Genomic DNA, 144179 nt, shown 5'->3' on the forward strand with positions numbered 1-144179 from the left:
TGGGCATTTGCGTGTACTTAAAACACATCTTAGAGATATCGGAAATCCTTTTTCTGTTTCGAAAATATCTTCATAGTAATTTGTCACTGAACAGGAGGTGCCGGATTGATCAAAATTGTGGAACCTCATTTTCCCAACAAAAGGATTGTTTCTCTCAACCTCTTGTAATCCAAGTTAGTAATAATAATAATTATCCATATCTTGCACTAATTTATATGAAAATACACTTCCACGAGCAGATTAAGTTTGGTAGGCATAATTTGTTAGCACCTCTTTGCAGGCATTCCTGCTCGTGCACAATACATTTCAAAACACAATTTACTTGTAATTAATACTTTGTGCAACTTTTAACTGTGCTAATTAGTTTCTCCAAGTTTCTAACTTAGTCCCACAATCATTTCCAGTTTTGTAAACACTTCCTAATACTTCTATAAAATTCGTGAAAATTCATGAAACATTCGGAACTGTTACCTAGGATTTCATGCGATTTAAAAATAGCAATTTCATCTTCTACAGACCATAAATAATAACCACTCATTTTGAATGTTATGCATCCCATAAGCCATGCCAAAATCGTAATTATACGGAAGTCAAGCCCCAACAGTATGCAGTTTGGTTTTGTACGAACGTGCTTGCAGGCAGACGGATGAGAAGCAGCAGCACAAACTTTAAGTGAAAAAAAAATGTGCATAGGTTATCGATGGCTGTAATAGGACAAAAGTAAATAGTGAAAACATTTCTGAAAAGAAATGAAAACTCTTGATAGGCTACTTAAGGTTGCTAAATCATACAAACGCATGCATCGAAAATGTTCACAGTACACACACCACTTATCATAGCAGCCTATATTTTTGCCAGTTGTGTACAATCGTTGTGATGATGTTTTTATTATTGTTATTTATCCATTCGCCTTCTCAATTGCCAGCGATGTGGTTAGCACATCGTGCTATGATGCTAGGGATCCCGGGTTCGAATCCTGACCTGGGCATGGCTGTTTCTGAGTGTCCATCCATCAATTTCATCATATCATCCCTCATTCCCATCTTCGCAAATTAGCGAAAAGTGAAGCAAAATAAAGCAAATCAAATCAAATCAACCTAACCGTCTCAATTGTTAAAATGGGCTTCAATGAAGTCCCATGAGAGCTATTTTTCTTCTTTGTGCAGTGCTCAAGATTTGTGTGAAATATAGTTTTATATAAATTTATTAAGCATTTACTTAATTTATAAATAAAATTCACAGCACAATAATTATGCATTTATTATGAAATAATTTTTATAATGATCATGCATTAGTACAAATTGTTGAAACATATGTCATTTAAAAATTAGATGTGGATAAAAATTGTACTTTACAGCAGGTTTTATTTACACATTGTATACTTAGGACATAGTGTAGATAGAGCACGTTGTATACTTAGGGCATAGTGTAGATAGAGCACATATTATCTGCTAGAACAAAACAGTACACTGTACTGACACAAACACATGTAAACATTTAGAGTTTGTTGTGACGATTATGTGTTCATTACCATGTGCAAACTATATATATATTTTTTTATTTTTCTCAGGTTCCAAGTTCATTCTGGCTTCCCTGGGATCCAGACTCAGGAGCATTAATGCAAGGCACGGTATGGGATTTGTGCTTGGGAAGTGTATTGTACATGAACTTCTCAGTTCAAATCCTGTATTAGCCAGCATAAAACATCTTTCGATGCATATAAAATATTAGGGATATCACTATTATAAACAAGAAGCACTATATTTCCTCTATTGGCAACCCCTCAGCACATTCATGTTTAATTATGTAACACTACTTATCTTTTAACGGTTAAAAAATTGTGGTAGCAATTATTGTAAAACAACATAACTAACTAACTAACTAACTCTCTAGCCTTCTTAAACCCGAAGGTTCATGGCTGCAGCAACACAGGCCTTCCATGTTTCCCTATTTTGAGCAAGTTCTATATACTCTTTTCCATATTGTAAAACAACATAACTTTCAAAATATTTAATAAATGAGAGGAAATATTTTCCTGTAGTTTACGGTTATTTCAAGCATAAGAAAACAGTTTTTCTTTGTGACGTTTCAGGAGAACACACGCTCCTTTCATCAGACATTTATTTTCGTTTTGACTAAAGATACAGTTATAACAATGGTTAGTAATTTTTTAAACGATGAGAGGAAATTGCATTAGAACATGATTTTTTTTAAATTAATTTGGTGCACCAAAGCATTCTAGTGTAAATAGGTAAAGAGGTTAGTGTAACAGTTCGTTATATCGGAGACACATTAAAATTGGATATTTTGTGTTTCGTACTTACCAATTGTGTATTGTGAAACATAGTTCAAGGTGCCATTATGCTTTTTATACAAAAACAAACACAATTTTTCATATAGAGAGTAGTTTTTATTATTCCTTTTTTCGCTTCCGTAACACACAATATGGTGGGCAGAGGTTGACTACTGTTGTAGGTATGCAGTGTTTCCAACCTTCTTTACCAAAAAATACCTACTATCGTGTTCGTCACGTGTGCAAATTGTACATTATGCATGGGTAGCTGACGGATAGCCCCACAAACCATTTCTGATAAGGTTAGGTTAGGCAAGCATAGTTAAAAAAAGGGGGTTGGAAACTGACAGGGGGTTACATCATCAAACGTATGTAGCATCCAGTTCACGTAGCGAAAGCAATGGCACTTGTGCGTCGCTGAGATGTTTCTCTTGAAAAATACATGATTTCCCGATCAAATAGATTCCAGGATGAAAGAAAATACCTCGATGAACGTTGTAAGTAGTTTCTTCTGTAAAAATGAAGAAATGTGTCTCCGATATAACGAACTGTTATCGAGGTTAGCAAGGTTTGCTATGATGCCAGGAGTTAAGGGTTCAAATCCTTCCCAGGACATGGATGTTATTGTGAGTGTCCTTTCGTCAATTTAAACATGTCATTCCTCATCCCCATCTTCATGATTAGCCAAAAGTAGCAGAAGATCAATGCAATAAATAAATCAATAAATAGGTTAAAAAAATATGTGAACAGAGCATTTTTATTTGAAATCTATAATCCCATATGGTTGGTTCTTTCATTATTGTGTGATTTTAGGTATGACTTGAGATGACCGGACCCCTATCCGATTTTCTTCATATTTGACATACTCACTAATTGAGGCCTCCTAAACACGAATCTGAAGTTAAAATTTGTCGGTCACGTCTAGAAATTGCGAACCATTGGCACGTGATTAGGTTAGTTTCGGTTAGGTTAGGCAAACATAGTTAAAATTTGGTGTCGTGGTAGTATCAGGATCTAGAAATTGGAAATAATTGCGAACCATTGGCGCATAGTTAGGTTAGGCAAACATAGTTAAAATTTGGTGTCGTGGTAGTATCAGGAATATACATATTTGTTTGTGAAACAAAAAAAATTCTCACAGTTTCCATTCCGAAAACTAACGCTTTATTTTCGCTTATTTTGCAATTTCTAGACGTTTCCGACAAATTTTAACTTCGGATTCATGATTAGGAGGCCTCAATTAGTGAGTATGCCAAATGTGAAGAAAATCGGAGAGGGGTCCGGTCATCTCAAGTCGTTCTGTGATTTCTAATCCAAATTGTTACAAATGTCAACATTTCTTTTTTGTTATCAACAGGAATGCAAGGTATATTCTGGAGTGTATCAAATTGTGATGTGTGTAACTTTTAAGAATTTCTTGACATTCTCATTGAATGAAATTTCTGTAAATTTGAGGTGTAAGCAAATATGATGTGAGTGGTTGTCTTATACATAGATATTACATACATAGATATTACATGAGCAGCTAACAGCAGCTTGGTGTTACATGCTAAAAACACCAAACCTACTAGCATATGCATCTGATAGCAAAAACAAACATCTGAAAAGGTTAGGCTGGTTAAGTTTGATTTATTTCTGATCTCAGATGCAGGTGTGAGTAGGTTAGGTATGTCACGGTTTGGTGCTTTTACCATACTCCAAGTTGCTGTCACTAGCTGCTTATAGATAATGCAAATGTATGTTGTTGTTTTTTGGCCAGGTGGTGGCAGTACTAGTCCATCTTCTTGGCAACAAACAATGAATGACTGTCTGCTGAGAATTCCATACAGTATAACATGGGACATGAAAATCGTCCTTAAAGAAAAAAGAAGTAACATGTAGGCCTATCTTTTATGTTTCCGTAGTATGTGCATTCAGTCAGAAATCAAATTCATATGTACAAATGTAGCATGTAACATGACAATATTTTATTCATCAATTAAAAGTTTGGCCAAGTTCAAGGCATGAACAATTTTTGAGCACAAAAACATTCAAAAGTTTGTTCTAATAATTACTGACATTTGTAATCCGTGAACCTTGAACTTAATTTTCGCTAGTGATTCCAATTGTTCAGATTCTACTTTACAAGGTTCGATACTCAGTGGAGGTACATAGTGGCCCGATTAGCTGGGAATTTCTATTTACAACTGTTATCAATTGTACTCTACTGTTTTCTTAGAAATCTACTGAAACTGAATGGTTTTCTACCAAACACCTACAGTAGATCTAATGTACAGCAAAGAGAAAAAATAATAGGCAAATAGTTCATATCTTTTCATTTTTTTCATTCCACATCATATGTTGCTTTAAAGAATGGAATTCTGTTGAAGTGAAGCACATATTGTCCTCCACTTTTTTACATTTTCATTTAAATTTCACATTGTGTAGAACAGAAAAACTGTTATGGACAACTCTCCTACCATTTCTTTAACATATTGGCTGTAAATATAAATTATCATTCCTCATGATAAACGATTTGTTTTCATATCTGCTTGAAAATCTACACACAGTAGATGTTTCAACAAAACACCTGTTGATGTACTGAAAACAGTACAGAAGAGACATTAAATGTGTAAATCATTTATTTAGTATTATTTTTAATGTGTATGTAATGTGCTTAGCATAAGATGATGGCTGCTCAGCAGGGCTATTTGTGCATAAAGTTGAGTAAAGAGAAACAGTTTGTACGAAACTGGCAACGTTAATCTTAATGGGTTTGAACAGGTTAAGAAAACGTAGACGTTCCTGCTACGAATAATGGCAAACATGAAAAATCAGCTGCCCGATCCTGTGGCCGGGTGGTTAGCACATCGTGCTGCGACGCCAAGGGTCCCGGGTTCGAATCCCGGTCGGGCTTGGTTGTTTGTGAATGTCCATTCATCTATTTCATCACTCATCCCATCTTCGCAAATTAGCCAAGAGGCACAAAACGCGAAGTAAAATAAACTGGTACTACTTTACTATACCGGAGACACCTATCAATGTTTTATTTCGCAATTTTTTACATTGCTAACGTACTATTCTGCATTGCGGAACATTTCTTTAGGTGAAATAATGAATTTCTAACGAAAATAATGTCTATTTCTTACAATAACGGGTCCTTACTGTTGTTCCTTATTTCCCACAAACTTTCACTGGCAGCCCCAAAAATTCACGATAGCCTCACGAAGCATCACGGGGACGAGGTATGCCTACTAGGTTAGGTTAGGTTCCATTAGCACTCCTTTCGTTCAATTTAGCATATACGGAAAATACGAGAGCGTATTGTGCTCTCGTGCAGAAAGCAAATGGCGGCAGCAGCAATAGCGCGTCGGAAATAGATTTTCGTAGAAAACCACACGGTTTCGCATTAAAATGGATCAAAACTACATTCCCGAACATCAACAACGCTACAGAAAATGATTTGCGTAAGTACTTTCTCCTGTAAATTTGAAGAAATCCGTCTCCGGTATAGTAAGGTGTTACCAATAAACTCAATCAATCAATCATGAAAAATCAGCTGTCTTTACATTTTGCATGATTCAATTGCAACACAAGAAAAATAGTATTCCTTAGTTCTGCCGCATATGTTTCAACAGTGACATACAGTAGAAGGTAAGGTAAAACATAGCATCTGTTATTAAATTTCGTGTATTTACACACACTTGCTTTAATTCAACGAGTATTTTCACTTTATACAAATTACTTTGCGGTTACGCATACATTACGATTACTTCGCAGTTTTAACAAACTAAACTAGTTTTCTGTGCATTCTGCGTAAACAAACAACTCTCGGAATCTCGAAGTACGACATGCATCGATAATGTCAAGGAAATAGCACAACAATCGATTAAAATATCGATTATTTCCATAGATATTGCTTAGTTTCGCCAAGTTCACCACTTTCCTTGTAGCCGTGCGCTGTAGACAATTAAAGATGTAGTCGATTCTTAGTAGACGGTTTCGTGAATCGCACTTTACTACATCTTTTACTACTAAAAACTACTACTTCGTTGTAGACTCGATTTTGTAGTCATTTTCGTGAATCGCCCTGCTGAAGGAAGTGAAATGTTAACGTGTCGGGACATGAGCCATGCATGAACTCAGCAACTTTGGCTAGAAATCGCAAAAATAGGTGGTTGGAGCCAATAAAATAACGAGAAGGACGACGCATAACCTGCTGTGTTTTACTAAGTTGTCCTTTACCGTAGAGCATATAGAAAAGGAAACATGTTAACGATAGAAAATTATATTGTATGGAGAGGAGACTTGATATAATTGTTTAGTTAGGCCAATATAAAATAACTTAGAATAAAAAAGGTACAAAACATAACGAAAATGTGCTGTTGTCGTTTGCTTTATGGTAGGGGACTAACAATATAATCACTGCTTTTCGAGTTTTCTATATTCGTTCTCCAGTGCAAGTCCAAAAAGTGTGAAAACTTTTTGTGTAAGACGTTTTACAAATAACTTTACTTTACATTCTGTTCTGAGAATTGTAGTGCGTTGCTTATTTGATGGCAATCAAATCTACTGCCATAATGTGCTATGGTAAAAAGGCGGCCCAAGTTCCGGTTGTTTAATTCCAAAATAATCATGGTACATGTGTATTTTTGGTAACAATTAGATATAGCAGAAACACATTTCTTGAAATTTACAGGAGAAAAGACGAGAAAGTACTTACGGAATTTAGTTCCTGTGGACTTTCTGAAGCTGGGAAAAGTGTTTTTTCGAATCGTGCAACTTATTTGGCCTGTAAGTAAGGTATTTTTCGACATTCATGTATCTCCGTTGCACGATAGCTCGTGCCACCATTACCGTCGACTACGTGAATCAAATGTTCCGTGCGTTCGCCCCTGTCAGTGCAGCAACCACGCGGTAGTTCTACAAGGTAACGTGTGAGCGGTTTTTTTTTTCAATTTATTTTTCGGTTAGGCAAACAGAAAAATAAATGGTAAAAATCTGATATTCCCCGGACACCTATAACTTCTTCGTTTTGTCAATTTTTGACATTTGTACTTACCTATCCGCTTCGCGAAACATTCTTTGGTACTTGTTTACTATCCTTCGGACACATTTATTTATTTTTACAGAAGAAACTACTTACCGTAATAAGTTCCTGTAGCATTGTCGAACATCGGGAAGGTGTTTTGTGTGATGTGGGAATGTTTCATAGCTGAAATTCATGTTGTTTGTTAAAAATTAATTCTCTGACGGAGAATAGCTAGCTCCACGAACCATTGGCACGTGGATAGGTTAGTTCTGTTAGGTTAGGAAACATAGTTAAAATTTGGTGTCGTGTTAGTATCAGGATCTAGAAATTGGAAATAATTGCGAACCATTGGCACGTGGTTAGGTTAGTTCTGTTAGGTTAGGAAACATAGTTAAAATTTGGTGTCTGTGTTAGTATCAGGATCTAGAAATTGGAAATAATTGCGAACCATTGGCGCTAGCCCCACGAACCGTTGGCACGTGGTTAGGTTAGTTCGTCTCAGGCAAGCGAAAAGGCCTATCAGAAAGACGTACTGGTAATGGGAAAAATTGCAATTAATTTCATCAAAACAACGTTGACACACCTTCAGGAATGTTCCGCGAAGCAGATACGTAAGTACGAATGTCAAAAATTGACGAAACGAAAAAATTAGAGGTGTCCGAAGGATAGTTAATTTTTACCGAAACTACTTACGGAAATGAGTTTCTCCAAGCTTTACAATGTTCGTGGAGGTATTTTCTTTCATCGTGGAATCTGACCGGCAAATCATATATTTTTCAAGAGAAATATCCCACAGACGCACAATTGCCCTAACCCACTGTCAGTGTTTCAAACTCCTTTTTTTTTTACTATGCTTGCCTAACCCAACCAAACCTAACCTAACCTTATGGAATTGGTTCGTGGGGCTATCCTTCAGCTACCGTGCATAATGGTTCGTGGAGCTATCCGTGAATGGTTCGTGGGGCTATATGTGAATGGTTCGTGGTGCTATCTGTGAATGGTTCGTGGGGCTATCCGTCAATGGTTCATGGGGCTATATGTCAGCTACCTGTGCATAATGTATAATTTCCACCAGTGACTAACACGATAGTAGGTATTTTTCGGTGAAGAAGGTTGGGAGCGAATTGACAATATAGAGAAAGTCTCCAATTTTGTTAATTTTCGGTATACTAACTAATTTTGGCCTCCTAATCACGGATCTGTTGTAAAAAACCGGGGGTCATGTCTGGAAATTTGAAAAAAAGCCGATTGAATTTTTTTTATAGGTGTATATGCGTAGGTTTACAAATGAAATGTTATAACTATGCTTACCTAACCTAACCTTCCGTGAATGGTTTGTGGGCTAATGATCATTTTCAATAAGGAATTCCTAGTTTTGTAGCACGTAACCGACGAACAATGTTTCATCACTATGGAACACGCCATTTTTCCTGAAATCAGCAGTGGAGTATATGTGTAGTTTTACGAACGAAATATTATAACTATACTTGGCTAACCTAACTAAACGTAACCTAACCTAACCTAACCTTACCTGAAATGGTTATCCATGAATGATTTGTGGACCAATGATCACTTTCAGTAAGCAATTCCTAGTTTTGTAGCACGTAGCCGACGAACAATATTTCCTCACTAAGGAAGATGCCATTTTTCCTGAAATCAATGATGAAGCACTGTTGCCAAACTTACCTGTAATTGAAGCCCGCTTTCCTCTCCTGCCTAACCTCAATCACTTTCCACGAACAATGCTCTGAACAGTGTGGCAACGCTATAGTGCAACGAATTTTGTTCTTGCATGAAAGATGGTTTCTGTGTTTCTTTATGGAGAATTATCGCAGTAAATAACAACGTTATTTTAGACAACTTCTACACATAAATGTACAATTTTAACACGCGACCCCCAAATCGTAACTCCAGATACGTCACCAGGAGTGCATAAGAAGTGAGTATAAGAAGTAGGAAGTGAATTACAGACTTTCTCTATATTGTCAATTCTTACCGAAGGTTGAAACCTTGAACTATGTTCCGCAATACACAATTGGTAAGTAAGAAACACAAAATATCCGATTTAAATGTGTCTCCGATATAACAAACTGTTACCTTTTTTTTTTTAATGAAGATTATATGCTGCTAATTGTGAATAATAAAATTTTGGAGCGCAGAAGCAAGTATTTACGACTGTACAGCCATTCGAAGTTGCGAGGTCGTTGTTGTGTTCAAATTTCCCACTGAATATTAAAAAACGTAAGTTTCGTAGCCGTAGATGTAAAAAAAATACCTTCCGTGCTATTTAGAAACACCCTTTGTTACAAGAAACTTATTTATTTAACAAAAAATATTTGAAATGTTTGCGAAATCGAGGGTGTAAGATTTTGGCACAGAGCCAAAGTGCCTCCTAGGGTACTTTAATTTTAGCTGTCAAAGGGGTGGTGGTGGTGCTGCTATTACCGTTAACTTTAAAGTAATGCCAATTTATTCTAAGTTTTCCAGCTGCATCACTCGTCTCAATAATCCACCGATGGTCTATGAAATCGAAAATAAAGTGACACGTTCTTTTAGTCAAAAGTACGAGATTATTTAATTAAATCACAATAAAAATGGTCACATGAAGACTCGTAGCATTCACGTGATGCCTCTCAGGGTGTTGGGTAATATCTCTCTTCGTTAGTTGTTCAAACCAAATCAAAATCAAGTTTTCACTAAGAAAGAAAAGTATATTTTACTTTTTAGCATATTACAATTCAGCTTGATCGCTCTTTAAAACTCAAGTCTTCTTCTTCTTCTTCTTCTTCATGCCCCTCACCGCTTGAATGGTAGCAGTCTTGGGCAACGGTCTGAGAACATTGAGGGCTATAATTTCGCGCACTAATAGAAACAGCACATTATTGGTTTACACTTCACTTCACTGTCACTATAATACAGTAATGATGAGGGAGGGAATCAAAAGCGAAAGTCGCACTGTCTGGCAAATCCATAGAGAATCCACATTATAGAGGGGGAAGGAGATGAAAGTAGAGTGGGCAAGGAGAAGGGGAAAGCAACCTTTTGTCGAAGGAGTCTGTGGAGGAGTGCCTGTCGTTGTGTGTTCCATAGCGGGCATTGGAAAAATAAACTCAAGTCAAGACAAAAAACACAGTCGTAATTCCCATGGCAACAGCTCATACAAGATATGTACATAAAGGTCAGTCACTATCCTGACAATATCAGTAATAGGTTTAAATATAAAATACCTTAAGAATTACAAAATGAATAACAGAGATTAAGATAATAACAATAAACATTTGTACATCAAGAAAGATAATTATAAACAATAAATATTTGTACAAGAGGAAAGGATGTGTCAAAAGGATTCTTGGATAACAATATTATGTCGTCTCCACGGTGCTATAAAAAGTAGCTGGGAAGGTAAGAGGGGACGGGGTGATGCAACTAATATAACAATATATATATATATCACGTCACGTGCAAAATGTATGCACGTGGCAAAGGTTTGTCTATGTCAGTCGGAGCCAGTGATGGCATCATAGTGGGGCATGGGGGCAGGTGCCCCCATTCACAGCCAAACGAGTGCACGGAAGAACCAGATCTAGCCCAAAAGAGCTAAGTTGGCAACACTGACTTGGTGGAAACTGTTCCCCATGCCTTTAAAGAAATAAACACAGTCTCGACCTAAAACTTATTTTTCAACCATCTGATAAACCTTAAACATGCAGTGTTGGCTCCAAAATTTATTTCCTACAAGCGTATATTTATTTTCTGTTCATTTATAATTATTCCATCTGTATTAAAGTCATATTTTTTATAAAGCTAGGTCTAACTTATGAAAAAGTTGTAGCCTATATTCTCAAGAATCTGCCATGAAGAAATAATTTAATTTTAAAATAGAATTTACTTTGGAATGGTAATAGGGTTGTATATATAAGTAACTTAGCAGTTTTGCATGTATAAATACCGTGCGTTCATTTCGATCTGCAGCCGAGAGATCGGGAGAAGCGTGGCGGGCGGCGCTCACGGAGATGCCGACATTTGCGGCCTTTAATGCCCGCTTATTTTTATGGACTAATGCAGACATTTATATAAATATTGCAAAACGAGCACTAACCTGTGTTATAACACGCAAAAGTTCTTCTGTAATTCATCACACAAATAAATACGCTTTAGAAACGATGTTAAGAGCCACAGATAATAAAACATTTTAATCATAGTTTTGACCAGTGACGTCCTGCTTAAGTTTATATCCTTGAAAAAGTTTTGTATCGATGGGGATCGTTTGGAGGTTTCGAATGTGCAACACTGTATCAAGATTACGCTGCAGACGAAACCGTCAAAAGTCAATGGTTTTCGTGAGCTTCCTTGCAATCCGAAATCTCCGAGCTCGAGTTTTTGATCCTTCACGACTAGATTAAGACAGAGCTGTGAATATAGTGGCGAGCAGATGTATACCAAGAGCGTGTTAATTTCGTACTGTGCGCAAGAGTGTTATTCTTGGTTACTTGTCGTTACTTGTGTTATTGCAGTGTGTGTATGTGTTGTGTCAGTGAGACGATTGGAATGCCAGCTCAAGTTTCACTTTAGAACAAAGAATTTTTATGTATGACACTTACGTGAAAACAGACTCGTGTCGGGAAGTGTGTAGGCAATTTGTACATAAATTCCTAAGCGTTTCACCTCCACATAGAGATACGGTTAGACATCTTGTCCTTAAATTACGATAAACTGGATCGTTAAATTTTAAAACACCTAAGCAAAAACGAGTGATTCTAACCGAAGCAAAACTCGATGAAATTGGTGCAGCGTTAGAACGTTCTCCAAACAAACCTCTACGCCGTGTTTCACAGGAGATGGGCGTGTCAAAATAATCAGCACATACAGCCACTAAGGTACAAAAATTAAAACCGTACTCTTATAACAAAGGTTAGTGCTCGTTTTGCAATATTTATATAAATGTCTGCATATGTCTATAAAAATAAGCGGGCATTAAAGGCCGCAAATGTCGGCATCTCCGTCAGCGCCGCCCGCCACGCTTCTCCCGATCTCTCGGCCGAAGATCGAAATGAACGCACGGTATCATATACATAAAACTTTTGTTTAAATTTCTCTTCTTTTAAAAGGAATATGATCCATCTATAATGAAGATAATTGTGAATGAGTAGAGCCTAGTGCATGACATGCAGATAAAGAGGGTGATATGTGCCATTTCAGGTGGTGTAGATAGTGCTGTAACTGCACTTCTACTTAAGAGCAGAGGTATGTATCATGTTAACCCTTTATAAAACCTAACCTTGATTCATCATGATCTAAGTCATAACGTACCAATATGATATCACTTTGCCGTTTCATGGACATATGTTTGATGTCCTGTACTTTCTGTGTGATTGTTAAAAGCAAAGCATGCCATTCATCAGTACAATGAAAATAATGAGTCAGAGCCCAACAAGGGCTGACACTCAAATACAAACACAACCTGCCAAGATATTGACATAACTTGAAAGCATGTTGACCAGCTTGCTTCATTGTTGAAGGTCATCACAATGGGCATAGAGTAGTGAACAGGTTTTCTGATTTATTTTTTCCCAAGAAAGATTTTTTCCATTCCACTTCCACTTTGTGATGTAAGTACAGTATGCGCCAAAATATACAGTACTGAAATGAAAAGATGAACAAAAGTATAAGACATGTTACAATATAGTGACTGGTCTATATGCAACCCAAATAACAATCGTGCCTTTTGGGTTGCATAACTGTCAGGAAATCTAAGGTTAGGTTAGGTTAGGGCATGTGGAGTGGACGATTGTCATTTGGGTTGCATATAGACCAGTCACCTTTTTCAAACTGTCCACCTTCACGACCGCTTCCGTATGAGTGGAAATAATGCTCAACTATGAATACTTTTTCCTCCGTCGAGAGACCCATTTCCAACAACAACTGCACAACACAACTTCCTTTGCACTACTGTGAACACGTGCAGCTGGAGCTATGCCCCGTCGACAAACGCAACCACGTGTTCGAGATGCGTGAGTTTCAGTACTGTATATTTTGGTGCATACCGTAGTTTAGGTAGGACAAGTTTGATACTCTCATGCCCGTTTGCACCTACATTGAACTAACTCAAGAGTAAAAAGATCCGTGGGTCAGGCTAATCCCCGAGTTACGATCATCTTCTGTTGCACCAACATCAAAGGTGCCATGAACATATCGAGTCACGACACTCTGGATTAACCCTAGGAGTGTATCCAGCCTCAAAGCAAGTAGCTAAATGTCATACAGATGGAAGTCCGTGATTGATTACCTCTTTCGAGAAGGCGTGGTTAGCATGGGTTCTACACGTGGTGTGGTATGAAACAAGGAAAGGAAGTAATTGTACATTGGTATCCTAAACAGTGACAAGCAATGGACAGGAGAAAATTTCAAGCACGGAATAAAGGAAAAAACATATTATTGTAAGTAGTGTTACAGTTATATTTGTAGTTGATTTCGATATATATATACACATGTATCTCCACATAGCATTCACGATCATTTCATAGCTAATGTTTACATCGTTCCGTGTTTCTGGGTGTATGTTTACATTTGTATTGCACTTTCAATTTTACAAACTCTGTACTGCAGAATGTGCACAGTAAACATCTGCCAGAGTATATACAAGGTGTGACAATAAAGTTCGGTGAATGATCCTGAATATCGAAAGTAGACGAATTCTTAATGAAACCTACCTTACTGTCCTTTGAAGTAGTCCCCTCCCATGGCTATGCACCGTTGAGAACGGCTGTACATGTCCTGGAAACTTTTAGAAAAATCTCCTTTAGGGTATGGTGTTCAAGACCCTCGTCACGTTCCGTTGGATGTCCGGAATATCCTCAAATCTCTGACCTTTCAAAGCGATTTTGAGGCGTGGGAAGAGAAAGAAATCTGGTAGATTCAGATCCAAATTTCTTGCAATGCATTGCTACAGAGGATGAGAGCTGGTGTTTGAGGTACGACCCTGAAACGAAACGCCAAAGCATGGAATGGCGTTCTCCTGCATCACCCCGTTGGAAGAAGGTCAAGGCGTAAAAATCACGCATCAAGACGATGCTTATCATTTTCTTTGACAGTGATGGCATAATCCACAAGGAATTCCTGCCGGAGGGAACACACTGAACTTTCTTGTCACACCTTGTATTTAATAACATACTATATATTTATAATTTTATGTCGTTGAGTCCATTACTTCCCATTTTATATTTATTTAGTTTTGAAAATCTGGAGTGGTACATTACTGGTTGTGGATGGCAGTCATTACTCTGCTGCATGTGGGTTAACTCCTCTTTTACTCGCCGTTCTCAAAGGATTATGTTCATCCTCCTCTTACTCTCATCTTACCCGGCGTTTCTGTTGGTGCAACAGATAATCAGCTAATTTGTGGGTTAACTCTGAATTTACTCTTACTTGCGAGTAAATCGATGTTTGTTGCAAATGGGCATCAGCATCCCATATTATTTGTGTCAAATGTTCTAGTGTAAAAATAGTGCTACATGTATCTTTATTTCATGTCATTGCTACAGGATATGAGGTCCAAGGTGTTTTTATGAAAAACTGGGACGTTAAAGATGAAGTAGGAACGTGTATCTTGGAGCAGGATGCAGAAGATGCCGAGTGGACCTGCAAGAAACTCGGGATAAGTTTCAAGACCGTGAGCTTTGTCAAGGAGTACTGGATAAATGTTTTCAGGTACTAGAATAATAACCTGGTCCCAGGGATGTCGGGATTTATTTTGAGGTGGGGAGCAAGTTTTCAAATCAACTAGCAGTTTTTACAATTACTTCCCCCTATACATGAGGGAAAGTAAAAAAAATCCACATTCTTGTTTCTGTAATTTATTAAAACAAAGTCAGGGGTAGAACAATTGCATTATTATTGTACATAGTGTCCTTGCTTTTCGATGCACTTCATCCAGCAGTCCACAAAGCTTGCTTATTTCATCAGAGAAGAAGGTTTTCATCTGGTCGCGCAGCCATTTATGCAACACTACTTCTTGGCACCCAATTCGCACAGTCTTTATGGAAGTAAAGCTTGTTGTGGATGATTTCGCATGTAGAAGCATGACTAATTTGCAGAGAACATGCCACCTCATCGATGGTCACCAGTAATTTCGTCAGAATCATATCTTGAGCTTGTTGAATCTTCTTGTCATGGTGGAGGTTGATGGGTGTCCTGCTTCTGCTATGTCCTCCATGCTTGTACGGCCATTTTTAAACCTCTTGGTCCACTCATACACTTTTCTACGTGGTAGAGCACTGTCCCCGTATTGTAGTGAAAGCTTGCGATGAATTTCAGCCCCTGTTCTTCCTTGGTGCACTCTGCCAGTCGAGTAACCATGTTTACTCTGTAACAAAAGAAAGAAAAAAGGAGCATTTAAGATCAAATCTCGGCCACTTAACCACAAGAGTACCACCTTTTATTACCTGAGCTTTCAAGGCAGTGTAGATAATTTTTTACTTCCCCTCGTACATTAATGATTGCATACACATTAGTAGGGCATGGCATTTGATGAGTTTCTTCTGAAAAAGCTGAAATATTACAGAAATAAATAAAAGGTGGTATTGGTTACATAAAGGCAATTTGTTTGGGCATTTATTTTCCCCATTTTTCATCAGTTTTGAAGGATAGACCATTCTTTGATAATATTTATATAATTTTGAACATTTAATTAGTTTTCTGAATAAGGTTATTTTAATGGATATACAGTCACCACACGACTGTGTTTCATAAACTCAAGATGAGTTTGAATTGCCACGGGTGACATGAAACTCAAAAGTGATGTCAAGTTTACTACAACATTACAGCGTAACGCTGGTCACGCTGACAGGAGAACCACAATGACAAATTTGTTGAGATTAGACTCTGCCTAGAAACTACGTTTAAACATTAACAATAAAATTATACACAACCTGCTGCAAATAAATTAATATTCATTCCAATTACGATCCTGTCACAGAAGAGATTTACCCCTTTCTTTTGGTTCACCCTGTACAAGAGATTGGACCACTAGTAAACCTCTAGTTATTCTAATCTACAATTGAGATCATCATAAACTCTCCCACAGGATGTTAATCTGTCTTTCTCTCAGCGAACCACCCAGGACCCACACTCCCATCCATCATGCATGTAATCAGAACTAGTTAGTATACTTGAATCCTTGAATGTTGAACAATTATACCTGAGAATGTTTGCAGACTGGTGGGTTTAAGAAATAGAAAATCCTAACCCAAGTGGACACAACCCTATCCCTATACTGTATTTGTGTTCATATGCTTATTATAAATAATTACTAGGGCTTGGAAGTTGAGGAGAAATCATTTTTTTCCGTAGTGTCCGAAGACGAGGCCCAACATAATATATGTTCATTTTGGGTCATTGTAGGTCAGAAAAAAGTGCATTTTATTTGTCCTTTTTTTGCCTTTTTCGGCATTTTTTTGGCTTATTGGTCTTTTTTTATCATTTTTTAAGGTCTTAACGGCTTTTTTTTTGCAACTTCACCTTCTTGCGACTAGTTTTTACTGCCCATTCTCAATTCGAATCATCAGTTCATCGCCTCTTAAACATCCTTTCTATCCCTGAAACGAGAGAAAAACATTTTTGTACGACTAAAGCAGGTACGATACAATGTTCTTTAACCGTAACTTGTCTGGAAGGTCACGCTGTAAGTGGCAACTTTCTCTTATTTTGAAGCTTTCAGCACAGTGTATACGACCAGACGCCTGCAAAGATCTCAAGTCAGATAAGGAGGTGCCGTGCAGAGGGAGGGGATGGGGAGGTTAAAACTGAATTAATTTGGATCACATTTATACGTCCTTTATTCCATTTTTAGGTCTTTTTTGTTGGCAATTTATAGGTCTTCAACTTCCAAGCCCTAATAATTACACTCAGAGCGACCCATGCGAGGAGAAACTCTCCCCCCTCCCCTCTGAAAGAGAATACTGTCATTAGCACATCTATGACTAACTTTCATGCACTGAGGAACCTTATGTGGTTTAATGGTAATACTACAAAGTAAGTTAATGTGTATTTTATTTACTGAGCGACAAACAAAAATTAGATCCAGCTATTCAGGCACACAACTTACACCCGATGCTCATTGAAAAGGCAGCATGCCATTTATTTCGGCTAACATTTTGTATCTGTTTGTTCAAAACAAAACAGTAACAGTGCTGTTAATCAAGAAACCCAGTTACATGAGCTATCATGTGATGGCCTCTTTACAATATACTCGACGATATGCTTCTTTACATACTTGAAGCTTTTATTCTTGAAATACCAAATTTGGGCAGATTTCACATTATTCCAGTTTTAATAACATTATCGTTATTTGAAAATTTTGATATTTAAAATAAGATCTTAGCCACAGAAATATCAGGCATTCATTCTCTTAGTAGGCATTACACAATTACATACATTACATAATATTGTCCATGTTCATATACTATGAGCTTTACAAAATGTCTATGAGAAACATTGAATACACAACATATGAAAATAAAGATTATTTACATTGATTGGTCTGTATACCAAAGTTTCTGACTAGTCACTCAAGCTTTTCAAGATGGCTACCCAACGTTCTTTATTCCTGCCCAAATCTTACGATACGACGCATCCACGAATTATGGCCATAATTAGACGCACACGAATGCTAGCATGTACTATGATGCAGGGAGGTTCAGCCGTGTAACAGATTCTCCTGCCATCATCGGATGTCACTTAGATAAAGGAAGGTTTTGTACTTCCGACCTTTCAGGCTACCACAATCCTAAGTTCACATTAGCAGAACAAAATCCAAATATCTGTCCTCACATTACATTGCACATCCAAATTCGTAGCATGACATAATCCACTATCCTTTGTGTTTCATTGGCACTATTCGGATCCCATGGCAATCCTTGGGATGTATGGATATTCACCGATATCTTCGGCTTGTAAAAACTTATACGTCCTTCATTTCTTCTTCATCCCTGACGATAGTTTCAATGAATCGCTCCTTGATCCTGTTCCTGTAAAACGATTCCGTTCTTCGGATCGGCAATTTTCGGTTCATTATTCTGTGCACAGTCGCACCCCAATATCAGTTAAGTTCGTATTCAAGCATAAGTTATGTTATTTGAACAACATTATAGCTTACATGATTGCAACATTCACAATTAGAACAAAATGAAATAACAAATATGCTATTTAGATTCCCCAAGTGAGTCAAGGACACCTTCTTAATATAAACAGCTCTCTTGACCAGCGCTATCAGCTGTACTGTACACTGCTGCCACCAGGTGTGTAATCTCTGAACTCGCTAGCCCACTATGACAACCAACGAATGCAAGTTGGCCGTAATGTAACATTACCACCGGCGAGCATAAATTAGTGAGTTGAACAAAATAATACACTCATGAAAGACTGTTTTGACATGAATTGTCGTACAGTGTATATTATGCGTGTAATGTTTTATCTCATGGAGTTGCTTGTGTATACAATTACATGTGTTTTTTCTTGTATGTATGCATTCCTTGCATTGTAGAACTATTTTCCTGTAGTTTACGGTTATGAAAAACTTGCTTGTAATAACCGTAAACTACAGGAAAATAATTACATGTGGATTATAGTGACAGAAAATGTATTTGTTTGTTTTTAAAATTCATTCAATTTTTTTTACATGAACCAGTTTTTGTGTAGTTCTGTTACACAAAATTTGAATGGTAATTAAAATTTGTCTTGTAAATAACCATGTATAATCTTTTCTTCTTCCAGTGACCTAATACATGATTATGAAAATGGTTACACTCCAAATCCTGATGTCTTGTGCAATAAAAATATAAAGTTCAACGTTTTCCTGAAGTACGCTCTGGAGAAGTTGGATGGAAATGCTCTGGCAACAGGTCACTATGCAAGGAGCTCATTTGGGGAATACCTGGAGAATTACGATCTTGCAGCCGGTGAGGTTTATTACAGTAATATTCTCGTTGATTTATTTGGTTTATTTTACTTTGCTTTTCTGACACTTTTGGCTAATCGCAAAGATGAGGAGGAGTGATGAGATGAAACTGATGAAGGGACACTCACAAAGAACACCTGTGCGCAGGCAGGGATTCGAACCTGGGATCCTTGGCAGTGTAGCATTCCACCTCATCTGTAAAAGTAACACGATCGGTTGTGCTGTATCTTTGAGATACTAGTACAGTTTCACTGATATATTCATACCTACTTTTTAATTTTCACTTTGTTTTATTTTAGTCCTGATTCTTAAATATCATAAACCACTACATATGATATTCATTGTTATCTTACAAACATTTATTTATATGTGTCAGTCTGCTGATCACTGTTCTCGTCACAATATTCCAGTTCAGTCTTTGAATTACTTTCTCTTTGCTCTACATTGTCACAATCCCTGACAGATCCTTCATCGCTGATATCATCATCTTTGCTGCATTCACCATCACTGCTGCAGAGCATGGAACAAATGACTTCAGCATCTTTTCCGGATCCAAAACGGTCCATTTTGCAAGCAGACTGTGCTAACAGTAACCCGAATGAAATTAGTCACCTGTATCTCACAGATACAAACAGCCTACTAAGTCCAGACACTAAGGGCACCAGGTGAAGACTGTTGTCATCTGTATTCAGACAAACAGAGGTGAAGCTACTGACAAAGGTAGAACCGCATGCCTAATCACTTCCGAGAAAATTAAACTATTTTATCCACTTGTTTACATATTTTTGGTAAATTTAACCCCAGATCAACTTGATGTAGACAATTATGACACAAACACCCAGCAGCAAGTTTAAATTAAAGTTTTGAAAGTTATGTGGTCCAAAGGTGCCTCATGCATTTATGTGAATGAGTTTACAAATTTCCTTCACCTCTCCTCATGTTGCATAACATAGGCTAATGGCCTCATGTTTCCACTGTGCAGAGTTAAGTAAGTATGCAAAATTGTTAGCTTTACAATTAATGTGCATTCATGAATGTCACTAGAAATATTTATAGGGGCAGTCAGGCCATTCATAAAACAAACCTTAATGATAAAAATAATAATAATTATTATTATTTTCATGGCTGTGATCGTTATGATGCAATAATAACTATTATACACTGGTATAAATAAATCTAATGATTTATTATTACTGTTATTATTATTGCATTTACTTGATCCTCAAGTACATATATATCTATATATTTCTGTATAATATATAAGACATCCAGAACAACTGTTTTTCATTATTTTTGTACATTTCGTACAGTTATTGCATAGTTATTATTTTAGTCATATTTAGGTTATGTTGTGGAACCATTTATTCTTTGAAGTAATGGTAGAATATGAAAACATAACCTAGTTCCTGTATTATACACTAAATTCTTTCAATCTAAGGCAGTTTTAACTTAGGTTATTCTATTTGAATAGTTACTAACTGAACTTTATTTCGATTATCATCAGTAAAGATAACAAGTTTTCCAGTTCTTTTGTAACTTGAAATGAACCAAGCAAACTTCCAGAAAGGGGGGGGGGTCAATCCACCAGTTTGACTCCCCCCATGCCCTTGTGTGCGTACAAAGCAGAAGACTTTTACCTTTCATGTATGTTTTTGTATATATATATATATATTTTTAATTTTATGAAATGTTGCCTCTTGTTTTTCCAGGTGCACATCTTTTCACGGCAAAGGATGAAGTTAAGGACCAAACATTCTTTCTAAGCCAAATTCCCCAGGAGTCATTACAGAGAGTAATATTTCCTCTGGGGAACATGGTGAAAGGTATGGTGAAGAAGATTGCCCTTGAAGCAGGACTGTCACGGATCGTGAAGAAGAAAGAAAGCATGGGCATCTGCTTCATAGGTTCAAGGAAGTTTCAAAAGTTTATTGATGAGGTAAATTGTGTTCATTTAAGTTTCTTCTTTTTCTTAAAACTTTGCATTTTGTTGTGTTATTTAAATGTTAGGTTTTTTTGTGCGAGGGTTATCCAGAAAGCAAGTTCCAATGAGTTATTATTATTATTCAAGTGTCTTTGTTGGTGGGAATTGCTAAGGGTATCAATACTGGGATCGGTATCGTTTTAAACTAATATCGGCTTAGCCATAATTATAAGCAGGGATCGAAAAATTCAGGTCGCCATGGCAACTACAATTTTCAGCCTGGCGACTGATCTTTTGCTGTAATATGTACAAAATTTTGAAGATTCTTTATTCTTTTTTTGCATTTCTGTCACCTAACCCTTGTCATGGAGTATGGCCAATATTTAAGCACATGTTGCATGCGTCTGTTGACAAAATTTCGACCTGCTACTGTTGCCATATGTCCCAAAAATGGCACTTTTTCACCCAACCCATAAAATCGCCAGTCAAAAATCCATCAAATGCTGCACATGATCAATATTGGGGGCAACTGACAGATTGACATGGTATCAGACATCTAATTATGACCCTTTGATAATTTCTTACATATTTTTCTCACTCAAAAATACATTTCTGCCTTCCGCCAGTTATTAATTAATCTAATTTTCTGTGTGGCGTAAACTGATGATTTTTTAGCATTGAAAAATATCTCCATGGATGAGGCTTTATAATGCAGAAAACCCAGTGTAAATATCTCTTACGGTTTTCAAGATATACATTTTCAAAGTATGGGTTGCGTGACTTTTGAAACACCATAGTACGCACAATTGCTAGTAGGTGGTTTCCCGATATTGAGAGCTGAAGATTTTTCGAGCCCTGATTATAAGCATATTTTCAGAAATTTTACTAGAACTTTTCAAATTTTATTGTGTCGTACAATTTTTAAAATGACAATGTGTAAAATTAAGTAGAGGGAACTTTAGACTTTGTTTTGTTGGTAGAGTTTTCTGAAAAACTATGGGAAAACTGAACTGAACTTGGCTGGGCTTACCCTGTTTCAAATTAAGACAGTGTGTTGTATGTTTATCTATCATTTTTTATTTACTTATTTTCATAGTATATTGATGCCAAACCTGGTAAATTCATTGACATAGAGACTGGACTGCCTGTTGGGAAGCATAGTGGAATTCACCATTGGACCTTGGGACAAAGATGTAACATTGGTGGATATAAGTTACCATACTTTGTGGTCCGGAAGGATACAAGAACACAGGATATAATTGTGGTAATTAATTTTACTGTATGCACTGTTATTTCCTTTAATCCTGTATTGCTGGACATCTTAATTTTTAAATATGTTTTTACTGCTGAAGGTAAATAAATTATGTTTGTGTGACTTTTGAACAAGTGTCAGGATCTTCTAAAACATGTACATAATCTTCGATTGTTCGTTTTAATTTTGTCAAACAAACTAGCATGCACGTTTGGTGAAAGTGTTTTGAGTTTCAGTTCTTTGTTACAGATCTTAAACAATAATATCATGGGCTTGATATAAAATAATAATAATTATAATACTGCTGTAATTGTGATTTGATGTGATTTTTGTCATTTGGCATCGCTTTTCTGTCGATAATGTACAAATCAATCAATTATTATTTTAAACGAAAATGTTGTCAAATTTTAATTATAGATCCCAAATATCATCAGGCAATTCAAAATAATCATAATTTTTTACGAAGATTCTTGATTTCTTCTGTAGGATTAAAGTTCAAATGTGGCGGCTTATCGCACTTCTGAAAATGAGAAATTCAAGTGAGTCTATATTGACATTCTCATTACTTAATTTCTTCCATTGTTCTGCAGTGAACGAAGCCTCCCACATGTTTAAATCTATGTCTCCCATTACTGTTTTTAAAACCTTTTCTTATTTTAATCATATGCTTGTAACAATCGTAAACTACAAGAAAAGTTATTTTGCAGTATGGAAATTCATAACATTAATTTAAAGCAACACCCATGAACACAATCAGTTCAATAATAACGAATTCAATTCAAGCCTTAATCTTCAGTTATCAATGAGTTCATCGAAATCTGTAAATTCCCTACTTCATAAGGAACTGTTGTGGTCGAGGCAGTAGGGCATGAAGCTACTTTATGGGAGGCCCAAGTTTGATACCTGGGGTAAGTGTTGGGAACATTTCAGACCATGTCCATAATTAAAAAAAAAACAAGAAATAAAATAAAAGCTCTGGGGTTTACCCACCCTCTAATGAAATGAGTATCTGGAGGACAAAGGCAGCCATAGTGTGACGTTGATCACATCTCCTTCACAATGGTCGAGATCGTGAATGTATTTTAGTCTCAACTCTTCCCGAGGGAACAGCATCCGCTATAGGACAAGATGACACTGGATCGTCGCATCCCGTAGCTCTACTAACCGCGTATCCTCTGGGAGAGTAGAGACCGTACCGGTATAAGGCAAACAGTAAATTACAATGACCGATACTCTCTCCCCACATTAGGTTTATTGATGTGACTGGAGGTAAGGATTGTAAACGGAAAGCCCACACACTCACTCACCTTGCCTAATCCAGCGAAGCTTCCTTGAACACAGCGTATCCCAAGATCACCAGCCCAATAGCTTAGGCATAAACTTCGATGACAAAAGAAAACACCACGTAATTGCTCCTATGCTTATATAGCAGGTAGGTGCATGACCTCCCTGTCGCGCTGGACGTTCGACGTCGAGCTTACGTAGACATTAGGCAAGGTTCGTACGTTGCTTGCACCCTATGGAGTCCCTAACTCAATCCTTGATGGAGTGGTGGTAATGTCACCTTGTAGTCAAGGGGTCCTGGGTTTGATACCCAGTGGTGGCACATAGTGGTTTGGATCCCACTTTAAACTGTAGGTCCAGTCTGTATTAGCGTATCTGTGCATAAAGTGGAGCTTTGTTTTGCCAGTAGTAACAGCAAAATTTGTATCTCTTTCAGGCACCAGGTACTAATCATCCAGCTCTTTTTAGCCAACTTGTTATCACGTCAGAGCCCCACTGGATTCATTCTTGCCCTCAGCGTCTACAAAATGGCAGCATCTTCAAGTGTGACTTCCGTTTCCAGCACACCAAACCCGTGACCAGATGCCTTGCAACTTTTTCATCGCCCTCGAATAACAGTTTAATTGTGAGACTTTTGGAACCACTTAGGGCTATCACACCTGGTCAGGTAAGAGATTCTGTTATCACTAGGTATGTTTTTTTTTTGTTTAATCTTTCACTCCTTAACATCAAAGTTTTCTAGGGCTGGGGGAAGTCCTGCCATTGGGAAGTAAAAATAAACTGATCTCACCTTTACACGTCATAAATGACCTTCCAGCAAATGTTGAAACCGCCTAAGTTACTCTTTTTGCCGATGATACTACGGCTTTAGTAGATTCTGTTAACGATGTATCCAGTTAATTCAAAAAACTGGAAAAGCTCTTACTGAACTACAAAACTGGTAAAAGGTAAAGTGCTCCCCTGTGCATAGCACCACGCCATGAAGGTGTATAGGGGTGTGGGGGTAACACCCCACACTTTCTTGATCCGGTCGTGAGTGGGGGTGATGTGATCAGCATCACGCCCCTGTCTGCCTTTACCCCCCCAGGGTTTCCCCCAGGTACCCATGTTATTCAACGCTGGGTAGGCGGCGGGGCCGCTTCCATCGTTAGAAAAGTTCCCGGATTTGAACCGGCCGGAAATCGAACCTGGGACCTTGAGCATGGTAGTCAGACACGTTACCAACTGAGCCACCGCGGCCACATTTTTTTTACCTTTACCAAGTGTCTAAACTGGAAAGTTCACATAGATCATTTATGCGAGAGGCTAAACACCATATGTTACCAATTAAGAACTTTAAAAGATGGTTTCAATACAGTGTGTATGCTAAATATCTATTTCTCAAACTTCGAAAGTATTTTGAGGTATGGTATCCAATTTTGGGGGAACTCTGCTCAATCGCAGAGGATTTTTAAAATTCAAAAAGAGCATTGCGTATTTTGGCAAATGCCCACAAAACTGATACATGTAAACCTCTTTTTTAAAAAAGAGAATTCAGCAGCACCTATCAAATGCAAAAACTGCCCAACCCACCACTGGACTTGCCAAGCATATCAAATTCCACAACCGTAAAATTGAGAAAGTACATGTTAATACAAAGCACACACTCTCATACACACAAAAATCAAAGAAACACGTGCCATCATGCACTACAACCATGAACTGAACATAGATACTGGTCAGGCACACCACACCTGGCTTCCGTTACTGCAGCAATTAACACCGGTAAACAGCAGACGACATATACGCAGAGATACAAGTGACAGCGGTGATTTAGGAAAAAACAACCAAAATGCGCCAAGCAACAACACAAGAAATTCCAACGAGGATGGTGGCAGTGTTTACCGAAATTAATAGAAAATCATGTAAAACAGCTTCGCGGAAAACGTGAGTACCTTAATTATCTATTACTGTGTCTCTCATTCCCATAGTATGAATGAAGTTATAAGTTAATTAAATGTTGTTATTTGGTTAACGTTTTGTCTAATTGAAGATTATTACAATTATGTTATCTTCATAGCAAACTTTGGCTTGTTTTCTATGATAAAATGAAATGATTCTTAAATATGACTTCAACTCTAACATTTGTTGGCTCTGGACAATTCAATATTGCTCTCATATTCTTGATTAAAGGTTGAAAACCATTACTAGATATCCTGTACCCTAAATAGTCTACCTCTTTTTTGAAGAACTGACATTTATCGAGATTAACTTTTATATTGTCAAAAGGTCAACCTATCTATAACTAGTTTTGTGCTATTGAAACATTCCTCTTCTCCACAGCCTGTTATACAGAGGCTGTTCAGCATATATGTGACCAAATGCGATTCCTTCTCCCTGCACTCAGAATTAACTTACCCAACGAAACTTCGCAGAATGGCCATGCAAGAGAATCCACCGACCCAAAGACAAATGGCGAATCATCTAACTATGTCTTTGGAAACTGTTAACCACACCTTGCAGCTGCATACTGGTGGTGGCTTGTGTGCACGGCCGTTTTCTCGTCCCCTTTGTTGGAGAACCGAACGCTGGGGCCATGCAATACTTATACTTGCCGATCACATTCTTGAATAAAGTCAAACGAACGTCATAATCCTTGCTTTTACACTACTTCCTGATCATTGACACACTGAACTTTGCATCATAAAGGGCTACAACATAACCTTCCCAAAAGCAACTCAGTTTTGGCAGCATTTTCGGCCAAGCAAGAAAACGCAAACACTTGGAAAGTTATACAACGTACTCCTCCCAAAAGTGGGTCAGTTTGGGCAGGATTTTCGGCCCAGTGAGAAAACACAACCACTCTTTTACAGCTCACACACTACACTTACAAACATGCTCGACCAAGGTTGGGCGAGTCCATTCTGAGCACAAGGGGAAGGAATCGCATTTGGTTACGCTGAACAACATCTGTAATCAAATCATCTAGGTAACACTTTGCAAATGTATAATCTAACAGTACTTGATCCATTGTTCTTTGAAAAATCTGTGCACTGCAACTGAAACCCATTGGTAACGTGTTATAAGTAAACAATCCCCATTTAGTATTGAGAACCAATAACGTTTTAGCACTCTCGTCGAGTAATAGTTGAAGATATGCTTTAGTCAGGTCTAACACTACATACGTGTCTGCATTCGCTAGAGAATTAAGTAAATCATCCAGTCGTGGCAAAGGATAAGTTACTTTTTCTACCACTTTATTGACAGTTACCTTGAAATGAGAACACAACCATAGATAACCATTATTTTTCTATACTACCACTAAAGATGTACCCCGATCAGAATACTGAATAGGTGACAAAACTCCCAATTGAACTAAATTATCCAATTCAGCCTTTACTTTTCGTAGTAAACCGTATGGAACCTCGTATGCTTTTTTGAATATTGGAACTGCTTCCTCCTTGATTGGTATTGTAGCTTTAAATTGCCTCACAAATATTACCAGAAAAAACTTCTTTGAACTTATTTATTAAGTACAGTATTCAACTTTCTGATTATTAAAAGTTAGTTGCTTAGATACTGTTAGCAAACAATTGTCCCTATAAATCCTTAACTGGAACCAAGATTTCCAATCTGGCCATAATTCATCCAACAAGGTCCTTCCCAAAATAGGTGGTTTTAATTTATTTCGGGAAATGTACAAGGGCATTTTCTAATTGCACATCCAGCATAACTTTCCCTACTGTTGGTAATGGTCTTCCATCTGCATTCCTTAAAGTGAGTACACTCTTTATAACTGAAATGTTCCTAAAGTTCATTGTATGGAATTCCTCGTCCAAAACAGATACAGCTGCTCCAGTATCTACTTCGAATTGGATCTCTTTTTTCGTTGCACATCAATCTAACCAAACAATTATCAGCTTCCCTTTTAGAGCTATTCACTTCAAGCTCCGATTTATATACAAATAATTGATTTTTATGTACATTATTCTCATGCAAAGGATCACTTGAACTATTATTAAGCTTCACAATATCTAACCTACTTTTCTTATTAACGTACTCTGATTGATCAGCTTCCACATTTACAACGTTTAATAATAAACTTTTCATAGATGTATCAACATCTGATTTAACCCTAGTGGCAGATTCATTTCTAATAACGTTGCTATTTTTATTCTTAAAGCACTGCTGAAAATGACCTTTTAATCCACATTTAAAACAATGTACATTCCAAGCTGGACATTTGTATTTATCATGAACGTTATTACACCTTGTACATTAAAAGCCACTTTCTTACTTTGCTGACTAACTAATTTCTATCTTTATGTACATGATGCACACTACTAAATACCATCTTATCTTTTTGATAGAACAACCTCACATCTTGCTTTACCATTTCCATGGTTGATGATAAGGATACTGCCTTCACAAAATCAAGCTCTGGTTCAGCTAATAATTTCCTTCTTGTTACTTCACTACGTATGCCATAAACTAATTGGTCTCTCATCATTTCATTAAGAAACGCACCAAATGAACCATTAGCTGCTTGATGCTTCAAACTTATTACAATTTCAGATAACGTTTGCCCTTCCTCTTGTCTCAACAAATGAAACTTATACCTTTCAGCTATGACATTTCTATTAAGCCTGAAATGAGTTAGCAACAAAGTACACAATTGTGTGGCACTTTTGCTGGTGCAACTAAATTGCTTAGTATATCGTACACTCTTCCACCAGCTACGGAAAATAATGCTCAAACTCTTTTATCTGCTGCAATATTATTTGCCAAACAGAATTGGTCAAACCTTTCAATGTATGTTTGAATATTGCCACGTTCCATATCGAACTGTTCAAAAAACTGTACATGATTACTAACCTCCATTATTCATAGCTTCTTATTCTTAATAAGATTGTAATCTTCTTATACATATTATTCTTGTTACCTCCTTTCCATTTTTATCCTCGTCGCCAATTGTAATAATCTTCAATTAGGCAAAACGTTAACCAAATAACAACATTTATTTAACTTATAACTTCATGTTATAAAAACTACATGAAAGACATTCAACAAAGACAAAACACAATCTATCTCCAACTAGCCCTGTTCGCAGTATATCTTCTCAAATCCTTTATCTTTTTCTCAACATTTATCACTGGTCATCCAGATTTTCTGTTTCGGCAATCTCCCGTGTCAGAATACAACCACGTTTAATTTGCAATTAAATGAAAATATCGCCACCATGATACTGACTCCCAATGTGGAAATTTTGGCCTGAAGTTTCTGGTCTGTAATTGGATATCTGTGGCTTAATTGAATGGATTCACGCATGTGCAGATCGTTTTGTCACAAGCTGCTCCTTGCGATACCAAATTCCCCAAACATTCACAACTGTCACAACATGACCCGAGACGACTTAAGTCAAATGTTTCATCCGGTGTGCAGCCACTAATAAGAGCCCCATGGAGTAACTAGTACTCACTTTATCCACGAAACTGTTTTTCTCTTCTTTGTTCTATTAATTTCAGTGGCCACTGCCACAATCCAACGAGGAAATTAATAGAACAAAGAAGAAAAACAGTTTTGCGGTTAAAGTGAGTACTAGTTTCTCCATATTTATATAATACTGCGTCTCTTTTCCCAATTATGAAGAGCCCCATGTTAAACTTTCCCCGAGTCAGTTTGCAACACAAATGAATCATCGTGTCTGATCCGGTGTGCGACTGCCTTAACCTAATGGTTAGTGCGATTGCCATTGCAAGTGGCCAGAAAAGAGGGGTAAAGTTTATTGTATACATGGTAGGAAACCTGATGGTAAGGCACCTGCAGGAAGGCCAAGAGAAATGGGAATACTCAAAATTGATGGATAGTGATAATTGGAAGGCTTATGTTATGCCACCTCAGCAATAAAATTGCAAATTTGGTTTGGGTTTATTTTACGTTGCTTTTCTGTCACTCACAAAGATGAGGATGAGTGATGATATGGGACACTCACAAAGAACACCATATATCCAGGTTGGTATTTGAACCCAGGACCTTTGGCATTATAGTGTGCCGTACTAACCACTCCACCATCAAGGTCGGCTGCAGATTCGGGAATGTAAGAATTTTACAAGTTGTATTCATGAAGTAAGTTTCTGTAGGCTGTTAAGAAATAAGGACACCCATATTTGTCACAATTTTTTGTGCTCATAATTTTTAGACCATCATCTACTCAATATAGGTCACCATTGTAGACCTTCATCTGCAAAAATGTTTAAGGATGTCCTAGATATAATCTAATGCTGAGCCAATATCATGTTGAACTGATTCCAATACCAGTGCTATTGTTCTTACTAGTTCCTACCCATACTTAGAGTGATATTTGAAAATTGTAATGATTGAATGGACTTCTGAGTATTTATAAATTTTAATACACAAGGTTTCCTTTGGAATTACATTGTAGCAATTTATCAGAGTGTCCTGTACCGTGGCTGTGCGATCTAAGCTGCAAGCTTTTGCCTCTAGGTATGGAACTCATGCAAGTTTAATCTCCTTGGGGAAGCGTAACAACTTTTCTCATGAGATTTTGGCCTCTGTATGAGACCCACAATCGGAAATTTGGGAGCAATGAATGAATGAGTAGTGTAACCCAGTCAAAAACACTTACAGCAACGACTGGAGGTTCGTTGTGCTGACCACACGTCGCCCCAAAACTGGTTAAATGATCTCCCACCTCTTGTGGGAGTGAGGCCGGCAGTTGGTAGATAGGCACTGACCCTCACAGGCTGTTACACCACAGGTTATTATCATTAATCTATTGTAGTTATGCTTTAAAATATTCATAACTCCACAGGAGATGATCATTTACTCACAAACTTAATTTCTCCTTGCAACGCTGAAGAATTTCCAGGAAATATGGACTCTGCAAAAGTGTCACACAACATTCCAACTGACTTTGTATTGGCTGCTACTGGTAGTTTGGTATGGATATCGGCTCAACCATAATATCAGTTACTTGTTTCTTTGTTCTTCAGTTATTTGTCTGCAGATCACTGAGGTTATCTATTTGGTGGTGGTGTGTGTGTTTCCTCCGAGAACCACAACCAAGTATGAAAGCAGGTCTGTGATCCAGTTTTTGGAACACTGGGAATATGTGATGAAGCAAAATTCAACATGAAACTTAATGGCATAGTTAGGAGACGCATCTGCCTGCATCGATAAACTGCTAAATGAATTGCAGAAATGGCTCTGGGCACAGGTGGCGTATTTCTACAGTGAGTCTCCGACGAGTGCCATAGCAATGATGGTGATCATATCGAGAAGTTATTCTCACGCTAATACATATGTGACCAATAAATTATCCTACAGGAACTTACTTTCTGAATACCCTTCGTAGTTAATTTTTCCTAACAGTATCAGTGCATGTGTGAACTTGACACTTCTTACCCTGAGCATTTCTCTTTCAGTATGCTGTGTTTTACGAGAATGAAGAATGCCTGGGCAGTGCACGAATAATTAACCAAGGTCCTTCATTATATTCTCTTGGTAGTAGCAACCCGTGGATAGTTGAAGAAAATTTATGACATATGTATAGAGTAGGTCTGTACCGATATGAATGTCAATTCTAGGACTGAACCGATACCGATGCTGATGTATCACAAAGTAATGGTTCGATTTTTTTTACTGATGCCACCCAATATGTTTCTGGCATTTTGAATGTTCCAGGGGCCTGCAAGAATGCTGCATGACACTTCCGCAGAGTCTTATTATCCTGGAGTTATGAAACATTTGAAGCTTTCAATAATTTTGTACCAATATTGTGTAAAAAATCTGTATTTTGTGATTAAATAAGAGGTAATCGTATATTCTGATGTATATTTTGCATATTTTAAAGCAAGACTCTGGTAAATTGATGCTTGTAATTGGAGTAGAATACTAATATTAATCAATATTTTGAAAAACTGTTAATGGTTACAATTTTCAAGCATTGGTTTCGTTATCACACAGATTGATTGATTTTACTCTGCTTTTTGTGCCACTTTTGACTAATTTGCGAAGATGGGGATGAGTGATGATGTGATGAAACTGATCAATTGACACTCGCAAACATCCATGCCCAGGCTGTGATATGAACCTGTGAATCGGTAAGTACAGTAGAATGTCGTTTATCTGCATTAATTGGGACCGAAGGTAATGCGGATAATGATTTTTGCGGATAATCAAACATGTGGTTATTTAACAAAGAAAAGCACATACAGTACAGGTTCATTTTATACATACAGTATGTGCCTAAATTGCAGTACTGTACCTGTACTGTGTTATTTATGCAGAAAAATAATCAGAAATTTTTCTTTGGAACAGATTCCGTTTACCTTTATCACCACTTGCAGAGGCCATGGCTAGTACAAAACAACACAAGTCCTCAGTTCTTCACACACATAGAAGCACTCTTATAAAACAGTACTGTACTGTACTGCTAGTTTCTGATAACAATGCTAACTAACTAACTCTCTAGCCTTCTTAAACCCGAAGGTTCATGGCTGCAGCAACACAGGCCTTCCATCTTTCCCTTGAGCAAGATCTATATACTCTTTTCCATCCCTACCGCTTTCCTTTAGGTCCATCTCAACGTTGTCCCTCCATCTTCGTCTTGGCCTTCCTACAGGTCTCTTACCATCAGGTTTCCCAACAAGAATCCTGTAAACTCCTCTTTCCTCTCCCATTCGTGCCACATGGCCTGCCCACCTAAGTCTTCTTGATTTAATCATTCTAATAATATCTGGACATGAATACAAATTATGTAGTTCTAAATTATGTAACCTTCTCCACTCACCTGTCTCCTCATCCCTTTTAGGTCCAAATATTTTCCTAAGGATCTTATTTTCAAATACAGTAGAGCGTCGATTATCCGAACGTCGGTCAACTGAACGACCGCTTAACCGAACTGTGTACTCGCTCACTTTCAGATATCTGTAATGAAAAAAGTACGTGACTTAGCTGCTCGTAAGCGTGTAGGCTTGCTTAGACAGACCAAAATAAAGGATTTTTTTTAAACGTTAATTTTGTGTACTGTGTGTATTGTTCATGCAAAATGCGTATGTAATATGTACATATTTTTGTTTAATAAACTGTACCACATACTATATATTCCTACTAAAGTTGCCTTTGTACGTTACTTTGTAATACATACTTAAAGAGATGCCTGTTTTTATGAATAAATTTACTGTACAGTACTTCTTTTTGGCAAATAAACATGTACAGTTCGATTATCCGAACAAACCAGTTTTCTGAACACCCATGTCCCCCAATTACTTCGGATAATCGACGCTCTACTGTACTCACAATTTGTGTTCCTCTTTCAATGTAAGGGACCAAGTTTCACATCCATATAATACTAGAGGCAAAATTACTGTTTTGTATGTTTTAACTTTTAGTTTCTTAGATATTAAACGAGAAGACAAAAGTTTATGAAGAGAGAAGTAACATGCATTTCCTGAATTAAGCCTACTTTTTATTTCCTCTTTAATATAATTTTCATTTGTTAATATTACTCCTAAGTATTTGAATTTGGAAACTCTTTCAAACGAGTTGTTATCAATAATTAGATTTTGATTATTACCTAACACTTGGTTTTGGCCTGTAAGCATATATTTAGTTTTCTCTTTGTTAACTTCCAAACCTATCTCTTTAGCAGTTTTGAAAAATATTTTAGCATTATTCTTAATTGTATTCACATCATCCCCCAGTAAGTCTACATCATCTGCATATGCTAACAACTGAGTCACACCATTTAATTTTAGCCCTTCGTTAGTTTCTTTTACCTTCCTAACAGCATATTCTAAGGCAAAATTAAAGAGCAATGGAGATAATGCATCTCCTTGTTTTAACCCATCATGAATTGTAAATTTGTCAGACATATTAATACCCACACGAATTTTACTTTCTGTTTCACTGGTGCATATTTTGATCATACTAACAAGCTTTTTAGGTATTCCAAACTCAACTAATATATTATATAATTTATCTCTTTTGACCGAATCATATGCTTTTTTGAAATCAATGAATAGCTGATGGACATTTTGATTATATTCCCACTTTTTTTCAAGTGTCTGTCTGATGTGACAAATTTGATCTGTAGTTGATCTGTTACGTTTAAATCCACATTGATAATCACCTATAATTTCATTAGAATATGGTGTTAGTCTTGTTAAAAGAATGTTGGACAATATTTTGTATGTTGTTGAGAGTAGAGAAATTCCATGGTAATTATTGCAGTTCATTTTATCACCTTTTTTAAACACAGGAACAATTATGGATTCTTTCCAATGTTGAGGGATTTCTTCTTTATTCCATATTAAACAATATGGATAACAATGCTAGGTTGACAAATTCAAAGTTACTTGGCAGATGTTCCCACCCCTTCAGCTTAATTGTTTTTACTCAACTTTCCTTCTGCAGGGTTGTCGGTCCATGTAAAAAAAAACTAAAACACATCTAGATCCAGTGTACAATTGAAGAAATTGCTTAAATTGTGTCAAAACTGAATCTTGCTTTTTTGAGTATGCGGATAACTGACGTGTGGATAAACGACGTTCTACTGTATATCAGCATTGGTAAGGGATCAGTTCAGCTCGAGTCAATACCCTTACTAATGTCAACATTTATGCTTGAAAAATTGTAACAATTAAAAGTCGTTCAAAATATTAATAAGTAAGTACATATTTCACTGTCCCACACTGGGGACATGCAGTCTAGCATGTCAGCCTTTCGGCTTGGACTACAGGACATGTGTTGGTTCGAGTCTTCTGGGAGGAAGTGCAACAACTTTTCTCCTGAGATTTCGGCCAGTGTATGGGATCAGTCTCCCCTCACCAGTGTGAGGATACTGGAGAGATACGAAGGAGTAGCATAACCTGGTCATGAAAAACCAGGGGCGTGCCGTGATCTTTCGTGATAGGCAAGCGATGGGTTAATTTTTTGTTTCGGGGGCATACATACCGTAAAATCAAATCTTCGCTGCACGGTTTATAAAAAAGAAAAACAGCCTTTCGATATAAACTTGGAAATTTCAACCATGAAGAAAATAATGATTTACTTGATATTTGAGAGCAACTGTAAATTAAATTACGTTCTTTTTTAACCTTGAAAATAATAAACATCCTTTTAGCATAAAGTTTTGATCTTAAATAAACTGACGGGTTTCGGTTTCTCACTTGGCTAGAATTATGAATCATGGCTTGTCTTCAGTTGGATGCAAGCGTAGATGTGATTCTGGGAACGTTCATGTCTTTGCACTGCATTATAAAAATTGCTCAAGTCACTGTAGCTTGTATAGTTCCATGTTCCTAAATTTGTATTGAACAAAACACATGGCCAACAAAATAATTTATTAAGATCATTGCTGCCACATAACCACATAATATTGTTGTACTGAGATGTTTTAAACTGCCTAATGAAAACTTTCCCATCTTTCTTAGTTGGTTTGGTTATGCACAGTTCAGGACATGATCCCTCATGATTCACAATCACAAGCTCCAACTTTACACCATATGTTCTCGAACTGAATGGTTTTGAAAGAAGGTCCCTAATCAAGGCCTTACCTGCAGCACAGCAAATCGATGGCTCTTCTGGTATGTCAACCATGGTGGAAAAGTTTCAATGTAGAATCATACTTTTACACCAGGTACAAAAACACGACACAAGAAACAGAAAGAAAACAGCACAATATCACAGTAAGAAACAACGCACATCCCCAGCACCCACGCTTCTAAATTCACCTTCCTTTTCACCCTACCTGCAGTGTTACATACCCTCCATATTTCCGAGTAACTGACCACATGACGAATATGTTCAAGTACCGGCTGTGATTTCATTTCTTATAAATAGCATACGGCTGGGTGATCACTGGCTAACTTCATAATGTAATTTGTTGATTACTATAGAGTTTCAAACATGAAAATCGTGCCGCGTTAGGTGGTGCAACGGATGCACAGAAAATTCTGGAAGTTAGCAACACTTGTGGCCAGTGTGGACGAATTCTTTCCAACACCCTTTCCAAAGACAGATGTGATCTTGGTGTTGCTTGCCCTTGGCCTTTTTTCTTCGTAAATGGGGATGGACAGTGTCCATGCAAGAACTGCATAAGTCACTCAAAAAGCAGGGAGAAAGGAGAGCAGTCCTCTTCTTCTAACACGGTCAGTTGTGCCGCATCTCCCAGTGTCATAAAGGGTGTAGCCGGTTTATGTTTCGAGGCCAAAGAACAGAAAATAGAGGAAATGAAAATTCTGCAATGTAAATATCTTATAGTAAATAAATTCCATTCTAATGTGTATAAAGGTATTGAAAAACACGAACTTAAGATATCAAAAGTGTTTTAAAAAACAACGTAAGCGGCGCTTGCCTCACATTTCCTTACCCCACGCTTCTGTGAAAAACCTACAACACCAACTGGGAATTCTTCATGCTGACCATACATCATCCTGTAACTGGTTGAATGATCTTCCACCTGTGCTGAGGCTGGCAGTTGGGTAGATAGACCCTGGCCCTCACAACCTGTTCCCACCACAGGTTATTTAAGTATTCCACTACAATTACAGTAAAACCTCGTTAATCCAGACTAATGGGGTAGATAAGTTGACCGATTTAACTCTTTCACTGCGGACTTTTTCAAGTGAATGTGGCCTTCGCTGCGTAGTTTTTTTGAGGATTTTTCAGAATTTAAAAAAATTGTAAATAATTATTCTAGAACCCTACTACGTATACTACTTCTACAAAAGTAAATCAGTTTTCTATATAAGTACACTTTAAGGTAGATTTTAATGAAAAAATATGCTTATGTTATAGTCTAGCACTGACAGGTAGCTTTGAAGTTCTTTTTTGTGTGGTAGATCTCAAAACTATGAACACCACCATTTACAGAATCACTTTCACATTCTGAACATGAATCTGTACCACTCACTAACACATTGTCAACACAGTCACTTTTTCCATCTTCTCCAGCACTAATTACATCTGATCCACTAAATTCACAGTCCAAAGTAACACCCAAAAGCTCTGTTACTTCTCTGTGATCTGAGAGTTTCAAAACCTTATGCGCTGCCATTCTTGTTTACATACGCACGGTGGTACACGAAGTTAATTTGTTCAGAAAAGAAGCACGATTTGTCCTTGAAAACTAATTGAAACGAAAACCGCTAGGTGGCAGCATCATCCAGTAATGCTTTCGTTATGGGGCGACTTCACTCGACACCAGCAGTGACGAGAATATTTCAAATCGACTGCAGTCGCTTTCCGTAAGTTATGCATATTGAACCAAAGTGACTCAAGTCGCTTCCCGCAGCAAAAGAGTTAACGAAAGTCTGGATTAACTGAAATAACCTAAAAGAACAGTAGAAGGTGCATTAAAACTCGGTTTATAGCAACAAAACACGTTTATTATGGTGTATTTAAAGGGCATAGGCCTAAATACACTATACAGTACAGTGCAAAGTCTGCGTCAACAGAATTTCATCAGTGGTTGACTGCCTTTTCTTTGGTAAGTTCCCTTGTTGACTTCTAGCCACATTTAAAACGTTACATTCTGCTTTTTTTTTTTTTTTGCCTGTACGGATTAAGCGAAGTCCGGCTTATCGGGGTCCAGATTAATGAGGTTTTACTGTATATGCATCAGTTTACTTTGTTTTGCTTTCAAATCTTCAAAGTATTACTCTTAAATGTCATTTGATACAATGCTGATACTAAAATAATGACAATTATGCATTGTTGCATTATTTCCAAAATTATTAGACCATGCAAAAGTTTTGTTGCATTTTTGGAGACTCCACAAAATTTGCAAACCCTGGGGAATTATCGGTGAATAAATTCTAACCAATATTTTCTGATACATTAACGTGGATATCGGGCCAGCCCTAGTAAAGAGTGGTGCATAGCCTAAACCTTGTACCAACTAATTGTATAAACACTTATAAAAAGCAATGACCTGTCAACTATGCGTATAGCTTGTGGTAGGACATTTTTCAATTGTGTAATGGTACAGTTAAGAAATAGGGAATAGAGAATCAATAGATGTGTGTGCCATAAATGTATTACTTTTTTATAAATGTTTACATAATTATTTGCTCCAATTTTTTTGAAGTGTAAATATGTAGTAATATATACAACTTTGTTAATAAATATTTTTAATACTACTTCACTCCATTTTCATTAGTAATCAATATTATTGCTACTTTCTGCATTAAAAGTGTTGGGAAGTACTATATGACTGACAATGTATATGTCAATTGGTTCATCATCACCATTTACATTATCACGGAATAGATAGTTCATCTGACAAACATTAGGCTGCATTTATTGTGCATTATTGCAATTTCCTCAATGGGTACTAGGGTTGGCCTTATTAACATGGAGAAAATTAGATTTCTGAATTAATGTGGTTGCACTTCTTAGAATTGTTCCATGTCTTACAAAAATTGCATGCCAAAAATTTTAGTTAATAGAATAATATTGCTGACACTAGCAATGTGTATTCCATGTGCAGATATAAGTCCCATCGCCATATTGTGCTTGAAGTCTTTTGTGAAGACAGTTTTGTGCCTTCTTTCACAAGAAATTTCATCACAACATGCTGGTCCATGTTTGCATTCACAGGCTTGTCCACCATCTTGTTTAACAAGTGATTCATGCTGTCTGTGACATTAGCAGTGTATGAGGTAACAGAAAACACTTGTCTCTGATAAGTAAAGTATTTTGTATATGTCTGGGTGTGTTCTGTTATTTTGAAAAATTGCCGACCTCCAGGTGTTCTTTGTGAGTGTCCCATCATCAATCATATGATGTAATACTTGCATCATATCATCACTCACCTTCATTTTGCAATTAACCAAAAGTGGCAGAAGAACAAAATAAAATAAACTAAGTCAATCAGTAATTATTTTGAAAAATCAAAAGTCCAGGTTTAACTTGAACAATCCTCATACGTGGGTTGTTCAATATATAAGTTTCCCTATGCTGTAAAAAAAAATATTTTTAAGATACATTAGAAAACTATACATACATGTGTAGGAGGATCCTTCCTCACTTCTCCACATAATCCCCATAGAGATTCAGGCATTTGTCCCACCGTTGCACCAATTTGTCCATACCCTTTGCAAGAAAATCAGGGCTCTGGCTATTGAGCACTATTCTCACATTCCGCTTCACTTCTTCATCTGTTTCGAAACGGTAACCTTGCAATTCAGACTTTAACACCGGAAAAAGATGGAAATCACTCGGTGCTAAATCGGTGCTGTATGGAGGGTGGAGCAGCCGTTCCCACCACCAATTCTTCAATTTTGTGTTGTGTTTGCACTGCTGAGTGGGGGCGAGCGTCATCGTCAAGAAGAATGACACCAGCTGACAGGAGACCTGGTCGCTTATGTCGAATTGCATTTTTCAGTTTATCCAATGTTTGACAATAACGATCAGCATTAATTGTTCTTCCTTGTTCCAAAAAGTCCATAAGCAGAACACCCTTAGCATCCATGCTTCTGAACTCCTTATGACGCAACTGCAACGCCAAGGGTCCCGGGTTCGAATCCCGGTCGAGCTTGGTTGTTTGTGAATGTCCATTCATCAATTTCATCACTCATCCCCATCTTCGCAAATTAGCCAAGAGGCACAAAACGCGAAGTAAAATAAACTAAATCAATCACAATCCTTATGATGCGAGCCAGCGTTTTCCAAACAAGCATTTACTTTTCGCCCTTCAGCGCATGCACCTTCACGTCTGATAACGAATCGATTGTTGTTCCTTGTAGACGAAGGATGGCGCTTGTCAGCCATGTGCTTCTTTTTGATGGCATTGCTTTATACAATATTTTATAGCACAGGGAAACGTATATATTGAACGTCCCTAGTATTTGGATAGCTTCTGGAGTTTTGGGGATATCACAATGGGTCAATGTGTATTATTTGTTGCCTGTCACAGACAAATTGAAGTAATGTTTCAGTGGTATTTTTATAACTGGTGCTTTCAGAGATAGCATTTGTAGTTGATAGAAATGGCATACAGAACCATTTTTTAAGAGTACACTACTCAAAGCAAAGATGTACACAAGATAATTATTATTAATGCTTTATTGATGTAAACAGAATACCCCAGTTAATGTGATTAATTTGCATGCACTACACTTTATCCAGAGAGCATATCTTGGAAATGATCCAAAGTTTGTTGACCATATGTTTGGTACAAGTAGTATCAAATAACATGATTAAGAAAATGTCCATTACAAATGGATTGTATCCAGTTCAGTTGCACTCGTGTTCCTCAGAAGTCGATGTCGTCCACCCTCTGCTGAGTGAAGCCTGCAAGGGTTACATCTAAGATTGTTATCTCGGACCCAGAGCCACGAGAAAATGCTAACAATAGCTACAAACATACCCACCTGGAAGCCAACAATGAGAGACCAGATCATTGGCAAGCTATAGTCACTTGAAGCATCATCATCGTCAGTTTCATCATCAATTATTTTCTTTCCCAAGATGATATCAGCTGGTTTGACTTTGACTTGTTCCAGTCCGACATCACCTTCATTTACGAATTCGACATCTGCGTTCGGATCCAGAATTGTGCTGGGTAGGGTGATATTTAGCACAGTACCACAAACAGGAGTGTGTGAAATGTAATGCACCTGAAGATATTCCTCGAGTTCGTTCATTTTGTCATTGCACGTGAAAGAATTCTTCGATATATCAAGCGTTTTCAGATGTAAAAGAGGAGTCACTGTTTCAATGTCAAAGTGTATCAAATAATTTTCACTAAGATTTAAAGTTGCAAGACTCGGAAGTAAGTTGAATGTCGAGTGGGGTAATATTGTTTGCCTGCATTTTCCTAAGTCCAACTCATGAAGAGAAGTCGAACTCAAAATGGCCTGCCCTTCTGCGATGGTTGAAAAGGGATTATCCCTAAGGATAAGGTTAAATAACGAAGGGTTGTCGTGAAAGGTTTCAGGATAGAGTGAAGTAATCCTGTTCCCAGAGAGGTCCACATATTTTAGTACATTGAGTCCACGAAATGCTCTCTTACCCACATGAAGAATAAGATTACGAGCTAGAATAAGATATTTTAGTTCTCGAAGATCCGAATCTTTGAACTCGTTGTCTTGCAGCTCCCAAATTCCATTTTCACTAAGATCGTACACTTGAACATCATCGTCCACACGAGTTTGAATATTCAGCAAACCTTTGTGTATGCAGTCTGCTCGTTTTAAGCCGTTCCACATGTAACACTTACAGTAATTTCCACACTCACATGTTGTCTTTTGTGCCAGACTAATAATTAGGATAATAGTCATTACGAATCCTGTGTTGTTATGGAACATTTTTGGCTAGCAGTCCATAAACTTTTGATCAAAATGAAGGGCAGTAGCCTGCAAGAGAAGAAAATATGAATCAGAGTTGTTTTTAATTCACGCTCTAAAATTAGTTGAGGCTTGTAGCCTCAAAGCAGGCTGATCTGTTCAGTACATCCCGTCCCCTGGATATGGGAGTTCTTCGTTTCAAATTAGAGACAAATTCAGTTATTTATTATTAAAACTGAATAACCAAGGTTAGATTGATAAAGTTAAATGTAAAACACAAGGGTTAGATTGGGAGTTCGTTTTTTCATTCTACCACTTAACCCAGAGAATAAATTGTTCCTAGAGTTCTTCAAAAATCCAAAACTGAAATTTTTATGTGAGAGATCACATGAAGCAAACCTAATGAGTGAAATTCCTCCACTCAAACTTTCATTTTCTTGAATGTAGCATGTAAAAGTTAAAAATTAAATAGACTAAAGTATACATTTTAGTAATGTATATAGAAGGAAAACAACAGTTATGCCCATCAAGTGGACTGATATAAATCTCTCCCAATGAACATAATAACAATATAACCCATGGCATAACAACCTGTGATAGCCAGTGCCTCCCTACTGACTGCCAGCCTCGCTCCCACATGCCTCAGCAGAGGTGGGAGATAATCCAACAAGTCAGCATGATGAGTTCTTGTAGGTTTCCTGACTGGGTTACACTGCTCATTTGTAGCTACTCAATTTCCTCATTTTAATATACGTACATAAATTAACATCATTAATCAAGATATAAAAAGAGACTCTAACTAACTACTTAAATTCATTATCATAAGTTTAAAAATTCAGATAAATGTATAGGGTATCTATAAAAGAACTCCTGGGTTTTGAAGCTAAATATTTTATTAAAAACTGAAACTCAGGAAAAAGTAAATACATATCTTTGAAGGTAATGTTATCAAGTTTTGTTTACAATTTAGTAAATTCCAATGTGTGCCCCGTTTGTAGCACGGCAATACGATAATCAACTTCTTGCCACATCATGGCCAGCATGTCTGGGGTGATGGTTGCCACAGATGTGATAATTCATTGCCTTAAATGGTTGACATCTTGAATTTTCTTCCCTTAAACCATGTTCTTCACATGTCCCCATAGGAAAAAGTATAAGAGTAAGATCCGGACTTCTTGGAGACCATGGAATAGGTCCTTTCCTTCCAATTCACACTTCCAGTTTCTTTAAACGCCTTAAGCCATTGACAAATTGTTTTGTCCGAAGGCTAAACACCACCATACTCGCATCGAAAGTTCCGCTGTACAGTAATAACAGATCCAGTTATTACAAGCCATATCACACACTGCACCTTCTGTTGTGGCGTCGTCGTTGCACTGAATTGCACCGACTGTGTTCGGCTCGGCTCGGCCACTTCAAGGTCAACGCTGTGCAGCGTTGCCAACCTTTGTTGGAATATACTCGAAGCGGCGTGAATAAAACTTGATGAGCTACTGATTTCAAGGTAATTGACTAACCTGAGTTACCTAATACCATTTGCATGCTATCATTGTTTAAAACCCTGGAGTTCTTTTATAGACACCCTGTATTTAACATAAAAATAACATACATACATACCAATGCACAGAATAAGCTAATTAGTATTAATAAAGCATTAAATTAATACTTTATTAATTTAATACTTTCAATGTTGAGACACTCTACTACTCATTTTGGAGAAGGAAATTTAAAGTGAATATGTGAATGTGAGGCTATTCTGTATACGTTAGAAGTTTTGTGGGATAGAGAAATATATTTCTTTTAGAAGAAGACAGTCTGAACCATGTGTCTCAGAAGTAGTAATAATAAAATATATTTATTTAAGTGATAATCATGACATGACAACCAGATGCAAAACTTTGTTTTTTTTGAGTAACTTACCCTTTTCTGATCCTCAGCCATGATTTGCATCATTCACACATCTTACAAGGCTTACATAGTTGTTAAAGACATATTTTCCTGCAATACTGAGGGCAGGGTGAAAATTCTTTGTTATTACACAAAACATCAATTTTTCACATGCACATATTAATGCAGGAAAATATCCATATCAAAACTTTCTTCTGTCACAATGTCACAATCTCAAAACTGATTTTAATGTAAGGACACTTGGAACGCAATTTTGAAGAGAATGGCTTAGTTGTGTTCCTTATCTTATCTGGGAAAAGTTTATCTTATCTGGCAGTATTTGGTAATCTTTGAGTCATTTATTGTGCATTCTCATTCCAAAGGTGGTGAAATGAGAGGTAATATTGCAATATTTCCTGCAATGCCTATCATTGGAAGCATGGGTGTCGCCAGAAATTTTTGTAGGGCGAGTGGTCAGGCTATTGATACTAGAGTAGCTGAACGCTGAAGTAATAAGAATAATTGTTAATCTATCTATCTTCTTATATATGAATGCGATGAATAGCGATACTCCTAATGCCGTTCAAATCCAAGTTCATCACCTATCGGCATGGGGGGTGAAAAATAAAATGTCAAGAATGACCTAAATTAGTGTCGAATCCATAGTTTTCGGAGTCGCTAAGCTAATTGGTGACATTCACGATAACCAAACTTGGTACACGTATGACTTACAATCTGGGAAGAAATACTGTGGGGCAAGACACCCCTGGCACCCCTAGGTGTGGGGTGGGAAGGGGGTGACATGTAAAAATAATCGAAAACAACCGATATTAGTGCGGAATCCATAGTTTTTGGGGTCGCTAATATGAACAGTAACACTCCCAATGCCGTTCAACTCCAAGACACCCCTGGCACCTCTAGGGAGGGCGTGGGAAGAGGTGACGTAAAAATAATCGAAAACGACCGATATTAGTGTGGAGCCAAAGTTGTCGGGGTCGCTAAGATAAATAGTGACACTGCCAATGCCGTTCAACTCCAAGACACCCCTAGGGGTGGGGGTGGGAAGAGAGTGACATGTAAAACGACAAATATTTGTAGAATCCATAGTTTTCGGGGTCGCTAAGATGAATAGTGACACTCCCAATGCCGTTCAACTCCTAAGACACCTTTGGCACCTCTAGGGGAGGGGGTGACATGTAAATCGACCGATATTAGTTTGGATTCCATAGTTTTCGCGGTCGCTAAGATGAATAGTGACACTCTCAATACCCCTCAACTACAAGACACCTCTGGCACCCCTAATGGAGGGGGTGGGAAGGTTTGACATGTAAAACAACCGATATTAGTGTGGAATCCATAGTTTTCGGGGTCGCGAAGATGAATAGTGACACTCCCAATGCCGTTCAACTCCAAGACACCCCTTGCATCCCTAGAGGTGGGGGTTGGAAGGGGGTGACATGTAAAAATAATCGAAAACGACAGATATTAGTGTGGAATCCATAGTTTTCGGGGTCGGTAAGGTGAATTGTGACACTCCCAATGCCATTCAACACCCAAGACACCTCTGTCACCCCTAGGGGACGGGGTGGGAAGGGGTGACATGTAAAACGACCGATATTAGTGTGGAATCCATAGTTTTCGGGGTCTGTAAGATGAATAGTGACACTCCCAAAGCTGTTCAACTCCAATACACCTCTGGCACCCCTAGGGTTGGGGTGGAAAGGGAGTGACATGTAAAGATAATCGAAAACGACCGATATTAGTGTGGAATCCATAGTTTACGGGGTCGCTAGGATGAATAGTGACACTCCCAATGCCGTTCAACTCCAAGTTCTTTTACACTATAGTTCAGCGGCGGCTCAAGGGGTAGATCCGCCGTGCCATTGCACTACCCTCAGAAGAAACGCATACCTCACCAAGTATTGTTAAATGAATACATTGATAGTTTATAGACAAGGAGATTCGAATCTTGCAACCGGCCAAGCTGTCGTGACGACCGCCCCAACCTCCTCACTGCATCGCCAGCTGTTCTGTTTCGTTCGTACCCTCGCGAGGCAACAGTCCGTGCCGCCCAAGAGCTGGCCTAACCAAGTTGACACACGTGCAGAGGGTTGAAGAACTCTCAGCGAGGAACATTTCCACCATGAGCCGAAAACAAAGTGGCAGGGGATGGGCGTGGGGTTAGCCCATAAATAAGACACCAACCGTGCCCGTTTTCGCCTGGCACGGAGAGGGAAATTTCGCAGTGTTGACACAGTTGCCCCCTTCAGAGATAAGTCGCTAAATACGACTGATTTGTAAGACCCGTTGGGGAAGTAATTTCTGCCTACTTTTGGAGAAACGAACCTAGTAATTTTCCAAAGTTAAATGAACATTTTGATAAAAGATAGATGCGCCTAGAGGGCCATACAGACTTTTTTATAAATATAAAAATAAAAAAATCCTATGATGATGCGGCTTTCCAGTTGGAATACGTGTGCATGGGGGAGGAGAAGGTGAGAGGATTTGTTTTCCCCTTCCTCTTCTAATTGTTGTGTTTTTAGGGAAGTGTCCTGTAGTGTTTAAAGATAGGTTAGTGAGTGAAGATGAACCGGAATAGTGCGTTATTACTTAAACACATATTGTTTTCCACGTTACCAAACGAGGATAAACATCTTGGCCAGTGGCGCAACCTCAAGGAGGGGGTGTGCATTGCGGAGGCTTTTTTTTCGATTTCTTGATCACGTTGGCACTACCCATCATAGTTGCCGCAGGCCGCCACTGATTTTAAGTACAGATTAAGTTTAATTTTCAAATGTGAAAACTATCCCTCCATCACATGTAGTCGCTATAGATGGCATCGAGACGAGAATTGACCTGTCTCGTCTCGAAGTTATAAACAACATTTCATGGTGTACAGAGGTCATTAAGATAAACAACTTTCTTAATAATTTTGTTGTTGTTAACCTGTTGTTTCGACGTTATGAGCCCTAGAAAAACTTTGGTTTGCCCTGGATATATAAATATGTAACCACGCAGCTGCAGCCCAAGTTTAAAATTGCCAACATCCGTGGGGTTCGAATTCCAGCCTCGGCACGGTTATTCTTTCAGTGCCAATTATACAGGGTGTCATTTTAATGGCGGCCACGGACCACGGGAACGTATAGAGGACATCAAAACAAACAACTTTTCTCAGTAAAATTTTTCTCGTAGGTGCATCGTTTCAGCGCTACAGTCGTTCAAAAAAGGCCGTTTTGCCGCCTGAATGCTGGCAACCACACACAACATTTGAGTGCATTTGTGACGTCATATCCCGTCGTGAAGTGATGCGTTCCAGGGTTGCCAGGAAGACACACATTCTATTAAAAATGACATAGCTACAATCAGCCATATTATGTACCGTAAAACAAAACGAGAAAACACGTTCTGTAACCTTACAGGATGTAAACAAACGTTACGAAAAATGGTAGAAAGGAAATAGAATTCAAGTGGAAGTGGCCATATCGAATTTTGTCTCGGCTTAGATGTCAAATATTTGTAAATCTAGTTACTAAGTTGGCATCTACAATTTAGTCTATCCAATTCGTCCTTCTGATACTAGTTGTCTGTGACACACTGAACAGATGACAAAATAGAAATGAAAGCACTCAAAATTCCAAAGGTAAGAACACATAATATAATGTATATTCAAGCCATTATGAGGCAAGTGGCAAAAATGGTTGAAATACAGGGATATAAGTAGTAGTAATACAAGCTCTCCAACGACAGTGTTTATCTATGCACCGGATACACATGTAATTGTTTGCAACTCTGAACAGGGCAGTATATTCGTTACTGATTCATCATTACGTTGTTAATGTGGTTGTACGTGTTTTAGTCATAAGTTTCAATAGGTTAATGTATACTGATTTATTACCACGAGTAAAAATCAAAATTATGGAACAATGGAATGAATGGTGCAAAGATCAATTTAAGTTTGTGGGCAACACATATAGATGGATTGCAGAATTTAAATCTAAAGTCCCTTGGTTCAATTCATACACACTCCCACGGCAAGTCATAGTTTTTATTAATAGATTAAGAACAGGACACGTACGTACACCAGCACATTTAGCAAAAATAAAAATTAAAACTCAAGAAAATTGTAAATGTGGCAATAATAATCCTGATGCTCAACATTTAATTCTAGAATGTCCAATCTATTCAGATCAACAAATCATACTCTACAAAGGTTTTCAACGTTTAAAAATTCCATTTCCAATATCACTATCATCCATTTTAACAGATTTATCCCCTTCATTAATATGGATGGTGTATGCATATTCTCGAAAATGTAGACTTGAAATATAAAGTGATTTTTAAGAAACAGCAAAATGGACAAAAAAGGTGAATTATTTATAATAATTATTATATATTTGTGATTCCGATTAATTTGTGAGACTAACTATCAACTTTAGAAGAAAACATTAAAACAAATAAAAAACAATAACGATGTCCAAAGTCGACAAGATAATGTTGACAGGGACAAAAAAAAGAAGAAGAAGTCGTAATGTAACAACGTGAACCTCGGATGCTTCCGTTATCAACACAAAAGTACCACAAGGCATCTGGAAACAAACCTGCAGATATCAACCTTGCAACGAGATTTGCAAATATTTGACATGTAGCTGGGCGTAAACAGCCACATGCAAGCTGTAAGTCCAATAAAATTTATTGTTGCTGATATTTGATGTGTAGGCTGAGACAAAATCAAAATCTGATAGTGACACTTCATTTTGAATACGTTTTTTCACCATTTGCATATCGTTGGTTCACTTCTCATTTCCCCGGAGATGACTGCTGATCTTCTGGCTGGTAGGCTATGATGTTCGGTCTTCTCGCTTCGTTTTACAGCTAATAATGTGGTTGGTAGTTTGTCATTTTTCACAAATTTGCGTGTTACTTGCAACCCTTCCGTGTGCTGTTTCGCCGGAGGAAATGACGTCACAGATACGGTCAAAAGTTGGGTTGGGTTGCCAGCATCCAGGCGGCAAAACTGTAATTTTTGAACGGTTGTAGCGTCGAATTGACGCACCAACGAGAAAAATGTTACTGAGAAAAGTTGTTTGTTTTGATGTCCTCTATATGAATCTGTGGTCCGTGGGCGCCATTAAAATGACACCCTGTATATTGCACTTATCATCATCTTCATGATTAACCAAAAGTTGCAGAAAATCGAAGTAAAATCAACGAAATAAATCAATCAGTCAACAAGTTTGCAATTGCCACTAATGGACTGACTTTGCAATTTCTATAAACAAAATATATAACTTACCGACCTACGTGATGTAGTAGTTATCACAGCGTGCTACGACGCCAGGGGTCCCTGGTTCAAACCCCGGACTGGCTGAGTGTCCCTTCATCATTTTCATCACTCATCCTCATCGTCGCGATTAGCCAAAAGTGGCAGAAAAGCGACGCTATATAAAAATAAATCAAAATTGAATGTCTGTATTTTCTTATTCTCGGTCTCGTCTCAACAAGTCTCGAAGGGCACGGTGGTGTTCTCGTCTCGAATTTTAACCAACCCCCATGACGGAGTGATTAGCACAGCATGCTATGACTCCAGGGGTTAAGGCTTTCGAATCCTGGAATGGGCATGGATGTTCTTTTTAAGTATTTAATCATTTTTATCACCTCACTCATCTTTGCTATTATCCAAAAGTGGCAGAGGGGCGAAGCAAGTCAATTAATCGTCCAGAATTTTACCACCGATCTGAGGCTTAGCACCATCTACACCCTGTCTTTGGAATCTGTAGAGCAACGCTACGCTTAAAGGTAGAGAAGGGGAGAAAGCGAATCGGCGGAGCAAGATAATGCGCGCTGCTGCAACGACTGGTAGCTGCAACCGCGTTTTCCCCTCCATTCACTCACTTCCCCTCTCACGCGTTCAATGCTCAAGCCCTCTCGAGTCCACTACCTGCGGAGAGGCTTGTGTTTCGTTGGACAGAGTGTAGATGCGGTTCTGCAAAACTAGGTCACGGTTCTGCAAAATGCATCAATCATTTACCGAACTCACAAATCACATTTCATCGATCGTTCAGAACTAAACATCCTATTGACAAGGGCTGAAAGAAGCTTGCGCCTCCTCTGAGCGTTAAACTGTAAACAAAAGCTTTCAGCGTGACAGCAAATCGCCGATAAGACGGGGTAAAAAGCAAGCGACACGCTACATTTTCAATCCGATCGAAATTCAGACAACTTACATGCAGAGTTTTCACGATGTTATCTTTCGTTCCCTGATATTAGCACACGACATTCATGCATTACTATCCGTATCGATTTCGTCCACTTTGCATCTAGTAAAACAACATTGCAGTTGTGACCCAGTGAGTGAAACAGGCCAATGATGGCAAGACCTGTTGGTCGACAAAAGGATGGCCATTCTTGGATTTCTGCGAACATGTATTGGAGAAATTTTGGAAGTCATTTTAAGGGTAAGGTTTATTTTATTATTATTTTTTTACTTATTCAAGTTTCAAAACGCACAACACTGAGAATGTAAGTAACCAAAAACTGCAACTTTTGTTTAAGTATATTTTATGGTTCAGCTAATTTATCTTCCTGGTCAGGTTGCGAATTTGTGAAAGTTACAGATTATTCCCCCTCCCCTGTAGGCCCAATTATTTTAAAGTGTGACATTATATTTTATTTTCCTATAAATAATAGCCATATTTTTGTACGCAAGTATTTCCATTAAGCTTTCAACAGGAGACTTTGTTATTGAAAACGAACAAACGTGCTTTCAAACGCCAGGAACGTAATTGTTCACAGCGCATCTGACTCGATTTTTCACAGCACATCTGTCTATTCTCAAGTCCAAACAGCCGACCCCAGTCGCGGAGTGGTTAGCACAACGCGCTATGACGTTTCGGGTTCAAATCCCGGATGGGCATGGGTGTTCTTTGTAATGTCCCTTCATCAATTTCATCACTCACCCTCTTCTTCGTGATTAACCAAAAAAGGGGGGATGGGAGTTACGTAGATATATTTTTTCAGTCGTTTTCACTTTTCCATCTTTTCCTCCGTTTGACGTTGTTTCTTTTAACAAGGAATATTCCAAAGGTAGGGTTATGAATCTCTGTAACAATATTTTGTCGCCCCCCCCCCCCCCCAGTCACTTTTGCCTGACGCCTTCAACTTTTTGGAACATCAGTAAGTTTTACATTTCAATAGCTTATTCCTTTAAACTAAATGTTTTCAGTCAATCTCGACCAATCCACCAGGTATCGAACCCGGGCCCCCTTGATTAGAAGACAACGACGTTACTTACCACTACGCCATCGGGGAGGTCAGTAAAATACTCCTAGAACTACGTTGAGGTACTGCAAGGGGTGAAGCCTGCTTTACATTGGTCGAGTAGACGGGAGAGTACCTGGAGCGAGTAGGATAAGGCGAGCTACTGTCCCCGTGTAAATACTGTAACTGGGGAGAGTACTGGAGCCAGTAGTCAGGACAGTCGAGTGGCTGTCAACGGAGGACAGCGACTCGACCGAGTAAACGCTTTCTGAGGACAATATAGAGTCTGTGTCTGTGAGTGTCCATGGAATCTAAATAAACTACAGGTGTATATAGTTGAAGAGATGAGACTTGATGTATTTGGCGTAGGAGAAATAAAATTAAAAATAAGGAATTTACGTTTAACCAAGAATGATCGAAAATAGAAAAATCAAAGAAATTAGTTGGGTTTTTTTTCCCTCCAGACATGCATTATTGTATTCATTTCTCGTGAAAAAAAGTGTGTAAACCGTTTCAGAACTTTTTTTTTCAATCGACAACGACGTCGATGGGTTCATTCTGTGAAAAGAGCACCAAACAGCTGCAGCTACTATCCCACTTTGCTGGAGCCGAGTAGAAAGTGTGTAAACAGCTACTCGCCATAGAAGAGTCGAGTCGAGTCGAGCAGACAGGCCAGTAACTCTCTCGCTCACTCGAACAATGTAAATCAGCCTCAACTCTCGATATATTACTACTTTTTATGTCGCATGATTGGCACTTGCTATTTATTTCTTTTTAACTTTTTCATTTATGTAACGCTTCATTAGCATGTGAAATTTTTGTTAAAATTATAATACGGTTTATAAAATGGCCAAATGCTATGAACGGGCAACGTACGACTAGAAAGTTTCAGATTTCACTGATTCTTACAAGAAGTTTACACGTGCCCTTGCCCTCTTTTAACACTACTTACTGAAATCAGTTTCTGTAGCATTGTCGAAGTCCTTCGAGGTATTTTCTTTCGCGGAAACTGAAAACTTCAGCATAGAATGCTGCAGAACAAGAAATAATCACTTTTTATGTAAGGAACTTGCATTTTCTGTAAAGCGACAACATTATGCCCTTGTTTCCATTATGTACCTGCAGATGGCGCGAGCGTCGAAAGTCACGCGGTCTCACCAGTGTGTCCAAACGTGCCTTTTTTTTTTTTTTTTTACGAAATTTTTTCTTCTCTTTTAACTATGCTTACCTAACCTAACCCAACCTAACCTTGCCGGAAATGGTCCGTGGGGCTATCGTGAATGGTTTTTGGGACTATCGTGAATGGTTTTTGGGGCTATCCGTCAATGGTTTTTGGGGCTATTGTGAATGGTTTTTGGGGCTAACGTGAATGGTTTTGGGGCTATCCGTCAATGGTTCGTGGGGCTATAGTGAATAATTTTTGGGGCTATCCGTCAATGGTTTGTGATGACATAATGAACACGAAAGTAGGTATTTTTCGGTTAAGAAGGTTGAAACACTGCATACCCGCTCCAAATCGACAAAACACAAGCACGACGCGCGATGATCCATGACGAGTGCACGCCATATTGCCTGTTACCCAAGCGGAACAAGGAAGACAAATAATGACTCGTAATATGAAAAGTTGACACTATTTTATGAAAAATGGCATAACTTCACTTTAAAGATTAAAGAATCTTCCGCAATGCAGAATAGGTAAGTATCAATGCTAAAATTAACGAAATAAACGAGTGAGAGGTGTTCGGGCGATATCGCATAATTACGCGGAATCTTCCATAGAAGTAAGCGTTTGCCTACTTCAATCAAGCTCCGGCTTGGTTCACAGAATAGAAAGAAATAAGCTTTGGTTCCGTCGTCTGCAGTGACGTCGTCACGAGCCTACACCGAACGGCACTCACCCCCCCCCCCCTTTGGTGCGGTACTGAGGATTGCTAACAAACCAATTACAATATTATCTACAATACAAATTAAACAATCTTAAATACTAATTATAGTTATTTTTTGTTGGTCACACGACCTCTACAAAATCGCTGTGACATGCTTCTGGAAAGCATGAGTAAAAAATTTTCCCCACTTCTTCACTGCCACTACACCCACACCGATGATACTGGAAAGTCGAGTTACAGCGCCTAGAATAACGTAGTGTGGAAAACGGCATGCTTCTGCGCTCTCTGGGTGGTTCCACTCGAAAATGATCCGCTAGAGGCGCTGGTGTTGACCCCGGTGCTTGGTGTTCGACTGCTTATAATGGAAGTAAATGGAGTTTTCGGTGCAACGTCTGATTCTTTTACATGAAGCATTTCTATGAATGTGATAATTGCTATGATATTTGGTACAATGGTCGCGAAGATATTAACGAACATTCTAGACAGTCGACCACGTTCTGTTATCGTCATACTTTCGTTAATAATACGGGAGAAAAAATACGCGTGGAATGCTCTTGGCAACTACATTTTTGTGTATGAATTAGGTTCGTTATTATTATCATCATCATTTCTTTTAAATATATACACACTGAAGCATTTGTATTTTTGATATTTACTGTCTCTTTTCTTCCGCTTTAAACTAATCGCGGCGATGATGATTGCATGAAACGACAAAGGGAACCCCACAAAACTTTCTTAGTGCCATCGACATGAGTGTAAGACAACTTTCAAACCAAAGGGACAAGCGACACGGGATGTTCACACTGTCACACTAGTGACACACACTTCCAGATTGTAAAATAGCATTCATTGCACATGAGGGTCCAAACAGCAAACGACTCGTTCATATGGCGTATTCGCGTGCTACTTGTTACTTCGGTCGGAAAGCTCCTTAAAGGAAGGGCGCTGAGACCGAAGCGACGCGCTACAGGGGGAGTTTCCAACAAAGTGACAAGCGACATGGTGCCTTCAGTCTATTAGCAAGCGTTGCTTGCGAACAACAGATAGGCGACACGATAAACCGCACATTACAACTACAGATCTAGGCGACACGATAAGCAACACGTGTCGCTTCTGCGTCGCTCAAACTGGGCCATTTCCTCAATAGCTTGCAACACGTTGCCGTGGTTTGTTGTTCGCACATACGCGATGCAATGAGTGTCTTGCTTTAGTGAGATTGCTCACCAAAGCGACAAGAGGCACGTGACACTTATCGCTTGAGGATTTCACCAACCGAACGCTGGCCTGTGCTTCCCGTCATGCCGCTACGATGTGAAATGTTGCTCTTCATTGGCTCGTTTCCAAGCAACATGTGTCGCTTCGGTGTGAAACTTGCCTTGGACCGAAGGACCCGTGTCGCTTTGGTGTGAAATCCTCGTATCGTTTGTCGCGTGTCGCTTTGGTGTAAAATCTCCTTGAGGAAACGGTGCAGTCAGAGCTTGTGTCCCTACGGTTCGAAAGGCTGAATTGATTTCCGACTGCTCGCTTTCAAGCGACATTTGTGGTTTGTCGCCTCGGTATGAAATATCTCTCAGGATACTATTTATATTCTAATAATTCTAATAACATAGAAAAATAAACTCTAATACACAGTCCAAGACCTGACGTCCGGAATCACATTGCGATGTTTCTTCTTGTGTTACGCATGCTATTGATTTATTAATTTTATTTTACTTTTCTTTCCAAATTAATGCCTTTTCGTGACTGCAAATCACTCCACAAATATAACTGTTTCCATCAATTCACTTACCGTCTTTCTAGAGAAACTAATCTACACAATATATTCCAAAAACTAACTAAGCCGCATTACTTTCATAACAAAATTAGCACCTGGGTCGATCGCACTGCCATCTACTTGTCATCGTCTCGGGGAACCAGTTTCTTGGGTCGTTTTCCACACTACGTTATTCAAGGCGCTGTAGTCGAGTACACCTCGCATAGGGGGTGCTCGTTCGGTGGCGCAGATCGTATGCTCAGTTGTCCATGGATGCATTACGTCATCGTCGAAAAGCTAGGCACGGAAAAGGCTGGTTCCTTATGCAAATATTGAGATATTTGACAACGAATATCTTCTAAAATATAGTAGCAGGGGAAAAGTTACAACTTTTACTGTTAAGATTCATCCTTTCTAATCAATTTATCACAAAGTTGATTCAAATGTGTAAAATGATTTTCAAGAAATTGTGTTACGAAGGAACCCCTGTTTTGTTTGGTTTTACATAACCCTAAAAGTACATTTAGAGACTGTAAGGTCAACTCTCGATATTTCAGTTATATTAATAATTTTCATCACAACGTCTTGTAATAATTAGCCTATTTGTTACTTCAATAACCTCCTCGCAAATGTTTCTCGCATATTAAAACATAGACGCCATATGATTGTCATTTTCTGTTTATTTCCTTGTAATGCTGACCTCCGTGGCGAAGTGGTTAGCACAACGCTTTACGATGCCAAGGACCCCCAGGTTCGAATCCCCGCACGGGCATGGGTCTACTTCCCTTTCTTCAATTTCATCATATCATCACGCATCCTCATCTTTGCGATTAGCCATATATGAGAGATAAGCGAAGTAAAATAAACCAAGTCTAGCAATCAATTATTTTTTAAAACTCTTTAATTCTTCTTTAGCATGCCACGTTTTTGTTAAAATTATATTACGATTTGTAAAATGACTAAGTCGGTAACGCGTCTGACTACCATGCTAAAGATTCCGGGTTCGATCCCCGGCCGGTTCAAATCCGGGAACTTTTCTAACGATGGAAGCGGCCCCGGCGCCCACTCAGCGTCGAATAATATGGGTACCTGGGGGAAACCCTGAGGGGTAAAGGCGGTCAGGGGCGTGATGCTGATCACATCACCCCTACTCACGACCGGATCAAGAAAGTGTGGGGCGTTACCCCACACCCCCTATACGCCTTCATGGCGTAATGCTATGCACAGGGAGCACTTTACTTTTACTTTTTTTTGTAAAATGACGAAATTCTAAAGGAGAACACGCAACTTTCTTTGTATCGCATCGGTCAGAAAGTTTCAGGAATATGGATTTTCAAATTAATTTTTTTCACTACTTTGCCCCCTTTTAAAAGTAACGCGTTTTCAATTATATTACTAATCATTAAAAGGATGCCTCAATACCATCTTGGAGGATGACAATTAATATTTTCCCCCTCCTAAAAGTAATAATATACTTTCGCTCTCTGAATCTCCCATATAAATGCTAAAGGCCTTCTTCAGCCGAGCTAACTGCTTCTCCGGTGACGTCATGCGTTCGTGCAAGATCGGCAATCTTCGGATGGCTTTACCTAATCTCTATGTACCTTGAGCTCGCATAAGATAGCTGTAAAATTAATTTCTCAAGGTATTTGATTAGGTTTATACCACGCCAGAGTCTAGTATTTTATAGACATTATAAATAACTAGCTACGGGACTTTGTTATCAAGGGGTAGGGTTCTATTCCCAATAGAGGTGCTTTACACGGTGGTTCATATCCCACTTTAAACATCATATCAGTCCCAACTAACCTATCTGAGCTAAAGTCGACCTAAAACAAACTATTTACGGGACAACTACAGTGCATCACAACGTAAGTACATAATTTGTGTGATGTTCTTGTTAGTATATATATTTTTTTAAACAAAATAAATTCAACATCAGTTTTAGTGCACGGAAAAATATATATTTTGGGGTCCGTTTGCCCACTGTACCCCTCGAGAATTACGTCGATTTTTTTTAATCGACAGACTTCAACGTTTTATGTAATATAAAAGTGGGGTAAGAGTCTATATTAGATGCTTTTCCTAAGGAATACGTGCCATATATCGTTGGAAAGCTTATTGTATAAGGAATGAAATAACGTCGGCTACACTCTAGTTTACGCCCTTCTTGCCCACTCCTTCTTACCCGTTTACGTCTTTCTTGCGCACTCCATCTTGCCCGCTTACAAAACCTTGCTAGCGCTCCGGCATCCGTAGGATAAGTAAGTTTTTCTTTTTACACTTTGTCACTAACCATTCACGGGAACGAGGTATGCCTACGAGGTTAGGTTAGTTCCTTAGCACTCATTTCACCCCTAAATATGTGCTTCATCATCGAAAAATGTCCTCAGTACGTTCAATCACGCATATCCGGACAACATAGGTCTTTCTCGATTTTCTCCTCCAGGATATTTTTCCTTGCCTTGGGATTTACGTTGTTGAATTCCTTATAAAATAAGCTTTCCAACGATATATGACACGTATTCCTTAGGAAAAGGACGTAAACTAGAGTCTTACCGCGGAATTGAACGTTCGGAGGGAATTTTTCGATGAATAGAGTGCTAATGGAACCTAACCTAGCCTCGTAGGCATACCTTGTCCCCGTGAATGGTTTGTGGAGCTACCCGTGCATGGTTTTTGGGGTTAACGTGAATGGTTCGTGGGGCTACCCATGCATGGTTTTTGGGGTGAACGTGAATGGTTTGTGAGGGCCTCCCCGATGGCGCAGTGGTAGCGTCGCTGCCGTGTAATCAAGGGGTCCCGGGTTCGATACCCGGTGGAGGCACAAGTGGTTCGGATTCCACTTTAAACTGTAGGTCCAGTCCCGATTAGCCTTACTGTGCATAAAGTGGACTTAAAACACCAAATCAATCAATCAGTCAAGTGAATGGTTTGTAGGGCTATCGTGAACAGAAACTGGAAAGAAGAAAAAACAAACTAGTGAAGCACACGCATTGGTAACATTATAGTTTAAGGGAAACAGATTTCTTCAAATTTACAGGAGAAAGTACTTACGGAAATCATTTTCTGTAGCGTTGTGGAAGTTCGTGAATGTAGTTTTGATCTATTTCAATGCGAAAACATGTCGCTTTCTGCGAAAATCTTTGTCCGACACACTGTTTCTGCTGCCGCCATTTGCTTTCTGCGTGAGAGCACAATGTTCCGTGTGTTAAGATGATGCAACCTCATAGTCAGTGTTTCAGCCTCGCCGTGTTTTCACTAGAACATGACTTGTCAGGTATTTTTAATTTTGTTTTTATTTTTTTAACTATGCTTGCCTAACCTAACCGTACGGAAAATGTTTTTTGGGGCTAACGGGAATGGTTTTTGGGGTTAACGTCAGTGGTTTTTGGGGCTAACGTCAATGGTTTGTGCGGCTAACGTCAGTGGTTTGTGGGGCTAACGTCAGTGGTTTGCGAGGGTAACGTGAATGGTTTGCGACATATTAGCATAATTTTAAATCCGGGCACGAAAGTAGGTATTTTCCGGTGAACGAGGTTGCAACACTGGATAAATTGATAAAACACTTGCACAACGCGCCCTGAACCAGTATGCTATCGCCTGCCATAATGTGTTACAGAATCGAAATAACAAGTAACAGTAAGTACTCGTAAATGTAAGAAATAGACATTATCTTAGAAATGCATTATTTCACCTTAGGAAAGTTCCGCATTCCAAAATAGTACGTTAGCAATGTAAAAAAGTGGGAAATATATGATTTATAGGTGTTTCCCTTATACTATAATAGTACCAAAGGACGGCAAGTAGATTCTAAAAGTGTTTCCAGCGTTCCACAAATGACGGAGATATTTGATCGCAAAGTATGACCCGCTTAAGGACAAGAAACTCCTATTCCGAACTGCTATCACTCATTTTTCCCGTACAAAATTCCCAAACAGCAGCAAAACTAACATTCCTGGCGTAACAAAAACGTGAAATCACTATTGGTACCAAATATGGCCCTCCTAACCTAATAACTATTTCCAATATGAATGAGAATACATAATTTTTGAAAGTACTAAGAAAACAACGTAAAATCACTATTGTGACAAAACCTGGACCTCCAAACCTAACAACTATTACCAATGCGAACAAAAATATATCATTTTAAAAAGTACTAACCTTAAAACAATGCACTTTCTGCTACGTGGTTGCAGGGGCGAAATGTGTCAATTGGCAGACGAATCACACATTTTCATTGATAGCACTTACCACACTAAAAATGCACGCCCACCTTCCAAAGAAAATCCGGGCAGTACCATGTCACATGACGGTCTCACTTATTGCAGAACACTTTAGCAACCTTGTGTTCTGATGTAACGAGGCCTACATTGTTAGGTTAGGCTAGCTAGGTTTAGTACTCTTAGCCTAAATAATAATTTGTTATTGTATTTATGCTAATGCTACCTAGCCTAACCTTGTAGGCATTCCTTGTCTAACGAAACATCATCTGCAGTAAATCTCGTACTCCCTGATATAACACCAGGATTGCCAACCTTCAATTTCCGATATTTCCAACACGGCTCCAAGTTACAAAACACAAACAACGTAACAACTTGTTCCTTCATATCACATGCAGATGGCAACGATGAAAATGATGTCATTACTCCACTATAATACATCTCCTAAAGCTAAAAACAACACAAATCGTTCGTATAGAACATAATCTTCATAAATGACACAAAAATCATCACCTTATCGTGGGGGTATGGAGGGTCGACGGTACCACTATCAGTACCAAACGTAACAATCCTAACCTAACTATGCCTTTGGGCTTTTCTGCTACACGGTAAAGTAACACGCTAATCTAACAGACTTACTTTACTTCACAATAACACATTTCCGCGAGCAAAAATCAACTGATAACGTTCATAATCAACAAAATCTTCATAAACCATGCAAAATATTTCACTTTCTCCAGGGGGTACAGAAGGTCAAGGGTACCATTTTTTTGTACATGTAGCGATATATGTATGTTATATTCCGCTCGGTGCCGTAGGGTACAGGGATTTCTTAGAGACACTGTATGTATGTAACCAATTTGCAGTTTCTTTCTTAAAAAATCATTTTTTCTTTTTTTTTTATATCTCTCCTGAATGCTCTATGAATGCAAGTTGAGTAATAATAATAATAATAATCCTCTAACACACTAAAAACATTTTTAATATTACCAATTTTAATTATTTCAAGTCGTATGAATTCAAATATTTTTAAGAAAATAAGAGATATTGTGGAAATAAAAAAAATACATGGATATAGACTGAATACAAATACCTATATCAGAGAATTGTGTCATGACTTGGTATGACACAGATACAAGTATCGTCAAGGCTGAAGAAACCTGACCCATGCACAAAGTTGTACAGGAATATGAAGTTTGACCCAGCTATATTTGGCTGTTACAGAATTACACAAACCCACTCAAATTGCAGTAGTGTTTATATGATTCAGTTATGTATAAATTTCCCACAGACATTCATTCATTAATTTATTTTCCGTTCATTAGATCATACTGTACATGATGTTGAACAGGTCAATTAATTTACAGTTACATATATCAACACACACTTACAAGGTTTTAACATTTCTAGTAATTACATAATATGTTAGAATACATCAAAATTATTTTACAGTTTAACAGTTAGTAAAGAATATGAAAAAATAATATTTAATTATGTAATTTGTTGGAGATACCTTGAACATTATTGTGAAGAATTGTTATAGATTCTTCTTGTTTTATTATTTTATTTCTATTTAGTGTTTGGTTGATAGTTTCTTTATCTTTTGTTTCACTTATATTTTTGTGCATTTGTCTTTTGTCCTGGTGTTGAGGTGTATAGTCCATCCGACTCAGTCCTGTGTGGCCGGGTGACTCAACACGTTTCCCTGCTTTAATTGGCTATGCCACTTTAACTTGATGGGTTGGAAACTCTTCTCAGTATTTACATAATACTCTTGAATTATTTTACATAATGCATTAGATACTTTTTCATTACCTAGCATATTTAAATGCATTCCGTGGTTTGTGTGGCTGTCTCTGCTTAAGTTACTGACATCTATCATATCTACATTCCTAAAATGTTTACATATGTCTTTGATCCTTTTGTTTGTACCTCTACTGCAATGTTCAAACAAGATTTAGGTATGAGATCGTGTCTAGTTGGTATATTTACAACAACTACTTTGCATCGATTTAGTTCCACGAGTTTTTGTTCTAGTGTACTAACTACATTGTGGCCTTCATTACATGCAATATTATTTGTGCCAGCCATAATGACAACACAGTCATTTTTCACACTTTGAGGTGCAATGCCACTCAGAACTTCTTGTATCTTTGCACCGGGTTTGACAATACTACTGACTGGGACTTTACCTAATTGATTTTTTATGTTTCCTGACAGCCCTCTACCGTGACTATCTGCAAATATATGAACTTGAGGTTCACAGAGTTTAGGCATCTTTCTTCTCTCTGTTTTTTTCGGGGATTTTGGCCACGGCATTTTTACCAAGATCACCTGCACTGCACTCACATCTTCCATTGGTAATTGTTGTAAAATGCTGAATCTATTCTTACGTTCAATAGTTAACACGTTATTGCACTTACTTGGTTTCCTGGAATTCCTCACAACTTGTGACCATGTGTGGGTAGATTCGTTGACTTTATTTCCTTTCTGGATAGTTTCCAGTTTGTTTCTTAGCGAGAGATTTTTCATTTTTAAGTTTTTGTATGTCACTTTGGAGAATGTTAACTATTTGCAGAAGGGGTGAGCATTCATCATCGGTTTCTTTTGCCGGGGTGGCACTGCCGCCATTTTCTATGCATTGAAGGCAAAACCATTTCATCAGTTTCTGCTTCCATTTCCAAGTTTCCACATCTAAAATGCCACTATTTATCTCTCGAGTCACATAGCACTCCATACTAATGCAGTAGTGTGTATATGATTCAGTTATGTATAATTTTCCCACAGGCATTCTACAGTACTATAGAGAACCCTGTATTAACCTGGAAACAAAATATGAAGTTTCAGTACCCAGTAGCTCGACGTGATGAATCCGTGATTGAGGAATATCATGGTGTAAAGGTAATTATTGTTTGTATTTTTTATCAATTGATATAACTTTTTTTTGTGTACTAAACATAAGTTGCACATATGTCGGCATGCCGTATTCAGATGGTAATTTGACTAATCTAAGGATTAGAAAAATGAAATGAGACAAGATAGAATACTGCATTATTTGAAATAATTAAGAAATATGTGTAGAACAATTTAATTTATTATATTTAAAATGTTAGAACTGCCAAATCCTTTAATGTGTGAATTGTAATTGCTATTTTTCCTGTGATAAAAGGGATTTCCATTCCAATATAAACTCCTATGTTAATATTAGTAATTTATTTAAAATAAACTGTAATTTGGAAAAAAAATATTTCTATTCATCATCTATGAGTAATGGAATATGTTATTTTCTATTTCTGCAGGCAGGCTATTGTGTAAGGAAAGTTGAATTCTAATTTAAACATGATGATAAAAAATCATCAAAGCACAATAACTATCTGCTGTGTTAATCAAAGTCTAATTTCTTAATTCTACTTATACATTCTATTAGGTGAATGAAGATATAAATGATCATGCGATTATGGTGTGGAGACTATATGCAAGGCTTGGCTGGATTTTTGATTGGCACCAGCAAAGCTGTTTTCCAAATTTCCTCTCCTTCCAAGAAAACACTATGATATTCCAAACTCTGAAAAATTATATCTGCCTAGAATTCTTTTTACAGTATTCACATGAATGTTTGTGTGCTTTGTTTTAGCTTTTGTCTAGATATTCATCGTGACTACGTAAACCTGTTAAAGTACAGTAAAACCTCGTCAATCCGGACTAATGGGGGTGGGGGGATAAGTTGGCAGGTTTAATGAAAGTCCAGATTTACTGAAATAACCTAAAAGAACAGTTGAATGTGATTTGAAACTCAGTTTATAGCAACAAAACATGTTTATTATGGTGTATTCAAAGGGCATAGGCCTAAATACTCTATACAGTACAGTAAAATGTAAAGCAATACTGTACATACAATGCAGTACGTACGACGAATGCAATTGTTGACTTCTAGCCACATTTGAAACCTTGCATTCTGCTGCTTTTTTTGTTCCTTTTGCCTGTCCGGATTAAGCGAAGTCCGGCTTATCAGGTTAACCTCCAGATTAACGAGGTTTTACTGTATTATGAATATCTAGACAACAGCAAAAAAAAAAATCACTGGCTTGACCAACTACGTTTTAGCCAGCCATGCACTGTGCCATCTTTTGTGTGGTCCACATCTTCTCTGTCTCCCTGAGAGTTGTGACTCAAGTAGAAAAATAGCCGCATTTGCTCATCTCCCCCCTTGCCACGCATGGCAAACACGCTTCCACTTCATCAAATGTAAACTTTTTGTGTTTATCTTTCTGATCATGGGTAGAAAAGTACAGGGTACCCGGTCACTATGGTGCCTGAATTTTCAAATTCATTTGAAATTAGTGGATATATTTTTTAATATTTTGAGTTTGCTTATAGAAATTCCCATGACATATTATTTTTAAATAACAAGTGTGGTATCTGTTTTTTAATGTTCGTGTGTTTTCTGTATCACATGCATCATTAAATGAGAATAATAAATATGTCATGATAACTTTTTAAACCGTTGCTAGCCGAATTTTAAAACATGGAGCGATATGATAGAGTCTGCTATATATTAGAATGTATTGCATAGTTATTCATGCTCTTATTGCTTGAGCTTTCGTTATGAAGGATACTGCAGTGCAAGAATTAATTACTTTTAAACCAATGTTATATTAATTAATAAATTAAATGTCTTAAGGTCACATTTCAAAATGTATAGCTTTATCTTAGTTGGATTAATGGCTTTCTTATCCTGTATTTGGAGGGGGACGATGAGAGATGCTGGCTCTTGAAAAAAAGAGGCCATTGCCTGAATTATTTTAAATTTTTTCTACCCTGTTTCCAATTATGAAATCTTCGAGACAATAAATGCTGTAGACATATGAGGTTTTCGTCAGGGCTGAGCTGATGCCGATGTATCGGTATCGGAAAGTACCTGTTGGAATTCATCTACCCGTACTTGCTGATACTTTTCCGGCATTTTGGTCTTTCACAGGGTCCGCAAAAATGCTCTGCGATACTTTCGCCAAGTCTACCCTGGAAATTATGCCAAATTCCAACTTTATTTTCATTTTGCACGAAAAACTGTTTTTGTGATTGAATAACTTCTATTTTAATATTCTGATGTAATTCTTGATTATTCCAAAGCAAATGTTTTGGTAAGTTGATGCATATAATTGGAGATGAATATTTATACACCAATATTGATCAATATTTTGAACAAGTTTTAATTATTGCAATTTTCAAGTGACTGTGGGAATTTTTAAAAGTAACAGTATTGGTTCAAAGTGGTGTTAGCTCAGCCCTAGTTTTCTTCTTCACTAGTTCTCTCTTAGACACCTTGTTATAGTAAAGAATACCATAAGGTTTGATTGTTGTTAACAAAAGCGGAAGTTGTTTTCAGGTGTATACTATCTATGAGTAGAAAATGTATTCATTATAGATTCCAGACCCATATCGCTGGCTTGAAGATCCGGATGCCGAAGAGACAAGAAAATACGTAGATGAGCAAAACGCAATCACTCAACCATTTCTTGAGAAATGTCCTGTTCGGGATGATATTAAATCTCGGTTAACTGAACTATGGAATTATCCCAAGTACTCTTGCCCTTACAGAGAAGGGAATAGGTATTTTTTCTACATGAACACTGGACTTCAAAATCAAAGGTAACTGTCATTTGTTTTTTCTCTTGTTTATTTTGTGACAAACTAATGAGCTTCTCCCATGGGACATGAATAGCTTCTATTCTTCTGTATTTGAAGTTATAACTAGGGGTCACATTTTTGCATATTTGCATGTTCTTGCTTAGGGAAAATTCATATGCTTTGAATGGGTTCATTCAGATCAATTTCTTCTTTATTGGTATTGGCTAGTATCAGTGTATTGGTAAAAATAACATGATTTTACTGATATTTTTATAAGTAGCTCATAATTTAGTTAAAAAACTGCCATTTGTCAGTTATTTTGATGTGTATGGGCCTAATTCATTCATGCACATATTTTTTTTAAGGGTATGTCTAAGCACAAAATTTCTTTTTCAAATGCAAAATATATTGAAACCCCTGTTATATATATTAATTATGGAGGTTCATGAATCATTTATGTTGCTTAAGCAGCATTTGTAATTGTATATTGGATCAGTAGAATATCAATATCTGTAAGTTTTATGTCTGTGTGTTATTAATATGGTCAAAAATTTCATATTATTCTTTCCTACATGAGGACATAAGAAATTTTTTTGCACATTTTGCAACATTTTAGATGCTTATGGGGCACTAATAATCAAAATAGGTAATTTTAGGCACAACAGAATTTACATATAATAATTGTAGTACCCTTCCATGAATTTGTGGACAGAAACCGAGAAGGCTAAAAGCTGTGTTGCTGATATTGATAGGCTATTATTAGTAGAGGCACATATTTTTGGTAAATAAAAAAGCAAAATTTCGGTACAAAAACTGAGTAAATTTCGGGTTCAAAAGCGGTAAATAAAATTAAATATCGGTGTTATAGCGGTGAAAAATTGGATGAAAAGTGGTATATAAAAAGACATTTTGGTTTTAAAATTGTGAATAATCCTAAATTTGATTTAAAAACTACACTTATTCCACAGAATTAACATTTCACTTCTAATAGCACATTTATGTAGTTATAAGAGTATTAAGTTTATTTCTGTGTAAAGGAGTCCATTTTTCCTTCTCCAATATTAACAGCAGAATTAATCAATTTTCCGGGAATTGCATAACTCACAGGATACTTCAGACTTCAGAAAGTGTCGCGTCGGTATATAAATGGTAAATTTCGTGTTTAAGAGTTAATTTCGCTTTTTGAAGTTCATTTCGCATTATTTCGTGACAAAACATGGTCACAAAATGCATCTCACACCTTTCAAAAACATGAAAAATTAACACTACAATGTGTTTTTTCAAATTTCGTTTTTTCGTCAAAAACGAAATATGCATGCCCCTAATTATTAGTAGTGTACATACTAGCAATGTATGTACACTACAGTCCCGTTTAACCGAATTTGATGGGATTGATGGTGCTTTGGTTGAACGAAAATTCAGTTAAACCGGAATAAAGGTTTTTTGATATACAGTACGTACATTTTGTTACGTACAGTAGTTTGATATACAGTACATATGCATTTCAGCATTTAGCCATAAACAAAAAGCTTACAATAATACATAGTCATTTAACTCAAGAACATGCATTACAGTAACATTAAGGCTCTGGTACTAAATGCCGTACGATGGGGGAATGGGTGAATACAGCCAATGCATCGTAACAATGAACTTAATCTTTGATAACTAACTGTTAGACCAAAACAAAGACAAAAGTGCTTTGTCGGTGCTCCCTTGTAAAACACGGTCGTGCACGAGTAACAGCTTTTTTTAGCGATTCGGATAACCTGGAAATTCAGTTAAACAGGACTGTAGTGTATTTTTTGTTTTTTATAACAAATAAGTAATAAATTTAAAACCAAAACTACAGTAAATGTAAAAGAAATGTTCATTACTGAAGTCCCATTATGTTTTTTCCTTGTCTTGAAATTCTCCCTCAAAATATGTATGTATCAGTATTCAACTCCTTCTTCTTTATTGGTGGGCACCTCTCACATCTTGGTGCAGTTGTGACATCACTTACATGTCAAGATTATCTTCGAATAATGTTGCTTTCTAAATTTACGTGTGCTCATAAGAAAGTAATTCTTAACGTGTAAGCTAATTTCATTCTCTTCATTTTAGAGTGCTGTATGTACAAGATTCTTTGAAATCTGAACCTCGCGTGTTCTTGGATCCTAACCTTTTGTCCGAAGATGGGACAGTAGCTCTCACCCAGTCTCGCTTCTCTGAAGATGGCGAGACCTTTGCATATGGATTGAGCAAGAGTGGATCGGACTGGATAACAATACAGTTTAAAGATGTTGCCACAGGTAAGGTTGATTTGAAGGAAAATTTAAAAGTTCAAACACAATATGAACGGTATAGACTCAGTCCTGAATCTTATATTACGAAAGTTGTACATATATGAATTAGCTTGCCCTGTAATCAAGGGACCCTAGGTTCGATACCTGGTAGACATACGTAGTGGTTCAGATCGCACCTTAAACTGTAGGGATCCAGTCCCAATTAGCCGTTCTGTGACTTAAAAACAAAGTGAGATCTTTGTTACATTTCTGAACTAAATACTTTAAGTCAAACTAAATCTCACTTTTGTAACATATAGTGCATTTTCTGTTGACCATTTAAAAATGATCATGGTGTAACTTTCATTCCAGGTAAAGATTATCCAGAAGTTTTGGAAAAAGTGAAGTTCTCGCCCATATCGTGGACACACGATAACAAGGGTGTATTTTATGGGGTAAGTATGCGATTACTTCACGTTGTAATGGCATTTGAATTAATGGAATGGGCATATGGAGTAATTGATTTTGTGATTTGTGATTTGATTTGCTTTATTTTACTTTGCTTTTTGTGCCACTTTTGGCTAATTTGAGAAGATGGGGATGAGTGTTGATATGATGAAATTGATGAATGGACCCTCACAAATATCCATGCCCAGGCCAGGATTCGATCCCGGGACCCCTGACATCGTAACACCACAGGGCCGGCTGGAGTGATCAACTCCTGACTCCATTGAGGTGTTTCTTTGATTTTATGTATTCTGTTATTTCATATTGCTTTTTTTGTCGCTTTGGCTAATTGTTATGATGAAGTTGAGTGATAGTTAGATTAAATCGATGGAGGGACACTTGCAAAGAACACCTATGCCTATGCCCTGGCTGGGACTCACACCTGGTCAAAAGTTGACTTAACGTGCTTGGACACCATACTGGAATGTTTGTTTGTGAGTGTTCTGTCATCGTTTATCTAACAGTCATCCACATGTTTGTGATTAGCCAAAAGTGGAAGAGAAGTGATTCTAAAATAACGGAAATACAAATATGTTCATTCTAAGTGTACAGGGTGGCTCAAAAAGTCATTTAACACCCTCGGTACAAGGCCACTGCAGCACGCAACGTGGAAATGGTGATGACCAATCGTTGCCAGGCCAAGGGTGAACCACATTGATGCCACCCGCGCGGTCGGTGGCCATCTTGATGTCCGCCATCTTGAATTCAACTTCAGAATTTTAAATGGGAAGGGGGTGATATGATATATCAAATCAGGCTAGAATTTCTCGAGAATTGCAATGGTGAAGGTTTTTTTTATGTTTATTTATTTATTTTTATTTATTTTACCTAAAGTTTCAGGTACAGTACTGAATGACCATTTTACACTGAAACAGTAACAGCAGGAAAATAACAATAACAACAACAACAAAATAGAGTACAGCTGGCAGCCGACGAGAAGAGCGGTGGCAGAAGAGGTGTGACGTACTGCCAGGCGACTCCACTCTTTCGCGTGGGGGAGGTGCTCTTTCACCAGAACTCTTCTCGTCAGCTTGACAATGACCCGCCAAGAAGAAAACAAGACTTCCATCTCCCCGACCACCCCCAACCACCCCTAAATTCTGCAAATGAACCTGACCCTCCCTTTCCCTCTGTGCCCCGTCTCCCTTTATTCAGCGATCTTCTCGTCGGCTGCCGGCTGTACAAGATGGCACTGAAAACAAATCAAAGTTATACATATATCGTTAACAATTTTCTAAAACTTTGTTCTGTCAAGAATATGTCCACATTTGGAGGCAGGTTATTATATGAGTGAGGAAGCCTGTAGAAAGAGACCGCTGTAGAAGGGAGAGCCTTGTGGTGGGATTGTGGAAGAGCTTAACATTGCGGGTTGGCCGTGTGGGAACACATAGATGAAATTTGTTGAGCAGAAATTCAGATTTAATTTTACCATTCATGATTTTCTGCAAGAATTTCATGTCTGCTAATTTGCGACGAGTGTGTGGAGGTTGGATATTGAAGACAGACATAATGTCTGTTTTGTGAAGGTGCCTCAGAGAAGGTATTCTGTGGTGAGCAATGGCGAGGAAAAAGTTGAGAACAGAATCAATCCGGGAAAGATTTGTTTTTGAAGCCATGGTCCAGATAGGAGAGCAGTATTCAAGAATGGGGGAGATAAGGGATTTGTAAAATATGCTGATTGATGATTGGTTTTGGATTTCAGTGAACCTGTACAGAAGACCGAGAAGATGCATTGCTCTTTTAGTAGTGTTCGTAATGTGCTCATTAAAGTTTAGTTTTTCGTCCATGATAACTCAGAGATCTTTTTGAGAGGTAACTTTTTTGATGGGATTGTTTTCATCATCCATCAATGGAACCTTAAATGCTTAGGGGTACTTGGATTTGTTAAATAAACATGTTTTTTCATCCTTGATTATGGAAGAAGGTACTTTTTACAGAGTTTTTTCAATAGGGAGGAACACCAGAACACTATGGGAACGTTGTGAAGCAGTTTCTGTCCAAAGTTAGTTATCAGATGACAAGGGTCGCATATTCTGTTTATGAACTTCCTTATGAACATAAACATTAGCCTTGTCACTGTGAAGTACTTTTAACTCAATGGAAGCATCACACAGTAAATTGTTCGCGACAACCATTCATAATGCGCAGCTCTTCGTGGATGTATCCGATTAAAATCATGTGCAATGGCATGCGAACTTCTCTCCCTAGACATCACTTTGATCTCAATGCATTACCGATGCGCTAAACAAATTTTAAGGCATTTTTCTAACACCTCGAAAAGGAGCAAATTGGTACAAGAATTCAGTCATAACTTTTTACTGCAGGTGGTGTCAATGTCGTTCCCCCTTAGCCTGATAATGATTGGTCATCACCATTTCCATGTTGCGCGCTGCAGTGGCCTTGTACCGAGGGTGTTAAGTGACTTTTTGAGCCACCCTGTAGTAAGTGTATATTTTACTGATAAAGTTAAACATTTTAAAAACATATCTGTTTGGTATAGATTAATATATGTATTATCATTGTGTTATGAATTTGTGAGAATTTGTATATTTTAAGTGTTCATTTACCTTGTCACCACCAGGTGGCAGGACTGTGCAGACTCTCTTCTTCGGAGACTGTTCAGGGCATGGTACGTATCGGGAAATACTTGCACTGTACGAGAGACGTTGCTGCACGGTGGTCGACTCCACTCCAATGTAGTTCAGTGTTAGTGTACATTAAATAGTATATATAGACAGTGCAGTGTTTAAATAAGAAGTGCAACAATATCAGTAAATCATTATTCTTCAGTTTCTTTTTTGAACAGGTTGTTCCTAAAGTCACCATTTCTTTCAAGTTAGAAGGGCTGAATTTGTTTTCTTAAAAAATAAACTTTTATGTTTAATTCAGCACACACATAATCATACTTGCATGTTCGTGAATTGAATGCAATGCGTCAATGTTCACAAAGTCAACGATGCATTTGATCCTGCTGTTAAATCTGCATACAGTAGTGTCTTGATCTACCTGCCAGATGAGGACCTTCGGAATGTTTCATTATTTCCTTCTTAACATCTGGCAGCAAGAGTGGGAACATTGTTGAATATGAATTACACTAACAAGAAAAGCATTTTAAGTAAGACTTTTTTATTTTTATCTGCAGAGATACCCAGAACGAAATGGCAAAGCAGATGGATCGGAAACAGTAGCGGCCCAACATCAAAAGTTATATTATCACCGAATTGGCACACCCCAGTCAGATGATGTTCTGGTCGTGGAATTTCCTGACCATCCATTGTGGAGAATGTAAGTAAACATCTGCAAAAATGCAATACAAATAAATTACCCAAAAGATTTCAAACTGAATTACTTATTAGAATAGCTTAGTGACAAACTAAGATTAATATTAATGTATTGAATAGTAGTAATAATTAGGGGACACAAATTTATGATAATAAAAATTCACAGAAGCAATTAAAAAGAAATGGTAAATCAGGAGTATGTAACAATGGGATAAAATAATACTAAGCAACTAAAACTCCGTGATGCAACGGCCCTCTGAGGGCCTACTAAGTGGCTTTTTACTGGGTAACACTTGGTCAGTCCCATTGCGTATGTTTCCTGCATTCAACACTAGAGTCCACTACTATTGCCCTCAAGCAGCTTCCCAATTGTCCTCATGATGCTGGGTTATGCCAAAGTTTACAAGTTCCCACCAGGGATCAAACCTTGGACCGTTTGTACCAAAGGTGGGAGCTTGAACTACATGGCTATGTGGGAGCTCTAAAATAAATGGAACCAACATACAAAAATGGCTGTTAATTGGTAAGCTTATTCAATTGTGTGTTTAGATAGCCCCTTGGGATTTCACACGCTTAACACAACAAGCCTGCCGTTGCTGGAAGCACTCCTGGAATGTTTCTCAAATCCCCCGTTGCGTTGTGCATAATGTCCTCTCGGCTGTCAAAACGCGAGCCTTTGATTGGAGATTTTAGCTTCGTGAACAACCAGAAGTCACATGGAGCCATGTCCATCATCATGATCTCCAGTTATCACGGTATTGAGAAACTCTGCATCCTTGTTGACAGTCTCGAGCATGTTTTGTGTGACGTCATGTCGAAGTTCTCGCTGTTCCTGTAAAAGCAGCTTCGGCACAAGTTTTGCTGCTACCTTATGCAGGCCTAAATCCTCCCACAAAATTGAATACACAGAATTTTTGCTAATGCCAATGTCATCAGCAACTACCCTGACTATCAAACGACGATCTTCCATTATCAATGACCTAACTTTCTCAATGTTTTCTGCATTCTGGCTTGTTGATGGCCTCCCAGAATGCCGATGTGCTGCCATTTTTTAAGAGGCTGTAACAGTCCTGTATTTGTGTAACCCCCATGGCATCATCGCCAAATGCCTTTTGAATCTTGCGAATTGTTTCAGTTTTCGTCTTCGAAGCTTCAGGCAAAACTTGATGCAGTATCTCTGCTCCACTCGTTCAATCATCCTAGCGAACAAGGAATTGCGACATTACACAGAAACACTACCTCACTCGTCAGCTGCCTCTCATCTACTGACGGGTCCGACACACCCAGCAACATGCATGCACGTGCATGAATGTTCCCTTCACCTCTATGCAGACTGTACTCAATTTACCACAGATATTTTCCGCAGGAAAAGAAAAAGTCTAATACTTTTTAGACAGGCCACGTATATGTGCTGTGTGTCCTTTCATAGCCTCAGCTCTTAACATTCTAAACCTCTAGAGTTTTAGTTCTTGTATTAGTATTTAGCAAATTTATGGCTTAGTTTTAAAAATAGAGAAAGAAAATGTTAACACATATTTTATTTTCAGATTAGGGACCTATACTCAATATTTTTTAGTTCAGGGACTTACCCCTGTATAGGGTGATGGGCAAAAACAACCAATGTGCTGTTGTGCTCATAATGTGAAAATCAATCAATCGATAGGTTGGATAAATTTTATTATGCAAATAAATCTGTTTTAGAGCTCCTATTCACAAATACTGTGTTCTGTGTCAAAAATGTTACCTATAAAATTGGAAATTGAAACCAACAAGGTGTCACTGTACCCTTTTTCTCCATTTAAAATTTATGTTACGTTACATTGTGGACTCCACAGTAAAGAATAAAATCCCCTCAATTTGCAAGTGCATAACTCCTGTGACCTGGTCAGCTGTCACAGAGGCAGCAATTTGTCATCTGCTATGCTGCTGACCTGAATAGTGTGTGAGGAAAGCAAGGTTCGTTCCTAGCTTCCTTCTTATCTAGCTGTGCAGGTGCGTATTAAAACATACTTTCACTGCACCACGGTACCTTTATCCTAATTCGCCATGCCCACGCAAGTCCATGTTAGTGTACAGTGCTGCGACAATATCAAAATTTTACATACGCTGTGCTTGTTGTCAGAGTTACCAAGATTTTTTTTTTTTTTTACATTGAAGAGGAGCAGAGGTGAGTGACTGCGGCAAATACCTGATCATCACACCGCAGGAAGGCTGCAGGGACAACCTGGTTTACTTCTGCAATTTGGAGAGTCTTTCCGATGGACTGACTGGGAAGATACCTCTTACTAAAGTTGTGGATAAATTTGAGGCAGACTATGATGTAAGTACTACTTCTGTTACTCATATTAAAGAAAAAAGAAAATGTTAAATTACACAGGCCTGCATGGTTTTGATGACTCACAGATAACTGTTGTCCCTGAATAATTTTACTATGCTGATTCCAAATATGAAATCCATTTTTACCCATCATGTGTAGTTTTTTCAGAAAATAGCAATATATTAAGTGCCTTTATTTCACAATAAAATGTGTAGTTCCATGATTTCCTCAATAGATGGCTCTGTTTAGTTGATGATAAAATATTGGTTTTCTAGAATACAAATCCTCCAATTTTGAACTATAAATGTACACACATAGAGTAGTAAGCATTTAATCCACCTTGTATCTTTACATGACACATTGATATGAAAATTGTAAACTTTGATTATGTAAATTCCATTTTCAAAATCCCTCATAAAAGTTTCCTTCACAAAATGTTCAAAATTTTTAAAATGTAGTGTGTTGATTGAACATAATGACATGGAGATTATCCTGATCTAGGGGAAAATACTGATATGATGGGAAGACATTTATGTCATATCTGTCATCAGCATTCAAGGTACTTCCAGAATTATCTATTGGTTTGTAAACATCCAAAATTTCCTTTGTTTAAAATAATTTTATTGTGTCCTGAAATAGGCGTAATGGAATGGCAAATATGATAATTTTGATTGTGAAATTGTGAAAAATTCTGACGTGATGGGGGAAAATGGAAATCATGTGCATGATTAGCATTCAAAATATTTCCAGCATCACCTATTGGTTTGTAAACATCCAAAATTTTGCTTGCTTAAGTTTATTTTGGTGTATTCTGTAATAGGCGTAATGGAATGGCAAATATGATAATTTTGATTGTGAAATTGTGAGAAATCCTGATATGATGGGGGAAAATTGATATCATGTGCATGATTAGCATTCAAAATACTTCCAGACTCACCTATTGGTTTGTAAACAACTGAAATTTTGCTTCCTTAAATTTATTTTGTTGCATTCTGTAACAGGCATAATGGAATGGAAAATATGATAATTTTGATTGTGAAGTTGTGAAAAATCTGGACGTGATGGGAAAAAATGGATGTCATTTTCGTGATCAGCATTCAAAATACTTCTAGAATCACCTATTGGTTTGAAATCATCCGATTTTGTTTTTAAAAATGCTGAGTGGTGTTATTTTTAAATTGTCTCTAAAACATTCTGATCAATGTTTGTGTGAATTATGACTATTTGCGAAAATAGCTACCAAGATATGAAAGAGGAGACTTCTGATTGACAATTTTTCTTGTATGTACGCATTGCTTGCATTGTAGAATTATTTCTCTTGTAGTCTACGGTTGTTACAAGCAAAGATAATTGCATCTTTAATCAAACTAAAAATAAATGTCTGATAAAGGGAGCTTGTTTTCTCCTGAAACGTCACAACAAAAAACTTTTTTTTTTAATGTTTGTAACAACCATAGACTACAAGAGAAATAATTTTGATTGACAATCAGAAATTCTGTCCATACTGTTACTGACTGCGACTCATCTTTGAAGGTCAAGTATAGGCTAAGTCCGGTGTCCATTATGATAGGACATAGGTCACTAAATGCACGGCCATGAAAATGGAATTGCGCTGGTGCCACATGTCGGAAAAGCAAAGCGAGAGAAGGACAAAAGTCGTTGGTTCTGGTGCAGTGCCTAGTTCGAGCATCAGACCGATTCTCTCTGGGACACTTTCGAGTCCCATTTGATTCAGAGCTGGTGATTGTGTGAATTGAAAGTTTGTTACAGGTCCTAGAAATGGAGACCCACGTCTAAATGTCACACTGCTCGTACACATGTGGGTTGTGCTCCGACGTTGCAATGGGAACTTCTGTCACCCACCTAATTTCATGGCCGTCCGTTTCGATTGGGTTATCACATGGACTAAGATTAGGTTACTAAAATTCAAATGTTGACTATTATCATTGTACTAAAACTGTAGTGGTTCCTTAACATTATCTTAACTATTGTCCTCAACAAAATGTGTCTAAGAGCACTGTTTTAGCATTAAAAATATGGATTGTAGACTACATTTCACATACAGTCAGTACAATGCATAAATTTTGTTCAGTCTCTACAAATGGCATCCATGTCTTTCCAAGAATCAACGTGCACACCATTGTAACCACAACTGAACTTATTTTCTGGATATCCCTCCATATCTGCATATTTGAAAAGCCTCCTACTTTAGACCCAAACTCATGGATGCTTTTTTTTCGTCTTGTCTTCCCTCCTCGATTTTTCAACATTCCTCATTGTCGCAATTGACATAGAGAAGCACAAAAGCCAAGTGAAAGTAAGCAACATAATACAGGGTGATTCATATAAAACTTGACACATTTTCTTGTGATTGTATGCAAACAAGAATAAAGCTAGCAAGAAGTTATTACATCTGAAATATAGAATGTATACGAGAGTTTTGTAACCTTTACATTACATGCTGAAAATGTCCTCCTCCCTCGTCTGGATATGTAGTTTGATGTTCCTGGCCATTTGTTGCAGTATGCTGCTGTCAATACCAGTGATTTCGTTCTCCTTCAATTTCTCCAATGTCTGAGGGCGTGTAGTGTAGACTTTTTCCTTAAGATACCGCCACAGATAGAAGTCTGGGGGCAGGTAATCTCAGCGGCCATATATCTCAAGAAATTGTCCAGACTCAAGGAAACTTCAGATCAGTGCCAAGGACTCATTTGATGTATAGCATGTGGCATCATGTGTTGGAAATACCCATGACATGGCTGTATGCCATTCAGTTGCTTAACAAACACCATGAATACCCGTAGTGTGTACTGCATCTTTACAATGATAATTACCAAATTGTGCACAGCTGTGCACTCTCTTGAGAATAAAGTGGAACCTCGATTTCATGTTTTTCAGGGGACCAAGCTGAAGAAACTTAAAATGCGTGAAAATGTATAATTGAGGAAAATTTTATAACATTTTGCTATGTTATGACCATCGATATTGAAGAAAATATGAAATCCAGGAACTTAAAATCAGGGTTCCACTGTATATGAATCTTCCAGATGCCCCATATCATGTGAAACTAACACGAAGCATTACAATGTATTCCTGTTGAAATAAGACAAGAAAGAAATGTGTTAGTTTCATATAAATCACCGTGTATTATACAACACGTGTTTCTATTATTGTAAAGTTTTGGTTGTTGTTGATCTTTATAATTATTTTCCATTGCAGTATATTACAAATGAAGGTCCAGTTTGTATTTTTAGAACGAACAAGAAAGCACCAAATTTTCACTTGATCAGGATAGACTTCCAAAATCCATCTGAAGAAAACTGGAGCGTGATGCTGAAAGAGGATGAAAAGGATGTATTGGATTGGGCTACTCCTGTTTGTGGTGACAAGTTGGTTGTGTGCTACATACATGATGTTAAGGTATGTTAAAAATAGTGCCACATATTCTAGAGAAACTTGTTACCACTTTTCTAGCAATGGTTGCAAATTTTAACTAATTTATTTTATTTTTTAATGTATTTGTTTGCTTATTAAGAATGAAACAAGCAGATGCCCAGTTACAGCATTTTAAAATACAGTGTAAGCAGTTTACAACTTAAATCGTGTAATTATTGAAAGTTATATGGTGCATAAATTAAGTAATAACAATATATATTTTTAGCAGAAAATGAAACATGTGTATCTTGATCATACTGTATCACTTTGTTTACAAAGTTTTTCTCCTACAAGAACATTGATTTGTAACAAGTGTTGCTACCACAATGCTGACTTCCATATTTTTCAATATTTTATGTACTGATTCTGTTAATAATTATCAATATGGCATAACCATTTCTGTTCTGGTCAACTGATATATGAGTACTGATAGAACTGAAACATATCGCCATTTTGAAGTTTGCTGTGTTGGTGTATAAAGTATTACATGTAAAAGCTATCGTCCCAATTTTTCCAGGGCTGAGAGAATACTGATGCAAGGGTTTCGGTGTTAGAAAGTATTGGTCGGAAGATTAATCCTGATACCTGCTGACACTTGTCCAGAATCTGGTCTTTCAAAAATACCGTGCAACAATTTTCCAGGAAATTTGCAAAATTGAAATTTCAATTTCTTTTGCACCAGCATTGGGTGAAAAAAATTGATCATTTGATTAACTAATTCCTAGAATTTCCTGTATAAACTGGTAACCAAAGTTATTTTAACCCTTCATCGGTACACAACATATGTTTGTTACTTTGTTTGTACACTTGGATCTGGCAGACCTTGTCATTATATTCCATCTTTGGATTGTCATAAATTAATACGGAATGCGGAAAATGTGTTAGAATACTGTTGAAATGACAACAATGTTAATGCTGAACATGAGGTACAAATTACTTTTTATTCATCAATAATTAAGCAACGGAATTGTAGAGTTCGGTACACAAAAAAATATCTTAACGACCCTGTGAGATGCGGCAGAAACTTAATTGAATCACACTGGTTCTATTTCCAGCTGTGGAATGCTGTATTCCCACCAGTTAACACATCAGACTCCAACGCAACAATGACCTACATAGTCTATTGCACATACACGCAGAAAGATATTAACAATACAGGTCAGGGAGACCCTGGTGTACAGACGGAGGGTTAAAATATCTTAGTGGATGATGTTTCATAATGCAGACCAGGGTGAATCTCTCTCCCAGATTTCATGTTACAAGTTTGTTTATTTATTTATTAACCTATGACAGAGCGAATGCTCCAATTACAATAGGCAGTCGCCTATGACAGAGCGAATGCTCCAATTACAATAGGCAGTCGCCTATGACAGAGCGAATGCTCCAATTACAATAGGCAGTCGCCTATGACAGAGCGAATGCTCCAATTACAATAGGCATTACAATTTGCTATATACAAATATCATTTACAAAAATACAAACACATAGTAGTTATCAGTAATGATCAAAGTAGGTTTGTTTAACCTTTGAAACACACTGTATATGCTGACAAACATCGATTATGCATTCTTCAAAAAGTCTCTAGCTAAGAAACTTAAATATGGAAAGCGTACAATGTGGTAATATAAAATTGAATGGTACCAGTTTCATAGATCGGAGACACATTAAAATCGGATATTTTGTGTTTCGCATGGTTCATACTTACGAATTGTGTATTGCGGAACATAGTTCAAGGTGCCATTATGCTTTTTACACGAAAACAAACTCAATTTTTCACGTTCTGAGTGCTTTTTTTTATTCCTTTCTTCGCTTCCGGAACAGACATTATGGCGGGCACATCTTGACTCACGTTGTGGGTATGTAGTGTTTCAACCTTCTTCACCAAAAAATACCTGCTATCGTGTTTGTCACCGGTGGAAATTATACATTATGCATGGGTAGCTGACGGATAGCCCCACGAACCATTTCCGATAAGGTTAGGTTAGGTTTGGTTATGTTAGGCAATAGTAAAAAAAAGGGGGGGGGGTTGAAACACTGACAGTGGCTTACGTCATCAAACGTATGCAGCATCCGGTTGTTGAAGGGCAAGGAAATGAAAGCAATGGCAATTTTGCGTCGGTGAGATATTTCTCTTGAAAAATACATGATTTCCAGGTCAAATATATTCCACGATGAAAGAAAATACCTCGACGAACGTTGTAAACCTTGGAGAAACTCATTTCCGTAAGTAGTTTCTTGTGTAAAATTGAAGAAATGTGTCTCCGATGTATGAAACTGTTAACAAATTGAACTTCAATTATATTCACAGTGATTTTTTTTTCCAGAGTATTATCAAAATAAATATACATTTTAAAGTTGTTTTAAAATATAATATCCCAGTTAAAATTGAAGCATTTATTTTTGTTTTATTGCAGAGTGTTCTGCAGCTACGAGATGTGAAAACTGGTAATCTGATCACAACATTCCCTCTGGATGCAGGTACCGTGACTGGATACTCAGGGAAAAAGAAGCATGATGAAATATTCTATCAGTTTACATCTTTCCTTACACCTGGCATTATTTATCACTGTGATCTCACAAAGGATGTTCTTCAGCCTACGGTATGTTGTGAGGTTTTTCCATTACATATTTCTTGGGCTGGACAGGCATGAAAATTTTTCCCATTATACCAATATAAAATTTAAATTGAGTGCAATAAAATCAGATATATATTATGTAAAGAATGGTTTATTTCTTAAATTGGTGATGTTTTAATACACTCGCATGGTATTTTTATGAAGCCAATGTATCAGTATCAGAAAATATCAATTGGAAATTATTGCAGATACCTTTCCAGCATTTTTGTCATTCACGGGGGTCTGCAAAAATGCTGCGTGATACTTTTGCAGTCTAATTTTCCTGAAAATTATGCAAAATGCAAAGTTTCTTTTCGTTTTGCATCAGTTTTGGGTGAAAAACTTGATTTTGTGATTATATAACATGTATTTTTATAGTCTAATCTAATTCTTGTATGTTTTACAGCTAAACTCTTCCTAAATTAATGCTTATAATTGGAGTGGTGTACTTACGAACAACTTTTAATTGTTACAGGTTTGAAGCATCTATAACAGTGAAAATTGTTAGGAACATCGGCATTAGTATTAGTACCTGTGCGATATGGCATCGGTTCAAGTCTAGTCTTGAGATTTGACTTAAAAAATCTCTTTATTTTTTTTTTGTTTTTTTACAGGTGTTCAGAGAAATTACATTGGAGGGCTTTGATGCTTCCCTGTATGAAACAAATCAGGTTTTCTACTTAAGTAAAGATGGAACAAAAATACCAATGTTTCTTGTACATAGGAAGGTAATGCAACTTTGTATATTCATTCTTTTCATTTGTGATCTAGCATGTGTGTCGGAATGGGGACTTTGATTTTAAAGATACATTATCACTGGAAAACATTAATTGTTGCAAGAAAGTTTTTACTTATGTGCAATAATACATGCTTAATTGCATTTTTCACTCATTTGAAATCATGAAATAATGGAAATTTGTCATTTTTGAAAATTTCGACATACTGGATTTAAGACCAAGATAAAAGGAGCAATAACGGTTATAATATCTAAAACATTGGATTGGATTGGTGTTTTAAGTCCACTTTATGCACAGTAAGGCTAATTGGGAATGGACCTACAGTTTAAAGTGGAATCCGAACCACTATGTCCTCCACCGGATATCAAACCCGGGACCCCTTGATTACAAGGCAACGACGATACCACTGCACCATCGGGGAGGCCCATCTAAAACATTGAGGAGCATTCAAGAGTGTAAATTCATAATAACTTATATAACTGTAAATCTTACTTTTTAGATTGTAGGTCCAGTCCCGATTAGCCTTACTGTGCATAAAGTGGACTTAAAACACCAAATCAATCCAATCCAATTTTTAGATTGTACATGCCTGCCATACTTTTTTGTGCTTTCGATCAATAAAAATCCACCAAATGAGTGGTTACCTTACAATTTAATCAGAAACAGTGGGGTGAAGGTTGTATATCTGATTGTATATTTATTAGAGATTCGACAGATTATTTGGTTCTCTATAAGTATTGGCCGATAATAGACACATTGGTACTACTGGTAAAATTACTGATCCAATATATATCTGTAAATATCTTATAATTTAGTGCAGTATTTTGCTATTATATTACAAGTTTATGGATATGAGCCAAGGTGTACTGATTTTTAATTCACTTTAAATAAAAAAAATTAGAGAATTATGTACATGAGGATTTTGTATGTATCAGAATTACTTTTGGTGAAAGTACATTAATCTCTTTAATAATTTAATAGCGTTTATTAAGCTCTATGAAAGGAAAAAAAAAGAAAACAAAATATATGTACTGATGAGGAAAAGGTCATAAATGTAATATCAGGGTGGCTACTCAACGGGAATTCCTTGAATTCCGGGAATTATGCGTGAATTCTGCTTGAATTTTTTCCAGTAGATGTGAAAAATTGCAACTTTTATTAATCCAAATCTCATTATTGAATTATTACATATTTATGAATGCCCTCAGGCAAGTTTTTCACAGTTAAGCTTTTATTTTTATCGAGAAAGAAAAGCATGAAAAATTAAACAGAATTCTCTCAATCCGTTTGCTCTGTTAGTGTCTTTTGCAGAACAATGATTTGTTGAAGTTGATAGGTAAATTTGAAAGGTTAAAATTAACAATTTTTCGTAGATTACTACATCCTGTAACAATTGTGACTTGCGTATGTAGATGTGTTTCTAGTCCGAGTACGCAAAATGGCAAATGTAAACTCCGCAGCTTAAATGAAATATATTTTGTTTTGAGTTGGTGTTTTAAGTCCACTAATGCACAGTAAGGCTAATCGGGACTGGACCTACAGTTTAAAGTGGGATCCGAACCACTATGTGCCTCCACTGGGTATCGAACCCGGGACCCCTTGATTACAAGGCAACGATGCTACCACTGCGGCATCGGGAGGCCTGAATGAAATATATATATATATATACCATTAAATTGAATTGAATTAAAATTTTTGGATACATTAGAATCACACAGACACTTTATATTGTTAATATATTTGTGTGTGGGGTGGGGGAGGGGTTGGTGAGAGGCAGGTTGAAATAGAGAAAACACGTGCTTGTACCGTTGAAATTTTGTAAATTTCACCTTGAAAACCTGGAATTATACTTGAATTTTATTATGGTCCTAGAGTAGCCACCCTGAATATGTAAACTGTAAACGCACTTAAATTCTCTTGATTTAAAATTCATTAATTTTTGTAGGCAAGAGTAGCATACATTTTGTGTAAAAAAATATACAATATCAAGTCAAACGTAAATAGTGTTATCATCATTAAACTGTAAATAAGCATGGCAGCAGATATTTTTCAAATTATCATTTAAAAATTGGCAAAATTCAGCTACAAAAACTTTAAAAAAGATTTTAAGTTGCAATTATAGAGTACATCCAGAATGTTTTATTTTCACTGGAAGAAAAGTTAGTGAAATTATGTATTATAGTTTCATTCACACAGTCAACATACATTTCCATAGTAGATTCATAAATATAGTATCGGAAACAGAAAAATGTATATTTACATATAATTAGTGACATGAAGCTTTAGTTTTATTTTTTCCCATATTTCGATGTTATTTTTTTACTGCAATTCGGTGTTATTTTTTGCAGTTTAGTGCAAATTTCTGTGTTATAATTTTAAATCGTGTTATTTTTTATTGCACTTTTACTGTTCCTTCTTTGCTTAAGATTTTCTCATTACTTTAGTTCTGGGAAATTGAGACAAATTTTAGTTTTATTGACAAAAAAATAATTTAAGGCTTACGTTTGTGAGAAATGACCAAAATTTCTTTCATTTGGAAAACTATTTCACCTTATCGGCTACTAAATATGAAATGCTTGTTGAAAGATATAAACCTTCCACTCTCACAGAATAAAATTTTCATTTTTTTTAAAAAAAAATCACTTTTCAGCTTACAATAATATTGATGGTTTTCCACATATCATAGTAATTGTTCACAGTATTCGCTCACACCACTTCCTATAAAATTGTATATTTAAAACACTCTTCTAAAAAGATAGATTACAGTTTTTCCATGGACTCCAATGAAATTTTTACTTTAGCAAAGGTTTCCACAGTTCAAAGTACTACCACGTACTCCTTGTCTTCACTAACAATGCAAAAAATCCCTCTGTGACCCCAAAATACCATTTTGTGTACATGGACACATACACTTACCCCCCCTCCTTCTCCCCCAACACAACAGGTGTGTCTTCCTGAAAATTTTCCCATTTCTAGAATAATTTCCTTCTGGGAAGCTGCAGCAAATATTATATCAGGACGAGGTCAAGTCAAACTGCAATAAATGAAGCGTGACAATCTCTTCTGAATACAACTCTCACCAGTTAGGCTAGAAATAATAATAATAAAAAACATAACACTTCAGGTAAACTCTCTTTGAAGAGAAGAAGCACGTCCTCAGTCTATACATATTGCATATTTCGCACAGTTTTTCACGTTAAAGTGCAACATTCGGTGTTATTCTGAAAAATAACATAATTCGTGTTATTTCGTGATTCCAAAACACCGAAAACTTGCCTCCTTAACCTACGGGAATACATTTTAAACACTTTATTTTGCATTCCTCAATTTTTTGGTGTTATCGTTAAAACGAAAAGTTCACGTCTTTACATATATTTTTTTTGCTTTAACCTTTACTTTCCCAATGGTCTATGTCCTCCCCGATGGCGCAGTGGTAGCGTCTTCACCTTGTAATCAAGGGGTCCCGGGTTCGATACCCGGTGGAGGCACAAGTGGTACGGATCCCACTTTAAACTGTAGGTCCAGTCCCGATTAGCCTTACTGTGCAAAAAGTGGACTTAAAACAAAAATCAACCAACCAACCAACCCAATGGTCTATGAGTATTCCATCCACAATATAGCTCGAGTCGCCCGATGGCACACTCATGGACCATCGTGTTAATTAAACATGCTTTTAGGGCCTTCATACTTGTATGTGAGGTTGTAAACGCTGAGAGATGTTCAGATAAAACTTTGAAATGTCATATGGAAGAAAACCCACCCACCCAGTACCCCCCTTTCCCTTCCTTCCGTCACGTTTTCCATGCATTGTTTTGGCAGCTGGGAAATAAATGCAACACAATATATGAGACTTACGAGCTTGTTTTCTGTGTCCCACCGTGGGTAATCGGAGCTGTCGTTCGTCAGTGTCTTGGGTGATGTGTTTAAAGGCTGTTGGTGACGAGAGGCTAGAAATAGAACAAGGGATGCCAAAATGCACGGTCGCACCTGACTGCAACTAAAGAAAGAGCATTCTGGAAAGGAAATGTGGCGCTCTGCTGTCTTTGTTAATGAAATTCTCCCCTTCCCCTCCCACGTACCCAATAGCGTCTTTGTGAGTCACATACATTGAGGCAGGTCAGAAACGATTCTTTAGCAGCAGTTGAAACTTGTGTGTCTGTGTGCTCCGTGGTTTGTGGCATTGTTCGTGGTTCATTGCACATTGGCTGATTGTCTTGTTTTTATTTTGGTAAGTCCTTGCATCTTTTGTTCTGCAAATCCACTTTCTTCTGTTTATTCAGGTCTTGGATCAAACATGTCCGGAAAAAAGCGAATGAGCAAGAGGGAGATATGTGATTTCCTAGACAACACGGATGACGAAGATGAGACTGTAGGACCAGAGGGTGACGAAGATGCGGTTGGAGCTGATGATGTTGATTGGGAGGATTCCTCCGATTCTCCTTCGGAAGAAGATAATGCTCCTACCCCATCAACATCATCAGCATCGACTTCAACCTCGTCGAACCGCAAACTGCTCATCTTCAGAGTCCAATTGCTTTCCCTTTCACTGGCTGGCCTGGACCCAAAACTGCTGATCTCACTGCAAACTCTTCACCTTTTGATTCATTCCGACTATTCTGGACGGATGCTCTTTTCCACATTCTTCTGGTAGAATCTAACAGATATTACCAGCAGTTTGTGGACAACAGTCATCCGTCCAGGGTAGAGCCCCCCATCACCCTTATTGAACTTTTCCTTTTCTTTGCCCTCTGGCTATACTTTGGACACAATAGACATGACTACATAGCATCTTACTACCAGAAAAACCTTTTCCATACTCCCTGGGTCGGTTATGTTCTTCCCGGAACCGTTTCCAGCACATCCTTTGTTTCCTTCATTTTTCCGACAATTCATCTCCTCCTGCGACAGAGAACAGGAACCGACTGTGGAAACTGAGACAGGTTTTAGAACATTTCAGACAACGTTACCTTGACTTGTACCGTCCCACTGAACACATATCCATTGACAAGCCTATTGTTCTTTACAAGGGTAAAGTGCTGTTCAAACAATATATTCCAAAGAAGCATAAGCGATTTGGCATTAAGCTATACTTGATCTGTGACTCTTTGGGATATACGTTTGATATTCTAGTTTATCTTGGAAAGGACAGAGCAAGACAAACTGGAACTGTGACACCCACCCATGCCCTGTCATCGAACTAAGTAGGAGAGTGCAAGGAATTGGCCATATGTTGTTTATGGACAATTACATCACATCCCTCGACCTTTTTGATGATCTCGCAACAAAAGCACGTGCGATGTTGTGGGACTGTCAATAAGAATCATCGTTCCATGCCCATTGACTTCAAGACAAGAAAGACAAAACGTGGTGACCTGGATGTACGTACGGAGGGAGACTTTACAGTTGTACGGTGGTGCAATAAACGTGACATCCTTGTGCTGACGAATTACCACAACCCTCCCGCACAAGGAAACTTCGGTGACGACCACGGTAACACATTGAAACCCTAAATTATACTTGACTATAATACACATATGGGTTACGTGGACAAAGCTGACAGGATGACATATACCTATCTGACTGGCAGAAAGACAATCAAGTGGACAAACAAACTCTTCTTCTATCTTGTAAACCAGTCCATCCTGATTGCTCACATCCTCCTCAAACACTTCTCCCGAAATCACTTACATCGTGATTTCCGGATAAGTTTGATCGAGGACCTGACTAAACGGGGAAAAGCGGAGCAGGCTGGTCCTTCTAGGCCTTTGCCTGGTGCCGATCTTGCACCACCTCTCGAGTTGGTGAGAAGAGAAGCTTCGGCTAACAGACATTGGCCTATATTGACTGCGTCTTGCAAAAGGTGCAAGGTTTGTTACCGAAACAAGGAAACAAAGAGAACATCCAATGAGTGCAGAGTTTGCAAAGTTACACTGTGTCTATACCATTGCTTCGAAGCTTTTCACGTGGGCGACATAATAATAGTTATTTGGCTGTGCAACATTATTTACCATCTCTCTTTTTTGTACTGTTTGCTCGCATATGTAACCCAATGGGATATTTTTGACATTGCATTGTTGCAAATATTGCGTCATTCTAAACTTTCTATGAGAGCAAAGACCATGAAACAAGTTTCACTTTGTTGCAAAAGGTCTATTCTTTGAAAATAATGCAAAAGTTTGCACCCTTTACCCAAAATAGAGGGAGCGAGGCGAACCCCAGATTTAATTTTTTTTTTTCATTGAAATTTGGGGACTTAGCCCCTTTTTCTCACTTGATCATTCTGAATTGTATACGGTCGCGTGCTCCGATGTTTTTGCTTACAAACAAAAGTTATCCAAAGTAGATTGCTCAAATAGTCTCAGAGATATAACTTTTTCTGAAATAAGTGTAAAAATTTTAAAATCTCGCACAAAGGCCACGGCCAGAGAGGAGTTACTTTCGAAAACCAGATCGAGAGTCTAATCAAACTGTTCAAATATTTTACATAGCTGTTTACTAGAAAAGGCCTTTCTATAAAAGAATGTATATGTATCTTCATATGTGTGGTACCAAAAACCATACCACCAATTTTAAGTGTTTTTTTCAAAAAATAAAAATAAAAAACTATTTAAATAAAAAAAAAATATCAAAAATGATTTTTAAAATAAAAATCATTAATTTTATCCACCCACATATAAACATATAATCTCCGTGCCCTACTTTTTTAACAGTAACTGTCTTATTCAAGTTCTTCAAAGTCCATTTGGAATTTTATATTGCATCAATATAATATTGATTATCAGTATTAGATTTCAGGACACCTTGATGGTGTAGTGGTAACGTGGTTGCTTTATAAATCATGGGGCCCCAAGTTTGATACCCATTGGAGGCACATGATAGTTCGGTTTCCACTTTAAACTGTAGGTCCAGTCCTAATTATCCTATATGTGCATAAAAGTGGACTTAACCCTAGCTTACCCATACCATGAGGAACTTACTTACGTGAAAGGGGGGGGGTGAAGGGCTCATAGGCCCACCCTTTTTTTCATCACTAAAATTCTAGAAGCCATTTTGTTATTGAATCACTGCTTCCTTTGTTGATAAGTGTAGTTATTTATTAATTATAATACATAATATGAGTATTACCATTACTAATAAAAAATAATAACCAATTATTGCATGAGTAACACACACATACTTTATCATTCACTAAAACTTGCAAAAACTATATTAATTTTTCATCAATTCTTTTTTTGTTTTTGTAGGTGTGGTTATATACGTATTAATTATTATAATTACAAGACTTGCCACCATTACCAATCAGTTGTTCGCTGTGTCGCTGGCATGCGTGTCTCGAATGACATGCATCCAGAGGGGGTGCCTGATAGGCTTACCAAGTGAATTTTGCCTCCTATGTACACTATTTTCCCATTTGTCACCGGACACCTCATACCAGTATGTTAATCCGGTCCCAGCACCTCATCAGTATCGTGTAGGGTCACCTTTCGCCGTAATGACCTCCGCAACCCTTCGAGGAAGACTTTCCACCAATTTGTGATACATGTCGATGGGAATGTTGCCCCATTTCTCCTGCGAAGTGGCAAACAGCTCAATGGTGTTTTTTAGGCGGCATGGCCTGGCTGTCAAGCGATGCTCCAACTCGTCCCAAAGGTGTTCAATGGGGTTGATATCTGGACTTTGGGCTGGCGAATCAAATTTTTGCACACCCATGTCCTCGAACCATGTGTTGATAATGCCTGCTATATGACATGTAGCATTGTCGTGCTGAAACAGGTATGGGCCAATACCGAATTGTTCCCACAATGTCGGTAGCACAGAATTGTCCAGACCTTTTTTGTACGCATCAGCATTCATGTTTCCCCGAACTAAAACAAGAGGACCAAAACCATACCATGAAAAGCAGAACCACACCATGATGCCACCTCTGCCGAATTTCACTGTGGGTACAATACAGTCCTGTAAACAGCGTTCACTGGACATACGCCACACCCACACACGTCCATCGGATCGCCACATCTGTTAGTGTGATTCATCACTCCATAGGGCGGACTTTCATTGTTCGAGAGTCCAATGGTGGTGTTCCTTGCACCACTGTAACTGACTGGTCGCATTGCAGGCTGTGATATGTGGCTTGTGAACTGCTGCGCGACCATGAAAACCGAGTGCAACGATCTCCCGGCGGACAGTACTCCTGTGACACCATCCGTAACAATGCCTTCCAGTTTGACTTCACCACATGTTTCAAGCATTGACGGTCACGATATGTTAATATTTTCGGTTTAGTGGGTCTGGGTCAGCATGTCATTACCCCCTCTCGCTTCCACTTCACGATAACATCACTCACTGTCAACCGGGGTATCTGAAATTTGTTGGAAATCTTACGGGTCGAATGCCCAAACCTATGGGCTTCAATGATCATCCCTCTTTCCGCCTCACTCAGTTCGCGTCGTCTATCCATATTGACTGCTGTAGCTGCTATGAGTGTATTCTCAACCGGCAACGCCCTTTATAGGTTGTATGACGTGTACAGACGATCCCGAGCACTTTGTGAGGGGTGTCTGGTGACGAATGGCAACATAGTGTATGTTACATTTATGTTTTTATGAATGAAAGTAATACGGAAATATTGGAAACAGCCTAGAGAACATGTAATGTGTTTTCAATATTTTTAATAATTGTCATAGTTGCACCCCTCCCTCTTGGGTAAGCTAAGGTTTAAACAAAATTCAATACATCAAGTTTTATATCAGTACTCTATCAGTATGGACCAATGTTTCATATTTTGTTTGTGATAGTTTTGCCATTTATCAACTAACTAAATATTACTTAATTTCAGGATCTTAAGAGAAGTGGGAAGAATCCATGTCTGTTGTATGGGTATGGAGGATTTAACGTCAGTGTTCAGCCAGTCTTCAGTGTAACACGACTTGTGTTTATGCAGCATCTGAAGGGAATGTTAGCGATTGCCAACATTAGAGGAGGAGGGTAGGCATTTTAAGGCTCAGCTAGACTTTTGCCCGAAGTCGGTGGAGTTTTTTTCAAAAGCTATGATATCCCAAAATGTGAAAAATTACATCTGTTTAGAATTCCTTCTAGAGCATTCACATCAATCTTTGTATGGTTAGCTTTCACTGTTTAGATATTTGCATTAATTTCGTAGCTATGTAAGCCTATAAAACTATTTGGAATATAGACAACAGTGACAGTGACATAATCGAGACTGGATCTACTGTTTAAAGTGGGATCCGAACTAGTAGGACCTTCACCAGGTATTGAACCCCAGGACCCCTTGATTAGAAGGTGCAGGAAAATATAGTGTTGTCCAAACATTAGATATGGCATACATTGATGAACCAGTCTGGAAAAGTCAGACAGATTTACTCTTTTTGTGAGAAGAAAAAATGAGTGGCAACGCTACAGCAGGTGGTACTCAGGAACATCGGAAAGGAGTGATGTTTCTTGTATCTGTAGTTTTTCATACGTAGAACAAAGTTATCTGTTCAAAAAAATGATAACTGATTGTCATGCCTTGGTTTATCACCAGGTTTGGACTCTGCAAATTATTTTTATAGTGAATTTGGATTGCTTTGCAACCTTTCTTCTTATGGTTTAGTCATTTTGATTATTATTGGTGCAGCAATGAGAAATTAATTTTTCTACAAATGTAGAAGTTGTTTTTTTAAATTTGTGGTTCTATACTTGGTTACGTAAGCCAAGTAAATTGGTCTTTATATGCACATGTCCATGTGCAATAATGCCCTAATGATCTGATCTGGAAATTTTCGTTTTTGGTCTGGAAAACCTGGAAAAGTCAAGGAGAGTGTAGTGTGCTGACAGATGGTAAAATGATTTACAGCGTTGACAAGTAAAATGATTTACAGCGTTGACACACTGTACTTGACACATGTGCCACAGCTCCAAATTGTACAGAAACATTGGTGTTAAGCGTTGGCATTCGGAATAATTTGCATGTAATGTCGGTAGTGAATATTTTTTGTTTTTGGTCTGGAAAACCTGGAAAAGTCAAGGAGAGTGTAGTGTGCTGACAGATGGTAAAATGATGTACAGCATTGACAGGTAAAATGATTTACAGCATTGACACACTGTACTTGACACATGTGCCACAGCTCCAAATTGTACAGAAACATTGGTGTTAAGCGTTGGCATTCGGAATAATTTGCATGTAATGTCGGTAGTGAATATATGAGTTTTTGGTTAGAAATACTTTACTTTTTGTGCTACTCCCCAAATCTAAAACTAACAACCAAATGCCGTAATTTTGCATTAATTTAAAGGCTATTTATGATGTTGATAAAATTATTGCAAATTTTACTGCTAAGCTGGTACTGGTACATTGTCATGAGTTCTTTCTCTAAATCATTGACTAAGTTCCGTACATTGGGATTTTTTTTTTGTTAAATGAGTTCGGACTGATATTCCAACGGTAATGTGTGTCAAAAATTTGATTTTTATAATTTCAAGTTCGAGGGGCAAGTTCATTCTTAGATTGAATTCTTGTGGTCTGTTGCAGAGAGTACGGGGAGGCCTGGCACAACGGTGGCCGATTACTGAACAAACAGAATGTGTTTGATGATTTTCAATCTGCAGCTGAATATCTCGTGCAAGGTAGTTTCACAAGCAGGAAGAAACTCATTATTCAGGGTGGTTCCAATGGCGGGTTGCTGACTGCAGCATGCATCAACCAACGTCCGGAACTTTTTGGTGCCGCTATTGTTCAAGTTGGGTAAGTGAACTTATTATTCCATTTTGTATACGCATGTTGTTAGCTTCGCTGTTATGCATTTTTGGTAAAAAATTTAGGACTGAGCTGAGTCGTCAGAGGTACGGAGAAACTGTTAAAATTTAATCACAGTTACCCACCGATACTTTTTCCAGGGGCTGGGTGGACATGTAAGGGGTGTTCTCAGAGGGCACCCAAAAGTCAACCCGTAGTTTACCCCTGTAACTGCAATCTTCCAGGCCAACGAGGCTTTGGCGTCTGGATCTGTGGTCAGTATAAACCTTTGTAGAGCTGTGTTTTGTCTTTATATTTGCTGAGTGCCCCTTTACAGCCTCAGGTTTTCACCTAGTTAAGGAGATTTTAATCCTTAAGGCACAAGTATTGATTTTGTTATCGTACAGAGCCCTGCCCTGTACCATGTGACAGGTGCAAGTAGCTTAAGTGCTGATGCACCCAAAATATTTACTTCAATCAGTATCGGTCCAGAGTCTGCAAAACTGCTATGCAACACTGTCACGGAGCTTAAATGTGAAGAAATACGGCATAATGCTTTATTTTGTAATTTTTGCAACAATTTTGTGGAGAGAAATAGGTATTATGATTATATGATTGCTACTTCCCTTGGATGCAGTTCTTATATTTATGCCATGGCTAGTATCTGCAGGGTAGGGTTCTTGTTAGAAATGAAATCAGGCAGTAAGCCTACCAATGGAGACAGTTAATTGATTATAATTGTATTATATGTTTTTTTGTACATGAAGATTATAGTTGAGAACACATGAGAATATATTCATATAGATGTAATCGGACTTTTACAGAAATTTCAATTGCTATAGTTCTTGTTTGTTTGTCGTCACTTTCACATTCACATTCACTTGTGTGGGTTTCTTACGGGATCTGGGTCTTGATTTGGACTTCCTTCTGGATCTGGACTTCCTTCGGGACTCAGACTTCCTTCTAGATCCAGGCTTGGACTTCCTTCTGGACTTGGGCTTCCTTCTGGACTCGAACTGGGACTTCCTTATGGATCTGGATTTATCTTCTTCTATCACAGATCTTTTGCTTTATTAATTGCCCTATTCGAGTCTACTAAAACCCAGAAATTTTGCCTTTTCTTTTCCCAATACTAATATCAAGTCCAATCTAGTAACCCACTTTGGGGCATCGATTAGAATGCACCACCAACTATACTATTCTCAACCACAAATGTAAACTTGGTGCTGCGGTTGACAAAGTGCTCCCAAGTCAGTGCAGTGATCATGACGTGCTACCACTGATGTAATCAAAAATTCCACAAAGATCTGTTAGGAGACACACATTTATATTGGTATTTTCACTTCTTCAAATTTCTTACCTATTTACGTATGAGTACATTGTTAATTTCACAAGTATCTTTATTAATTAGTCATCTTTATATCTTTTCTTTTTTTCTTACATTATATTTGATTATTGTTTATCTTTCTAATTAACTTTTATGTCTAATTACACTATCATTTATTTATAATATAGCGACCTTGTTTACATGCCGAGTGCTGCCATCTCTGTTTCACCTTAGCAACTATTTACAAGTATTAGGCCTATTAGGTACGTAACATGATTATGTTACATGGCACAGTGAGTTTATATCACTTCTTTGTAAACCTCGTATCAAACTATAGAGATGAAATGTCTGAGACAAAGAGTGGGGAAAGCAAGACGGGATAGGATATGCAATGAAAGAATATGAGAGAAGGTAAAAAAGAAAGCCAAGGAAGTGAAGTGTGAGTTGAGGATAGAGTAGGAAGAGGCAGGTCAAGAACACATGGGAAGATATACTAGAGAAAAAGGATTGAGGTGTGGGAAAACGAAGGAGATGAAGAGGATAAGAGATTGAGAGAAGTGAATGGGATGAACAGAATGGGATTGTCTGATGTTTAGCAGAATAAGGATAATGAAGAAGATGATGATATGCAGCATTCTTGCTTATTTTTTAGTTCCTAGATAGGGCTGAGGGGGCTGGTTAAGAACTAGCAAACAACTCCAGTGTGTTGTGGGACTCCTATTTTTGGTTATCCAAAGAACAGTTAAAATTACAATTCAGAAAGTTTTTTTTATACATGTTGTATCGATTCTACATCAATATTCAAATGATATGAACAAATTGCTATTGCACAGCCCTATGCATAGTAACATATTGATTTAGTTGTAAGCGTAGAGCTTTTTCATTTTTTTTTAATGCACATGCTTTTTTTTCTGTTTCTAGAGTCTTAGACATGCTAAGGTTCCATAAGTTCACCATTGGCCATGCATGGGTTTCTGATTATGGTAGTGCAGAAGAAAAGGAGCATTTCAACAGTCTTGTGAAATATTCACCACTTCACAATATTAAAGTGCCTGAAGAGGATGACGTACAGGTGAGTGAATGTAGGGCTGAGTCAAATACTTGAAATAGATACACACACATTATATACATACATATATACACTGATGAGTCATCTACCTAATGAGCCATCACATTATGATCACGTACCTAATACGGTGTAGAACCGTGTGCTGTAAAACATTGTGCCGGTCATCACTGTTGTACCTGTGGGCGATTTCTCGCACTGTGGCCCTGCGGTTGCTCCGAACAATGTACGACAGCCTCCGCTGGCCTCTGGCATCAATGAGCCACGGTCGACACATGGCTGGACGACGTGTCGTTGTTTGCCAATCGTTGCACCACTTTCGATATGTGCTCACAACAGCGGTATGAGAGCAGCCAACAAGCCACGCCATTTCAGAGATGGTGGTACCAAGGCAACATGCCATAAGAATTTGACTGTCAAACTGGGAGAGGTTGGCCGCTTTTTCCATTCTGACAACAGAGACACTACTAACAGCGAGCATGTAGACCTGTCCAATATATACCATACTGCCAGCGTGTCACGTGTTACTCTCCACGCTCCAGGCATGCTAAATATTCCCGGGCCAGGGTGTATACGGTATATGGAGAGGTAGATGTAGCTATGATGGTTCAGTTTTATACTTACAGTTCACAGCTAACTGTCCCCAACATTTCAGAATTGTTTCCTGCCCCTTCTCAGGGAGTTAAATGTTAGAAGAAAGTTAAAATGGTTGAAAAAAGTAGGGTAAAATACTGGGTGTTCCGCTTAGTACTATAATGAAAGAAATTATTCTATTTTCTTTATTAACGTTAATTTACTTCCAAGCTGCTTACATACATACATACACTCAGAAAGTTTTGTTACATGCCTAGTACACTTACACATGTGCACGATTGGTGGCACGGAAAATGTCTAAACAGTATTCCACCTCCGAACATACAGGGTGGATAAAAATCAATTTTAAAAAATCATTTTTGATGATTTTTTATTTAGTTTTTTTAAACGTGCTTAAATTTGCTTGTATGGTTTTATATAGATACGTTTTTTCATAGAAAGTCTTTCTGTTAAACAGCCCTGTAAAAAATGAATAGTTTGATTAAAGCAAATCAAAAATTATATATAAATACGAGGGTTATTTTTTAAGTAAGGTCCATTTTGCAATAAAAATGTAGTAACTATAAATGTTTCTCAAAAAAATTTACTGAATTTACATAACCTTCACTATTTTTCTACATAATTAATTACCTTGCCGGTTTAAACATTTATCGTAATGAACTACGAGTTTTTGGATACACTCCTCATAGAAGAACTCTGCCGCCTGTGATGATAGCCAGTTACTCACGCTCGTTTTCACTTCTTCATCAGTGTATAAACGCTTGCCGCCCAAGAGGGTCTTCAGATGGCGGAAGAGGTGGTAGTTGCTAGGTGCAAGGTCTGGACTGTATGCGGATGATCGAATACCTCCCAGCCAAAAGATTCGATCAGATCATCATCCGCATACAGTCCAGACCTTGCACCTAGCAACTACCACCACTTCCGCCAACTGAAGACATTTACTTACATCGGTTTTATTGCAAAACGGACCTTACTTAAAAAATAACCTTCGTACACATTTTCTGTTCCTGATACTGTATATATGAACCTACTATGGAAATATTTGTTGAGTGTATTAGTGAAACTATAATAATTTCAGTAACTTTTATTCCAGCGAAAATAAAACATTCTGGATGTACTGTACTATATAATTATAACTTGAAATATTTTTGATCTGTTGCTGAATTTTGGTTATTTTCTTACTGATAGTTTGCAATAATATAAGCTGACATGCTTATTTACAGTTTAATGATAATGACACTATTTACTGTTTAACATGATTAGTATTTTGTGCATTATTCTACACAAAATGTTTGGTATTTTTGTGTATAAAAATTATTCAGTTTTAAATTAAGATAAATTTATGTGTGTTTACAGTTTACATTTCCTTTCGTATGATTGATTGATTGATTTAGTTTAATTTGCTTCATGTTTTGTGCCTCTTGGCTAATTTGCAAAGATGGGGATGAGTGATGAAATTGATGAATGGACATTCCCAAACAACCCAAGCCCGAGCGGGATTCGAACCCGGGACCCCTTTCATATGAGCTTCACCCCATCAATACATATATATTTTGTTTCCTTTCCTTTCTTTTCCTTTCTTAGAGCCTAATAATGATTACAAGATTAATGTACTTTCACCAAAAGTTATTCTGATGTCTACAGAATCCTTATGTACATTATTCTATAAATTATTTCTTTAAAGTGATATAAATCAGAGATTTTTTTAAAAAATCTGGCTTACTAGATGTCACTGGTGGTTGTAATTTTATTAAAAATTGATTGCCGCCACAACTGCTGAGCCTGTTCTTCTTTGTTCAGTGTAGGATCAGTTTTTATTGTTAGACAGTTCATAGTTGAGGTTAAATATACTCAATAAGTTACTACCAAAGTTTTTTTTTCCTTTCCCTGAGAGATACATAAAAATTGTTTAATTGTTGTTTACATATGTACAGAAGGAATTCGTCGTATGAGAGTCAGAGAAACATAACTTCAAAAATGTGGTTTTCAGTTTTGTATAAATAACTTCTCTGGAGAGTTCTACGTGGAGTCAGATTGACACGCATATCTCCACTTCTAATACTTAGCAGTAAGGCGGAATCGTGTATTTTAAGTTTACTGACTCTTTTAACTCCCCTGTAAATTTGATAAATTGGAGTTAGGTCTGTAGTTCTTGCATGACGAATTATTAAGAATCCAACAGCACCTAGCAGATGCGAAAAAAGCCCAACCCACTACTGGTCTTGCTAAACATATCAAATACAGTAGCCATAAAATTCAAAAGGTTCAAGTCAAACACACTGCCCACATGCTCGTAGACACCTAAATCAAGGAAATGCATGCCATTATGCACTTCCCGCATGAACTAAACATCGATAGCTGGAAAGCGCACCACACTTGGATTCCCCTACTACAACAGTTATTGCCCGGAAAAGCAGATGACACAGACCCAGACGTACAGTTAACAACAGCGCACCTAACAGCAGCCAGAGAACTACGAACAAAAGACACACGCCAAGCAACAGTACAGCAAGTTCCAACGAGGATGGTGACAGTGGCCACTGAAATAATTGAAAAACAAAAAGCAGCTTCGCGGATAAAAGTGAGTACTAGTTTCTCCGTATTTATCCATTTTTGACATGGCAATTGAAGCCTGTACTAGACTGGATATTCTTCACATCCCCACATAAGCCTTCGTGGCATGTTGCAGGAAGTAGTTTTTTTTCCAAGTGCTTCTTTGTGTAAACACTTTTTTTATATGTATTTCTTTGTGTAAAACTAATGCAAATATTTTTTTCTTCTTGCAGTATCCAGCCACTTTGCTCTTGACTGCTGACCACGATGACAGAGTTGTCCCACTGCATTCCTTAAAGTTCATAGCACAGATGCACCATATTCTCGGGAATTGCTCAAAACAGGTCAGCATCCTTTTATAATGGATTCAATGTCAAATTTTGATGTGTGGAATTTTTTACATCAACGGTATTTTTGCCAACAGTGTAGGGGCTGACCTTCGCTGATCAATGCAGCAACAGTCGAACAATAGAAGCCACTGAATGCCATACACAATGACGGCTGGTGTGGTCTGGGTCTATGGGTGTGCACCTCGGCTTGCGTCCAGAAGGAGTGTTGTTATCCCCACCCAATTATTCCTGCCCCTTTCTGCTAATCATATTAGCAACCCAAGTTATGACTTACCTATCGCTGATAATGAGACGATAGCAGAGCTATATTTCATGACAATTTATAAAAATAAGGTTTATTACAAATTCGAAATACCCCAGTGATTTATTTAACCAATCACGAGAAAGGATGTGTTGTTTGGTCTCTTTCGTGACCTGTAGAAAATTCAGCATTCGACGACCTGACAAAATCACTCACAACGCTATTCGACGACCTGACAAAATCACTCACAACGATATGCATAACAGTTTTGCTATGGTTTGTAGTGGATAATAATATCGCCAGTATTGTGTGTAATTACCATTTTTTAATAATGTATATTATCTTTCTTCAATGTAAATATGTCCCATCAGAAACCCAAGTTTAATGCCACATAAACATTTCATCGTACACTCAAGTTAATTACCATTTTTAATGTACTTAATGTACATTAATGTACTCGAAACCCTAATCAAATGCAACTAGTTCTTGCCAGCACCTTTACAAAAAATATCCCAAATCAGTGACATAATAGTACAAGTTACAGATTCCATATGCACTGAATAACAAACTGGATTGACTGTTCTGTGACAAAAATACAAGATTAAACTCTGATTATTTAAAATTTTCGTTGAACTTCCAAATACAAGTCAGGGCATCTAAATTACCCCAATTCCTACGGCATTGTGAATGTTTTTAATTGAGACTGGTGACATTTTTTAAAACTATTTTTCCAGCACCTGTATCAACGTATTCCGCTCATCACATATGTCCTTGCATCGTTGAATACGCTCGTCACTACACACCACGCCTTCTCCCTTTCCTTTCCCGCCCTTCCCTCATTCAAATTTTGATGCTGTGCTCGGAACCGTGTGAGGTGAGAGATCGAAATTTCCCTTTCTGAAATCAAAAAATCCGACGAAGAGGGAACAGCACATGTCCGTAGGAACTATGTCTCAATTCTTGGTGTGAAGCGAGTCCAAGAGCCCACTGATCCAAGCCATAAGAAGAGACATTCTGCTTCCTCTACCTGCCGTCGAATGATATGCACCTGTGTGCACGTCCCAATTTTGTTTATGCACATTCTACGCACGTTACTCGGGTAGAAAAGCTGACGTAAGGAAGTAAATGGAAGGTGATGTGGCCTGGAACATTTGATGTTTTGAAGAAATGGCACTCAATGAATAAATATAATAAAAATTAATTACATTACACATTTATTTGGGTGTGCACGTGCAAGTGCGCGAATAGGTAGCAGCTGCTACTGGCCATGCCTGTGCCCTCTGCTCGATAATTTGATGACAGCACCACAGGGCCATGTTATCTTGGCCATTTGTACTAATGCAAGACATTGTTTAAAACACCAGTTTCGCTTTGTCATACCCTCCCCTTCTTTCCCCTCCCATATATATACAAATGAAGCATAAGGAGGCCCCATTATTATGGATAGTTTGTAACAGGGTGAAATGACAAAGATTCCATCGAAGTTTCCCTTTTCTAAAAAAAAATTCCTCAATTTGCAATGATTTACGAGTTGTCTCAGCTCCATCAAGTGGTCTCGCATGAAACGGGATTGCAACAGGGGGCCAATTTTTTTTATTTTTTTTTCAAAAATTTCAATTTTCTTCTTACACTAATTATTGGGAGGTACAATGTATAGATTTTACCTCTGCTAAAACCCCCATCTTGAAGAAAGAAAAACAAAGTCAATTTTGTCATTGCTCTACAATTAGTTCTCTAGCTACGTTTTTTTTTGTACTTCGCGGCAAGTTTGAAAAGAGTGCACTTGAAAAGGGTCCGGCTTCAATGAGAATACACTTGCACGAAACTCTGGCTCATTAGAGCCCGGATTTTTATGTAATATCAAAGTACAAAATATGTACATGAATATGTAACAATAATTGATAAAATATGTACTTAAATATGTATTATCAAAAGGATATGTAGCTAAATATGTAGTATCATAGAATATTTAATATTAATAATAATTGACTATCCAAGCAATTTCAAGAATTCTGCTAAATATTTATTTTATTTATGCATATTCAATGTAATCTTAAAGACATAAGTTCTTCAAATTAAAATTTGTATCAAATTTATAAACTCAAAAAAGCACAGCAACATGCACATAAGTATTTAAGAAACCAATTTTGTCAACTATTAATTACTTTTCACATCGCAAATTATTGTATAATATGTAAATATGTACGAGAGCTCTTAATAACTTTCGAAACAAATTGTTGTGAAAAAGAAGCGTCTACAGAAAGAACAATCGAATGAAAATACATAGCTACTTTTGCACTTTTTTGCACAAGGGAACATATCGTGTAACTCGCTACATACAGGAAAGTAGCTCTCTTGTCCACCGGTGCCAAGTTTCTACAGCGCAGAAGAAATAGCTTGGCAGTGACATCATCTCCCACCTTCCCCTCTTCTTCCAGAAGCGAAGGCTCATTCGCTAGAGTGGACGACAAGGTGACGTGCAAACCAATCAAAATCATTCCAAGAGGGATGATGCAGGCGTGCAAACCCCCACACTGCTACATTAGTCTAACAAACCGCAGCTACGAGCGAGGGATTGCAGGCTATTTTGTTTCTTTGTTAGGGAGTTTTTTTGGCTGGTTTTGTCATTGTTGTACAATGAGCAGTGGAGTAAAGAAAGGTAAGCCCTTGCATAGCGATACAAGAGAAATAGTTTTGAATGTGTATAAGTACTTTGATTGCGATGAAAACAAAACCTCAGCTGTTCACAGAATGCCCGTGGGGAGAATTTTGAAGGAGAAAGACAAAAGTGTTGCGATTGCGAGCGGGAAACCTTTTTCAAGGGCGGGCAAAAACCGACCGAACGCCCAGCAACGTGTCACAAATCTGGATTATTTTGATGAAGCAGTCGTGTGCCGAACAATCCATGATTTATACACGAAAGGCATTGTTGTCACTGTACATAAACTGATGAAGGAAATGCAAGAAAATCTTAATTTTAAGATTTCGCGTTGGTCGTTGCGTATGATCATAAGAAAATTAGGATTCAGATTTAAAAAGCACAGCGTAAGCAGCAGGAAGCTATTCCTTGAACGAAACAGCATCGTTGCTTTGCAGCGATCATTTTTGCGTGAAGTTAAAGAACTGCGCAGAGAGCAACCCTGCCGGTCTTTCATTTGCATGGATGAAAGTTTCGTGAACACACACCACACTGTCCCCAAAGTTTGTCTGGATTCCAAAGATTCGGGGGGTTAAAAGTGCCAACAGGAAAGGGTCCCAGGTGCAGGTGCATGCCGGTGGTGAAAGTTAATTTGTGGAGGGGGCGAAGTTAGTGCCAAGTTAGTGTTCCTTTCAAAAACAACTTCTGGTTACTATCATGGGGAGATGAACACTAACAATTTTATGTTGTGGTTCGAAGAACAGCTTATTTCCAATCTGCCCCCAAACTTGTTATTGTGTGTGACAATCCTCCATACCACAACAAGTTACTGAAAAAAATCCCAACATCAAACAGCAGAAGGATGAAATGAAGTCGTGGCTATCATCTCACAATATTCCGCATGCAGAAGGTTTGCTGAAAGCCGAATTATATGAAATAATTAAAATAAACAAACATAAAATAAACATCTAGCAGTGCTAACATTAAATTGAAAATTGGTAGTTTGCACCACGATCCTTACTGCTCGTACTCTTACTCGTACCATGGTTCCTTTCATAGTAGTTGGCAACGCTGACTTAGCAGGGAGTGACGTCACTGCCAGGTTATTCCTTCCCGGCTGTAGGTGCTTTGCCTGAACATAAAAGTGAAACTAAAATATGTAACCAGAAAGGGGAGGGGAGAGAACTCCAGCAACTTTCGATAAATAACATTTCCAGTTTATTTTTGTCTTCAGCCTGTCTTTCGACTTGGCAGTCAATTTTAGGTGACTGTAAACACTATGCATCTCATTGATTAGAAAATGTGACATCACATGAAATACAAATTTTCTTCATGTTTTCGAGATTGAAAATACAGTGGAACCTCGATTTTAAGTTCCCGGATTCTACATTTTCCTGCATTATGCATCCAATCTTCATGGTCCCAATAGAGCAAAATGTTATACAATTTCCCTCGATATTACATTTTCCTGCATTTTAAGTTTTTTCAACTTGGTCCCCTGAAAAACATAAAAATTAAGGTTCCATTGTATAGGAAAAAGAATCAAGATAGGAAAAAATTGCCCAAATATGTTTTTTTTATGTGAAGTAAATTAGCAAATATGTAAAATATGTAACATAAAACATGCAAAATGATGTCAGTTACATAATTCGTTGATATTTTCATTTTTCGAGGTATGTATCTAGAAAAGAATAGAATATGTAATTACATACAAATACTAGCTCTACTCATAAAGGTTAATTTCAAATTATATGCTTAAAATATCCTTGGTGTACAAACTGTCACTGTTGAAACTGCTTGGCATCTAAGGTTTAAGGAAAATAACATTTTGAAATTTCTAAGGTGATAATATTCATAACAGTCAAGTTTAGAATTTGACTGAAAGTGTGTCTGGCATTCTGTGTCAGTACTATACCATCCGAATTGCATAGGCATTACACACTCCATATTTTTCACACCTCTAAATTGAACTTGAAATTCCTGTGTAGTTGTATGTTACATTAAATTTTGACAGTGTTCGAAAGTTTAATACTGATGATCCTTCATTCTTGCTTTGCAGACCAATCCTTTGCTCATAAGAGTGGAAACAAAGGCAGGCCATGGTGGAGGAAAGCCAACAACAAAATTGGTAAGTAGTGACATTATGTATTACGGTTATATGACAGGCTGGAAAAGTGCAGAAAAACCACAGGGCAATGCATTTGTTTTCTTATCTTTATCATCATCTTCATCCTTTGCAGTATCCTGCCTTTGGCTGGGTCGACATAGAAGTCAAGCCTCTCCATTTTTTCCTGATCGTCCACCACTCCTTTCTTTCCACGGTATTTCAATCTTGCCCTCTTCTCCGAACACACTCCACTATCTGCTCTTTCCACCAACATCTTGGTCTCCCTTTTGGCCTTACTCCCATTTCTTGTGAATTGTAAGCTTTTACTGGCGGTCTTTCTGCACCTATCTTCTTCATGTGTCCGAACCATCTCATCTGTGCCCGATCTATCCTGTCCTGAAGCTTCACCACACCCACTCTTTGTCGGATCTCCTCATTCCTTATTCTATCCCTTCCAATCTTCCTCAATATACTCCTTAAAAATTTCATCTCCACTGCCTGTATCTTTCTTTTATCTTTCTCTGTCATTGTCCAAGTCTCTGCTCCATATGTAATTATTGGCACATAGTATGTATTATATATTACCTTCTTGTATTTCATAAGTACATCCCTGTTCCATATGCATTTTCGAACGCTTTGATATAGTCCACCACCCATTTGTCCTCTTCTGTTTACCTCCTCATCTATTCTTCCACTTCTATCAATTATGCTTCCTATATACAGAGTGGCCCACATAAAAGTGCCCAGCATGGTAATACCCGTTACCGGCCAAAAGAAAGGTAGGAAAGAGTAGGAAAATGTGAACAGTGGCTTACCTGCATGTTACATGAGATGCTGAAAGTGGCCCCCGTTAACGTCGAGACACTTCTGTGCATGTCACAGCATATTGGCTGACGCAACCTGTAGCTCTTCACGGGTGATGCTCCAGATGGTGTTGGTAATATTTTGCTGCAGTTCAGCCAGGGTATGGGGGTTATTTGCATACACCTTCTGCTTTAAGCATCCCCAGAGATAAAAATCAGAGGATGACAAATCCGGGAAATAAGGGGCCCACAACCCCTTGCTTACTGTAAACATATCATGCACCAATGCCAAGGGTTCGTTCGAAGTGTGGCATGTGGCTCCATCTTGTTGGAAATAGGAGTATAGTCTTTCTTCTGGTGTCAGGTCGTTGGAAGAAGCCACGATAAACTGCACTATTCACTGTTGATTCAAAGAACACTGGATCCACTATACATGTTTCTGAAACTGCACACCAAACACCAATGTTTTGGTCATGGAGGGGTGTTTTGTGCAGGATATGTGGATTCTCAGCAGACCAGTACCGCGTATTTTGCACATTCACGTAACCCGACAAATGGAACCATGCTTCGTCGGACATAAAGTGCAGCAGAGGGTCCAAACGTCCGTCCGTAATCATTGTCAGTAACCAATTACAGTATGCAACCCCGTTTAGCTGTGTCCGGCTCCTTCAGTTCCTGGACACATGTTACTTGGTATGGCTTCAGTTTCAGAGACTTCAGCACACGCTGACACGTTGTTCGTGACACACCGACCTGCTGGAATAGTTTTCGGGTAGACTTTCTCGGGCTTTGTGTTATCTGCTGCTGAATACATACAATTATTAGCTCATCTCTAGTATTACATGACCGGGCTACTTTTATGTGGGCCACCTGTATTTGAAGCTCTCCACTGCCATCAACTTTTCCATGTCCATCTTTATTCTTGGTCCATTTCTGGCTCTGTTCCTTGTTGTTAATAGCACCTCACTCTTTTCTGCACTGAATTTCATTCTTATCTTCAATGGAGGCTAATTATAAAGTATGCAATTTTTTGACATTAGTCTCAATCAGTTGATGCATTGAGATGTAAGTTAAAACCTTCCTGTTGCACATCATTCATTTGAACAATCTCAGAAATTCTAAAAATCATATCATTTACTAACTTTGCATTATTTTGTGATTGTTAAATTCAAGTCCCCACTCCTCTCCCTCTACAGATAGGGCATGATATAGCACTTGCAAGGTGCTTCAGTCACCTTTCTCTGCTTCATGTGACAACAAAAGTCATTTTATAAATTTTGCACTTTTGCTTCTGCAAAGGTTGCATTAATTTGGCAAATCTTTTGGAGGAGCCTTGGCCCAGCTATGCCAATGACTCCCAACTATGGTAATACTAATTTTAGCATTTAGGGGTTTATTCCTGTATTTTGCCATCTTTTCCATTATTTGAGTTACTTTCATTGTTGTTTTTGTTTGTTCGATGGAAAAATAACCCAAAAGTAAAAAAGTCAAGTGTTGTCAGATCAGTTGAACAAGGTGGCCATACAATTGGCCCACCTCGACCTATCCATTGACGTGGAAATTGGTTATTGAGGATATTCCAGTCTTCGGTGAGGTGGTGTGCCATATTGTTGGAAGTGGATGGGGCCAAAACACAGCGAGCTTGCTCTTGACCTGTGAAAGCAACCATTTTTAATGCAACTGCTGCTGGTGCTTGCAGTGGGAGAATTTGGTACTATTTCACAATTCTAGTCAAACTTGATTTATTTCCTTACAAAATGACACCACAACCAGTTCTGTCTGTAACATTTCGGAATAAATTTTCATATGCTTACAAAGTTGTAAAGTTATTTTTTCAGCATCCTGTATAGATGAGATTACCAATTATGTGAAGTCAATAAATAGTGTATGTCTTGCATCAACCCAGTTTCAAGGAAGGGTGAACATTTCAATCATATTCATAAGCATAAGAACTGCATAGTTGCCAGAAAAGGGAGGAGGGCAGATTAAGAGAGACACTGAACTGAAAATAATAGTCACATTTTGCAACTTCCAACCACTAATTTTGCAGACTGTATCGAACATATAAACTTCGATTCGAATAATCGTTATGATCAGTTTGCCAACATACCATGTGCTAATTCTTAAATTGAAGTAATTGGTCAGTGAAATAAGCATCATCAAGTCTTCTAAAGAGCTAACTTTAAACATAATGAATATTTTATTATTCACTATGTATGGGGGATCCTCAATTTTACATTTTTCTAGAGACGAAGACAAGAAAACTTGAAATGTGAAAAAATGTTAAATCTAGGAAAATTTTGCATGTTGCTGTATTGTGGACATGAAGTTTGAATGAATAATAATGTAAAATGAGGATTCCGCTGTATTTATAAATTGCACATTGATTATTTTATGACAGGTAACGTTTCACAAATGTCTCATTTGCATCATTAGACCTGATGAAGTACGAAGAAAGTCACTTGTACATTACACAGTTTGTTGAAGCAGTTTAGCATGGTTAATTGTTGACAAACAGAATTTCATGAATTCATGCCCACTTTTCTTTTTTCGTGTTTGTTTTCTTTATTCGTAGTTTGTCTTTAAAGCTTTGTCTCTTATTAAGGGTGAATATCTTGTCTCTTATTAAGGGTGAATATCTATTTACCGTAACATGTTCTTTTAAAATGTTAATTTTGGTTTGATTGTCTTCTGTACATACCTATATATACCTATAATCTCAAAGATAGGGGATACCATTCTTTACAATTAAAAGAAATAGTATTAAAATGTGTAAATTATACATTTTTCTTGCAGATAGAGGAAAGCACAGATATACTTTCCTTTATTGTTCAGTCTCTTGGCTTGGAGTTCTACAAGTGATGCCCGCCATGCTGAATCCAAAAGAAGCAGACTTTAATCAAAGGAACGAACAAGAAATCACTTGACTGGTTACCTACTTCACAACAAATACTTTGTGGAGTCACAAAAATAATTAACGAATACATAACCAAAAGACATTGCGACATTCTCTACCATTGAACTGTAAAGATGCTTTTTCTGTGCTTTTTTTTGTAACACACATTTCTACATCCAATGAAATTATTGTGAGTGAAACATTTGCATTAAATGTAATTTACAACCAGATCTGAGTGACTTCTTATTATGCCCTAATATCTATATAATATCTATCTAGGTGTGTGTTTGTTTTACTTTTACATGTAGGCAGTATTGAAAAGGGGTCCAGCGGGAAACATCAAATTTTCAAATTTCTCCAAAAATTATGGTTTTCTAAAATTTTGCTTTTGTTGTCAAAATTGGGGACAGACATTACATGTTCTCAGAGAGAGGTTCTTTGTTGTGATCCCCTCGAAATTTTATCCATCCAGCATCGATAGGGCTGCTAGAAAGAAATTCTGGAAGTTTTTTTCCATAAGCTGGCAACAGTGTTCTTGTAAATTATTATTATTTTTCCCCTCCAAGAAGTATCAGTCTGTTTTCAACAAAACTTTGCATGGTTGTAGGAATGTACTGCTACATACTACATTTTTTCAATTACTTTGTTCTATTGTGGTGGCCACACGGGAGTGTGTAAAACCAATTTTCTTTGTCAAAATTCTTCTTCTTTTAACTTCGTTATATTAGGAGGTACAAAGTATATATTTCACCTCCACTAAAAGCCCTTTCATTCTGAAAAGAAAACAATGACAACTATTTCTCAAGCTACGATTTTTTTTTGTACATCACAGCAAGTTTGAAAAGTTCCTTTCACGAGAGGCTATACCAGGTTGTCTACTCACCGGGAATTCCTGGAATTATGTGTGAATTATTGGCTCCGGGAATTGTGTGCATTCTGCGTGAATGTTTCTTCGTAGACGTGAAAAACTGCTACTTTTATTAATTAATCCAAATCGCATTGAATTTATATACACATTTATAAATGCCTGCGAGAAGTTTTTCATAGTTTAGCATTTATTTGTATCAAGGAAATAAAAGAAAGCTGTGTGGAAAATAAAACAGAATTATCTCAATGCGTTTACTTTTTTAGTGTCCTATGCAGAACAGTACATTACAGATTGAAGATTATTGCAAGAAGTTGGTTATTTACATTTGAGTTTGAAATCCTTATATATTAACAATTTTTCGTAGATTAGTATGTCCCGTAACAATGATGACTTAGGTTTGTTGGGGTATTTCGAGCCTGAATATGTGATATGGCAAATGTAACTTACTTAAACACTCCGTACCTTAAATTAAATATATATATACATATATTGAATTGAATTGAATTATTAGAATTTTTGGTTAGGATTGGAATCGTACAGATCCTTTATATTAGAGGCGAGGCTGGAATAGAGAAGACATCTGCTTGTAGTCTTGAATATTTGGAAAATTTGCCTTGAAAACCGGAAATTATACTTGAATTCTATCATGGTCTTAGAGTAGCCACCCTGTGCATGCACGCACAAGGCTCCATCCTCTAAGGATAAAAATCAATCAATCAATTACCTGCATCACAAATTGTTAGAGGCTCTGCAGATCTTCATGCAAATTTTGACATCTTTTATGAGTGCCATTTCTCCATGCCATTGAATCACTTGTGGCATGTTTCTCGCATTCAAAAAAATGGATTACAGATTGCATTTCACATGCGGTGGTGAGCTTCTCAATTTTCTTAAACAATATAAGCACATAGCACGATCGGTGAATGATGTGCACCATCGTGACTTCAGTGTTATATAAACAGGGATGACGGGAATATCAATGAGATGTGGGGGAAGATGTTCAAGAAATGGGATGGGAAGGAATACGTAAAAATAGGATTTAACGTAACCCCGGAAGTAGCATGCAAAGCGCAAATGGAAGAAGAATTCAAGCTGGACTTGACGTGAACGGAGGAGGAGGGGGGAAAATGGAGGGGAAGCACCCGACCTCATGCTCTACGAGGAAACATTTGAGTATTGCAGCACACACGAAACATGGCTATTCATGGTTTTAAAGTTTTAACATTCCAAGGAGCAGTTTCTAATTGGGAAAACTGCATGGTAATTTGACGTGCACCTGTAATGGGTTTTATATTTTTATTGTTTTTTAACCACACACCTTTTACCAATCCTATATCCTGTACCTATGGAGAGTTCGACAAGGTTATGATTTATACATAACCTAAACGTGAGCAGCCTGAGGAAGGGAGCAGTTGCATCGACGAAAGGTCGCAGGAGTTACCTCGATACTCGCACAACTTTCATCATGAATTAGTGTTATATCACTCGTCCACTTTAAATATACAATTCAATTTGCCTCAGTTACGAGGGTCACTATTTATATTTTGAACCTAACAATGAAAAAACAGGAATTTGGCATTGAAAACTGCTTTATTGTTTTTCGAAGTATTCTCCTATATGGTCAATACACTTTTGCATTTGTTCGAACCATTTGTCAAAGCAGTTTTTCCAATCTTCTTGAGACACCTCCTTAATATGGTTTTTGAACGCATCAACGGTGTCTTCCGCCGACTAGAATCATTGTCCACGCAATTTATTCTTGACATTCGGGAACAAGAAGAAGTCATTGGGTGCCAAATCAGGACTGTATGGCGGATGACCCATCAATTAGATTTTTTGATTGTTCATAAAGTCGGTTGTTAGACGAGATGTGTGACAGCTGGCCTTGTCTTGATGAAGAATAATCCGACGGCGTTTTTGTTTTCCGTATTTGACCGAAGACCTCTGGCAAACAAATTGTTGTGTACCATTCAGAGTTGACCGTTCTACGTTCCTCTAAAGGCACAGTTGCCACATGACCAGTTTTCCCGAAAAAACAGGCGACCATTTGTTTCGATGTGCTTCGAGCGCGAACAAGTTTTGTTGGATTGGGTTCATCTTGAAACACCCATACAGTCGACTGCTGTTTACGTTCCGGCTCATATGCATATATCCATGATTCGTCACCTGTTACAATCTTATATACGTCTTTTGAAGCACCACGATTGTATTTATTGAGCATTTGTTTGCACCAATTGACGCGAGCGTCTTTTTGAGTTTTTGTCAAATTGTGTGGGATCTAACGAGAACATACCTTTCTCACAGCTAAATGATCATGTAATATTTTATATATGCTGGTGGAACTAATAATGCCTATGGTTGCCTCAATCTCACAGTATGTCACATGACGGTCTTGCAGTATTAGGTTTTGCACAGCATCAATGTTTTCTTGAACAACAGCTGATTTTGGATGATCTTCGCGAATCTCGTCGGTGAGCGAATGGCGGCCACGATTAAATTTGTTATACCAGCGTTTCACAGTGGCAAAGGATGGGGCTTCATCGCCAAATGTGGAAGTAAGTTGATCGATGCACTCTTGTCTTGATAATCCACGTCGAAAATCATAAAAAATCATCGCACGAAAATGTTCACAAGTTAATTCCATTTTATTGTTGTCGCGCAATCTCCAAGGCAACATAACACAAATGAAGCTATTGACAAAACATTTGAAGTACGTTATGGTCAATAATGCCAGACAATTCCGTGCAAACGTCAAATCGCGCCTAACTTCAATCAGTGTTGCCAAGGCTCAAAATATAAATAGTGGCCCTCGTATTACTTGACCCAATTATGGCCAAATTCACAGACCAAATACACCCCTGTGTATTTGTATAACACTCTCAGACCTTGAACTCACCAATAACCAGGCTTTGATCCAAAACCAAGACTGTTTTAGGCTCCCTGAAAATATTACACTTCTACACTCCTTCCATTTTTTCTACAGCTCTCTCCAGTGTTGCCAAACTTTACATATACATATAAAAAAAAGTAAACGGTTCCCCTGTGCTTAGCACCACGCCATGAAGGCATATAGGGGGTGTGGGGGTAACGCCCTACACTTTCTTGATCCGGTCTTGAGTGGGGGTGATGTGATTAGCATCATGCCCCTAACCACCTTTACCCCCCTGGGTTTCCCCAGGTATCCAGGTCATTCGATGCTGGGTGGGTTCCGGGGCCGCTTCCAACGTTAGAAAAGCTCCCAGATTTGAACCAGCCGGGGATCGAACCTGGAACCTTTAGCATGGTAGTCAGACGTGTTACCGACAGCCACCGTGGCCATGATTTTTACTTTTTTTACAATATAAAGATACTTTAAATCAAAAGTTTTAAATTATCTTTCATCTTTAAAATGTTAGTTATAAGATTTTTCCCATAGAGAGAGATGGCTACAAGGAATTGCCTAATTTAAGAGAAGGATTAGGATTAACTTAGAATTGAAGGTGCTTTTCATGCATTTTGTTGAATTTATCACTGAATTAAGATCTAAACATGCCCTTTTCAGGCAAATCTGAATGCTAATCATCAAGAATATAACCTCATAGCATAATTATCTTGCAAAACTAGATAATTCCTGCCTTTTGGATGTTTTTATGTATGTTTTCTTGTGATCGTAAGCACTTTATATTGCTACTGTAAGCAAAAATTAATTTACGGTTTATTTTTATAACTTTTTAAACTTCAAAGCAGTGCTGCAATTTTCATATAAATTATAATGTTAAAAAAAATTGCCAAAAGGAAATTTGACAACTTGTGTTCCACTGCTGTTGAACACTATATTTAGTGAATAAATTATATCAATGTAAATTGTATTTTTCTAATTTCGTCAGATTATAATGGTGCAATACTATGTACCATTATTGTGTTACAGTGGATATCCTTCATATGTTATCTACAATCTACGTACAAAATATATTTTACCTTTTTTTTATCCAGAGGCAAATTAGTGATGTCAATTATTTAACTCTCGTTGACATTGATATTAAGGTCCTTAATGTTGAAGTCAACCGATATCAAATGGTTTGTTTGTTTACATAACAGGCAAGTGGACAGATCAATCATGAGCATTTCATAGAATTAAGTTGATAGTTTATGTTAAGGATGGGCTGATATGAAATTTTGGCCAATACCGATAAAGTACCGATATAAAATTTATCAATACCGATGTAACCTATATTCTACCGATCCCATATAAAATTCCAAATGATGAATGAAGAACCTGAATGGCTCATTAACCTCCTTAATAATGTGTTTTTCCAGGTTACTGCTATGAAGTTGTATATTTACACATTTACTTTTTTAAAAAAGTAGGGCATGGAGATTATCCATAAAAATTATAACAAAGTGGCATAATATTTCACTGAATTACAAGATATTTATATATACAGGGCTACTATAAAAGAAATATAGACACTTTCAATGCTTTATAAATCCAAAACTATTTATGTTATCAGGAAACACTTTTCATTGTTTTATAAAGTGATTCTTTTATGTTAAGTTTTTTTTTGGTAACACACAGATGTTCATCACTGAAAATTATCAGCTCGCTAAAGACATCTTCTTCTTCATTATGTTCCTGCATTTCAATGCAGAAATCTCAACGTTGAACCTTGTCATCTTCCTTTAGATGCTGTAATAACTGCAATCTGTAAGGCGTCATTTTCAGTCTCTTCCGTAAAATTTTCAACACAGTTTGTTGTGGCATTTGTAGTTCCAAACTTGCTCTTGCTGTGGACTTCGCTGGAAAACAGCATGATCAACTTTTTCTTCTGACACTGTGGGTCTTCCTGGACTTTTGCCTTTACATAAACACCCTGTTGTTTCAAATTTTCTGTACCAATTGTAGATCGACTGTCTAGTAGGTGCTGGTTTTCCAAAACCTGTTCGAAAATGTCGTTGTATGACAGTAACGGAGTTTGTTTTGGCTAGTTCAAGAACACAATATGATTTTTCAACAGCGTTTGCAGCCATCTTAGCAATTGTTGCACCAGAACAACAATCAACGACAACAACAAACAGCAACAATGTGTCTTATCGAAACGTCCACAGTTCCTCAACCTAACAACGCAAAATTCATGTCGATATTACGAATAGTTTTTGTTTTATACAACATTGAAAGTTTCTATATCTTTTGTAACCCTGTATAACGGATCGGTAATTTTACCGATACACTGATATGCCTATATCGTCCGATACCGATACGAGTACCTATTAATCTGTCCCATCCCTAGTAAGTCAGGAACCATAGTGTTATTCACTTCAGCTTATATTGTCTATATGTTCTTCTTGAAGGTTTGCATAACCACTTTTTGTACATGCAAAATAATCTAACACAGTTATTTTTAGTGTTCATTTATTTTATTTTATCTGTGACGTTTTGTTCTGGTTTCCCAGAACTTTTTCAAGTTACACATACAACAACACAACCTCACATGGATAGTCACTCTACACTTCTAAGGAATGAATGTGTGTCCTTATTTCCTCCTAGGTAAACTGGTTTTCCCACCTTGGTGTCATAGCTAGCTATTTCTTCCCCTCTCCTCCATCCTGAACATATTGTCTATATGTTGAACATGTTGTTTATATGATATGCTCAACTTGTTGACCCTCTTCAGCAAGGCACATGTTCAGACGATGCTCCCGGTTCTTCAGGACACAGAGCATTGTTGCAGGCTGGCGCACTGCCAGTATCCTTGAAGCACTGGAGTAACCTCATGACTGCACTATGCATGATTGGGTGTGTATATATAGTGGTGTAGATGGTTGAATTCTGTAGCAATATTCGTCTTTGGTCAGCACCTGAATCACACATTAGTCCTATGGTTCCTGACTTTTGACTCACCCTGTATATGAATAGATTCTCTCGGGCTATCAACTAGGTGAGTTCTGGAAGGATTCTCAAGGGTGAGAGTAACGTTAGCTCTCGAAAGCTTGTAATTCCTTCCAGAACATCATTCGTCTCCAGGAAAGCTTCCTGACTTCCACCAAATTACATATTTGTAGCCTTGTAATTCTGGGATATCGAATGTCTTAATATTGCCTGACTGAGGTAGACAGGTGGACAGTCGAATGAAGATACAGACGTTTCTCTCCACACAATTTTGTGCTTTTATCTTCAGTAGTTTCTGAGAAATTGATTGAATTTTTTTGTTGACTAGAACAGAGAAATGGGTTGGCTAGTCAAGAAGATGAATATCACATCAAGTTGGTGGTTCACTGTTCTTTCAACTGACCAAATTTCATGTATAAATCTTGAATAGTTTCGGTGATATCGCAGAATTAAACAATATTGATTGTTGAGTTGATGGACACTGGCAGATGAGCCGATCAAAATAATCACTGTTGCATTAACTTACATGTGATAAAAGTACCCCTCTAAAACCTCGATCGAAATCGTCTCTGGAACATAGACAGTTCCTGGATTTTTATTCTTAAGTATTAGGCACAGTGCTTGCTTGATACGCAGGGTGTGATGTATATACCACCAAGAAAGAGTTGTATTATTATGTATTCGCTATATAGATTTTTAACACTATTAAGCACTGTGGTTTGCAATAGTGTTATATTTAGTATTACTGTTAAACCTTGCTTTCATGTTAATAAAAAAATGCTGACAAAGGCAAAATTTATAGTATAAAAATATACACTAAACTCGTAACGTTTCCACCCTCTAACAGGGTCTTCTTCAGACGAATATTCACAATATGAAAACGTTACGTTTTTAGTGTATATTTTTATACTATGTATAAATTTTGTCTTGGTCAGCATTTGAATGTTTTACTAGTATTACCTGTTTGTTTCTACACCAGTTAGAATAGGTAGATGTTTTGAGCTCAATGAACATAAAAAAACAATGTAATATCAAGACTTCTTCAACATATTTTGATATGACCAAATATAGTAGAATGTGAAAATAACATGGAAAATGTAACATTCATTTCATAACTAATTTATAGAGGAGGTTAACTAAGACAGTAAACAGGGTATCATTTAGGACTGTTTTAAAAGATGTTATATTTAAATTATAGTTATAGAATATTAGGTATATATTACACAGAGGTTAATTGGGAGTGTACCTACAGTTTGGCTCGGTACTGGGCAACATTCCCAGGAGCAGAGCTCTATGCTGCCGAGCGCATCCCCAGGTTGCGGATAGGGGAACAGTCTACAGATATGTAGGCTAGCTGCGACAAATAAGCAGTTGCGGACAAGGAGCGTCAGTGTCAACAGGATGTGGAGAGAGTTATTTCTGGCAGGATAACTCTAATTTAAAAACCACAAAAATCCAGCGACGACACTGAGACATGGCGAGTAAGTGCCGCCATGAAATAAGCACTGCCCCTGCTGCCTTGCAGGTAAGAGAGGGATCTCTAAAGGCTAAGGGAAGGAAAACCTTGACAGAAAACCAAGGGGTAGGAAGAGCCCTTGGGCGTGGTGAAGCCAGTCTTCCTAGGGGTAGGAACCTCGAATACAAATCCCCGGTCCTCCAGGTTGGGGGATGGGCGTAAGGCCAGCACCCTTACCCCGTAAAACAACCTCCCGCTATGAACTCTCAGACAAGCAAAGCCGGACGGATCTATAAGAGACGACCCACGCAATGTAAAAGGCTAAGGAATGTGGATTTTAACGTGGCAACCTGGAATATCCGTACCATGCTTCAACCAGGCAAAATGAATGAAATTGCAGATGAATTAATAAAATATAACATGCAAATAACAGCATTAGAAGAGATAAGATGGAATGGGGATGGATGGATCAAAAAGAAAGAATTCTCTCTTATGTGTAGTGGGCATCCAACAATTAAAGGAAGAAACGGCACAGGTTTTTTTAGTTACTGGAAATGTGAGGAAATGTATACTCGGATTTGAACCAATAAATGACCGAATATCTAAATTAAGAATAAAAGGAAAATTCAACAATATGACCTTTATATGTATATATGCACCAACTGAAGACACAAACAAAGAAGATATTGAACATTTCTATAGTGAACTGTCAGATGTATGTGATAGAGTACCAAAACATGATGCATTAATTCTACTGGGGGATTTTAATGCAAGAATAGGTAAGGAATCCAGCAGCAGTGGAGTATCAGGCAGATTTTCCCTACACAAAGAAACAAGCGACAATGGAGAAAGGCTGATACAACTAGCACAATTACGAAACCTTGATATCGGTAGCACTAGATTTAAGCATAAAAAAATCCACAAAGGGACTTGGAAAATACCCGGTGAACAACGATGTAATCAAATTGATCATGTATTGATCAACAAGAGGAGAGCTACGTTAAAAATTGATGTCAAAACATATAGAGGACCTAGTTGTGATACGCATCACTATCTTGTTAGAACTAAAATAAGACAAAGGATTAGCATGGTTAATGAAGGAGTATACAAGAAAACTAAGAAATGGAACATAGAAAAATTGAAGAAATCTTCTATACAAAACACATACAGACAAGAAATACAAACGAAACTTGATGAAGCAGGAGAAGAAGATGATGTAGAAGTGGAGTGGGATAATTTAAGAAACATCATAGATAGTACTGCTAATCAGGTTTTAGGAACTAAAGCACATGAAAAAAAATGAAGATTGGTACGATAAAGAATGTAAAAAGGCGGTTAAAGCAAAAAATGAAGCTAGAAATAATTGTCTTAATAGAACTACAAGATCAAATAGAGAAAAATATGAAAATCTGAAAAAGCATGCTAAGAAAATGTGTAGAGAAAAGAAACGCCAAGCAGTAAAAACACAAATAGAAATGTTACAAGAACTAAACACCAAAAAAGAATATAGAAAATTCTATCGAACCCAAAAAGTTATAACACAACGGTATAAACCAAGAACTAGAAACTTAAAATCCAAAGATGGTCGAATCCTAACTGAACAAGCAGAAATAATGAAGAGATGGAAAGAACACTTCCAGGGAGTTCAACGCAACCAGGATTTAGAAGTGCCCTACTGGAACACGATGAATCAGCAGGATAATGAAAACATATTAGTTGATGCACCAACATACGAAGAAGTGGAGACAGTAATTAAAAACTTTAAAAAGATGAAAGCACCAGGAAATGACAATATGAACGGTGAACTTATACAAGCAGCTGGAAAAGAAATGTATCGTAGAATACATAAACTTATAATTAATATATGGAATCGAGAACAAATGCCAAATGATTGGAACATGGCACTAGTGTGCCCTATACTTAAAAAAGGAGATAAAACAGTCTGTGAAAATTATAGAGGCATATCACTACTAAATAACCTATATAAAATACTTGCAGCAATAATTAACATCAGACTAACTGATTATGCCGAAGATATTATAGGAGAGTATCAAAGTGGATTTAGGAATAACAGAAGTACTGCAGATAACATCCTGATGATGCGTTTGATTTTCGAGAAATGCTATGAATATGATATAGATTTGCATGTTTTGTTTATTGATTTCAAACAAGCCTTCGACTCAATATATAGACCAACAATATTACAAAGGTTACAAGAAATTGGAATACCAAATAAATTAGTAAGATTAATCCGAATGACAATTCAAAACACTAGAGCCTCAGTTAAAATTGAAAATGCAAGATCGGACTTTTTCGATTTCATGACAGGAGTCCGTCAAGGAGATCCTCTTTCAGCAACATTATTTAATTTAGTTTTGGACTCGGTGATTAAAAAATTAGATGTGAGAGGAGACATCAGTACTAGACTAAAACAAGTCACAGCATATGCCGATGATGTAGATATTGTAGCAAGAACTAAGAAAGCTCTTTCAGAAACGTTTATAAGTCTAGTAGAGGAAGCTGCAAGAGTAGGACTCCAAATCAATGAAAAGAAAACTAAATACATGAATATTAATAGAACAAACATGAATAATAACAGATCAATATTAATAAATAATTACTCTTTTGAATGTGTTAGTAACTTTACATACCTTGGATCTACACTTAATGAAAACAATAAAATAGAATCTGAAATAGATGAAAGAATAAAGAAAGGTAATAAGGCCTATTATGCAAATGTATCCCTGTTAAAATCGAAACTTCTGAAACGAAATACAAAAATGAAGATATATCTTACTATGATAAGACCAGTGGTTACATATGCTGCTGAAACCTGGACCCTAACACAGAAAGATAGAAACAAATTAAGTATATTTGAGAGACAAATTTTAAGGAAGATCTTTGGCCCGGTACAGATAGAATATGATATATGGAGAATAAGAAATAATGTGGAACTAGAAAAATTAATCAATGGTGCAGACATTATACGATATATCAAAAGTCAAAGAATTAAGTGGTTAGGTCACATACAAAGAATGGATAACATGAGAACTATAAAACGTATACTAGAATGGAAACCTATGGGAAGACCTAGGATGAGATGGATTGAAGATGTATGCGAAGATTTAAAGATTCTCAAAGTTAGAAATTGGAAAGAAATGGCAAAGAAGAGGAAAGATTGGAATGATTTGTCTGGGAAAGCTAAAATCCACAAAGGGTTGTGACGCTAATGGAAGAAGAAGACCTACAGTTTGGATACGACCATCATAGATGAACCTCTAGGTATGGGACTTTTATGTAACTTCCTTTCATAATTTACTAGAAATATAATCTTTTTTTCATAATTTATTAGAACCTGGGAAATTTAGGGGGTAAAGCTCAAGCTTAGTGGTGCGCAAGCACTTCCCTATATATATAATATGTATAAATTACCTTTTCCCGACAGTTGATGTTTAAGAGAAGGTGAGAAAATTTTCTTGTAAATAGGATTGTGTTCATCTGGATATGAAGTAATATGATTGCAAAATTGCACCTTTCTTTCAAAACAGTGCTGTAAATTAATTTGGGTGTAGTTTTCGTTGTCTTTTCAAAACAGTACTGTAAATTAATTTGAGTGTAGTTTTCGTTGTCTATGTAAATTATGCAAAACATATGATAATGCAATGTACGCATAGACAATGCATGTGGCACTAGTAACATCAGCCTAAGTGGTTTTATTGCAACTGAAATTTGAGAAGCTTCTGAACACACAGGCACCTTTACAAGAACGGAGGGAAAAGGCCCAAGGCTTCCTTCCTCTAATGAATCCAGAGCTATGATCACAGTCTAATTAAAACTCTTGTCAAAATCTCTTGCCTCCATGTCATTTTTTCTCCCTCCTACCCTTCTCAGCTTTGATAGGGATACTTCGTCTCTCTGGGTCTCCTGCCCCCCTTTTTTTCTGCCCTGAAAGAAGGAAGAAAAAGACAGCACGAATCTTCCTCGATATTACTGTACCCTTTATCTGATGGGTGCAGGCCCGTTTATTCTTGAAAAGCCCTTTTCCGAACTACTCCTGTCTTTGCGAAACTTCGGAAAATTATTCCAATTAAGGACACTTCAAAGGAATTTTCTCTGCTCCTTGTTACCAGTTTTTCTCTCGCCATACTGTAACTTCCGGTGTGCATAGCTGAGCATCATGGGAATTTTCTTGATGTGGGCTGCCTTGCAGTAACAACTTTTCTCGGGTGTAGGGATGAGGAAAATTGTGATTTTACGGTCGCAGGTTAAGCTGTGCTTGCTACTTTGTAATCAACAGTTCTTTCAACTGTGTTTCTATGCGAGTTCTGTATGCGTTATATGTATATCTTATCTATCTACCCATTGTATAGCAAGAACAACTGTGACGAGTGCTCCATTTCGAAATTCCTAGCTGAGGGATGCTTGGTCGAGTTATCCTAGCTAGGGGTATGCTCAGTGGCGTCTCGTCTCTTGGGGCTTCCGGGGCTTAGCCCCTAAAGAAAAACGGACGTATTCACGTAATTATCAATCACCATAGCGCATAACTATCACACACTCTTTTAAAAGGCGATTTTTACCCACGTAAATTCATCGTCTGTTGCAATGGATACGACATCGCTCCTAGCGGCATTGATGTCAATTATCGTTTTCCGGGGCACGTCGCGAAGGAAGGCGTGGCCTACACCCATCTACGCTACAATGAAGGTCACATGCTAGCAGAGAGAGGATGGGAGAGTGCAATGGATTTGAGTGCTGATTCGGGGCTAGTTCCGTTGCGTCGCGTTCGATCTCGCGTGTTGTTTTGTAGTGTTTTGGTGGCTTTCATTCGCTATGTTTGAGTGAGTTTGGCAGGGTTGATGTTCGAACACAAATTGATGAAGGACATAGGCTGTCAATTACAAGACACAATCATGGGCGTCCGGAAGGGGGGGCCATGGCCCCCCCCTGGAAAATGAAAGTGAACCAAAAATTATGTATTTCGCACATAAAATTTCATTCTAGCCACAATAATATGTGTTAATTATTGCATGAACACCATAAATTCAAATTTAAGCAATGTTTTTTTTAGGGAACAACACTCTTTTGGGCGAAAATGTGACTTTTTTGCCCCCCCCTGGAAAAAATACCTTCCTTGCCCCTCCCTGGAAAAAATCCTGCGGACGTCCATGGACACAATGAATTTGTCCGGAAAAATAGGCATATATTAAATAGAATTATCGATTGCTTAAAATTCTGTGGTCGACATGAACTTGCTCTACGAGGACATAATGAAAGAGAACAATCTTTAAACAGAGGCATCTTCCCAGATTTATTATCCCTTCATAGAAGAGGGAAAACTAAAGAGGAAACTTCGTGTTCTTTATTGTAGTGAAGAGTTGAAAGACATAAACTCTATCAGTAGATTGCATTAATTTTTTATTTAAAATTATTTAGAGGGTACCTTTTCAGAAACAGTAAAAATGACAAACATAGTTTTAATAACTCCAGTGGCAACAGCTGAATCTGAACGATGTTGTAGCACATTGAAGCGTATTAAAACCTGCTTAAGAAATGCAATGGGACAAGACAGACCAAATGCCTTGGCACTTGCTTACAATAGAGATAGAATACATTTCAAACATAGAGGGCTTCAACGAAAAAGTAATAACAAAATTTGCTGAGCAGAAGAACAGGAGTCAACGTTCGTAGAAAGGTATGTTTCACAACAATACCTGTTTCTTTTGTAAACATGTGAATTGTCATTACATTTTAAATTCTTTCAAAAAAGTAAGTCCAGTTTTGTAGTCTAGAAGAAAAAAATACCTATTTTTTGTAATTCATGTGAATTGTCATTATATTTTAATTTTAAAAATGAAGCCCCGGCCAAATTTGAGGCCACGAGACGCCACTGGGTATGCTTTATTGTGAAAATTTCCTTAACGGAGCTGTTCGCTGCCAAATTCTTAGAGAATTTCGATCGCCATATGACTGCCCTAAGATTTACATTGGAGGGCGATAGTGTGGCTGTTGTATTCAAACGTTATTTTCACCGAACTGAAGAGTTTCTTGTCTAAATCGATAATAAGTGAGGACTAAAAGTGGTAAACGTTGTAATTGCCAAAAGCGAAAGTGTTGGGAAATCGATCGCATCGTTTCGCACATCAGCCCGTAAGAACGTGCACACTAGCGACCTCTTTACACGCCGTTTGAACTACTTAGAGGGCTACCAGCCACATTTCACGTTTACCACATTGTAAAGCATGGCACATTTCACAGTTTAACGTGGAAAACGGTGTTTGAATTATTGTGGCACTTACAGCGTTTACCAATTTTAGTCTTCAATTAAAATGTGTTTCGTAAACTTTGTAGCAAGTCATAAGTTTCCAATAACGACATTCGCATTCCCACCAATTCTGTACTGCTTTCATTTGAAAATTTTGTTTTGTCTAAAGATTTTTGGAGGTGCGTATACCAGTTGAAGTTGCAATACATTTTGACCACATGTGGCAACACTCTTATCTGAATTTGCCGTTTCGTTTCACTTTCGCAAACACAAATTGAATCTACTGCTTTACAGCTTCCACCTTGTTCGCAACAAGAATAATATGATAAAAGTTAAAACCAGACTGTATGTGAATCATACAATGCTTTAGTGTTCCACAGTGTTGAATAACTTACTAGTAGCCTACTAGTAAATTAGTGGTCAAGTGCATTAACAGATCTGTTACAAAAATGTTGTTATGAAGACGTATCGGTGCTATTTATAAGGTAAGCACAAAATATCAGCTATAGTTCTTCCCGTATTCTCTGCATATTCTTCATTGTCTTTGATGTTTCAATAACTACATGTAGCATAGCCATGGACGTCCGCAGGATTTTTTCCAGGGAGGGGCAAGGAAGGTATTTTTTCCAGGGGGGGCAAACAAGGCACATTTTCCCCAAAAATAGTGTTGTTTCCTAAAAAAACATTCCTTAAATTTGAATTTATGGTGTTCATGCAATAATTAACACACATTATTGTGGCTAAAATGAAATTATGTGTGTGAAATACATAATTTTTGGTTGACTTTCATTTTCCAGGGGGGGCACGGCCCCCCTTGCCCCCCTTCCGGACGCCCATGAGCATAGCATTGAAATAACATTCATGTAACTGTAAGTAACATATTTTCTAACTAATGTGACTTTGCCCTTGAACGTGAATACACAAATGTGTTGATAAGTCCAGCTGAAACTAAGTAGACAATTTGTGAATCCACTTACGAGAAACTTGATGTGAATTGAATAGACTCGTTGGAAAGACGACATTCCGTAGGTTAATTTGCACACAGCACGGAAAGCTCGTTGGTGCAGGCGAGTTTTCAACCTGGTCTGCAATGTTCTGTTATGTGATACATCTGCGCAACGACGGAAGGGGGATCAGACCTTGCCCTTTTTGGACATCATTTACCCCAATAAAACAGGGCGATATAATTATTTTGTTCGTTTTTCATATTCAGAATTGCGTCCAGCTTTACTTTTCAGCATCTAAAATTTCTTCTTAAATATATTTTAGGCGTGTCGATGATCTAGCACAGGGGTTTCCAACTGGCGGCCAGCGAAGCCAGTTTGCAAAATACATTAATTTTATGTATTTTTATTAAAATACGTTCTATTTTTACTGAAGGAGCAGTTTCAGAGTATGGACTTCCTTAAACAACTGGCGTTTATAACAGATATCACAGGTCATCTGAACGAACTGAACTTGAAACTGCAGGGAAGAAACCAGCTGGTGTCAGATTTAATGGGAAACATAAATGGGTTTCGTAATAAACTGAAGATTTTCAACGTTACTTTGGAGAGGAATATCCTGGTCCATTTTCCAAGCTGTCGGCGGCTAGCAGAAGATGAAGAAACACTGGACTTTTCTGAATTCAGTGCAAATATTAAAGAAAGGATGTGTTTGACTCCAGTTTTAAAGATTTTGAAGAACTTAAAAGCAGCGTCCAGCTATTTAGCAATCCTCTTGGCATTCGAAGAACAAGAAGCTTCTCTCCAACTTGAATTGTATGATTTGCAAGGCGATGTGTTCCTTCAAACTAGCCAAGAAAAGGGGCCAGAGTTTTTCAAATACCTTTCAAAGGAACGCTATCCAAACCTTCGTAGTTTTGGGCAAAGAATGACATCGATGTTCGGCAGCACATACACGTGTGAAAGTGTTTTTTCTTCAATGAAGTTCATGAAGAACCGCTACAGAAGTCGATTGGTAGATTCTTCACTGCTTCACCTTCTGAGACTTTCAAATACAGAAATTGAAGTGGACATTCGAACTTTAATAAAAGAAGCAGATCGACCTCAATTTTCACATTGAACACTTACTATGAAGGATTCTTATTTGTATGGTATGTTTTTCAATTCATCCATAAGTATTGGGTTTTGTGAAACAAATTGTAATTATACAATTTTGATTTGTGATTCCATTGTTTTTAATGCCTCATTTTAGAAATTTAGGTCATGCGAAAGTAAGTACTACATTCTCAGTTCAGTACTTACAATTTTTGTAATTTTTAATCCCCCCCCAAAAAAAAATGCGCCCGCCAATCAACTGCCGGATATAATTTTGGCCTTCGGACCTTTTGAAGTTAGAAACCACTGATCTATACTGCTTTTCCGGATTCTCTGGAGTAGCGACGCGCAGAGGGGAAAGCTTGTGGGCGGGGCCAGACTAGGTGGGGAAGGGTGCGGGATGAAAGCAACGAAGTGCTGCTTTGTATAACGGCCGTAAAGCAAAACGCTTTCTGCTGCCAATTTCTTATTTTATTCTTAACAATGGCCAGTGTATTGTTTTTCACAAATAACAAATAATATTGCACGTTTATTTGTCTTTTGATGCTACGAAGAACAGAAAAGAACTAAAACAAATTTAAACATACATTTTCAAAAAACATGCAAATAACCACAAACTATGAAACATCATGTATCAAAATGTGTTTTAAACAAGTCTGAAAAACATGTTTCAAACACTTTGTTTTAAACATTTGCAAAAAAAACGAAGCCATGTGTTTTAAACTTTTCAAACAAGTTGTTCTCGAACACATTCAACACTATGAGGCACTCTCCTGAATGCAGAGTTCCCCTATACTTGCGAGCTGACATGTTTACTACGGAACTACTAGAATGAGCCCCCTCCCGTGGATGCCCCTCCCCTACGCGCGTTCATTGGACGAGGCGCACACCCTTCAACATGCGCACAGAATGCGTTCGCGTTTTCTTACTCCAGAGAATCCGGGAAAGGAATATAGCATGTGTAAACATTTCAAATAAGTGGCCGCGGTGGTTCAGTCGGTAACGCGTCTGACTACCATGCTCAAGGTCCCGGGTTCGATCCCCGGCCGGTTCAAATCCGGGAACTTTTCTAACGGTGAAAGCGGCCCCGGCGCCCACCCAGCGTCGAATAACATGGGTACCTGGGGGAAACCCTGGGGGGTAAAGGCGGTCAGGGGCGTGATGCTGATCACATCACCCCCACTCACGACCGGATCAAGAAAGTGTGTGGCGTTACCCCCACACTCCCTATACGCCTTCATGGCGTGGTGCTATGCACAGGGGAACACTTTACCTTTTTTTTAAAAAAACATTTCAAATATGGCGAGCCGAACCTCCGTGGCGGAATGGTTAGCACATCGCGCTACAACGCCAGGAGTTCCGGGTTCGAATCCCGGCCTGGGCATGGGTGTCTTTATGAGTCCAGGTAAGGGATTGGAGTATCATTGTGTTTGTCCCATCATCTCCGTCAACAGCTTGTCAGTCATCCTCATTGTCGCGATTATCCCAAGAAGTATATAGCGGCATAAAATTATCGAAATGGAAAGAAAACGAGCAAATTTACCTTCTCCACTAAAAAAAATATATGAGCAATAAATAGCTCTCATTTTTTTTTTAAAAAAAGAGATCTTTCTCTATGCTTCCCAAGCCATTAACTCATCTTATTCACTAAAAGCTTACCTTCGAAACAACCATCTTATCTTCTTCTGTAAAGTGAGGCTTCTTCAAACTCTTCTTTCCCCCTCCCCCTCTTTTAACGAGAAACAATCGTTGTGGAGAAGTAGCGGAGGGAGTTGGAGGTAACACGGGACGGGGGGGGGAGAATAGGCGAGCTTTTAACCTCTCCCCCTCAGGGTCATTATATCTGCAGGCTGTCTTCAGAAACGTGGGACAGCGCCATCCGACAGCAGCGGATAACGACGAAAACTTTCGTGGCTGTATTCAGTGCCTGTGAAATTTGAGAGACTGGCTTTGCTGCCTCTGGAGACACACCAAGATTGACCGTGTGACGTGGAGGAAGTTGATTGGATTTCGCAAGAGTGCCATTGAAGACTGTATACTCAGACCCAACCAAAACTATGTTCGTGCCTTATTGTACAGCAGTGCAATTTGGCAAAAAATTGGGTGGAGTCCGGGCCCAGTGAGCCCTGCCTCGCTACGCCAATGATGGGTACCCGCTACATACGTTTCAGCTCTATCACCTTTCGAAGTATGATACGTTATGCAACTACATCTCGCTTGTACAAGGTTTTCATACAACACTAACTTACCAAGCGAGCTGTGAAATGTTCGTACATACGAGGGGGGTTAAAAAAGTGTCCATATCAGTATAGAAATAATTCACGTAAGAACACAAACTTGTGTAAGTTGAATAGGTACAACGTTGTGTATGTTATGTGCCACATATGACTGCAGTTGAATAATTGCTGTTTCCGTGCCAGGTGTTTCAATGAATGAAGGTGCGACAGAGTCGTGATCCGATTCCTCTTTCTGCAAGGCAAAGCTCCCAAACAAATCCATGAGGAAATGTTTGCTGTATATGGTGAAGAGTGTCCATCCCATACTGTTGTTGCTGAAAGCAAAGAAAGTTCAAGAGAGTGGAAGCATTGTGATTCCCCCCTTCCCCCTCCTAAAAAGGCAAAGGTCAAAGTGTCTGCCAAGAAGGTGATGTTATCAGTTTTTTGGGATGAACGTGGTTTTATCATCACGGATTACCTTCTGAAAGGCCACACAATTACTGGGGACTATTACGCAGACCTTCTAGTCAAATTGCGTGAGAAAATTAAAATTTGCAGGCGAGGAATGCTGTCCAAAGGTGTGCTCATCCTGAATGACAATACACCTGCCCATGCATCTCATCGTGTTCTCGTCAAAGCACGTGACTATGGCTATGATATTTTGCCTTATCCTCCATATTCCCCGGATATCGCACCTTCGGATTTCTTCCTCTTCCCTAATATGAAGAAGTTTTTGCGGGGCAAGCATTTTCAAGATTACAATGACGTCATATTCGCGACAGAGGCGTGGCTAAACACCCAAATCTCCAGCATTTTACAAAGATGGTATTCGCAAGTGTTTGCAACGGTGGGGAAAATGTATAACATTGGGTGGTGACTATGTAGAAAAGACATAATCTTTCTGCTCAGTTTCAACTTTCTCCGACATTTTGAACTATGTGAATATGGAAACTTTTTGAACTCCCCTCGTATTACGTATGTTTCAGATACTTTTGAACAAAAACATACAATTTACTCACGTTACCGCATTAATGAGAAGTTTCTTGACAAATTTCATACTCTGGAATTCCAAGCAGATAGAAAACTAACAGAGTGTAATGAAGTGCTGCTACCTAGTGGAAATTCAGCAAATCATCTTTTATATGGGGCTACAGGCTCCCCATGTACTTGACACGAAAGAGATATATTTTTCTTTTCAATTGTAAGGGAAATCTATAACTTAAAAAATGGTCAGCAGTGGAAATTTTACAGCTGCTGCACATATCGAAACATGCTTTCCATTTCATCTGCAGTTTGACCTGGAAAATAAAGGTGAAATTTCTCTTGAACGTTCGATGGTTCTTATCCCCCAAACGTCCTTTCTAGCCAGTTCGGAAAATTGGCATATCATGTTTTACATTTCTTGCCAAAAGTCGTAAACCTTTCCCTTCACTTCGTCTCTTGTGTTACGTCTTGTTTGATTTATTGCCCTTTTCTCTGCACTTGGAAATAGGAGGGGGAAAGCAGAGGATATGCATTTTCTTCTTTTGACAACACTAAGCGATCGCTGTGCCTCCTGGCAAGAGAGTCGTAAATCATTTGTAAATCTGTAGTCTCTGGCGATACTCACGATGAAGGTCTTGCTTTTCTTCTATTGGCTCGCACCGGCTTATTTTCGCAGCCTCTAGCCAGCGTTTCTGTTTACTAGTCAAATTTAATCGCGATAAAGGTCCGTTCGCGTTGACATTTGAAAGCAGTTGAATTGAACTGGCAAACTGTGCTGCACGTAACTGATGATTTACGATCAAGCTGAATCACAAAGTTGAGAATAAAATAAGTGTTTAGCTTAATTCTTGCCAGAAAAGAAAGTGTTAAGGACCTATTAGTGTGTGCACATCAAATGTTGTTGGCATGTGTCTCAATGCGGCATTTAAAAGTAATTCGTTACTTTTAATAATGCAAGGAAAAAATAACCACTTACTTTATGAGTAACAGACCGGGAGAACTTTTCGAGATTCGAGCAACTAGCTGTAATTCAGTCACTTTCACTTATTTTTGGTAAGTTGTAATGATATGAGTAATTAAAGTTACTTTTTCGCAGCCTTCAATTTCTGAGGAAAACCTAAAGAATTCTACGCCCAAAGTTGCGGGACGTGTACATTTTATAACATTTCACGGTGACAAGGCATTACAGGGTGGTCCATATGTCCTGTTACCCCCCCGAATCAATATCTTATTTCTAATTCAGTATTTCTTTTGCAGAGATGGCTGACACAAGCTCCTACAATGTAGAAGAGCGCCTTGTTGTCAGTGTTTGGGTCCATGAACGTCCACATACCGGCAAGACCATGGAGAATGTGCGACGAGATTTCACAAGACGATTCCAAAAAAATGCACCACCAAAAGTGACAATACTGCGTTGGGAAAAGAAACTGTTTATGTTGGGATGTATCAAAGACAAACCGAGGCCTGGTGCACCAACCAAAAGACAGAACACATGTGCAGGAGTGGAGGCATCTGTGATTCAGTCACCACAAAAGTCACTGCGCAAACGGTCTGCTGAGCTTGGAAACCCCAAAAACAACAATGTTTCGACACATGAAGAAGGATCTTGGATTGAAATCCTTTAAACCAGCAAGCGTCAACGAGCTCAGTGATGATGACATGCGTAGACGACATGCAGCATGTGGAAGAATGTTGGAGGTATTTCCGACACTCCCGCAGTGGGCTGACCTTTCTTCTCCGATGAATGCGCAATATATCGAAGTGCACGTGCAAGGAATGTGTATTTCTGGTCCATGAAAAATCCGCATTATTACGAAGAGCTGGAAAACACCCCCCCACATGTGATGCTCTGGGTCGCTATGTCCGCTAAACACTTGATAGGTCCCTATTTCTTCGATGGCGTAGTCACTCCTATCTCGCCATGTTACGGGCATTTTTTGTTTCACAGCTCCAAAGAATGAATCTCCTGGGACGTTCCTGGTTCCAACAGGATGGAGCACCACCCCACTATGCCATCGCTGTCAGGGAATATTTAAGTGAAGTGTTTCCCAATAGGTGGATAGGACGCGGATCGATACATCATCCGGCGCCTCTGGATTGGCCTCCCAGAAGCCCTGATCTCTCGTCTTGTGACAATACCCTCTGGGGCATTGTTAAGGAAAAGGTATCACAACAACGATACCAAACAACAGAACAATTAAAGGACGCTATTAGGGCAGCCTTTCAGACAACATTCACGAAAAAATTTCTTCGTAAAATCTCACACAGGTCATGGCGCCGTGTCATTTTGTGCCATGAAAATAATGGTGGTCATATTGACCTTTTGGATGCGTGAACAACATCCTGGTTGACGCTGAATCCATACGTCTTACAAATTGTTATATTGTTATTATCATAATATAAAATTATGTAAAATTGTTGGTGTCACACGACATATGGAATGAATGGCTACCTTACACTTCATTATATTATATTGTATTAGTATAAAGTTGTATTATTATCAAGTTATGTAAAATTATGGGGGTAACAAGACATATGGACCACCCTGTAGGTTGCACCTTAATTACTTCAAAAGAATATCCAATACAAACTACCTTTTTCCTGGAAATAGCACCCTACTTATGTATAGATGGAAATTAAGAAAATATATATATTTATATTCAATGAAAAGCCGGCCCCCGTGGCTGAGTGGTTAGTACATCGCGCTATGACGCTAGAGCTACCGGGTTCGAATCCTGTGCTGTTTGTGAGTGGCACAATGGTAAAGTAAAATAAAGCAAAACAATAAATATTCAATGAAAAATCCTTACCATAAGGCCGGGTAAAGAGCCAGACTAAGAAGCAACCTAACGGTCAACGGCTCCAAAGGCGGAAGAAGATGGATGGCCATCTCAACGGCTGAGGAACCTAGAGGAGTAATACCTCTTTAAAAAACCTTGGCCCATCTGGCTCCGGATGGTAGCACCTTGTAAGGGCCCCTTGCCAGGGATACGGTGAAAACCTCAACGGCATCTGTGGCGGAGAAGGAGACCTTCGAACGGCAGAGATGGGTGAAGAGGCAGCCCACCCTCTTGGGAGAAGAGGGAAACCACCGCCTTGTGGAGAAGGGAAACTTCAAAGGCTAAGGGAGTAAACCGTAAAAGAAAATCCTGGTCCCCCAGGTTGGGGGTTGGGCGCTGTGCCGACAACTCAGCTCTGAAAAATCCCAACAGTTACGAAACCACCACAATCAGAGCCTCGGAAGGATGGATATAAATTAAGACGATCAAGGCGAAAGGATATGGACATTGAGATGGGTACATGGAACATCAGAACACTTCTCAAAGCAGGGGCCCTGAAAATAGTCATGGACCAACTAATTAAATATAATATACAGATAGCTGCCCTACAGGAAACATGGTGGACAGATAATGATATATGGGAAACAAAGCCACATGTTATTACAGTAGTGGAAAGAAAAAGGAAATAGAGAAGCAGGGGTGGCCTTCATAGTAGAGAGAAGAATGAAAGAGAACATAATTGATTTTAAATGTATAGATGAGAGAATATGTAAAATAAGAATGAAAACTAAATTGTTTAATGTAACCATTATAAATGTCTATGCACCTACAGAAGAAAAGGAACAACTGTAATAAAAGATGGCTTCTATGATAAACTATGTGGAACGCCCTCCCTTGCCCGGGAAAACAAATGCTACCACTACCTAGATAGAGGCGGCAAAATCTCCCTCGGACAAGCGAAATAGCGTTACGGTCCAGGTTGAGTTCGTGTGTAGGAACCGGTGACCAACAGTGCATAGTGATAAGCCATATCGAATAAAAACAAAGACATATATACGTTCAAATTACCACCTCTTTACCTGTAGCCGGGAAGCGGCTAGCTGCATACCTGAAAATCACGGGTAGCGACATGCGTACGAAATGATATAGCCCAAAATTAACATGAAAATAAAAAGTATATTGTATTCATAACCAACAAAAATCAGTTTACTACATCTCCCCCTCTTTCACGCTCTCACTTTCATTCACACATTCAGTCCTCTCGGGGTCATCAACACAGAAAATGATACATGACATGTACAGGTTTTATGACGATAAGCCCCAATGATTGCATTCATATTTAAATTTACCTTAATTTTTGTCTAACCAGGTCATTTGTGATTTTGCTCCAGTGCTACTCAAATCCTAGCCAGCCCTTACTTAAGTTCACCTTTTTAAAAATAAACTAGGTCGGCGCGGTGACAATACATTATTTGACCAGCATAAGCAAAGGCGTCTCAACGGCAATTACATTCACGTGGGCGGACGTTTTCCTTTTACAAGACCTCACGTGGTTCCAAACATAACAAATAACCTCCGTTGAGTGACGCAAACATATACTCTCTAGCAGGCGGGACTTAAACACTTCGCCGCGACGAGCAATTCATTATTACCAGGCAAATACTTTAACAAATAATCACGTATGCGACCTGACGTAGCTAGCAGCGACACAGCACTGACACATAAAACTGAACAAACCTCAAGTAGATTAAACAATTAAGTGGGCGGCGCTTTACTCTAATAGTACGCACTTTAAACAAATACAAAGGAGCACAAACAACAATGAGTTTAAGATCATTAAAAAATATCACAAGGAATAAAAAAAAATTGACCTGAGACGAATGGGTTACAATTGACAAGCGCGACGGGAGTTTGGTATGAAGTTCGAGTTGAGTGGGCGTTTTCAAAATGTTGACGAATTTCAAGGGCGTTCTCTAAATCAATCGGGCCGTCACGTGCTGACACTCACACAGATGAATACATTACCATCTCTCAGCTTCCGAGGTTCATCCTGGCGTCTTTATGGGCGATTGAAAACACATAGTATTCACACGAAAGGTTTCCTTGGTCGCGACGATGAAGATGCGAAGAGCGTTCATACGTCTGGTTCCTCGGCTTCTCTCCCTCTCGGGATCGGTGAACATCTCCGTGGTCTGGGCGTCGGGACATCAACGTGGCGGTGTTCAACATCTCTCTCTCTGTGGCGGCTGGTAGGCGTCGTCGGGGCATCAACAGGGCGGCGTTCGTCCTCTCTCTCTCTCTCCGTGGCTGCTGGTAGGCATCATCGGCGTGGCTCGTCGTTTCTTGGCATGTTGTAGGCATGGGTCGTAGTCTCGTCTGACATCGGGCGAATCGACGGTAACGCCCTCATCTCTCTCTTCTTCCTCTAGCCCGCCATAATTTCCGGTGTTCCTCGTTTCACAAAAACTATAAACGGCGTAAGGTAATCACGGAAACACGGTCTCGCTTCAACTTCCCCCAGCGGTTGAGATAAGCGCACTCGTGTAGACTTACTGCCTATCACACACTGGTGTTCGCAAAACACAACAAAGTCCACTGTACACGAAGAGGTAGCACGAAGGTGCTCTCGCTACAAGAATCGCGGCAAAACTGTATACGGAGAGGTAGCACGGAGGTGCTCTCGCTACTAGGATCGCGGTAAGACTGTGTATCGAAAAACCATGTCCTTCGTTTTATTTGGATTTTGAAAAAGGACGCTAGGCGCTCGTTGAAGGGACGCTTCCGGAGAGGTCATTCCACTTCGCTCTATTGTCTCCCAACTTGGACGGGCCGTGCTCGAAGTTTAGTTTCAGCGGATTAAGCTCCCGCCTCGCTGTCGCCCATAGCTCAATTGCAGTCGGTGCCCACAAACTGATCAATTACAACCAATTTGATCTGGCATCCGTAATTGTTGCATGATCGCGACGAAACTCCACACATCCGTCCTTGCACACATGCTGCTGCGCTGGTATAAGTTTCACATGAATCTGACCGCTGGAAACCGAGATATTTAAATGTTTGTCATTACGGTCGAATTTCCTAAGCTTTAGACGCATAACGTGACCCTTCAGGTGCTCACCCTTAAGACACGCGAACGTCTCCTTCCTCCCGTCGGCTTGGCAAAAATCAAATATGTATTCTTACAAATTAAAACACTCAACACTTTGATTCAACACATTTTTTAACCGCTACAGACATGAATAATAATAATAATAATAATAATAATGACGGTAAATCTGACTGTCACAACTAGAAAAGATAATATACAGTGTACCATCCCGCGATGCGAAGATAATAATGGGTGACCTGAACGCACAGATAGGCAAAGAAGAAATCTATAAAGAAACAATTGGAAGGCACAGCTTACATGGAAATTCCAACGATAATGGTCATAGACTCATTGACCTGGCAATTAGTAAAAATATGATAATAGCATCCACAATGTTCCCCAGAAAACAAATACATAAATATACATGGAGATAACCTGATGGAAGAACCAACAATCAAATAGACCATGTTTTGAAAGATCAAAGGAGAGCAACAAGCATTATAAATGTACGATCGTACAGACGGGCCAGTTGCGGAACAGACCATTACCTAGTCAAAGTAGTCTTCAGAGTACAAATAACAAAATCACAAAGAAACAGAACAGAAACGAATCAGAAGTACGATATTAAGAAACTGACAGAAAATATACATAGTGAGAGGTTTAAGAAAGAATAAGCGCACAAACTAGAACAAGTAGGCACAAACAGCATGCAAATAACAGAAGAAGCAGAAGTGGAAGAAATGTGGAATAAGATAAAATCAAATATTGGGGAAACAGCAAAGGTAGTGTTAGGACCAATACAGTACAACAAAGAGAACGAAAGGTTTGATGAAGAATGCAAAAGGGCCATCCAAGAAAGAGATACAGTATATCAGTCATATCTAGATAGACCAACAAGAGCAAGGAAACAAAAACTGGAAGAGCTAGTAAAAATACTATATAAATTATGTCGTAGGAAGAAAAGAAAACATGTAACAGAGAAAATAAATAAAATCAATCAAGACTTTAAACAAAGAAATACATACATGGTATACAAGGAAATAAATAATATTAGGGAAGGATTTAAACCAAGAACAAATATCTACAAAGATAAAGAGGTAAAACTACTGGGAAATGAAAAGAAAATACTAAATAGATGGACTGAATATTTTGAACAGTTACTGAACAACACAGAACCCCAAAATGAGAACCAAGAAATGAGAGCAAGGAGGGAAGAAGAATCAGAAGAGCCACCCACACTAGCAGAAATTCGAAAAGCTATTCGGAATCCAAAAAATAACAAAGCACCAGGGAAAGACAGAAGAAATATGGAAATGTGGAAATGTGGAGGGATGAAGTTGTTAGAATCCCTACACTTACTCCTATGCAAAGTCTGGAGCTTAGAACATATGCCAGATCACTGGAAAGAGAGTAGAGAGTAGTATAATTTGCCCCATATTCAAGAAAGGTGTGAAAATTACAGGGAATATCGTTGCTGTGTGCAGCATACAAGATATTGACAAGCATACTTAAGGAAAGACCATTTGCAGAAGAAGCATTAGGAGAGTACCAAGCGGGCTTCAGAAAATACACACAGTCAGACAGATACTGGAGAAGTGTTGGGAAGGGAACATAGAAATATCACAAGTCTTTGTCGATTTTAAACAAGCATATGACTCCATTGATAGAACTAAAATTGGAAACATATTGAGTACATTCAGAATACCCAAAAAATTAATTCGATTGGTAGAAATGACGATGCAGAACACCAAAGCACGTGAGAAAATACAAGCAAATATGGGAGAGAGCTTTTCAGTTAAACAAGGTCTCAAACAAGGAGATGGCTTGGCACAACTCTTGTTCAATCTGTCTCTGGAATATGTGATAAGGAAACTAATGGCGGATACCAGAAGAACATTAGAATATAAGTCGACCCAAATAGTTGGGTATGCAGATGACATCAATATCATAGGAAGATCAATTAAAGAAGTAGTGAAAACACTAGACGAAAAAGGGAAGGAAATTAGATTACAAATAAAACAAAAATATTAGTCCAAAGAAAGAAAGCAAAGTTAAAGGAAAATAATATAAAAATTGGAGAACATGAATTGGGGAAGTTTTTCTTATCTAGGAGTGTTTATCACAGACAAAAATGATGAGATGAGAGAAGTAAGAAATAGATTACAAAGAGCCAATAAAGAATACTTCTCATTACTACCTTTGATTAAATATCATGGAGTAAACCAGAGCCAAAGTTACTTTGTAAAAACCCTAATTCGCAGCATAATTATATATGGGAGTGAAACATGGACATTTAATCAAAGCGCAGCTGAAATGGTGGACTTGTTTGAACGGAAAATACTGAGGAAAATATTTGGGCCAATAAAAGTGCAGGATATTTGGAGAATAAGAACCAATAAGGAATTACTTGAACTTTACAAAGATGTCCCCATCTCAGCTTATATAAGAGCTAAAAGGTTAGAGTGGGCAGGACACGTACGTCATCAGGATGGATGACAGCCGAATCCCGAAGAAGGTGATGCAAGGTAGTTTTGGAGGGAAGAGATCAGCGGGGAGACCCAGAAACAGATGGGAAGAAGCGGTTGGAGCAGACGCAGTACAACTGGAAAAGAGCAGCCTTGGATAGGACGGGATGGAAGAGGAAGACTGGGGAGGCCATGGACCGAATACGACTGCAGCACCATAGAAGAAGAAGAAGAAGATGATGATGAAAACTAAAGCTGTACTTTAACAAGAGATTTAGGCTTGCTTTTATTATTAACGCATGTAAAAAATAATGCTTCAGACTTCAACCTGGATGTGAAATGGCCACATTACTTTAATATTTTTACACAACTTCTCACATACAAGAATGTAATTCCTAAGAAACAAACTGAACAAATCTTAACAACTCAATACAATTTCAAATTTCCAAATATTCAATTTTATCAAATCCCAATACAGGTATATAACAATGCAAATTCACTATACTGTAAAACAAAAAAATTGCAAAAAAACATAACCACAAGCATAATTCCTTGACCTACCTGTATAGATTTCTTGACATTCATTTGACTGGTAGACACTCCGTTACAGCATCCTTTGCAGGAGATCTATCCTTCGATCCGAGCTGACCGAAACGAAACAGCCTTCCAAGTAACAGTTCCAACAGCCTACCTCATTTGGGAGTTTATATATGTTTGGTTGGTGTCTGTTGCTAACGGCCCATGTTCCAAAACTTTTAATATTCAACAGTCAAAACGGCCACCTTTTCTACAACGTTCGAGATACGAATAGAATACAGAGCGTTACATAGTTGCTATACAGAGAATATGTGAACCTGAAAATACATAACATTATTTAATGAACATTAGTACGGTCGTAACCAACCACACATTCACACATGCATATTTTTATACATGCAATTACCTAATTAATTAGCATATTAATAAAATATACTAGAGAACAATGTTGCTCCGACACGGGGGAAGGGTAACATTCTTTAAACTTTCTATCTTTTTTAAATCTTTCTCTTTGAATTTATATTTCTGTTGTCTCTTTATATCTCTCATTCTCTTATAGTGTGTTAGGTGGCACGACAGATAAAACTGGTAATGCATTGGCTGTCTAAACGTTTGGCGTAGGTCATGGAATTTCACCACACCGTTCAGAATCGAACAGATGGTGGGTATTCTGTGAGTCTGGAAATTTCCTCGTTACCTGTCACAGAAACGTAGGTGGTCTGTGGATGGGAAAGGTTGCTCCTTCTAATTTATTGTCTGTCCGGGTTCACAACATTGTTACGAAACTGCAAACGCGCGACAACTTTTAAAGGCAGTATACCTGCCACGAGAAATCATCCACATAATAGGTCCAGATGTTGTAACAAAACAGGACCTTTTTCTCTTGTTTTAGGGACTCTTTTTAGGCATTCTGTGATTCTTGCGTTCACACCTGTGAGACAGCTAGATCAACGTTTTGCCGAACATTGCGTACATGCTTGGAGAAGGGAGTGGAGGGAGGTAAATGTAAATTTTGAAAACCTCTATTTATTTATTTCCGTAAATCATCGCTACGAACATTGTGTAAAACATTATTATTTTTAGTATTAATGCATTGTCTCTGTAAATAAACTACTACCCCGAGACAAAATGCCATGTCTCTTTAACATATACATGCACCCCTCTTGCTGCATCACCCTTATCTTGTTATATTGTGTGTTCTCTTTTTATATATTAGACTGTTCATTAGACCGTTTATATAGATCTCCGCAAAATACAACCACATTGAGATGTATAATACACACAGCACCATCTATTGAGGCCTTATATTTATAATATAAGTATTTTCATGTTTATAGGTCCGACGGTTTGACTGTGTTCAGTGAGACTCACAAAATGTTATGGAAACAAGACTAGCTAATCTTTGCTAATTCAGGATCACTGAATTCGAACATGACATTAACATTTTAAGCTTAGTTCTAATTTTCACATTACAGCCATGGCCTGAAATTATGTTGTTGTTTTTTCACACTAATTGTTGAGTCCAGCTGGCAACACTACCACTTGGCAGTGTACACCTGCCATCCTACTCCTAATACGATGTTATCACGTGATTGGCAAGAGTCTCTGGTTCGAATCCCAGCCTGGGTGTGGGTGTTCTTTATGAGTGTCTCTTCATCATATCATCACTCATCCTCATCTTCGCGATTAGCGACAAAGTGGCAGAAAAGCGAAATAAAATAAACCAAATCAATCTGGGCTATCTCACTATGCCACGATGTCCTAGGCTATGAATAGAAATAAATTTACCAACTCCTAAGAAATCAGGTTGCCAACTCATAAGAAATCAGGTTGCCAACTCATAGGAAATCAGGTTGCCAACCCATAAGAAATCAGGTTGCCAACTCATAGGAAATCAGGTTGCCAACCCATAAGAAATCAGGTTGCCAACCCATAAGAAATCAGGTTGCCAACTCATAGGAAATCAGGTTACCAACCCATAAGAAATCAGGTTGCCAACTCCAGAATCATCATCATCATCTCACTGATATGAATAATAATGTTGACAATTTCTGATCGATTTTCTCCTGAATTTTATTCTCTGGACTTCAGGCTTCGCAGAGAGCCTAGCTAACCTAGAATATACGCTCCTGACTACACGCACAGGATAGTGCCGAAACCGAGCCTTTCCAAGGTAATGTTTATCAGGGAAAATTGACTTGTTTTCATGCTATCTACCATCACGAACATTAGTTGAAGTTTTTTCTCCGCCCTGTGTATCCTAGTCGACCAATTTATCGTACTTTGGCACTGGTGGAGGTCGATACATAACAGCCCATATTATTCCGCCTAGTGTATGTAGGCGACCAGTTCTTATGTTGAAGGTATGAAATGGCAGGTAGTAAATATTCATGGCATAAAACTGCCGAAAGAGCAAAGGAGTTTCCGAAACAAGAACGTAAATTAGCTTTGGTCCAGCGTTACAACTTTAGCATCAGCAATAGGCGTACTAGGGAGGGCAGGTCATTTTTTTCTCCCACATGCACTTTGTTCATGGTCTTTGCCTTTAGTATCTGATTCGTCATTATGATCCTAAAGTCTTCCGTTTCTTGACGATATCTTCTTCCTGCCAGGATTTTCTGTTTGTTGGAACCTAAGATTATTGTGTTAATAGTTATTATCTTATTTAAACGACAGATTAGGACATTAATCTATGAATACTGACACCGTGCCTCATCTACCTCATTGCCTCATATAACGTAGCTGCAAAAATGTTTATTTTATTCTATTTCTTATATTTTTCAATTATATAAATTTATAATATTCCATTTTTTGTATACTTATAAACAAATAGCATAACTGTATATTAATTCATGTAGGGCTAAAAGCTGTTTTTGTAGTTCAGAATCAATGTAAAGAAAATTGTAAGCTTAATTGTAACCCTACTTTAATAATAATAATAATAATAATAATAATACGGTTACAATTACAGTATTTGGCCGATCTCCGTGGCGGAGTGGCTTGTACAGGGATCTCTGATTCAAATCCTGGCCTGAACATGGGTGTTCTTTGTGAATGTTTCTTTATCAATCTCATCCTCATCGCCGCGATTAACTCAACGTGACAGAAAATCGACGCTAAATAACAAGAATCAAATCAAATCAAATTACAGTATTTCCTTCAAACAATATTAATGCAATAGATAAAATGAGAGGGAAATGAACAAAGTGATTAGTGTTGCCCACGAGACGAGACTTTGGCCTGTCTCGTCTCGTGGAGTCTCGTGGAAATGCTGTCTCGTCTCGAAAATATTCGTTTGTCTTATGACACATGGTCAATCTCGTCTCGTCTCGAATTTTTAAACGCCTGTCTCGTCTCGTCCCGTGGGCAACACTAAAAGTGATGTAATTAACACTGAAAGAAACTGAAAACATAAGCTTCTTTACAACCCTTATTATAGCCTATGTGCAAATATTAACGAGTTACTTCTAACGTGGTTAGAAGGGGTAACTGAACCGGGCAGAGTTACTAAGAGCTGTTTCCCTGTTCATGTCACTCTTACTTTCTCTGTCATTCTTTCGTCATTTCTGTTTATCGCTTTCTTTATTTCTGTTTTAATTAATTCTTTCTATCTCTCCTTCTTCCTCCGTTTACCTATTTTTCTTTCCTTTTATCTGTATATAGCTTCCTCTATCTCTCTTTTTAATTGTCTTCCCTTCTTTTCGTTCCTCCGTTTATCTATCTTTCCTTATTTCTTTATACCACTTCTAGGGCCTCCCCGATGTCAAAGCGGTGCCGTCATCGCCTTGTAACCAAGGGGTCCCGGGTTAGATACCCGTGGAGGCACATATTGGTTGGGATCCCACTTTAAACTGTAGGTCCAGTCCCGATTAGCCTTATTGTGCATAAAGTGGACTTAAAATCAATCGATCAATCTTTATACCACTCCATTCATCTCTCTCTCTCTCTCTCTCTCTCTCGCTTTCTTTGTCAGTTTCTTTCTTTTTCTATTTTTTTCATTACTCTTCACTGTCTTTCTTCTCTTCCTTTTTATCTTTTTCTTTTTATTTATTTTTCATTTTAACTCTTTCTCTCACCCTGTCTCTGTTTCGTTTTTTTTTTAATACAAAGAATTATATTGAACAACACTTGCGGATAATTCGGGAGTGACACGACAATTAAAAGTCATAATGCTTAGGCCATCTAAACATTTGGTGTAGGTTAAAGAATTTCACGTTTTAGACAATCGATTACTTTACTGAATTTGTGTTTTATCGTGTAAATAATTGCGGCACATAAAGTAAGCAAAATACAAGAAAAAAGATGGCGAACATCGAAATGACGAAACTCACAAGACCGTGCAGCATCCTGTCCACCCAAACTCGAAGCGTGTGAAAACAACACCCTCTGGACATCGCTAGCAGATGGTTGGGCCATATTCGTCGCCATTTTATCGCTCGTCTTTCCGGATCGCCCGATTTTAAGTCGCATAGAAAACGTTTACCGCCCGGGCCAAGAAGGATTTACGTTGTTCGATGTCACTGCGGACATTAATTTCGTGCCGCTCTCGCTTTGTTGTCTCCTTGGCGACAAAGTATGGAACATTGAGCTTGATTGGCCCTTTCAAAACAACTTAAGGATAAGTGTTCCCTGAATGTGCTTTAATAGATGTGAATTTTGAAACCTTCTGCTGTGTGTGTGGGCTAGGATGTTGCATTCTAAATCGTTGCCTAAAGCATTGGGTTTCAGCCTTCGTAAGTTCGGTGCCCCGGTAAGTTCGTTTTCTGATCTCAGCAATTGTACTCTTAAATACCTTCCTAATTTTTATGTGCTCTTGAATTAATCTCCAAGAAGTACAGAATTATTCCATTTACATAATATACTCTAGTCAAACGTGTTCATTTTACGAGGGACGCTCAAAAAGTAATGCCCCAAATTTTTTTCTCATTACAGGTTCAAGATATCAAGTGTCCTGTTCCTCAGTCCGACTGTGATGCTTCGTTAGTTTGTGTGCAGAGTTTCACGTTCGACCGATAGGCGGTAGCAGTGTAGCGGTGTGTAAAGATGGCGGGTATGTGTGACACTCGTTACAAACAGAGAGCGGTAATAGAATTCTTGGTGGTCGAGAACGAAAGTATGGTGAATATTCACAAACGGTTGTGTGCTGTCTATGGAACATCTGCAGTGGACAGAAGTACCGTTGGGCGGTGGATGAAGGGGATTAAGTCCGCAGAAGGTGATGAAGTTGAACTGTGTGATCGTCCCCGTGCTGGGCGTCCCTCCATTTCAACCAACCCAGACGTGTTGGAACCTTGTTGTTGATGTTTTGGCCCAAGGTGAAACAGTAAATTCTGACAGGTACAACAACACGTTGGAGCAACTGAAGAAACGCTACAGGAGAGTGAGACCAGACAGAAATGTGAAGGATGTGTTGCTTTTGCATGACAATGACATGCAAAACAACACACGAGCCTGAAAATGACCGAGGCAATCGCCAGATTGGGGTTCTCTGTACTCCACATCCTCCTTACAGCCCTGATCTCGCTCCTTCCGACTTCCATCTCTTCGGGCCAATGAGAGTGTGGTTCGTGCTGCGAAAACATGGTTAAAGAAACAGCCCGCAAGCTGGTACAGGGATGGCATACAAGCCCTTGTTCCAAGGTGGCGTAAGGCCGTAGCAGTGAAGGGAGATTATGTTGAAAAATAACATGTATAGAGGATACATACAACAATATTCTGTAGCAATATCATTAAAGTCAATTAAATACTAGCTGAGGAAATAAATGTGGGGCATCACTTTTTGAGCGTTCCTCGTATTTCTGCTATTTTAAAAACCGTCAGCAAATTATGCTCATCTCTGCATCTTACAAGTTTTCTTGTTATCGTTGTAATCTCCGAAGCTTCATTTATCGTTGCGTTAATTTGAAGTATCGACGTTGAACACTAATGATTTCATCACAAGATATAAGACTGCATATGTAGTTCGCTGGTCACCATATCCAATATAACTACGATTGCCCAACGATACCAGGGTAGCCTCAGTCGAATATTTGTCCAGAACTTGCTGTTCTACAAGAATCTCCAAGAAAACCGTTGTACACACCAAATCTTTTATGTTCAGCATGGGAAGTATAGGCTTGGCTTTCAATGAGGTCCGCGCACATTACGTATGCAACGCAAGCTCTATATTTAAATACAAAGTCAACCAGTTTGTTTATGCAATGAACACGCTTGTCACAGCTAAAAAGAAATCAAACGATTAACAAATTAATCAGTGGCTTATTTATTACTTCTGCTACTCTTAGAAGCTCCTTTCCTTAGTCACAGCTAAGCTTTCTTTTTCTTTTAGTCGGAAAACTGAGACTTTATACATTGCGTATTTCTATCTCTTCGTTGATTAATTGCAATGAAGATGATACGTAATGGAATGTATATGCGACTGGATTTAAACCTCTATTTGCCTTCACCGAGGATCGAACTCGAGACGCTTTGATTACAATGTTACACTACGCCATCGATGAGGCCCGAGGGAGACAACGCATTGGAACAGGACGCACAATCATTGAATATGAACCTTCGAGCTTGAACTACTCTGTAATATTTGGAGATTCCCTCTACTTTGCCCTTTTTCTTTCGCTCTTTCATATTCTCCCAATATATTTATTTCTCTTTCACCTTCTGCCTCTGTTATTTTCTATTTCTATCTTTCTCTCTTTCTCTTCCATTCACTCTCTCTCTCTCTCTTAAACTGACACACCTTCTTTCTCTGCTTATATCCATTCTTTCGTCCTCCGTCCGTCTCCCTCTTTTCTCTTCGTCCATTCCGATATTCTCTCTTTCGCTTTCATCCTCTGTCACTTTCTTTCTGTAGGCCTACTTTCAATCCCTTCCTATCTGTCTTCTCTCTCACGTACCTTGTTCCTTAGTCTTTTTTAACTCTGTCTGCTACCTTCTTACCTACTTATTTCTATTTCTTTCTTACAAAAATAGTTTTTCCTCTCCGCCCTTTTTCACTCTCGTTCTACTACTTTCTATATATTTTTTTTCACTCTCTCTCTCTCTCTCTTTCACTTCATCCATTGCTCTTTTCCGCCCTTCTCTTTTTATCTCCGTTTCATTCTTTATCTCACTCTCCCTTGCTGTCACATTATATTTCTTCACTCTCTTCACTTTTTACTTACTTATCTTCGCACTTGGCCACAACTGGCAGAGAATAAATTAATTCAATAAATTTCCTTTTTACTCTCTGCCTTTATTGCCCTATCTTGTTTCTCCTGTTTTTCTATGCCTTTAATGGTTCTCTTTTCCCTTTCTATCCATCTCTGTAATTTTCAATCGGTTTCTTTCCATCTCTCTCTCTCTCTCTCTCTCTCTGTGTTCATTTCTATTTCTTGACTTGTTTTCTTCTTCTATTTTTGGTAGCAGTTTGAACTAGTCAAAACGGATTTCTTCATTTTTACACAAGAAACTACTTGCGCGAATCATTTTCTGTAGCATTGTTGAAGTTCCCGAATGTATTTTCTGTCATCGTTCTATAATTGCCGTTCCTTCCATGTACTTTCTCTACCTCAACTGGATGTTCCGTGCGTTTGACGACGTAACCCCCTGTCACTGTTTCCAACCATCTTTTTCCAAAAAGATTACGTGACCCCAAATTCTATCTATGCTTGCCTAACCTAACCTAACCTTACCGTGAATGGTTCGTGGGGCTATCCGTGAATGGTTTGTGGGGCTACCCGTGCATGGCTTTACGTATTAGCATAATTTAAAACCCGGAAGTATGTATCTTTTCGTTTACAAGGTTGGAAACACTGCATACCCCACTCCAAATCGACAAAACACAAGCACGACGCGCGATGATCCAGAACGCTCGCGCCATATTGTGTGTCACGCAAGCGAAAAAAGAAACAACAATAATTACTCGTAACATGAAAAATTGAAGTTATCTTCTTGAGAAATTCATAATTACACCTTATAGAATATTCCGCAATGCACAATAAGTAAGTAGCAATGTTAAAAAAGACGAAATATATGAGTTATAGGTGTTTTGACTAGATTAAACTAGTAACGTATTTTTTTTCTCTTTGGGCACTTTTATACTGGCTTCTGTGGTGAAATAGTTGTCGAATGGCGATATGACAATTGGGGGTCCTAGCTTCGAGTCTGGAGAGTGTAAGTTTCTCCGATTTTTCATCAGTTTCATCTTATAACCATTCATCCTCATCGTCGCGATCAGCCAAAGGTTGCACAAAAGCTACATAAAATAACCAAATCAATCAACACACACTGTCACTCTCTCTTTTGTTTTCCTCCCTTCTCCCTGTGTTCCTAGCTACTTTCCCTTTCTCCATGACATCTTTCTTTCTTGTGTCTTGTTTCTTTATGTGTCTTGTTTTTGTCTCATTTTCTATAGCTTCTTTTATACTTGTGTTCTCATTATCGCATAAATGTTTCCTTGTACAGCTGGATCCATATGTATTTCCAAGCAAATTGTCCATCACCACGTTTACTCCCTTTGTTTTATGCCTCAAGAACCGACACAAAACACCAAACAATCTGCTTACAATCTCTGAACCAGTATACGTAGAAATAAAGTCATTAAAAATACGTAGCATGAAGAAAAGAACCATCGAAAATAGTCATGGACAATTTGCTGAGCAATGCCTATGGACCCCACTGTATTAATTTGCACCTAAAACTGGCGACAACATACGGCTCACTTAAGAACACAGTTTCTCGATTTTGAACCTCTCGGAAAATTTTCTTCGGTTACAAATGCTCGTGTCTGTAGCATATCTAATGCCTTTACAAAAGACGAAAGATCTTTAAAAAACGCCCCTTCTCTGGCTTCACAGACTGTCATCAAACGTCAGTTTAAATCGTGCGAGACGTTTTCTTCTTCCTCTTTTGTACCTTTTAAATCCCTTCCTCCCTCTCCTTTAGAATCAACCTCAGCACGCCCTTGAGTTTACGCTGACAACACGCCCCCCACAACCCACATTCAGCAACGAACTTCACAAGACTAATTTTTTTTAGCGTTCAATGTATCAAAAGAAAAGTAAATTCCCCCACCCAAAATTCCACACATCTGTCTAGATAAGTTTTACAGTACACCCGATAAAATGCATCCTGCATGAAATTGAAGAGGAGGGGGAGTGGTGGGGGGCATTATGCAAAACCTGGCCACAGGACGTCGACTATTTATGACAAAACAACATCGCATTAAATATAACACACCCATCTATCTTCCGAACACGTACGGTAAACCACTTTCTTCCAATGTTGCCAGATTGTTTGCCACATTTGTTCAAGTATCATAACGGTGAAAAGGTTTCTTGGGGAAGGATTCGAGCCATCCTAGTTTTTAGTCTGTGCTTTGCCGCAACTTGATTCAAGCTTGTATTTGACGTTGTTAAAAAGAGACCCGTGAATGCAAGGATTATCTGATGTAGCAACGCCGCCTTCTTTTATTTGGTCTTGACAGCTGTTGCAGTCGAGCCATGTGCTTCGGGATCTTCAAAGCAGACGACACAAGGTTTTCTAACAAATGAAAATCGTGACGTAATCTGCCTTGTGCCGATCAGAGTTGCCAACCATATAATTATTCCACTACGTTAACTAAAGAAAATTGTGAACTACATCGCAGGAACTGTGATTGAAGGTAAGACAGCATTTTAAATAGCCATGGCCAATCCACACACAGCTCTTCAGCATATTATTAGGGCCACTCCCTAAAATAACAAACTACATTACAGTATGGAATTGGGCCTTCCCGATGGCGCAGTGGAAGCGTCGCTGCCTTGTAATCAAGGAGTTCCGGGTTCGATACCCAGTGGAGGCACGTAGTGGTTCGAATTCCACTTTAAGCTGTAGGTCCAGTCTCGATTAGCCTTACTATGCATAAGGTGGACTCAAAATATCCAAGGGCCTCCCCGATGGCGCAGTGGTAGCGTCGTTGCCTTGTAATCAAGGGGTCCCGGGTTCGATACTCGGTGGAGGCACATAGTAGTTCGGATCCCACTTTAAACTGTAGGTCCAGTCCCGATTAGCCTTACTATCCACAAAGTGGACTTAAAACACCAAATTAATCGAAAACCATCAAATCATAAATCGCTATGGAATTCGAATCGTAAGGTCCCAGGCTTCGCAGGTTACTATACCGTCTATACAGTAGGGTATCTTCTGGGATCATATTTGCAGAGTTTAAGTTCACTACATGAACAGACGGGCTCATCGGGACTCAACCTACAGTTTAAAGTGGGATCAACCATTCATGGAATATGCCTCTACGGCGTATCGAATCCTGGACCCCTTGCTTACAAAGCGACGACGTCACCACTACGTCATCGCGAGACCTTCACATTTTGAGATCTTTTAGCTATAGAGCGACCACAAACAAATGAACATTCAACCAAAATCCTTCGCGCACCTTCCCTTTCATCTATTCAAGTCGGGGTCCGTCTCGTGTCTCGGTGTGGTTTGTGTTGTCCCAATTAGCTTTAGAAAATTCATAACGCGAGCAACCTTTTTACACCAACCTGTGAATAGGAGGAAGATTTTTGTGATTGTCTTTTGTGTTTCTATGTGCGTAGGACCTATTTATACTAGTAAATAGAAATCAAAGGAATGGGGGCAAAGCAAGATACATAAATTTAGTAGGCAAATAAGAAAGGGGAGGGTTAACATGGTTCAGACTGGGGGGTTGGAAACAAGTAAAAATGAAGATTGAAGCAGGGGAAACGATATGCTCTTGTGCGGGGAGGGAGAGACGAACGAGCATCTGCTATCTGCCTGCCCCGCTACGCGTGATTTGCGAGACAAGTGGGTTAAGAACGTAACAGGGAGGGAAATAATGGAAGTGGTGGAAGATAGAAGAGGAATCATAAGTGAGATAGTGCAACGAGTGGGGAGATATTTGTGAGAAGTGAGAGAACGACGAGGAAAGGCGATAGCGGATACCGATAAGAGCGAAGAAACCGCACAAAATAACCTTAGCTTATAATACGTGGACTGTGGAACCAGCATTGTGCAATAGATATATATGTTTGTTTGTTTTTGTTTCATATTTTCAAACATGTGTCAAAAGAATAACCAATGTGAATCAACATGTAGTGCGTACAGCCAACGGCTCGCACATTGAAGTTCAAATACAAATACTAGTAAATAGGAGGAAGTGTCTCGTTTAATGTGGGATGTTCTCGAATTTTGTCTGATGCATTCCTTCCGTCCACGTGTACTCATACGCTATATATAATTCAGTAACTTTGGCTAAAATCAACATAAGGTTGATAGGGTCAGGAGAACGAGAAGAAGAATCAATTCAACTCGGGCATAAGGAAGCGCGGTCCCCTCTACCCCTCCCCTTCAAGCGGGAGTACGACGCAGAGGAGTCGCGGGTCTGCGCAGGTTCTTTTCCGTGTGGTTCCACTATAGGCCTGGCTTCGCCTGCTTCATTGCTTACGCCCTTTCTGCATATTCCTTATTTTGGATCGCTTTTCTTTCATTTTACGTTAATCGCTACGATGAGGATG

General features: G+C 38.1%; 2 protein-coding genes across 5 annotated transcripts; one reads left to right on the forward strand and one right to left on the reverse strand.

Moving 5' to 3' along the window:
- The first annotated feature begins 6526 nt into the window (after positions 1-6526).
- On the forward strand, positions 6527-104338 carry LOC145991171 (prolyl endopeptidase). Of its 4 annotated transcripts, XM_083127011.1 has the most exons (22): positions 6527-6631; positions 12413-12548; positions 14846-15011; positions 19074-19258; positions 20967-21193; positions 22275-22442; positions 24151-24381; positions 60802-60915; positions 63440-63663; positions 65746-65933; positions 66279-66361; positions 69556-69698; positions 71852-72014; positions 75231-75431; positions 77861-78046; positions 78676-78789; positions 87635-87783; positions 89330-89542; positions 91782-91932; positions 95307-95417; positions 100362-100430; positions 104009-104338. In XM_083127011.1, the coding sequence occupies exons 2-22, from the start codon at positions 12470-12472 to the stop codon at positions 104072-104074; spliced, it is 3231 nt and encodes a 1076-aa protein (XP_082983137.1). In that variant the 5' UTR covers positions 6527-6631; positions 12413-12469; the 3' UTR covers positions 104075-104338. The 4 variants fall into 4 exon arrangements, with proteins under 4 accessions (XP_082983137.1, XP_082983138.1, XP_082983139.1 ...); XM_083127012.1 differs by lacking the exons at positions 6527-6631; positions 12413-12548; positions 14846-15011; ... (2 more) ...; positions 22275-22442; positions 24151-24381 and adding an exon at positions 49219-49350; XM_083127013.1 differs by lacking the exons at positions 6527-6631; positions 12413-12548; positions 14846-15011; ... (2 more) ...; positions 22275-22442; positions 24151-24381 and adding an exon at positions 55372-55662.
- LOC145991561 (uncharacterized) lies at positions 39768-41068 on the reverse strand. Its single transcript, XM_083127602.1, has one exon. It carries the CDS (start codon positions 41027-41029, stop codon positions 39935-39937), a length of 1095 nt encoding a protein of 364 aa, XP_082983728.1. The 5' UTR covers positions 41030-41068; the 3' UTR covers positions 39768-39934.
- Positions 104339-144179: the final 39841 nt, after the last annotated feature.

This window comes from Lepisma saccharinum, chromosome 8 (assembly GCF_977018435.1).
Source record: "Lepisma saccharinum chromosome 8, izLepSacc3.1, whole genome shotgun sequence".
NCBI lineage: Eukaryota > Metazoa > Arthropoda > Insecta > Zygentoma > Lepismatidae > Lepisma > Lepisma saccharinum.

Excerpts from the sequence above, each read along its gene's own strand:
- LOC145991561 (XM_083127602.1), bottom strand. The coding sequence starts at position 41,029 with ATGTTCCATAACAACACAGGATTCGTAATGACTATTATCCTAATTATT.
- LOC145991171 (XM_083127011.1), top strand. The coding sequence starts at position 12,470 with ATGCAGATAAAGAGGGTGATATGTGCCATTTCAGGTGGTGTAGATAGT. Across the intron at positions 24,382-60,801 it reads GGGCTATCACACCTGGTCAG|GCATTCTACAGTACTATAGA; the intron begins GTAAGAGATTCT and ends ATTTTCCCACAG. Across the intron at positions 91,933-95,306 it reads CTGAAGAGGATGACGTACAG|TATCCAGCCACTTTGCTCTT; the intron begins GTGAGTGAATGT and ends TTCTTCTTGCAG.